This window comes from Corvus hawaiiensis, chromosome 6 (genome assembly GCF_020740725.1).
Source record: "Corvus hawaiiensis isolate bCorHaw1 chromosome 6, bCorHaw1.pri.cur, whole genome shotgun sequence".
In the NCBI taxonomy this organism is placed as follows: domain Eukaryota; kingdom Metazoa; phylum Chordata; class Aves; order Passeriformes; family Corvidae; genus Corvus; species Corvus hawaiiensis.
In genome coordinates this window covers 5,419,910-5,547,911 of record NC_063218.1, presented here as the reverse complement: position 1 = coordinate 5,547,911, position 128,002 = coordinate 5,419,910, and the positions used below count along the sequence as shown (strand labels likewise).

At 42.5% G+C, this 128,002-nt stretch overlaps 3 protein-coding genes across 8 annotated transcripts; 1 reads left to right on the top strand and 2 right to left on the bottom strand.

Moving 5' to 3' along the window:
• Positions 1-36,701: 36,701 nt before the first annotated feature.
• PPM1A (protein phosphatase, Mg2+/Mn2+ dependent 1A) lies at positions 36,702-72,167 on the bottom strand. Of its 5 annotated transcripts, none has more exons than XM_048308493.1 (7): positions 71,930-72,167; positions 70,755-70,797; positions 56,493-57,344; positions 54,646-54,763; positions 49,557-49,665; positions 46,940-46,997; positions 44,591-44,679 (listed from the first exon to the last, which is right to left on the bottom strand). In XM_048308493.1, exons 3-7 carry the CDS (start codon positions 57,324-57,326, stop codon positions 44,632-44,634), a joined length of 1,167 nt encoding a protein of 388 aa, XP_048164450.1. In that variant the 5' UTR covers positions 57,327-57,344; positions 70,755-70,797; positions 71,930-72,167; the 3' UTR covers positions 44,591-44,631. The 5 variants fall into 5 exon arrangements, with proteins under 5 accessions (XP_048164451.1, XP_048164450.1, XP_048164449.1 ...); XM_048308492.1 differs by having other exon boundaries at positions 70,755-70,794; XM_048308494.1 differs by lacking the exon at positions 70,755-70,797 and having other exon boundaries at positions 36,702-44,607; positions 71,930-72,166.
• An 18,732-nt stretch (positions 72,168-90,899) lies between these two features.
• DHRS7 (dehydrogenase/reductase 7) lies at positions 90,900-109,864 on the top strand. Its single transcript, XM_048305540.1, has 7 exons — positions 90,900-91,054; positions 95,739-95,891; positions 101,912-102,018; positions 102,356-102,595; positions 107,498-107,620; positions 109,055-109,270; positions 109,667-109,864. The coding sequence occupies exons 1-7, from the start codon at positions 90,919-90,921 to the stop codon at positions 109,700-109,702; spliced, it is 1,011 nt and encodes a 336-aa protein (XP_048161497.1). The 5' UTR covers positions 90,900-90,918; the 3' UTR covers positions 109,703-109,864.
• Positions 109,865-112,123: 2,259 nt separating this feature from the next.
• Positions 112,124-126,848, bottom strand: PCNX4 (pecanex 4). 2 transcript variants are annotated; one of them, XM_048305538.1, is made up of 12 exons: positions 126,298-126,848; positions 123,728-123,782; positions 122,359-123,085; positions 120,547-120,726; positions 119,944-120,458; positions 118,977-119,077; positions 118,706-118,828; positions 118,121-118,484; positions 115,469-115,572; positions 114,008-115,041; positions 113,329-113,515; positions 112,124-112,980 (listed from the first exon to the last, which is right to left on the bottom strand). In XM_048305538.1, exons 3-12 carry the CDS (start codon positions 123,045-123,047, stop codon positions 112,729-112,731), a joined length of 3,549 nt encoding a protein of 1,182 aa, XP_048161495.1. In that variant the 5' UTR covers positions 123,048-123,085; positions 123,728-123,782; positions 126,298-126,848; the 3' UTR covers positions 112,124-112,728. The 2 variants fall into 2 exon arrangements, with proteins under 2 accessions (XP_048161495.1, XP_048161496.1); XM_048305539.1 differs by lacking the exon at positions 123,728-123,782.
• Between the last annotated feature and the right edge of the window lie 1,154 nt (positions 126,849-128,002).

Sequence of the window (128,002 nt, the reverse complement as noted above, 5' to 3'; positions counted from 1 at the left end):
GCCTATCCAGACAAGTTGTTGCATACCAAGTCTTTTGCAGACTGAGAATGTGGCAAATTTTGCTTTCTCTCCTCCCCTCTCTCAATCTGGCTCTCTTTTAGAAGATCTGGTGTGAATTTGTATCATTACTGGTGCCTTTTTCAAAGCTCGTGTTCAGGGCTCAGCACAATAACTCAGCACATAAACTGAGTTGTTTATGTAAAAAAGACTCAGCAGTGAAGCTGATGTTTGGGCGTGTCTGACCCTTCGCTATCCTTTTTTTGAAGGAAAAACCCCACCTTTTCTTTGGGTTTGTTCTTGAGGAAACCACCCAATCTCTGGACCTCACTGGCTGTTTCCAGTCATGTTTGACAGCTGGTTTCTTTACAGTTCTCCTGAGAAGGAGCAGAAGAGAGAGGCAGTTTAGTCCCTGGCTGAAGGAAGGACAGGCAGGGTACAGCTGTTTCCCCATGTCCAGATGTGAGCATTTGGCCAAGCAGCATCTCAGCTGGGCTGAGGTGAGGCTTCCCTGCAGCTGGGGGCAGAAATCTGGGGGACAAAGAGCACACACCCACTGCAACTGAGGCATCACTACTTGATGTTACAGTATTGCTTCATTATCCTGTGCTGCATTTTTATCTGCACTTAATTGGCTTGTGCATTTGCATGAACAAACTGTTGCATAATTCTGTGAATCACAGGATAATTTAGCTTGGAAGAGCCCTATAATATCATCCAGTCCAGCTGTTAACCCAGCACTGCCAAGGCCACCACTAACCCGTGTCCCCAAGTGCCACATTCACACATCTTTTAAACACTTCCAGGGATGGTGCCTCTATTACTTCCCTGGGCAGCCTGTGCCAGTGCTTGACACCCCCTTCAGTGAAGAAATTTTCCCTAATATCCGAACTAAACCTCCCCTGGCACAACTTGAGGCCATTTCCTCTCCTCCTGTCACTTGTTACGTGGAAGAAGAGACATCCTTTCTGGGAGCTGCAAACAGCAATTGACTGGACATTTCTGTTACAGATCCTTGTACACAGGAGTGGATTGTTGTCCCTATCTCTGCTGTTCTATGTAAATATAGATACTCTCTGTTCAGGAAAACCCAGTGGAAGAAATGTGGCTAAAATGCTGCACTGTGAGCAGCCCTGTGTGCTGGCTGCTTTATTTACACTATTTGGAGTGAAAATTAAATAGAATGATGTGATAAACAACGCCTGGCATAAAAGATAAACAAGGATCACTAAACCTGTGTTGTTTAAAGATTAAATATCATTGTTGCTTTTAACATTACAAAACCAGTCCATTCTAAAGTATATTTTGGCCTGTATCTAAAACTCAGTAGTTTTAACATTTTCTTTTCGGTTTAATAAAGCCAAAAAAAAGGATATAGAAGTGTTGGCAGAAATTAGAAGGAATTCTGCTAAAATCTTTAGACAAAATTTTCAGCTTGAACATGTTAAAACAGATTTATATATATTTCTTTAGAAAATCTGACTTTTAGTGAGAATTGAACTATTATCTTTCCTGGTCTTGCAAATCCCCTTCAAGCATAGTTATGTTCTGACTTCAAAAGCATCCTGTCCTTTAAATGTTTCACCTGATGCCTTGGAATTGCAGTTCTGAGAGGAAAAAATCCAACCCTGTCTTTGAGAGTTATCAAAGTGTAGATTTAGGAGACTGATTTTAGGCACCCACCCTTGAAGTTTTGACCAATGGGGTTACATTGGTAGAAACAACAGCAAAGCCCCAAATCTGGGGGAAAAAAAAAAAGCAGAAAGATCTTCTCAAGGAAGGACAATCCACCTCCTACAAAAGCTGCCAAGGATTACTGTAAAGAAATAATTAATGACCATTGCTGCTGGGTCTCTAACTGATGCAGGGGGAATATTGATATAATCCTATTAGTGTGTTGCTCTCATTAATGTACTTATGTCAATTAGCTGAGCATTTTAGCAGAAAGGTGAATTTATGATTTTTTTTTTCCTCCATCCAACATAGATTTCCATTGCAAAAATCAATTTTGAACAACCACCAAAGATCAAGGTCCATTAATGAATCTTATCTGACACTAATGTTGTCTAATTACCTTAAAATGTCACAACTAATTTAGTGGCAGCAGAGCTCCCTTCTCTGTAAACAAACACAAGTTTGGTTACATTTCTAAAGAATTTAATATTTGAGCAGGAAAATGATGAATGGAAATTCTAGTTTTGATAATTTTTCTCCATTTCTGTCATTCTTGAGTGTTTTGAAATAAAGAGCAAGAAAAACCTGGGCTCAACAGAACATTCCAGGCTCTGAGGAGACCTTAGAGCCTAAAAGGGCTCCAGGAGAGCTGAAGAGGGACCTTGGACGAGGATGTGGAGTGATAGGACAAGGGAAAACAGCTTTAACCTGACAAATGGCAGGTTTAGATTAATATTAGGAAAATTATTTTCCCTGTGAGGGTGCTGAGGCCCTGGCACATGCTGCCCAGAGAAGCTGTGACTGCCCCATCCCTGGAAGTGTTCAAGGCCAGGTTGGATGGGTTTTTGACAAGCTGGTTGCTCAAAAAGAGGAACCAGAGACTTCAGGGAAGACACAGGGAGGGTTTTCATCACTCCCACACACTTGAGCCTTGAAAATGAGTTAAAATAAGACACTGAACCAACAACTCTTCACAGGACTGAGAACTGGGGCAAGGAGGGGAGATCTTAACCTAATTCCCACTGGGTTTTTTTCCTTCAACAAAACAAAACAGCAGACTCTTTCACAGTTGCCAGAGCTGGAGCCTCAGTGAGAGATTATGAGGGATGCAGCCAGTGACTAAGTTCGGATACAAAAGCATTTCTGATTGGTTTCCCACAAGATGAAATTCTGTTATAAAACCTGCTGCTCATTTTCCATTGAAAGAGTAATTTGGGAAACTGTCTCTCTTTGTGCTCTAACTAGGCAGCAGATGGCTCCAGATATGTTTTACTTGGTCCTATTGATTTCACTGCAGGATTTAATTTTGTTTCTCAGCAGAGCAGATTAAAATATGTGAGAGGCTTTATAGGCCCCTGAAATGACAGAAACCTGCCCCGAAGAAGCTCCAGCATCAGCCCATCACCAAGAGCACCTCTTTTCCTTGTGTCAGCTCCGAGACATCCCCTTCCTCCCCACAGTCTCCAGCAGCATTTTTTAGGTCCCGGGAATGGTGCTGGCAAACCTGGTGCAAAACACAGACAACAAACAGCCAAAGGAGAAACAATAGACCCTAGGGAAAAGAGGTGCAGTGTGGTGGAGTTTTTTTAAAAGCCCATCCCCAACGTGTGCTTAATAAATAATTAATTGCTGTTATTTCCAAGCTCAGATCCATTTTCACACAAATGCACTTTTAACTCCAGTGGTAAAAAAAAAGAGGGATGCCTTTTTGTTGGTTCTTCTTCAGTGCAGCCTTGAAGCAATAAACCAAATTGACTGCTAAATTTAGACAAGATTACAGTCTGGCCGAGTCATCTCAGAGTCCATAAATTTATTAATAAGTGAGATCAAGACGAGTCAGGAAACAATCCCTGAGATGCAGAGCTGCTTCTCCTTTTACTGGACCAAGGATAGTTTGGGGTATGAAACACCTATTGTACTCTCAAATTTACATGTCTAAGTCGGGATTTATTGTCTTAACTGTGAAAAAATCTGCATGGAGGAAGAACAGCTTCCCCTGCTGAGGGGCTGCTTGTTCCAGACCTGTGGCTCCACACTTCTCCTTCTACCCTTAGGATTCCTGCCTTTTCCAGCAGAGAGTGGGTATAAGTAGTGTTTCTATATTTTTATCTTTATATTTTATCTTTTATAAGTAGTATTTCCTCTGTGCTCCCCAGCAAAGGGGTCCCTGTGAGTGCATTTGAATCCCACACTGGCACCTACATTTTTGTGCAAAGCAGGTGTGGTGGCTGATGCGCAGTCACATCACTCACACAATTCCTAACTTTTTGCCTCAGGTATGGTATGGAGGTATCTCACACGTTTTTCCAGGTTAGAAAACAAAACCATGGCAAAAACGAGTGATCTGTCTCCAGTGGTGCACAAAGGAGGGTACAGCCAATTAGAAGATCCATTGTGTGCCAAGGTGGGAAAAGAAAGAGGTGGGATATGAATGGGGAGTCCACTCTCCTCGCTGGAGAAAGGAACTGAATCTCATCTTCCTGGGGAGGAGAACAGGCAAGCAGGTGTCACCTCAGAGTAGTTAATGCCATAATCTGTCCTCCTGCTCTTCATCATGCTTGTACTTCACAGGCAAGGCATGACAAGAACCTTCCTGAAGAAGCCTGGAATTTTCTCCAGGCACTGCAGGCAAGACCTGGCCTTGAGAGACCTGTCCCCATTTCTCTCATGATCTTCCTGCCCATACAATGAACTTCTGCAATGGCAACACAGGTGCAGCCACTAGGGTCATAGGTTTTTTCACAGTTTGGGAAAACAACTCCACATGGAGCAGACCTTGTGTCCAGAGACTGGTCAGGTTGGAAGAGGGACCAGGCATTTGCTTGGAGATAGCCCTGTCTGTCACCTCCTCCTCCTGTCCATGCTGTCTCCTTCTCCTCCACCATCTCCTTTCATCTTCCCTACTCTTCTCCCATTCATGCCTGAGGATTGGTGCCTGAAAAAGGCTCTGCTTTGCAGAGACAGACTGTGGCAACAGCTGCATCTGTAACAAGGAGTGCTTTAAAAACTGAAAAAGCTACGAGGGAGCTGGACCCGAGGATGTGAGGAGGAAAGACATCAGATGACAACGGATGTGGTTTGTACCTTGTCCTGCTTGAGAGCCTGTTTGCCAGCTCTTCAGGAGCTGGTGAAGGCAAACATGAATGGATGCTGCAGTGGCTTTCTCTGGGGTTAGATCTTGCACAGGAAAATTACAGCTTTTTAGTTACTTAGCAGGAACTTCCCTCTACTTTGCCAGAACACTTGTGTGTCCATCACCTTCAGAGTCAGGGAGAGAAAGGCAAGAACTTGTTCTGTGCTTAGAGCATGAGCCTGAGGCTGGGGTGGTGCCATGAGCTTGACCCTCTCATTAACAGAACGTAATTTAATCACCAGGTTTTCAATATTGATCTGTGATTGCAAATATTTCAACTCAGACACGGCCACGATTACGGCCGAAAGTCACTGCACTCACATCCCCAGGTTGCAAACTGAAAGTCAAAACTCATGGAATCATAGAATTGTAGAATTTTTTGGTTGGAAGGGGCCTGAGAGATGATCCAGTTCCAACAGGAGGGTTAGAAACAGATGATCTGCAGGGATCATCTGGGTGGAGGGTTGGATCTAGATGATCCCTGCCAGATGATCCCTGCAACCTTCCACCATCCCAGGTTGCTCCCAGCCCCATCCAACCTGGCCTGGGACACTTCCAGGGATGGGGCAGCCACAGCTTCTGTGGGCAACCTGTGCCAGGGCCTCAGCAGCCTCACAGGGAAGAATTTCTTCCTAATAGCCAATCTAACTCTGCCCTCTGCCTGTTTAAAGCCGTTTCCCCTTGTCCTATCACTCCATGCCCTTGTAAAAACATCTTCCTCATGGACATTAATCAGGTAGTGCTCATTAATCCACCCACTCCCAGTGACCAGGGCTGCCCTCAGAGGATCCTTTTCAGAGCAGCTGATAGCGACTGATAGAATTTACAGTTCCTGGTGTCAGTATAACCTTTGCACTGGTGAGGAAAGAGCTCCCGCTTAGAAGCAGCTACTTAACAGTCTTTGGGATTTTTTTTCCCTTTCCTTTAAATTGCTCAAGTCGAGCCCTCCACTGACAAAGAGGGGACAGTCTCCCAGAAGCAACAACTGCCACCTATTTTCACCAGCAGCACTTCTCCCATCTGCCTGGCTATTCTTCTTAAATTGCTGTCTAATTTTCAGTATAAAGAGTGTCTAAGGTACACACTTCCCATGATTGCAGCTTTATTGCAAACCTGCGAGAAGAAAAAAGAGCTTTTGTTGGTTTAATTCCTTGGAACTCCTGAATTTATCTTCCCCAAAACACATGCACAGAAAACGAAGAAAAAAGGTGCTGTTTGAAAGAGTGCAAGGAATAACAGTGGAACACATTTTCTTGTCATTGTTTTTTTAGTAAAAAACCCCAGCACATAATCACATATCTGCAATTAGAACATTCATCAAATACCCTGTATTCGAATTAGCTGTTGGAATAAAAACTAAAATTAAAATAAATGTATTTCTACAGTGACTGATGGGTGTAAACTGGGGGTGTAATTCTCAAACACAGATCCATCCTCGGAACAACACGGACCTTCACAAACACAACTGATGGCTGATCAGCAGGTGAAAAATAAGAGCAAAATTAAGAGTAAAAAAAAAGCAGGGTAAACACTTGCTGTTTGGTTGACTTCTGCCACTATAAATCTAGGCCAGATGCAGCCCTGGGTTTCCAGTCATTGCAGAAAGAGCCTCGTATAAAGAAAATCTATTTTGCAAAATACACAATTGAAAGAGCTTGGAAGGTCACCAAACCTAAACAGTTAAAAGCAATCACGTTTCAATTAAGATGAATTGAAACAAACAGGCTTTAGAGAGGATGGTAAACACAGCAATGTTTCACTGAGCATTAAGATGAACAAAGAGCATACATCTCCTGAAATGCCTTTTAAGAGCCATCTCATCCCAGCCCCGCCACGAGACGCTGCGCCGCTCAAACTGCCCAACTTCTCCCCGCCAAACGAAGCACAAAAATTAAATAGTTTTTATCCTTCCCGTTTGAGATTAAATAACGTTGAGAGAAGTATGTGAAGCAAAAGGGAGAGAAATGGCTGCACGGCATTAAGAGAGTTAATTATAGATGCAGATTAAAAGGCAAGACTGAGTGGTGGAAGAAAAGGGAAGAGTAACCTCCGGCACAGAGATAGTGACATGCAGCAGTTGTCAGTCACCTAGCAACAAGTTTCCTATCCCTGCTGTGCTCTTTAATTCAGCAAATCTGCTCAGGATGTTGGGCTGTTCTCCTGACAAAACGCATTATGTAGTAGACTAAAGGATACAAAAATCCACTGTACACAACACTCTGCTCCCTATTGACCACTGATCCTTTCTCTCAACCCACAAAAGAGCCTTGCATAATGCTCTGAAAAGAGAAAAGTCTCAACAGAGAAAACATTTGCTTGTAATTGAGATTGACTACATAACGAAAATGATGTTCTTTTTTAAATTCAGCTTGTTGAGGCCATGCTTTTTGTCTCCTGGCTCTCAAAACCCATCCCTGCTGGGAAAAGGGGCAAACATTGTACAAACTCAAACCTGTGGGTTTTTTCCCTTCTTTTCACTGGAAGCACACACGCGCACGCATGCATGCACATGCATTTTGTGGCCAAATGGGCAAGACGGGCTCCTGAAGACTTAAACAAGTTTGAAAAAAAGAGGAGACAAATAAGAAAATTGTGGAGTGTTTCTGTGTTGAAGCTGCCTTACTTCTGAATGGAAGCTGAGGTGCGGAGGGCAGATTGTATTTTATAATTGTTTTGGCTAACAAGGAGCTGCGCTGTCTGAGAAAATGAGTTGTTTTATTCCCAAATCCATACAGTAAGTTCTAAGCAAACTCAAGTATCACAGAATCACAGAATGGTCTGGGTTCGAAGGGATCTTAAGGATTGTTTCTTTCCAAGTCCCCTGCCAAGGGCAGGGATGTCACCCACTAGCTCAGGTTGCTCCAGGCCCTGTCCAAGCTGGCATGGAACTATCCCAAGGATGGGGCAGCCACAAGTTCTCTGGGCAACCTGTGCTAGTGCCTCACCACCCTCACAGTCAAGAATTTCTCCCTAATATCCAATCTAAACCTACTCTGACTCCCAGTGTGCATCCCCAGACACACACATTCCTACCTCCACATCCATGTTAGGACTGTGCTCTGAGATAATAATTATATAAATACAAAGAATAAAAAAGGGAGTGAGTTTAAAAGACTAGAATTTTCACACAAGGAACCCTACTGTGGCCCATGGCAGAAGTTTGGGTGAGTGCTCCTCACAGGGTGGCTGCTCCACCAGGAGAGCTGAGGGAGCTGGACCAGCAGTGCCTTCTTAAGACTAATTGTTAGGTCTCATCCTGAGTCGAGAAGGAAGCAGAAGGAGAGAAGGTAATGGCAGAGAATCTAAAGCCCCATCGAGCTCACACAGAAACCTACAACAAACTCAGCAGAAGAAAACAAGCCCCTGAAGGGGGGTCTGAGTCCCATTGGCACACGCAGCTCTTTGGGGTGGAAGTGGGTGCAGCTTGTCCAATCTGCAGAGTGTCTTAACACAGCCAAGGATCAGCATCCTGGGAGCTGCACAAGCGCAGAAAATGACAATAACTCACATCAAGCTTTTCTGCTGACATCAACCAGCTGAGTCTGCAACTGTGCAACTCCAGATGAATCAGTGGTAATGCCTAAAGTCATCTGGAGTTCTTCCACCTTCCACTAGACCAGGTTGCTCTGTGCCCCATCCAACCTGGCCTGGAACACTTCCAGGGATGGGGCAGCCACAGCTTCTCTGGGCAGCATGTGCCAGTGTTTTACCATCCTCACTGTAAAAACCTTTTCCTTATATTCAATCTCACTTGACCCTCTTTTAGTTTAAAACCACCACCGCTAAAAATTTGTCCCCATCTTATGGTCCACAGCATTAAAAAAAGAGAGGTGACTGTGCACCAGGAAATGCAGTAGTGCAATTTCTCCTCCAAAAAGCTACACAAAAGACTGAAAAAACACCTTGGTTCCCCAGCTAAGAGAAAATGGAAAGGTGATTGTATGATTTATAACATTAAGCACACGGAGCAGCATCACTTGGAGACTGTAGCAGGCCAGAGTAAGGCTGGCGGGTACAAAACTTCCTCCCAGCAAAACAAACCCACTTGGATTTTGCTCAAGCTCAGCTGTTTCCACCCTCTGCTCTTCTAGAGAGGGAAGGGGTGATGGGCAAGGGCCATCGTTTATCCAGTGGGTATTTCCAGGGATGTAAAACACATTCCTCATTCGTACCTACAACCCCCCTTCCTGCCCAAATACCTCTTCCCTTTGAGGGGCTGAGCACCCCCAGGCACTTGCTGGACGTGCCTGTTGCCTGTGAAAAGGGACAGATTTGGCCACAGCTCACGTGGTCTTCAACTTTTCTCTGCTGAAGCAACCAACCATTCCCCTGCTGTCTTCATCCATAGAGCCCAGCTTGCCATACCAGGCTGCTCTGAGCCACAGAAAGCTGGGGAAAAAATTGCCAATGGACATATCTCAGTTGATAACTTACACCCAGATTTTGGGGGCTTTTTGTGCTTGGCATGGCAGAGCCAGTGGAAACTGGTGTGGGCTTTCCTTTGGGATCATCTCACAGAGTAATGATAGCAGTGGAACAGAGCTTTGCTAGTATCAGCTGGATAATGCTGAGCTCATTCTCTGAAACCTGTCTAACAATTCCTCCTCCATATTAATGCTTTTGCCAGTCTTTTGCATTATTTTGTGTACCAAATAACAAGCCATGTTCTTTATTTCTTTTTTTTTGTGAATAGTAAGAGCTATGGCTCCGAAGATCTGAAGGATTAATATAAGCTCTAATATAACACAATATAACACAGCCTGTTCAAATTAAAGCATTGGGAAGGGCTGACATGAATGTGTTGTTCAGCCACAACCAAGAAAAAATAGACTTTTCTTTTTAAAGTTCTCTCTCTTAAAAGGGATTGTTCCTTTGAAAACAATCAAATTGTTTTCAATTTTTTTCCTCCCCTTTTTAAACAAAACAAAAAATTATTTTCAATCAGAAAATAATAATTATACAAGAATTGATTTCAACTGATAAATACGAACTTAAGGGAGAGTTTCAGAAGCTGGGAATGATTGGAAGGTAATGTGCAGCAGTAGGAAAGGAGGTTATGTGAACCCCCTCAAGAGATACCAAAAATAAAAACCCGAAACATTAGAAGGTTTAGAGGAATGAAAGGGGGGGGGGGGGGGAAAGAAAAAAGTGTGAATAATTGTGGTGCAGGGGAAATACATCTTGTTTTCTTCATAAACAATATAGTGTTGGTTACTATAGAATTTAAGACCCTCTGTCATTCAGAGAGTGCTTCCAACAGATTTTATAGAGGTGACAAAGAAAAATCCCTGTGAGGGAGCTGGATCAATCATAAAATACGTAAGAGTCCAAACTACTGAAAAAAAAGAAAAAAGAAGAAAGAAAGAAAAAAAAAACCCTTAGCAGTAACTCCTAGTAACAAAAAATTAAAAGAACACACACAAAAGTATTTCCACTCAGTTTCTGGCACTTTTAAAATATGGTCTGCAGGGGTATTTGTTAAAATCCACCTCCAATAACAACCAGTGGAAATCGTGCCCTGGCTTAGCCCTGGGCAGCCTGAGCACATGAGCTGCAAAGGGGATCTTGTCTCCTAAAAGCAGAATTTCTGCTAAGAAGGATATTAATTTTCAGGTATAGTTTTTAGAGAAGCTTTCTCTCAGAAAAGCTAAGATTAAAGTGGACACCAGGGTCAGCCCGGAATAGTTGGATCACGTCCTACCAAAAATAGGAATCGCGAGGGATTCTCCTGTTGATATTTTAAACTTTTGTTCATGCAAGTTTTAATCAATTAAAATGCATTATCTACCCTCTTAACTTTCTCAGAGAGGATTATCTGACATTTACTATTCACCAGTTTTGCTGAAAAGGTTAATAGTTCACGGGCTGAAGTTGGGAGTAAACAGAATTGATCATTCCTAATGCCTTGGCTGGAACGGAGGGGTTTTGTGTTGACAGGCTGGGAGATGTAATGAGCCTCTAGTACATTCTTAAGGCTTGTTTCATTTGCTCTGTGAATGGAGAAAGTAAAATTATAGTCTATAGGTGTTTTCCATGGTTCTTTCATAAGCAGGCCTCCTGACACCAATTAAAGAGATTATGTCATCAACTGAAAAGAAAGCTATAACCTTGTATGTTAATGCTGTGATTACTTAAGACAGGGTCACTGGACCCAATAGAACAGGGAATGACCTTGGTGAAATTAACTTCAGAGCTCAATTCCTAATTAACTGTTTTCAATGAAAGAATGTGTGATTTCAGGCTATTGGTTAAAATATTCACTTTTTTCTGTACAAGGACTTTGCCACCAGAAGTTAGTCTCCAGCAGCATTTAAAAAAACCACAAACCAGGAATAAGATTAGGAGATGGCAAACAGCATGTTCAGAGCTTTATGAAAGCAGATATTGTCCCCTGGATATTTTGCCTAAAAAACCTTATTCTTTTGAGGCTTCTTTGCCTGCAGTGCAAAAAATTACAATCCTTGGGAGGAAATGACACATTTGAACACACATCCAGAGCAGGAGAAATAGGAAAAAAAAAAAAAAGTATTGAAAACATAACACAATTAAAAAGTAGGTATGTATAAAATGTAAGCTTGTATTTGTAAGTATTTTAAATTTACCATTTTTAAAATGGAATTGCAGCATATATAAAATTTTGGCCAGGGAAGCTGTATTTTTTAGGATTGGAGGAATATGAAAAGAAGGCAAGGAAGGGTTTTTAAGAAGCTGTCTCTCAGATAAGGATAGTAGTGATGTTCCAGAAGGATGGGAGATTGCCAGGACACCCCTGGACTTTGAGCTCTATTGGAAATGCTCACTGAGAGATGCCCTCTCAGTCTTAGTGAAGGCATTGGCAGGGGCTGTGCAGTTCCCTTGAAACCTTTTTTTGGCACTGAACCTACCTTGGATCTCTGACTAGATATGCTAAAGTCACACTTGTACCTGCTTCACTTTCCCAGGAAGAAATACACACCTGGAAACATTTTTAACACTAAGATCCAGCTGATCTGGTGGTAAAAAAATATAAGTTTAACCTGTCAACCTTTTTCTACTTTCTTAAATAAATTTTGTAGGTGTGGTCCAAGTCATATTCACACTGGGAGCACAAATCCTGAGGGTGTTGCTAATCCAGCACTGCAGGGAACAGCAAATTCCCTTTCAAAATGGTTGCAAAGTTAATGGAAATTGCTTCAAGTGTAGAAAAACTTCAGACCTGAGCTACGCCTCTGAACAGGTTCCACTCTCATAAGGTTGGGTTTCACAGAATCATTAAATAATTTGGGTTGGAAGGGACCTTTAAAGGTCCAACCCCCACCCTCAGCCGTGGTTTACAGGGTTAAATGTTATGTCTGAGCAGGGCAGAGTTTTCTTCCTCTGCCGGCTGTGAGCAAGGCAAGCAGAGTGGATCTCCAGGGTGTCACACTGTCCAGGGTGTCACAGAGTCCCCAACCCAGGACAAGCCGTGGGGCTCTGGATCTGCTTCTGCTACAGAATTGGAAGATGGGGCTCACTCCCCTCTGGCTGCTCTGATGGGATGAACATTGAAGGAGGTCAAGAAGGGGAAGCATGAACCTCTCCCACCTGCCCACATCCTGTTCTAAAGAAGTGATCAGACAAAATGTCCCAGAGAAGCCTGGAGTACCTGATGCTCAGAGACAGCAGAGGTACCTCTGTGCAGTGGGCCAGACCAAAAAGGGAGCCTGCAGCAAAGCCAAGGATGAGCCAGCTTCCTGAAACTCCATCTCTGCTCACAATCCACATCTGTGCCAACCACAGAGCATTGCTGGTTGACCACTGGGCCAGCTGCTCCTCTCGTCACACAGAGCGAATATCTGCCTGGGCTTGGACAGACATTCACTGTTCATGGGAACACTCTGAAATAGCAGCGCACAAAAAAGCCTTTTCCCACGGTCCCCAGGTCATCCAGCAGTGTGCTCCATTGGGGAGCCAGCTCTAGGGGACAGCTGAAGGGGCTGGCACTGGGAATTACACTGGTGTGATCCCTGATACCTGTCTGGATGGCTGCAGATGGGAAGGCATCCATTTAACATAAAGGTCTGTGAACCTGTGACCTTGTATTGCAGGCACAAAACACTCAATTCTCTTCAAACCCAACCAAATGTGGGCAGCTGCTTTCTCTAAGAACCAAGAAAACAAAACCTCATATGACTTCCTGGCTTTATTTTCATTCCAGGGCTAAAACATCCCTCAGACCTGGCAGGGATGTAATCAAACAAACCCCAGGGCTGGATACCACCAGCCTCCCAGAGCACACTTTGGATAGCCACCTTTCACACCCCAGCCCCTGGCAAATAAATGGCAAAGGAGCTGTTGGTAAATTTGCTGAAAGGTGCAATTAAAAGCAAATAGGGACATTCTGCCTGCTGAAGGCAGCATATTCTTTACTACTTGTTGGTGGAGGAGGGAGAAGAAAAAGAAAGGAAGAGATTTCTCCCTTCCCTGTGGACCACCCACAGAACTTTTTTTGTCTCCTAATTCTGACACCAGAAAAAAAAGAGGTACTTGTTGCTCACAGCTCCTGTGCACACTCATCCCCATAGGAGTAAGGCTTTGGGAAGTTAATTGCATTAATGTGCTGCCTGAGTAAAAACAGGTGTTGTAACACCTGCATTTTCTAAAGCTGAATTTCACTAAGAATCTGCATTTTCAGAGGGTTGGAGCATGTGGTTTATACAGAGGTGCTATTTAATGGGCTGGGACTGCCCCTAAACTGAGAAGGTTCATAAGCTGTGCTATGAAACCCTGCAAATTATTGATGACCAGAGCTAAGCATGGACAATACTGAACTGTCTGCAGGAATTCCTCATGGGAGCGATTTTCAGGGAGAGGCACTGGAGTCCCTGTTTGTGATTCCCCTTTTGGCCCATGCTTTAGCCCCTGCCTGGACATGACAAGGATGTTCATTACTTTGCAGGATGCAGCTCCTTAGATAAAGCCCCTGAGCCCACAGGACTGAAGCCAACAGGCTCCGTGCCACCATCTCCATTGAAGAGCCCAGCCAGAGTGGATGGGATTGAGGCAGCTTTTAGGGAATAAATATTATAGTTGTAAAGAACATCACAGCAGCAACACTACAGCTGGAAAGCCTCCTGGCACTGAGGATTTTCTAGAAACAGGGAGCAGCTTACAGGCTACAAGGGCTGAAGTGGAAGACCTGCTTACTCACATGAGTAAGGGCTACTAGCTGTAGGAAGGATTGCAAGATTAAGCTCTTAAGGCATGAAGTGCTAATGGGTCTGACGGTGAAGTGGCTCTGCAGTTGCTTGCACAGCTGAGGAGATGGCCTGTGACATAACACGCTCAGCCATGCAAGCTTCATGTGTACATGTCCATGTCATAATACCAGCAACCTGCTAAGTGCACATCATCCCTCCCACCAGAGACATGGGGGTTACCTCCTTGTAAAAAGCATGTTAAAATCCCGAGAATATCCACTGCCTTGTGCCAACACTCATCTGTACATTGAATCATATCAGGGGGATGCATCTGGGGGGAAATGCCCTTCCCTCAGCCCTCCCCACCACTCCTCTGTGTTTTTCTGTGCACTAAAGGATCAGAGGCACAGTGAAGGGTTTGGAAAGCTCTGTTAAATGCAGGAAGATGATTCCTTAGCAGCTCATTCAAATACAAGTGGAACTGGGGCTTTCCTCATGGTTGAGAATATTCAAAAAGTATTTAAAATCTGTGTTGCCTCAAATACAACAGTGAGCACGAGTCCAGCTATGTGTCCTTAGATGTACCATGGCTATGTTTCATGAAGTGCTTCAAATATCTAATTCTATTAGGTATTTTATTATTATTATTATTATCATACCTGCTCACATCCAGCCTGATCATACTCTCGTGGCCTGTAAATAAAGTGCTGTATGATTTAATTCCAGCTCACTACAGTTTTTAGCCCAACCAAATCTTTTGCTGATAATTGTCAGCTGCCAGCAAACACAGAGGAAAATGCTTTTTTTTCCCACACTGGATGCATTGAGCTGCCTGTCTGGAATGCAGCGCTTCCATGGGATGTTTCTCGTCCTGGACACACAGGCTAGAAACCCACCAAAAAGGAAATAGTTTAAATGCTGGTATCAGTCAAAACATTTAGTTCAAATGCTTTACAGCACAGAAAAGTGGAAGGCTCTAAATATCTCCTCCAGAAAGCAGATTTACCTTGAAATGAATGTGGAATGAAATTTTCCACGGGGAAATGAGAGATGAGCAGCAGAAATGACTGACATCCGCTTCCTTCCTTCTGTTGTGGGCTATTTTCAGACATGGATGACAATGTCTTTCCTTGCTTCCTCTGAAGTCCACTCTAGTAAATACAGCATCACAGAACTGCAGAATTGTTTTGGTTGGGAAAGACCTCTAAGATCATTGAGCCCAGCATTAACCCAGCATTGCCACCACTAAACCATGTGGTCCCCAAGTGCCACATCCACGCAGTTTTTTAAATCCTTCCAGGGATGTTGACTCCACCACTGCCCTGGGCAGCCTGTGCCAGTGCTTGACAAACCCTTTTATGAAAAAATTAGTCCTAATATCCAAAGTAAAATTTCCCTGGCACAACTTGAGGCCATTTCCTCTTGTCCTGTCCCTTGTTCCCTGGGAGCAGAGCCCGATCACCCCCTGGCTGCCCCCTCCTGTCAGGGAGTTGTGCAGAGCCAGAAGGTCCCCCCGAGCCTCCTTTTCTCTGGGCTGAGCTCCCCCACATCCCTCCGTTTCTCCTGATGCTCCAGACCCTTCCCCAGCTCTGTTCCCTTCTCTGGACATGATCCAGCCCCTCAGTGTCACTCTTGTACTGAGGGGCCCAAAACTGAACAGAGGATTCCAGGTGTGGCCTCATCAGTGCCCAGCACAGAGGGACGGGCACTGCCCTGTCCCTGCTGCCACACTATTCCCGACACAGGCCAGGTGCCAGTGGCCTTCTTGCACCTGGGCACACCTGAGCTCACGTTCAGCCACTGCTGACCAGCACCCCCAGTTTGACAGAGGGCTTCTGTGTCTTCCTGAGCTGGGAGCCTGGTTCCAGAGAGCCTCAAAGCCATCCGCTGTCCTGCCCTGGGACAGCGCACCCATGGCTTGGGACTGGTGTGCGGGGAGGACACGGAGCTGAGCCAGGCTGCAGAGCTGGAGCAGCCGGGGCGAACTTCCCTTGACCTCTCCGGTGCTGGAGCACAAAACCTGAGGCTCTCAAACGCCGCACGCTTTCGCTCAGCCTCAGAGATGCTTTCACGCTGCGGTTGTTCCAGGTGTTCCTGCTCCCATCCCCGGGGGAGCGGGGAGCCAGGCACGGACCGAGCATCTCCTGCCGGCGGCTCCGTGCGGCTCCTCGCCACCGCGCTCCAGCACTGCCCCGGCAAGGACTGCTCCTCCCAGCCTCGCTGTGCTCCTCTCACCAGCTGCGTCTTTTTTTTCCCTGACAAAAGGAGCTGGAGCCCTCTTGTGTTGAGTTTTGCAGCTTGCAACGATTCCTTTGGAAATCCCTTCAGACGAAGCCACCCCAGCTTCCCCGGGATGCTGCAGGCGAGCTGCTATTAATAGGAGCCCATCTGCACTGCTCGTCTTTGCTTTTTGTAGCAACATTGCACATAATAATGGGAGGAAATGGATTTCAGCTTCAAAAGCCATATATTTGATTACAATAATAGAAATAAAAATCTTTTGATTTAAACCCATCCTGCTCTAATCTCAGCTTCTGAAAAATGTGGCTTCTTCATAGACTCAGAAAATGAGAGAATAGTTTGGGTTAGAAGAAGCATTAGAGATCATCTGGTTCCAACCCTCTGCCATGGGCAGGGACACCTTCCACTAGACCAGGTTGCTCTAAGCCCCATCCAACCTGGCCTTGGACACTTCCAGGGATGGGGCAGCCAAAGCTTCTCTGGGCAACTTATGTCAGGGACTCAGCAGCCTCACAGGGAAGAATTTCTTCCTAAAATATAATCTACCTCTGCCCTCTATCAGTTTGAAGCCATTCACCCCTTGTCCTGTCACTCCATCCCTTGTCCAAAGTCGCTCCAGCTCTCTTGGAGCCCCTTTAGGGACTGGAAGGGTCTTTAAGGTCTCTCCAGAGCCTTCTCTTCTCCAGGCTGAACATCCCCAGCTCTCTCAGCCTGTCTGCAGAGCAAAGGGGCTCCAGCCCTCTGTGCATCTTCATGGCCTCCTCTGGGTTTGCTCCAACAGGTCCACTTCTTTAATCCCCAGTGTTTAATTAACAGGATACAGTATGTGCCAACTGGATAGGAAGCATATGTTAGAAAGATGACTATAGGGTTTGCAATTTCACTTGAATTTCAAAGCTGCACAGGATAAATCAATCTGCCCACACCTGCTACAGAGCTGTGCAAAAGGACTGATTTCCACTCAGAGAGAGAAATCTGATCTTCCAGTTTGTGGCTATGGTATAATAGCACACATACTTTGGAAGAGGCAGCATCTTAATGGCTGAGAATTTCTGAGATTGTTGGAAACTGAAGCAAGTTTGGTGTTACTTTTCATTTTTATGCATAAATAATGCTTTTCTGCCTAATTTAGTAATATCAGCTTGACAATGAAAGCTGATATTGAAACCACTTTGAATATGAGCATCAGGATTTTATTGTCAGAAGCTATTACTTAAGCAACCACAATCATGTCATTTGTTCAAAGTTGGGGAAAATCTGGGACGATTTTTGCTTTAGGATTGTATGTTTGGACATACTTATATTTGTTGTAATACTCTTCTGATAAAAGGTTCTCTGCAGCAGCTGGAGCTTTCGGAGCTGATAAGACAACACAGGGATGTGGCTTTTTATGACCCCCCTCCCAAAATTCAGGCCTTTTAAGATGCTTCCCATTGCTTACTTGTGAAAAAAAAAAAAAGATAAAAATGCCCCCAAACATTAATCACTAAACCAAAATCTGTCTGCGTTTGGTTGGCAACATGGATAAATTCAGTGCAGGTGAAGGTCACGTCTGATCTTTCTCCGTTTTGCCTCCTGGTTCTCACCCCACGTCAAAGCTCTTGATTATAATCAGCCACAAAAGCGTCTTTGGCAAGTGATGCATTTCCTCTGCTTGCGGTTAAACACAACACCTACAGGCAAAATGATCTTTTATGGTTCAGGACTGCTGTGGCAACAGCTGGAAGAGGTGACTGGTAGGTGTTTCACCTTTTATGGTCTGGGTTTCAGAGCCATCAGGGCCTGAACGCTGTGAGCAGTGGCTGAGCCCCACCCCCGCACAGCTGAAATGGAAATAATTGATGCCGATGGTACCTTTCACTGAGAGAGAGCCCTTAATACCTCCTGCCAACAGCAGCTGAGTGTCTGAGCCAACACAAGGAGGGAAGGCTCTGACGGAAGACATTATGGTAATGCACTCTAATGGGACTTGCTGATTTGAATAAAGTAGCATGTTAAACACTCCACAGTCTCTTTGCTGTGTGCCATGACCCTATTTACAGCTCCATATTTAAGATATTTGCACTCAATACAATTTGAGACAAGGCAACACGCCCACATTACAGTATTTTTCCATTTATTTTATTCTTAAAAATTTAAAAAGGGTACATAGAAACTTTGTCGCTTGGTGGAAACCTGACAGCTCAGAACAAGCTTTGCAGCAGCATTCCCATCGTTTACCTCTTGGATACATCTTTTGCAGTGAAATGCTTGTCCCAAGCCCAAGGTCAACACAAAGTCACCTGTCACTTGCAGACAGCACTACTGATCTCAGGGAAGAGCTCACACTTGGGTTTGTAGTGGTTAGAGCAATGAACATGCTTTATTACCCATTCATAATGGAAAAAAAAAAGCAAATATTAATAACTGTACATACTAATAGCTGCAGAGCACCATAACCTGTGTTATACACAGGCCCTGGAGAGCACTCACGTTCCAGCTGAGTCAGAACAACAGCCTGAGATGGATGTGATGATAATGTACAATTAAATGATTACACTCTACTGCTCCCCTGACCTCTGTGGTGCTTTGTTCTTCAAACACCCCTCGCAATCCAGCCTCTCCTTTCACCTCCAGATTAGAGCATCCATTCTTCCTTCTGCTGCTGCACAACCCCAGCCCCCAAATATCTCCCTCCACCACCATCACCTTCTTAAATCATGCTTGACTTCATCACCCGTGGGCCAGGTACAGTAGATATCTGTCCTGTAGGAAGCTGATGGAGCTACTCCTGCTCAGCCCCTGCACTGCTGGTCTTGGACCAGAGGAGAATTAGGGCCTGATCCTCTTCCCATCCCCTCCATCCACTGAGATTACAGCTTGCATTTATAGAAAGTCAGGGTTTCTTTAAGCTGCAAATACAATTTGTAGTTTTAATTTACTCTTGTGCTTAACTTGAAACGGGAAACCTTTGTTTTCTTTGAAGTTCCTTGAGGCAATTTCCCTTAAAATTAAGGAAACATAAACTGAAAAATTCTCACAGAAATCAAAATGTTTAATATTATTAATGGCAAAATGGCTTTTATGAACAGCATAGTTGCATCAATGTGATTCACAGCTTTCCAAAATACTTGAACCAATGATTATTTGTTTACTCATTAGATACACATCTTGGCCAAGACATTTTGAAGCTGAATCTTTCTCCTTCTTTTACTGGGAGACCCTGCTGAGCTCTGGTGCTCAGAGTTATGTGTCACAATGATAGAAGGGTATGGGTTGGAAAGGACCTTAAAATATTATCTCATTCCATCCCCTGCCATGGGCAGGGACACCTTCCACTAGGCTGCCCACAGAAGCTGTGGCTGCCCAATTCCTGGCAGTGTTCCAGGCCAGGCTGGATGGGACTTGAAGCAACGTGGGATAGTGGAAGGTGTCCCTGCCCATGGCAGGGGGTTGGAACAAAAGGGTCTTTAAAGTCCCTTCCAACTCAAACCCTTTGAGTCTGTGATTCTAATTTAATGGCTGAGGGCTGTCTCTGGTGACTGCAAAAGGGTAACCCTTGTCTAGAGAAGATCAGTGTTGATGAACAGGTTGCTGAGACCTGCTGAGCATGGCAAACCAAGAGGAGCTCTGTGTGCAGAATTTCTGCCCCTTCTGAGAGGTGCAAATGATTATGAGCTGACACCATCCATCACAGGCTGCCATGCCGTGGGATGGGAAGCTGAAAAGGATGACCACCCCCAGAACCCGTGGTGTGGCAGTGTCCAGCTGCTCACAGCCTTCTGCTGCTCCAGGAGACTTCTGCAATGGGAATGGTGGCATAGGAAGGCAGGCAGGGTCTGGCGTGGGGGCGGGGGCTGCTGTGACACTGTGCTGCAATGTCACAGGCTGCTGCTGCTCGTGGGGCCCTGGAGAATTCATGAGAATTGACAGCAAGGTCAGGGAGATAATCTGAAGGAGCTAAAGCAGCTGGAAACCTGGAGAGAAAAATGACAAGTTCTCTTGCACTTTTTGAAGCTGAACCTTATTTACTTCTGGGGACAGATCATCTGAAGGACTGATGCACACCAGTGGCTAAGGTAAAAATTCCAGGGAAGTAAGAAAACATCCCTTTAGAAACCTGTGGGTAACGAGTAGCAGAGGAAAAAGAGGCAAGGATAATTTTGGATCTGAGATCAATGCTACTGGAATTTTTCTTTTGATTTAAGAAAATTTGCAGAAGATACCTCATCATTAAAAAAACCCAACAATACACCCAAATGCACTCAAGCATAACTAGATCTGAAGTGCAATTTTCTCAGTGACACAACCATCACCCTGGGTTTTTTTAACATACATGGGGCAGGGAGGAGACAGCAGTCAGGCAGCAGCTCCCCAGACAAGGCAAATTTTTCATCTTGCATAAACCTAAGGTAATTCCTTTCCTGCCACTGAATTCCTGGTTCAGAGCCCTCTGTGAGCAGGTGTTTCAGGGCACAGGTTAGTTCAGCACAGAGAGGACTTGCTGAGTGTCCCAAGTGTAAGTGCATCACGTTTTAGGTTCTGTAAACTGCAGGGATACAAACTGGCCAACAAAGTTTTGTGAATTGGACCATGAGTCATGATTAATTAATCAAGCTGTTCTAAATGCATCAACTAAAATAACGCAAATATAAACAAAAGTTATGTAATTCCTCCTTGCCTGTGCTTGGGCCTTGCTTGTGATGGTGGAAATATAAACTGAACTAGAGCGTATAAAAAGATTTCCAAGAAAAAGCCTTTGTTTAATGTTTCCTATGCATCAGATATTCCACTTGCCTCCCAGACGCATATATTCCAAATCATGCCTTTGCTGTCCACAGAAAATTCCTCCATCTATTTATACTTTCAAATCTATGATCTTACACATTAATAAATAGTAATGAAGTCCTGAAGTAAATACCAATGTGACGGTTTCACTGGAGATCCTGCTGACATTTATAAATATCTGCAGCTTTCATGGTTCAGGACACTGGCAGAGCTCACAGACTCTCTTAAACTTTATCATATAATTGTACATATGGTCCCTCTTTTGAAAGTATAATGCATGGGGCTGATGGAATATTTCTGTTAGGCAGCACTGCATGTGTTTGCCTGCTTTATGAAAAGCCATGTTTCTGTGCAGGTGTATTTTAGCTGAACCCACCATTTTTCATCTCAGCTGACACCAAACAGCACACACAGTCTGGACTTCCCCAAGCTATGGAAATATTGCTATCTTGTGCTTACTCACTGCTCTGAGTGAGTCATTCATTTCTGTGTCTGTGCATTTACACTCCAGGAGATAATCCAACGAGACTAAAAGCCACTGCACTCCTTGTGTGTGCCTTTGTCTGTCAAAGGGATTACAGGACTTGGGTCCCCATGGTGGAAAGTTTAGCTCAGTGACACAAGAAATACTTTCCAATTGAATGCTGTCATTGCCCTGCTCCAAAAGGTAAGACAGAGGAATTTCACAGGACGGCCCAGAACTGAACCTTGCATGGGACAGTCCTGGGCCAGGGATTTTTTGCTGGGATGAGGCCAAGTTGAAGAGCTGTAAAGCATCAGTAGCAATGGGTTTGAGTCTGGCTTCTCCAGGAGGTGTTTAAGTGACCAAGAGCAAAGGACTTGAGATGGAAATTCATTTCAGCCTCAGATTCAGGGATGGCACAGGGATTTCCAAGCCAGTTTCTTGCTGGAAACATTCGGTACTGCTTAACTGTGCAAAAAGACAAATTTCTCAATAGACAGAGCCCACACAGTATCTCCCAATTACACCATTATATGGGGAAGCGGAAGGGAATTCTTCACCCCAGAGAACTCTGTCAAAGTAAGACTTTGCTCCTCATACAACAGGGAAGATCCTCACCACCTTTAGTCTCCCAAAGGTCCTGTCATCTGAGCAGGAATCAAATAGTTGCCATACCTGATCTCTGCTAGAACTGGCAGGAAATGGATAACTTCCAGGTAAAATGATGGCTAAAACTCCCTTTTTACGTGGTTAAACTTTCACACTGCAAGGGAGTTCCATGCTCAGTCGCTCCCCATCTGACTTTCGATGGAGGCCTCGGGACAGCCCGAACGACGGGAACTGTTCAGACAAAACTCTCTCAGTTTGTGTGCAGCTGACACAGAGGTACAGCTGCTCCCAGTAACACTGCACTGGGATGGTGAAAGGAACTTCCATCACCTGCTAGATGGATTCTGCCAGCACGTCTGAAGCGCCAGCACTCACATTTAAAGTCAGTTAAAAGTATGGTGTGCTGTCTCTTTGGGAAACTTCTCACACATGAGCTTCTGACAACAGTCACTTTAATCCCCTGTCTGGTCACTGGAGACACAGGACAGTGATTGCCACTGCTGCTGCTGAGGATGAGACTGGAAGAGAGCAGCCAAGGCAAATGGAGTGGGCTGCTGTTGAGGTAGATACTGCATCCTAGGACAGGTGGGATTTCTGCTTGCAGGTTGCAGGATGGCAGCTCTGAGCACATGACACGAACCCAGGTTTTTCAGACAACGCACAAAGCACCTTTAGACTCTCTTCTCTCAGGATTTCCAGACATGTATTTATACTGGCCTAAAATAAATGTAACACAGAGGAAGGGAGAAGGGCTGGCTGCATATGCCACAACACAGATGAAGTCAAGCGAAAAAGCCAGTGTTGGCGGCACATGAAAAATCAGCTCCCTGGAGCAAAGTAGGCAACGACTTATTTCTGCTGGCTGGAAAAACTGCTTGTTCTACAGACTTGTTTCCCTCTTACCTACAGGTCTCCCCAGGTAAGGGTAACCAACCTGGTAATTTTGCATATCAGGTCTTTTTGCTGGTAATATTTGTAGGTGCTGGATGTGCGAGTTAACCAATGGTTCACTGCTAAGTGATTCAAGACGTGTAACCCATCCCCAACTGTCCTTCTGCTAAAGGGAGGAAAAGCAGCGATGAAACAAGCATGTGCCTAAAAAAAGGTTGTAAAGTCATGTTCTGATCCATATCTCATAGAGTCACAGAATTGGAGTACCCTGAATGGGAAGGGACCCACGAGGAACATCAAAGCCCAGCTCCTGGCCTTGCCCCTGCTCTACCTCCTCTGTGGCTGAAGATTTTGTCCAACTTGCAGACACCTGTGTGACCCCACCAAGTGCTTCATGTCACCACTTGAGACCCAGGGGCTGCGCAGGACAGGCACAACCCTTGCTGTGAAGACCAGCTTGTTGGTTTAAAACCTGCAGAACACAATTGTAGGGTAACCTGGGGCAGGAGGGAAGGGCGAGGGTGGCTGGATGTGCCACCTCTGTATCCTACTAAGGGAAAGGTAACCAGGGACAGGAGGAGAAGAAGAGGCCTCAACTGGCACCAGGAGAGGTTTAAAATACATATTAGTAACAATTTCATGACTGAAAAGGAAGTCAGGCAATGGAACAGGCTTTCCAGGACAGTGGTGGAGTCACCATCCCTGGGAGGGCTCAAGAAGCATGTGGATGTGGCATGTGGGGACATGGTTTTGTGGTGAAGGGGGTTGTGCTGTGTTAACAGCTGGATGGTTGGACTCAATAATTTTAAAGGTCTTTTCCAACCTTAATTACTCAACGATTCTATGAATGTTGCTAAAAATGACCACTGGAAAAACGAAGTTTAAACATCCTTAGGTGAACTCACCAAATTAGTGCCCTGGTTGCCTTACTGGATGGATCATGCAATTTCTCAAGCTGTTCTCTTGCTAACATGGATAATTACTCCCAGCTCAGATAAGCCCAAAGGTACCAAAATAACATCCTTCTCACAAATTGTTTTTTTTTTTTTAATTTTGATTCTCCGAAGACGAGGTCTTTTAAAGGTCATATCTTGACAGAATCCCCCTTCTTACCCCCCTGTTGCGCTAAAATAGATCAGTATTATTGACCTTGACAACAATGCCTGAAAGGTTTAGTGACAACCTATTCTGTATCAACGAGCACATAAAACTGCTGTTTATGGGCTGGGGCGTTCTCCGTGCAGGGAGATCGGCTACTCCTGACAAGGCACAGAGTGAAAGGATTTAATGTATCCATCTGAACGTGAACTGGATCGTGTCCTCCTGACATGAGATCCCCAGCCCCAGGGAGAGCCCTGCTCGGCGCTGTGGTGCCGCATTAGCCGCTCCTAATGGCCACGCGAAGAAACAGAGCATGACAAGAGCTAAATAACATCGGGAGTGGGGAAATGGCCAGGTTTCCCCCAGCCCCTCTGCTCTCCCAGACTTTTTAAAACATGCAAAGCAATGAAATGCTTTTAAAGGGGGCTTATTTTGTCTCTTTTTTTGGAATAAGCTTTGTGGAGGTGGACGTGTCACAATGAATAAAAGCATCCGCGGGTGGCTCGTGTTTAGCTGCTCTCGATGCTTAACTCCAGTCCTCAGCCTGTGTATGCTCTTACACCTGCTCTGGGGCAAGAGGTCCTTCTTAATTGAATTCTTTTTTTCCTCTTTTCTTCCCTGATGCCTGCTCCAAAATGATCAACAAAAATAAGAGCTGAAACTCTGGCCCCAGCAAGGGCAAATCGAATGTGCTTGTGGTGTCAGTGGGGGCAGGATTTCGCTTGTTCAGTCAGAAACAGGTTTTGCCAGAATCCTGACTTTTTCCCCTTGAGTTATGGTGATTATTGAGGGAGAGGGGAAGGGGGAAGGGAGAGGGAAGAACTATAATAGATAAAGAGATGAATTTAAAAAAACCCACATGCAGTGGTAAAATGTACACTGACTATTGTTATTCTGGTGTTTTATGATAAAATTTGGAAAGCAAGGCACATGAAGAAAAGAAGACAAGCTAAAAATTAAGGGGTTTGTTTCAGAGTTCACCTTTCTGTGCTTTAAGGGGTTATAAATAATCCCTCTTAAAGGGCTGAGTAACCTCCCATCATTAGCCTTATCTCCACAATGCCTGTTCTATCATGTTCATTTCAGGGTCAAAAAATTCACCTTGAAAAGCAGCAGCACACAGCAGATTTCCCCGAGATCCAAGCAGGGAGACTTGTTTACCAGCCCTTCCACTATTCCAGCCAACCGAGGCTTTGTGTGTTTGGCCTCAGGGTGTCTTTCCCTGGATCATTGTGTCTGGAAGTAGCATGGAAGTGAACTAACAACTCTTCATGGTCTCTTCTGGAAATGCAGGATTGTTGTCCAAGGATCAATAGCTTCTGTTTCAGTACATATATTATTGAGTTGGTATGATTGAAAACAACATTTGGGAAGAAGAGGGGTAACTCACTGCAGCACAACTCCCAGGACTGGAGAACAGGGAGTACAGGGACATCATGGTCCAGGGAGGCCACGGAGCTGATCCAAGGGCTGGAGCTCCTCCGCTGTGGAGACAGGCTGAGAGAGCTGGGACTGTTCAGCCCAGAGAACAAAGGGTTCCAGGGAGACCTTAAAGTCCCTTCCAGTGCCTAAATGGGCTCCAGGAGAGCGATTGTTTACAAAGGCATGGCAGGGTAGGACAAGGGAGAATGGTTTAAACTGCCAGAGGACAGGGTTAGATGGGATGTTAGGAAAAAATTCTTCCCTTTGAGGGTGATAAGGCCCCGGCACAGGCTGCCCAGAGAAGCTGTGGATGATTCCATCATCTCGTTCCAACTCCTGCCATGGACAGGGACACCTTCCACTAGACCAGGCCCCATCCAACCTGGCCTTGAACACTGCCAGGGATGGGGCAGCCACAGCTTCTCTGGGCAACCTGTGCCAGGGCCTTACCACCTTCAAAGGGAAGAATTTTTAAAGGGCCCTTTAAGGGCCCTTCCAACCCAAACCTTTCCCTGATTCCAAGATTCTTGTCACCTGTGTGGGGAGGAGAGATGGAACTGGGATGAACATTTGTCTGCACAGACATTCCCACACCCCAGTGCTTATGCAGAGACCCCTAGAAATCCTACCCTCCTTTCCTTCTCAAAAGGAAGGGCACCCTGTTACTCTCCCAGTAAAAGATGTTTCTCTATTTCATGTTTCACCCACATGAGCTTGTTTGATTCCTGCAGCGGCAGAAAGCACAAAGAATTGCCAAAAGAGACCAGTAAGCTCAGTTGCATTGCACATCTCTGGTAAGCAGAGACTCACCACCATCACTTACAGCATTAGTTCAGTGCCACAGAGCTGCTGCAGGTCCAAGAAATCCAGCTTGGGTGGCTGGTAAAGCAAATTCCTGCTTCAGTCATTTAAAAGACAGTTTGCAGATCAAAGGGGTCTTGGAAAAAACTAGGGCACAAGTTATTTAAAATAGACTCTCGGTTGGAATAAGCCGCTGCAGGGTTCCTTTCCTGAGGCAGCCCCTACCTCCAGTTATTGTTCTGGGAATGCAAGCAAAAGGGGGAGGCAGCAGAGGATGAACAAAACTCCCCAAAAGTCAAGGAAAGAACGAGGAGGGAAAGAGGAAAGATTAATTATTCCATCACCAGCAGACTCCTGAGCAGTGCATTTGTTCTTCCCGCAGGAAAAGTCCTTCCTTTGCCATCCACAACAATCACCCGGCCTCTCTCTTGCCTTCAGCCCTTTCCCCCCATTTCAAGCCCGTAATTACTGACACCAGGTGCATCGCTCCAGCCCATCCCTGGTGCCGTCCCCATTCACAAGTGAAGGATTGCAATTTGCCAGCCTCCCCCGAAGCGCTTTGTCCCAGCCTGCTGCCCTGGGTGTAGCGTTACACTGACCAGCGGCACGGCACAAAGGGGAGGGAAATGGAATTCACCGGGGGAACAAAGGGCATTAGCGCTCCCCGCCTCCAGCCCCAGGTGACCCGCAGAGCTGCCTGCAGGCTCTCTGGCGAGTGACAGCAGGCTCGGGGCGTGTAAAACCCCGAGCACGGCAGCGGGGCTGGCGGCAGCTACACCTGCAGCAGCCACAGCCGCCTGCGACCACTCGGACGCAGCCCTGTGTGCCACCACCGTGGGCAAGCACTGCCAGCCCTAGCTAAAGCTTTAATTACTGAAATATTTCAGCTGCTGGGACACTCGGTGCTGATGGAGGGCAGCGTTCACCCTCTCCCTCCCCAGCCCTTGACAGAAGGGTTTCCCGTCACTGGACACCTCATACTGTGTGGTGTGGCCCTTTGGGCACGGAGCGGCCCCAGGCTTTGCTGATGGCTGCATTTGGGATCAGGTGCAGGAACAGAAATGCTGTGAAAACACAGGGCTCGTGGCACCCGTGATGCTGCCTCTTTGTTTGGCCGAAGCTCCCGGAATTTGCCTGTTGCGCCCACACGGGGCAGGACCCATCCCTTTGTCTCCGGCATGAACTCTTCTAGCCAGGGCAGATCCATGACTGGTGCCTCTGGGCTCTGCTGTAAAACAAGTTAACAGTGACGATGATAATGACAGGAAAGTGAGAACTGAGATGATTTAGGTTTGCAGATCCATCCTTTGATTTGGTTTGATGTAGCAAGTCCAGGCATGGATGAATTGGGGATGAAGGGATGTAGTGCTCCCCTCTTAACCCTGGCTTTGTAGCACACATAGAATGGTTCATGTTGAAAAGAACCTTAAAGATCATCTCCAACCCCCTGCCATGGGCAGGGACACCTTCCACTAGACCAGGTTGCCCAGGGCCCCATCCAACGTGGCCATTCCGCTGCATGTGAGGTTTCTTGCAAGATTCTTAAAATCTCTTCGCACCTACCTGAATCAAAGGTGTGTCCTGTCTTTCCCTCCCAGAAAAATCCCAACAAAAATCCCAGTGGCCTTAAGCTGAAAGAGAAAAGGCTTAGATGGGATGTTAGGAAGAAGTTCTTGGGTGTGAGGGTGGGCAGGCCATGGCACAGGTCGCCCAGAGAAGCTGTGGCTGCCCCATCCCTGGCAGTGTTCCAGGCCAGACTAGATGGGGCTTGGAGGAACCTGGGATAGTGGAAGGTGTCCTGGCCCATGGCAGCAGGGTTGGAACGAGGTGATCTTTAAGGTCCCTTCCAACCCAAACCATTTGATAATTCCATGGTTCTGTGATCCAAGGGAGGGCAGCAGTACTGAAGTCACTTTGTCTGAACATCTCTAAGGCAGCAGCTCACAGCAGATGAGGAGAGCAGCATGGCCAGCAGCTCTGCTGAGCTCAGCACAACCTCCTCCTAAAGCCCCAGCTGCTGCCTGAGTTACCCCTGCCAGAGCTCTGCTCTCCCTGACAGGAGCATGCTCGCTGCTTGTTCTGGAAAACAGCTCAGGCACCTTCCTGCTCTTCCTGCAGATGCTTCTGACTCATGCTGATCTCCCAAAGATTAGAGAATGCAGCTTTTGAAGTGCTCTGAAACATATGCTATAAAAGAAAATGAATTAATTGAAGCAACATTGGTCTGAGCCCTGTCAAGGCAGAAATCAGACAGAGGCAGGAGGAATGTCCTTTTTTCCAAGGCTCCCTCTGACCCGTGGGCTGGAGGAGGAAGCGGACGGATATTTTTAATGGAGACGTTACATCACCATTTTTTTACATTCTCCATCTGTATGAACTGTAAGACAAAGTGGAGCCAAGTGTAATTATTCCTGAAGAAATTAAGACATGAGCACAGGCACAGCATCAAGGTGGAGATTCCAATATTGGAATCTTCCCAGTTTGAATTTCCTCTTGGCCAAATGAAGATCTGTCCCTCTGTCCTACCACCTTCACCTCCTCCCTAAAAACCTGCAGCTGCCTGTAAAGCTCCCAGGACACCTGGCCACGCCCAGGACCATCTCTGCACTCACTAAGACTGGTGTGACTTAAAATGGGGAGCACTGGGAAAGAAATCTGAGGGACACTCCTTTTCTTGGGCATTTGAAACAGCAGTCTCAGCCTTGCCATTTGATGCAGTAAATCTCCCACGGACAAGTTATTCTAAATTGGAAAGGAACAGCATAAAAAAGTTATAAAACCCACCTATCTCCAAAGTGGACTTGATCCCAAGCACTGTAGGAAATGGGCTCACCAGTGGGATGAGGATCCTATTCCATATGAAGCCCTCACCAGGTTTTTGCCTCTTTCTCCATGGTTTGCCCAGGTCACCCCACAATTACCCTTAGAGGTTTTCTTCAGCTGCTGAAAAGAGCAGCACAGAAATGGGTAAGAGGCTGCACTGCAGCATTCTTGGAGTTTTCAGGTTCACCTGGATCCCAGACATGACAACAGCCTGTCTGCTTGTCCCACCCCGCGTGCGCGCCACCCCACTGCCTCGCTCTGCTTGGCTCTCCCAGAAGAGGATTTTTGCAGCTCAGGAGCAGAATTGGAGAAATCGTTCCCATGGAAAGGCTTTGACATCTCTACGTGAAGGAATTTGCTCAGTAAGAAGCATTGCAGACCACAGGTGTGGGTTTACCATATTGCAACACCCTGATTTTTGGAGCACACTGAAAATGCAAGGGTTTTTTTTTTTATCAGAGATTACAGATTTCACCTATATATAAATAAGAGATCACCAGCTTTAGATTGCCTATAAATTTTCTATTTATTACATTTGATTTTCTATTAACTTTTTATTAACTCTATTTGTTTTTCTATAATCTTTCTATTAGTTTTTCTATTTTGATTTTCTGTTTCATTTCCTCTGCTATTTTTTCATCATTCTGCCTTACAATCAGCTGAGATGAACAGACAGTTCTGGCCTCTTCCCATTCATTACACAGGACTGTTTTGGTTTTCATTAACTTGTTTCTCTCTTTTTGTTCTGGAAACCATACCCTGTCAGCAAAAAGAAAGAGAAGGCAAATACAAAACAAGTATTTTGACCCTCAGATTTCTGTCCAATTTTCTACTGCTGAGATGCCCGGACCTTGTCTTCACACTGGCCACTTTTTCTACTGCTCAGCTCTGCAGCAGCCAAACTTTGTGGCAACATCCCAGATCCAGCATTCCCCACTAACCAGGAGAACGAGGCCATCCTATTCTAGGACGTCTCCCTGAGAACAGGCAGACAATTATTTGAAGCACAGGAGGGGAAGGGGTGAGAAAACTTCAGTAGTGAGAGCCTGTTCCACAAGCATTTACAAGTCTCATTTATGAACAGGAGACTACTGCAGGAAGGTTCAGCGTTCACAGCTGGCTGGAAAAATCCCTCAAATATAGTTTCCTTTGACTCTCCCTTCTGCAAAAGTTGGGACTCAGTCTGAAATTCAAATTAACTTTCGTACCCGCCCTACAATTCCATTTTGTGCCCCAAAGCAAAATTTCCTGCATAATTGTGTGTATTTAGGTCACTTCTCCATTGTTCTCTTCTGCAAAGAAAATCGCTGATTTGCCAGTGGAGAAAATTCCTAATACAGTTTTCAAAAGCACTTTTGCAATTAGAGATTGTGCTCCTAAATGAGACTGGAACGTAGGCACAGATTAGCTTGGGCAATGTCTTGAGACTTTCTATGTCTGTTTTTGACAGCAGTGACTCCATTTAAACACAGACTGTATTTGACATTTATACAGGGCTGAGCTTGTTTGCCAAACTTTATTAAAAGAAGTATTTATCCTACTTTCATACTTTAATCAAATATTAGCTGTAAGTATGCAATATGTGCAAATATTAATCTAACTAATTAACATTTATTCTAGAGAAATAACATCATCTTTTGCTGTTCTAAGGTTCTTTTCACTGCAAATTTTTCCCTACACTTAACATTGAGTGAAGTTCTTTTGTTTCCAAATTTCTGCTGTGAGAAGTACTGGGTTGGTATCTCCTGTTTATGTCTGTCTGTACAGCACCAGCCACATGTATGGGCAGATCCATATAAACATTTTAACTCATCCAGGTATCAAATTAAAATATTCTGAGCTGACTGCAGTGAAGAAGAAAGCTCTCCTGGAGGCTCAGTTAATTGGCTGAGACCAAGGATCTAGGCAAAGTGAAGCTGTATCTCTGTATCTTGCAATGAACTAAGGAGCATGACTCAAAATTTGTATTTTTTTTACATCTTAGAAACCCATGGCTTGTGGCTTCATAAATATTCTTTGTGAATGTGCTCCAGAACAGGTCCAAACATCAAGCAAAAGGCCCCACCAGGGCTGCACTTCAGGGCAATGACACCAAAGGTTGGGTGGTGGAAAGCCAAAAGCTGATGCTGCATGTACATTTCTAGGCATTAATTAAAAAATCAAATCAAATCACTGCCACCCCACCCCCTCCAGACGCGTGCTAGGGACAACAAAGCATGGCAGATCTACCTCAGGATGCTGGGAGAGAGGGGAAAAAGAATCAGGTCAAAGCACACAATATACAAATCCTTGGGATGCCGTAGGGCACAGTATGCAACGACCTCAGACTGTTTTGAAAATTGATTACAGAAGGCCTTCAGCTGAATGGAGTCAATGACCCTCTCCCTGCACAGCAACAGAAAACAGCCACATCTTCTCTGAGCTCATAGGGATGAGGGTTCCCAGCCTAAGATCCTCATGGTGGCAAGGAAAAGGGGACAAGGATGGGAACAACCCCTCGCAGCTACTCCTCCTCAGACCAGGAGAGGAAAACACGGCCTTTCTTTTCAAAAAGATTTGATTTCCACGAGATCAAAACAGAGGAATCCCAGTTTTTCTCCTTCCCTTTGGAAAAACATCACCAGCTGTGCTGGGGGTCAGGATGTAATAGACAAAGAACGTGTGTAATTCAGGAACTACAACTGCCTAATGAAATATATGTCAAAAGAGACAGCTGGCCTGGAGGCCTGGGCTGCCCTGTGCCTTTGTCTTAAGGTTTTCTCTGGTTAGAAGTACAGGGGAATTGGGAGTGGTGAAATGGGGTGAGTTTTAGCTGGTATGTCCAGTTGCCAGCATCTCCTTTTTTGCACTTACAGGATTTGTAACTCCTGCCCAGTTACAGCTGCTCTGCTCAGACAGTGAAAGCTGTGACCAACACACAGAGTGATGAGATTTGGTGCCAGAGAGCAGAACAGACACGGGAGAGAACAATTGAGTGGTTCTCTGGGGAGAATAGAATGAGAAGAAACTCTAAGACTCTTGATGCTCTCACCAGTCATAGAAAAATGAGTTTGATTTTGTTACTGGTGGGCAGATACTCTGCTTCTGATAATTGTTTCCATCACCCTCATTAGAGCAGGAGAACTGGTGAAGTTTTTGTTTCAGTGACATGCATTGAATCTGCTCTCTCCATCAGTGCTGCACCTCGAATCCTGGGGTCAGTTTTGGGCCCCTCATGAAAAGGAGGACATTGAGGGGCTGGAGTTTGTCCAGGGAAGGGCAACAGAGCTGGGAAAGGGTCCAGAACACAAATCTGATGAGGAGCAGCTGAGGGAGCTGGGGGGGCTCAGCCTGGAGAAAAGGAGGCTCAGGTGGGACCTTCTCACTCTCTACAATTCCCTGACAGGAGCATGCAGCCAGGTGGGGGTCAGGCTCTGCTCCCAGGGAACAAGGGACAGGACAAGAGGAAATAGCCTCAAGTTGTGCCAGGTGAGATTTAGATTGGGTTTTAGGGAAAAATTTCATTGAAAGGGTTGTCAAGCACTGGAACAGGCTGCCCAGGGAAGGGGTGGAGTCACCAACACCAGAGGTGTTTAAAAGATGTGTGAATGTGGCACCTGGGGACATTGGGTTAGTGGTGGGCTTGGCAGTGTTGGGTTAACAGCTGGACTGGATGATCTTAGAGATCTTTTCCAATGTAAATGATTCTATGATCCAATGAACTGGAAATCATGTTGGACACCATTACTTCCACAGGATTTGTAAATTGGAGCACAGGGATTACATCACCTAAAAACACACACTCTTCAAACACGGAGAACACGATACAGCAGCACCAGTTCACCAGACTAAGCACATTTTCCAGGAAATGGTTTAAAAAACTTTTGAAGTCAAGCAATACTGAAATAAAAAAAACCCAAAAAGGGTCAGAAGTAGCTCCATTAATTTTTTTTGTGTCAGCTAACACAGACTGTACAACTGTGTCTTCTGTTGTTTCTCTTTCTTCTCTCAGAAAAAACCCCATAGCAGCAGCAGCAGCAGAGGAAATGAATTGTGAGCTCTGTGCCACACAAACATCTGAAGGGGCTTACTCCTGAGCACGCAAGGAGCTGCCTGGCTTCAGCTGGGACTGGATGTTCAGCACATGGTGCCGCGCTCTGCCAGCACGGGATCCACCCAGTGGAAATGGACACTGGAAGTGGCATCTACACACAGCCAGATGGGCTGAGACAAGGTGCTCACACCACGGCGTGGGTTACCTGCCTGGAGGAAGAGTTTGGCTTTTTAGCAGTGCCCCAAGCCCTGGGAGAGGGTTCAGCCTGGAGAAAAGTAGGCTCAGGGGGGAACCTTATCACTCTCCACAGCTACCTGAGGGAGGGTGCAGCCATGTAGAATGATACTATTCCTAGTATGAGGAAACTTAGAAAATGCAGAGAAGAGGGAACACAATTCCCAACACTGAGGGGATTTTCAGACTTTTACTGAATAGTCTGGCAGCTTCAGGCCAAAAAGAGATGGACAAGGGAGAAAAGTCAAAGGGATCAGGTGCACGGGAGAGGTGGCAGAAGGAATGTGCTTCACTGCACGCACAGCAAGAGGCACCCGCAGGACAAGACCCAACTGATCCCTCGGTAAAGGGAATATAAAAATCAGGCTAAAGGCTACAGTCTATCAAAAAACCAGGTGATAAGGTGAGTACAGCCCCTTATCAAGTGTTCATATGAAAGCTCTGTATTAGCTATTAGACAACAAAAGTTGGGCTGTGGCCTGGGGCAGGGTTATTCTGGAACTGAACTCATGCCCATGCTGAGGTTTTTGGGTGCAGGCAAACTGAGACCCTCAGCTTAACATCTGAAACAGCGCAAGGTTCAGCCCATCAGGCTGGCACCTATCAATGTTTCCTTACGGAACAATAAAGTTTTCATACTGAAATTCCTGTGACTGTAGAAGCATTAAGTTAATACATTTCTGCAATTAAATATTTACATTATTTTAATTCATGCTGCACATTTAATTGATATTATAATCACTAAAAGCCTTCCAAATCAGCCTTCTGCTTTGGTATTTTTTTCTCCCTGAAACTGATTCTTGACATCTGACAAGTCTCCAGTTCTTTACTGGGAGTTAACAACAACCAGCTGGGGGTGACTGCACTTGCCTTCCTATTCCAGTTGTATTCATTCTGCTAAGACAGCTGTAGGTGAGCATTAAAATCCCCCAAATAAAACAAACTTAGTAACAACAGCAAATACAAAGATCCAAAACCACTCTGAAGTGCACACTTCCAGATACTTACAACATGGAGTAAAACATTCTCAGGATTAAGACTGATTTAAGTTGATGGTCTCACTTCACATTCTTCAGGTAACAGACTCCTACTGTACCCCTGACAGGGGTGATCATCAGAAGAATAAATTACTCTTCTAAAAGAATACTTCAAAAGGCTTCTGGCATTTTGGAAAAGGTAATTTGGATAAGCAGGAAATGCAGGGGGGAAAAAAAAAAACCAGCTTAAAAGACTTGGAGGACAGGCTTGTCCAAATATCCTATTCCTCTTGGCCCAGAGACTTCACAGGTTATTTTAAAACCAGATCAGAAAATTTTGTTTCCTTGAAAGCCTTTTTAAAAAATGTTTTATTACTTGTAATACACCCTGAACTATTTTTTTACCTTCTTACAGTGTATGGGAGAGGATTCAAATTTCAGAGAAAGGTGAGTGTTCTCACCAAGTTACACTTGGTGCTCATGAGCCAGCACAAACTCTGATGTTCTGTTCAGAGTAAGAGGGAAGAGCCATGATGCAGCTTCAGCAAGATGACAATTCCTAAAGAGAATCAGCAGGACACTGGGCAGTGTCACAAACACTTCTACTGCTAAGGAGCAGAGGTAAAGACAAGAAAACACAGAACTAAATGTATTAACTTCATATCTGCTCTACTGTACAAATAAACTCCCTGTTCCAAATGTCTGTTCAGCAAACCCTTAATTCTAGGCAAGTCTAAGTTGTAGGTCACAAAGTTTTCAGTCCTGTTTAATAGGATTAAAAACTTCTAGCAAGCATTTTCTTCAAGTAGAGCATGTACCCCAGAAAAGGCTGCTAATTGGGAAAAGAGAATAAATCGCTCCCACGGCTGTGGCTAAGTAGGACCTTTGAAAGCTGCAGATAGTTTTAAGCTCTCCCACTTTCAGTAAAAACACTGGGAAGTTTGCGCTAAAATTGGTATGTACAAATTAACTTAATCAATATAGGAATTCTCATTATATTGGTGAACTTCCAGCCCTGCAAGCTCACAAATGAGAGCCAAGCACCACGTTCACCCAAGTCCCAGAGCCTCTCCTGTGTATGTGTACTTGCAGGGATAATTGTCTTAGTTATTTCTATCACAGAATCATGAAGGTTGGAAAAGACCTCTGAGATCGAGTCAAACTTTCAGTAAAAGTAAAATCTTCTATTTTTTGCCAAATTTACCTCTGCTCCTTCAGAACTTACTAGAATAATCTCCTATATTCTTAAAAACTGCCAAAAACTAAAACTGAAATGAGTTAATTGATTTAACCAGGCTTCAGGGTTCTGCCTCTCTTAAATTAGCTCACATAAATGCAGCCTCATGAAATTCAGCCACAACCAACATCTGCAGCTGGCTTAATATTTCTATCTATACAGCTCTGATGGCATTCAAATTCATTATTACATGTCAGGATTAAAAAAAACCCATTTAAATAAACCAACAGTGCTATTCAGAGGTATATTATTCTTTTGCTTTGAGGAAAAATACACTGAAATGCATATTTCCAGTAGGATGGGATAAAACAGTCTGAGCTGGAGGACAAAGGGATACACTTTGTCTCCCATGTCTGCTCCATTAATGTGAACCAAGGCTAATAGTCAATCTTATAATAGCAATTCCATTTTTCAAATCCACAGATAATATTCTTTTATTTTGCTAGACAATTCAGTGGTTCTGAGTTCTAATCCTTAAAGGGATGGAGCTGAATCTTTTAAGTTCTTTTAAAAGACAAGTTTGCTCCAGGTCTCAGGTGACAGCAGAATCCCCTCCTGCCCCCTCCCCAGGTTTAATTTATTTAGTCCATGTCAGAATCCTTCCAGCTCTGTCTAGAAAGATTTCCACGGATGACAAATGCGAGCTGGTTACATACAGGCTTGTTTTTGCTTCAAATCATAAAGGCTAAAACCATATTTATTTTAGCCATTAGCATCCCTTAATTCTTAGATATTACATTACAAAGGCCTAGCTTTTATTTTACAGTACTGCATCTGAATCAGGGCAAAAGATACAAATGTATTTTGCTCCTGTGTGATGTGGTATTCCAGAAGTTGGGCATCCTAATCCATCCCTAGTTCTCTTGAAAGCCCCAGACCAGGCAGCCTCTGGGGAATGCTGGGGCTGGAGCCAAGCACATGCAGCTTTATCTTGGAATTTCAACATGAAAGGGAAAAACAGCAAAAAGGGGGGAGTTTTATAATTGTAACTAAAAGTAATCACGATAAGCCATCAGTATTTCATTTTAATCTAACTCCTTTGAGCCAGAAAATGGAAGGGGGCCTGGAAAGTTTGTAAAATCAGGGACAATAAAAGAGATGTGTGGATGGTTTGTGTAGAATCGCACTCAAATACACACACACGATGTAATTGCCTGTTTTATTTAGTGGAATCACTTTTGTAGATTAGAAATATTTCCAATTCCCATTTACTCCAATGCAAGCCTCCACCATCGACAGGCGTAACGCAGTTTGTTCAACTGATTCCAAACAAAAAAAAAAAACAAAAAGAAGAAAAAAAAAGAAAAAGGAAAAAAAAAAAGTACAATCTCAAAAGTTAAGTTAGAAAGTTAATTTCACACATTTTCTTTGGGACCAGGAATCTGTACATAGTACAAAATATACATTTATTGAACTTTCTGTAAACACACAGTTTGAATTGTGTAAAACTGTAAATAGTGGGTGAACTACGTGGAGAATAATTTATTATATATTGTTATACATTCTACTTAAGGAAAATAGTTATGCTCTTGTATATTACTCTGTTAAATTTATAAATTCCATAATGAAGCTGTGTAATCTGCAAACATGCTTTTCAAGCTTAAATCTCTCCATTCATAACACACATTTTATACAGGTCATCAATGAAAAAAGTTACACTTTCCACAAAATAGATATAAAGAGGTCATGAATTTTCTAAAAAGACAGGCACAGCATGTCACTACAAACGAGACTCTTATGGTACGGTGTGGAGTCAATTCTGTGAGAAGACAGGTGTAAACTCTCTAATTCAGCATGTTTGTACGTGGTCTTAGTAACAAGACAGATGCTAGAACCCAAAATCTCTGCTTATAAAGATTTATAAAATAGCCAGTCCTGGAAGTCAAACCTCCCACTTTTCAGATATCCAGCATTCCCTGGCTGGGAGAACCTCGGCTTTTGTCTCCTATCAACTCTTGGTCACGAGTAATTGAGTTTTCCAAGCAGTGAAATACCCAGCACCATTTGCCAAGAACATTTGCATAATTCAGCACTTACACCAAAGACTGGATTCCTGGCACCAAAGAGTTAGATCCCGTTAATAAATACAATTTAACTCTTGGTGCCCAAGGTCATCAGCAAGAACAGGCTGGGAAAACCCCAACCTCAATGCCCACGGGCTGCAGGGTGTTAACCTGTGGAATGTGGGGTAACAGCACCCCAGCACTGGGGACTCTGGTGTGCAATGCCCAGTTTCCAATTTAAGAGGCAGATTTCCAAATTGCAGCAGACTTCTCAGTCTGGCATCACTCAGCAAGAATAAAAAGTTCCCCTATAAATACTGTCAAAGATCCTTTCATAGGATGGTCCATAGAATGATCTGGGTTGGAAGAGCCTTTAAGACCACCCAGTTATAACCTTTCAGGAGTCCATTGCTGGACATGGATATAATTCTGTGTAAATTCAGGACATTTATTCCTACATTTTCAGGGTCTCATTGTTTTTCCATCCTGAGTATGTCATCTTGGATTTAAGTAATTTACAGCTAAAAGCACTGCATCAAAGATCAAACCTCTTAAACTGCTCTTCTGAGGTTTTAAAAGCAAAAAAATTCTTAGCCACTTTAAGAATTAAAAAATTATCTCAGATTAATCAAACATTTTGCTTTAACATTACAACCATCTTCCCTTTGGCTTTGAAAAGCTTTTTCAAAACCTAAACTGACTAAAGATTACATTTGTTTTTCATTCCAAGAGAAGTGGGACAGTTAAGGCTCCAGCAACACGTGCAAAATTTGTATGTTGTGAGCAAAAGCTCCATCACTGTCAGCAGGATGTAAAGTTAAGTTTGTGCCTGATTTTCTCAAGCCTATCTGACTCTAATTTTCCCCTGTAGTGTGAACAAAAATACTGTGATCCAACCTGAAATCCCAACAGTGAAAATATAATTGGCTACCCAGTATTGGCACTGCTCAGACTGGCTGGAATTCAGTAACACAGCAGAAATGAAACTCTGGACCTTAGTCTACAGGCATCAGTAGAATAAAAGTATTGAATGTTTTAGGACCTGCCAGTGTGTTTTCTCATTTTTCTTAAAGATATTTCTCAAAATAAATAACAATGGCAGCTCCTTCAACTCCAGAGGCCTCCTCACAATACACATGGGGAGTCCTGTCCACCTGTAAAAACCCCACACTCCCACCAAGCTCTTCAGAGCCAACACTTCAAGGAAGCAAAAAGGAATTTCAGCTTTGCCTCAATGTTATTGAGCAAGCTGAGCAGTGCAGATGTCGTGCTCCTAAAAGAAAATGGTACTGCCTGACACAGCACCCACCCTTCAGATAAACAGCTGCTAACACAGTAGTAAGGACCATTGGTTTTATTCTTCCCATTTTGGGAATAAAAAGAAAAAAGAAGAAGGCAGGTGCCTAGTGATATTTTAAAAACCATCTGGGCAGGAATCAGTTGAAGTTATGTTTAATAATCTGTCTATGCATAAACTACTGTAGAAATCTGACCTGTCATCCCACTTCTACTCAAGTTTTGACACTTTAAGATTTTCTTAATTCTATAAAAGGCATTTTTAAAGTTAAGCCCACTTTCCCAACTTTTGGGGAGCAAAAGTTAGGGGGTTTTGTGGCCATTGCATTTAAAACAAGCCTCTCCCAAAACACTTTCCTAAGACATTGTTATCATTCCTGTTCCCTTAGCCTGGAAGCAAAGACTTTAGAAGAATGTGTACAAGAGATGGGCAAAAAAAGGATCTGTTTTACTGCTACTCAAAAGGAACATCAAACAAAAACACAGAGAAAATGAGGAATATGCACAAAGCCTAAGTAACTACAGGTCAGCAACTCTGACACAATCAGGAGATTAAAGCTCCAGATATTATTTTCACATATTAAGTAAATGGTAGAAATACTTGTCATTTTTCTGGAAACAAATTGTCAGTGGGAGACAATGTAAACTCAACTTTCAACATGTCTATTTTTTTTCTACTTGAATGCATTTAGTGGTCCATGATACTAAAGAGAAGCTTCAAGTTTTCCTACAGCTTCCTGACCTCCTGTGAACATGTGCCACGGCCCAGGTGGCTGCTACCTCATTTACAAAGCAATGTTATCAGGCAAAATAAGGCCACAGAGTGCTTCAGATGTGCACACCTGAGTCTGCAGAGAACTGCAGACTGTGCAAGCACTCCACAGAAAAAGCTCACAGAAGACTGGATTCTCTGATCAGTATTTCAGACAGGTTAGTCAAAATTATTTAGTCACAGAGTGGTACTTCTAAATTCTGCTCCTTTTTTACAGCTTATAGCAGGAATCACATTCATTTTATGTGCTACAGCATGCTGGAAATTCTTATCTGGAGCCTCTTTTCACCACTTAAAGGGTTAAAAAACCTCTCCAGTTTGCACCCTGAACTGGTCTTTAAAGGCTCAGGTATGATCACCTCGGACACAGGTAGTAACAAGGAGCCACACTCATTACCTAGGAGACACTATTTTCACATCTGGTGAAGCCTGGCACCAAGTAACAATTCATGTTCTACACAAGAACATCAGGTACAGCTGTGTAGTTCTACAGTTTTCCTGTTTCTGAACCTGTGCAAGGTACATCAGGTTTGTATCAAACACTGTATTTGCCAAAGGATGAGGAAAAGAGCACTGCTTTCCTAAAGATTACCCCCTTTCAGACACAGCCAAGTTTAAATATAAAGGAATTGAAACACACCAAGTCATTTGTGCACAAAAGCAGTTCAAGAAGGTGCAGGTAGAGGTGAAGGTGAACATCTTGGCATGATGAAATCCTGATGTACATTGAACTAAGGTAAACTGTAACAACCGTATCATTAACCTAATTGTGGCAGCTGTGCTGCCTCTCCCACAGGACAGAGCTACAAACCTCTAGAGAATGCAAACATAGAGGAAGGTTGTCAGCATGGAACTCACACACAAGATATTGAGACCAAAGTTTGATGATTCCAGTTTAAAGAAAAAGAATGTTTATCAAAGCAAAATATTTGTCTTAAGTACAGAGTGGGGAAAGATCTGCAGAGGCTTCGAAGCTCCCTTCACAGGCCATCATTTATCTGGGTGTGGTTTCCCAAACTGCAGCAGGAGGGGTGGGGCAACCATTCCTTTGCTCTCAGTCCTGTCTCCCCACTCTCCATCTTTCCCTAGCACCAGCACCCCACAGCTGGATTATCAATTTACCCACTTGAAGAGGACAGGTTTTTTCTTTCTCCTAACTGCACACTCACATAAGGACAAGCACTGGCACAAAAAAAGGCAGTAGGGGCAAACTTGGAGCAATGGTTTTGTCTTGGCATAAGTTGATCATGAAACCATATACGTTGTTCATAAACTACTAAAAATGGAATGCAATAGGAAGTCTATCCTATCCCAGTGTATAAAATTAAAGTGGGATTCTTACCAGGGAACCAACTGAAGTGAAAACTGATCCCTAATTTTGTTAAATCACCTTAAGCTTCCAACTCTTGAACTGAGCAAAATGGCTCAGACATTAACCTACATAGTGACAGCACCAGCTTTGCAATAAATAATGTAATGGACATTGAAGTCAGTTTGTTACAAGTAAATGTTGAAAAGATTAGCTTTGGCACCTGCAGGAACTCTCAAGGTAAGCACTACCATGACTCATCTGCTGCTCAGTATTCACCAAGGCACCTTGCTGACACAACCTACGGCTGCCGCAGTTCAGAGCAGTTTAATGACAAGCAGATGAAATTCCTCTCTCCAATTCTGACTCCAGCTCAAAGTTTCACTGAATGATGGCCGTGCCTCAACGTTGTGGTAGTGCTGCTCCTGGGCCAGCTGAGGGCAAGCCCAGCTGAAAGGCTCTGGCTCTGTTTCTGCCCCAGCGCGAGTACCGGGGACTCTATAGATACAATGGATTTACGAAGCCTTGCAAACCTAGGATCCTACTTGATGTCACTGCATTGAGTTCATCCAACACTGGTTTAAAGCACATTTTAGAAGCCTCTGTCTTGAACATATTTCAATGCTGAATTAGCGAGGATTATTTGGAACAGCTGTCTATAAAGCAGTTACAGGTATTCTCCCAGAACGATCAGCGAAACATTTAATCTGACTATAACAAAACTCACAGAAACTGTAGCCAGTGAAGCTGTTAAATGTAGAAGGAAAACAAAGTTGCATGGCATACAAAGCAAAGTAGCTTTACAAATGTCATTTCCTTTTAAAAACAAGCAAATCAGGACCATCCTATTTGAACATGTATTTAAAAATACATCTGTTAACATCACACAATTTTCATTTTTGTCACACAGGAATCTTTTTCCAAGTGGGAAATAAATAGCACACAATACTTCAAAATAAAAATTGCTGCCTTGCCCCTGAGGTGCTAATGTTTTTAGCATTTAAAAAAAAAAGTTTCTGGTGCAAGAAGGAGATGCACAAAGGTGCAAAAGTGCCTTTTTCTTTTCAGAGCAGTGAAAAAAGTACAGCTTGCCTCTTTTCTAGGATGCTTTATATACTTAACTCATTTATTCTGTAATCAAAATCTGTATCTAAAATGGCAGTGTTTATGCATACATCATAATTCAGTGCTCTGAGCTCATCAAAACGCTGAACGTAGGCGGGAGAGAGAAAGGCCTGAAACGGGCTTTCTGCGACTACCCTCAAACCTACTCACATCGCCTGTAGCAACAGCAGAATTATTTTCTTTCTAACCTTCAGGAGACCTCGTCAGAAGAGGCTTCAAAAATCTCCTTTGTCACTGAGACAGTTTAAGTGATTATGGTTTGAAGTATGGCTTTTCACACCACAGTTTTGCTTCCGATTTTTAAAGTTTAAAACTCAAAGGTTCCACAGTCCAGTTCAAAGTTTTGCAGTTTCCAAAACTAAACTTTAGTATCTATGAAAAAAAGGACAGAACTTTATCTGCCTAGTCCTAAATTAAGTTTAGCTTTTCGCACTAATATGCCATGTATTATTAAATATGCTCGTTAATTAGGTGCCTGTGAAGCTATAACTTAACAGCATTATAGTTTTGCACTCTACAACAAAATTAGACATTTTAAGCATTTATTCATAGGTAGGTAAGGAACTGGTTCTTTAAGCAAAAATTGCTATAAATTTATAAATACAAATAGTGCTTATGTTTTCTTCATTCATGCTTGAACAGATTACAAACTGAATACAATGAAGTTACGTTTAAGCACCCCACATAGACAAGAGGGATAAAAGAAAAGTTTGCTGGTATATACTATACTTAGTTCCAAGACACTATAAGTTACTTTTTCACTGTTCAGTGTTCCCTAACTCTGCATTAGTTTTAAGGCTATATATACAAATATGTATATGTCAAAGTTAGGGAAAGACAAATATAGCAAAATGCATTGTACTACATTTTCCTATCAAAAAGTAATTATACACCAAGTTCTGATTCTGTTTAACTGCAGTAAATGTTACAATCTACTTGTTTTACTGATTTTCCTTTTGGGGAATCTGCCTACTAAATGAGTAAACTACATATTAAATACAATATTCTCAACCAAAAAGACAATACAAGGTGCACAAAACAGCAGTTTTGCAAACACGACTGACTTGAAAACTTAATTTTCGTATGCTCAATGGGAGAAAGCTAAGCTTAAATCAAATTAGTTTATTACCTTATAAAATTTTAAATTAGAATTTTAAACAACGAACAGTTAAATATTGTCAACATGCTATACCTCAAATCACAAGTACTGTTTAACCACTAGTCTCTCGTTCTAAGTAAGTGGGTCAATTAAAAACACACACCATAAAATGTTAAAGATTGTCAGGCTTTGACAAATGTATTTTTATCAAACAGTAGGCAAATTCAAACCAATGCACATCTTCAGTAGGGAAGGGGAAAAAAAAAACCAAACAACACCAAAAAGCCTGAAAAAACCCACACTTGTAAAAAATAGGGTAACGGATTAATCCCACATCATCCTCTAGCATATGGCTATATCTTGGGCAATAATCAAAATCCTTCCCATTTTAAAAATGGGCTACCAATTAATAAAAATATTCTTCCACAAGTAAAATATCATTTACAATGGCACTGACATTTTAAAAGGCAGGAAAAAAGGAATTACACATGTATGGGTAAATGTCTTGTTTGTTAAATCAAGCTTTATTGATAAAATGGAATTCAGAGTATTTTTCTTGGAACAGCAGCAGACCCAGCCAATCAGGATTGTAAAAATGCTGCAGACTCCTACTTTATGTAGAAAGTTGCCTTCGTGCTCAGTGATTAGTAGTTTCAGGTAAGGGTTAATGAAAAAAGAGGTGCAAAGAACCAAGGCATTCTTATCCCAAGATTGGTACATGTATGAACAGGATACTATTAATAGGGCATGATTTAACTCCCACTGAACTCAAAATCACAAATCCCTTCAACTCAATGTGAGAGTAGGAGTGCATCCAAGAAAATGATATACGTTTGTTGAAGAATGTGCACTACTCCTAAGTTATTTTTCCATTGCCAAGCAAAATTCACACACTGTAATTTCTGGTAGGTTGCCCACGAGTTCAGCTTTCATATAAACCAAAAAGTTGTCTTTAACAGTTTTGTGCACCTCTTGAGGACCTAGCTGGCTAGGCTGCTGCTCCTTGCAATCCAAAACCACAACATGATTTTAAAAGGGATATATATTGTTGCATCACACAAGCCAAAACATTTCTTCTAACCTTTATAGTGATTTAAAGCAGTTTCATAATTAAATATGAGCATTTTGTACAAAGACAATTGCACTTTACAAAAACAAAATCATACAACATAAATTGCTGGAGTCTGATTTACAACATGAATTTATGGTTTGAAATCACGTTTACAGAAGTCTGTTTTACAAAAAAGATCAGTTCCTGGGCTAGATGTCGTACTGCTGTAGTCATTCTCACCAACACATCATATTCCCTTCTTTAATTAAGGTTGAGGATGGATGTTAAGAAGGGTCACTGAGGTTGGGCTGCACTTTCATTTGCAGGATGAAACGTGAACTCCACAGCTAGATGAGCAGTTTTACCACATATCATCAGTTGAGGCAGAATCCTTAAAGAAAAAAGAAGGAACCCTTTAAAGTCTGGAGTGCCCATCCTTGCAGCAGTTTCTGGATAATCCAGACTGAAAAGGGTAAAGACTTAAATCATTTCAGGAGTCTGTTTTCTCTCCCCTTTCAGACACAGCTTTTAAGAAGTATCTAAACCCCACATACTCTTAATTAATGAAACATTAGAACCAAGAAATTTCAAAATACGACCAAGAGTTTTATCAATCCTGAAAAATAATATCCTAGAAATGTTACTGAAAAGCATTTCCAGAGCCTTTCTAGCTATTTCCTTGAGTAGTTAGAAGCAATACAAAATGGATATACTCAGCTCACAGGTGCGAGAAAAGAGCAGGATGTGCTCATGCCATGTGTTATCACCATTATAATTTTTTGTGTTCTCAGCCCTCCCTCGCTGCATGGGAAGATACAGACATCAACTGACACCCTGTTATAACTCAGAGCTATTTTAACACTTTAAATTTAAGGTTACAGAAGCGTAGTTTAGGGAACTGAAGGAAGTCGTAATTTTGGATGGTGATAAAACCACAAGGGGGAAAAAAAATGTATATTACAAATATTGAAAGTAGAGACATGCTGTGCTCCAAATCCTAATTGTATGGCCACACTACTCTGCATTACAACCTATCCAATATCTGAGTGTCCCTAAAATTCATCCCATTTAGGCCCACAGGCAACAGCAGATTTTGTATAACTACCACAAGCCTGAAAAATATTCAACCAATTCCTGGTTTAACCTGTATTTAATTTTACCAAGTGGTTTTTTAATCCATTTGCCTTCATGTCAGGCCTGTTTCCTTTTCCTTTGCTTAGGCTGCTCTATATTCAGCTTTCTCTACTAGCCTCATCAGGCAGGCTCACAGGTTAACCACAAGCAAGTGAGGCCATGGCTCTGCAGCTGAAGCAACAGCTAAATCAGCAGCACAGGAATCAGAGCAAACTGCTCTGTGCACCACCTTTAGTGGTTTCAGCATTACCTGCTCCCTTTCTCTAAGCAATTAAGGTCCAGGATGGGCTTTTACAACAGCACATCCTGGTGCTTCCACAGCTGCATCTCCCCATCATTACTGAGACTGCAGGAGGTAGAAATATTATTTCTCTTCAAAAGCACTGCCTTAGTGACTCTCTTGAGAGGAAAGAGGCTAATTAAGTCTCTAGCAATGCCATACATGATAATTTCTTAGCACTGAAGTTCTGCACCCTTCATTCAAACTTGCCCACAGAATCCGTAACAAACCAGAGAGGAACAGTTGGCACGGAGGTGTAGTAAAAAACCACAAACTGAAACTGCCCTTTGCAAAAGTACCACCTCCAGCTTTTCCTTCAAGACCAGAAGTAGCAAAGGAGAGCAATTATATGAAAGAGCAAAATGGTTGTTTCAAGAATGAAGAGTAAAAGCAGCATGAGTAAAAATGCGGGAGCTGCTTGCCAACTATTCCATATGCAAATTTCTGTATTCCAGTCACCAACATGACTGCAAAGTTTGTGTACTGTACATTTGTAGAACAGCAACATACTACAGAATGTATTTTGGAGGTAAAGCATCCTCTTCCAGCCCCTATTTAGGAATTGTTATGCTAAAAATAGAATGAGGGCTGCCAAATAAACTAGTGCACAGTTGTAAAGCCAATGCACAATCTTTATGTATGTCTGGCTGCATTTCAGCCATGTCACATCCAGGCAGGTAAGTAATTTCTGCTGATAGTTAAAGGATCAGTTTAACTGCTCTATGACATGCTGCACTTTCAGTGACAGAATGCTGTTTCTGGTGATCAAACTGCCACTGGAATCATGTTCACTGTTTGGTTGTTCTTCCCCCCATACTGACAGTGGATTTATTTGTCCTCTCTCATCACTGACATATCAGAACCCAAACTGTTCACTTGCTGTAAGATGCTTTATGTTTAAGAATAAAAGTATTTACACTGTCCATTTGGTAAACTAATATATTCTTAACCCACCTCTTTAACCTTTAGATATCACATTTTTCTTCTTGATGTTTAGGAAAAAATGTCTCCTATAAAGGAGAAAACAACCCCATGACTCTTTCCACCATTTGGCAGCACTTGAAAACCCAAGCAGGATTGAAATAATGAAATTCCAGAGGACAAATTAATCAACCCTACTGGAGTTTCGAGATTATGATCAGCAGAAGGCAGCAGAAAACAATTACAAAACACAATCCAAAGAGCACAACAGTGTTATTCCTTTCTTGGGGGAAGGGGTTTTTAACAAGAACTAGCAGTACCTTTCTTTAAAAACCAGATAAAATAATTGGGGTGGGAGGAAAGATAATGTAAGAGAAAGGATACTTACAGCATCATCATTCCTGTAGGGGTTCAGTCTGTTATACACGGCTTCAATCACACTCCGTCTAGAGCAAAAAAAAGAAAAAAAAAACCACAAGACTTTAAGGCTGTGTTCTTCTTTTTTTTCCAAGTCAAATTCCTAATTTTAATTTAAAATGCAAACCTTAGAAGATTCCAAATTTACAGAACCATATTTACCGGAAGTTAGCACAAAGTGTTCTTAAACATTCCATATCCTTTAAAACCTTTAGGCTCAAGACAAACAAGGCTCAGTATCCCTCAGAGTTCAGCAAGAGAAGGGCACAACCTGACAGTCAGGTCTTCACTTGGAAAAAGGGCAGCAGAAAGCTCAGTGAACACTGAATGTCCTGGTCATTTGTGTGCCCAAAAAACACTGCAGTAGTGCCTTATGTATTATGGCACTTCCATAGGGGAACAGTGCTGTGTTATTCTCTGGACACACAAAAATTACATTCTGAAGTACATTTTTGTTAGTGTTACATCTTAAAATGGACTTTTCATGCACAAACATGAAAAAATTAGTTCTAGAACAGTACTCTTCTACAATGACATGTCCAATACTATCCTGCAATTTTTCTCAAAATAAAAAGATTAAAATGCAAATTGCAGTTTTGTGTACTGTATCTTCAGACTGAGATAAATTTTGTCTGGTAAAAAAAAATCAAAATATTAATTCAAGCATTTTGACAGTTACCTCCTTTTAAAAAACCCCATGCTTAGCATATTTAAGACAGCTTGAAATTAACTTTCATCTCTGGGACTCTTGACTTTTCTAATACTGATAGAAAATTTATAAGAAATAGATTGATAAAATATTAATACAAAATTTGCAATCAACATGCAAATGACCAACATGATTTTTATTTAATTATTCTAACACAGAGTGAAAAAACTGAGAGTCAAAAAAACTTGAAAACTGATAATAAAAAAACCAAAAACCACAGCCCAATGTGAGGCTGAAGGAAGAAGCTGCCATTGCCTTTCCCAGTATACAAGGAAAAAACTTTGGAGGGAGAACAGGAAGGAAAGAGGGGAGTAAAAAAAACAGGAATTACAGACTGGACTTTAAATGCAACTTTCTTTCAGATCCCCTTCTGCAGAATCAAGTATGACAAAGTAGCAGACTGTGATACAAAACAAACTTCAAAGAACAACCTTTAAACCGCTGATGAATGCATGCAGAGCAATCACAAAGGAGTGCAAGAGAAGAAAAAAAGCAGATGACAAGCTTTGTAATCATCCTGCAACACTGAAAAGTCAGGAACTACCACGTATAAACATCATAGTGACTCTAGTGAATGATTATAGGGCATGAAAGAAGAGGATGGATTTAAAGCAATAAAATCAAGCAATTACACATAAAGTACATTGCATACGTGGATTGGAAAGTTTCCCATATCTTTCAAGAAATAGGTTTCTTTGATTCTAAATACAGGCAAGTTTCTTGGAAAGCATTATTTTCCTTCCAAATTGGCAATAGTACTTTAAGTTATACTAACATCCAATTAAATCAGTATTACTCTAAGTCCCTATTCAAACTAGCATCACTAAGACACAAAATCCCACTGAAATCAGTCACTTCCGCATTTCTTCACAACCGTGATGATACTGCTAGCCAAAGGTGATTAAGAAAAATCAGTTTGTATGCTGCATTTCATGAGTAACTGACTCACTCGTACTTCAACACTACAGCAACCCATCCTAAATAGATGCTATTGTACATTAAATTGCCATCTCTTCTTTTCCTAGTCAAACAGTTCCTATAGGAACAATACTGTCTTGTAGAAGCCATCTTTACAGTTATCACTTTATAATTTATTCAATTACATGCTTAAAGTCCAGATGTTTTGGTGTAAAATATAAAAATCATACTCTGAAAGGTTAAAAATACTCTGTATCATATGTGGCCAATCCATTTTAACATGGCATAGGCTCATGAAGAATCTTTTGAACCACAAAGGACTCAGTTTGGGGTGCAAAAAAGCTAAGCATGTTGCTTCCTCAAAGACTGAACATTTGAGAAACCACAGAGCATCACCACTGAACTCTTCAAGAACAAAGCCAGCTATATAAAGCTACAAATTTAACTTCCCACTTTTCTTTTTTGATAGACTTCTATCTTGCTTTCAGATTTGTCACAAGCAGAGAGAAACAAAAGCAAATTTTTAAGCAATTACAACATGGCTACAGACAAGAAAAGAAAGCTGCCAAGCAAAACATTTTCTGCATATCACTTCTTGTGGAAGTGTATAACATATCCAAGTAATAAAGTCAGGGCATTATTTTCACATATTCAAATGTGAACATCCTCCCCGAAACCCCCAGTTAATTACAAAAAACAGACACTCAGGCCACCCTTAAAAACCCCTCATTCCTTCCCAAAACTACAGTTTGACATTTAATTTTCGCAGTGATTCATTGTCAACTCCATTCTTAGGCTTGTCCTTTTCATCCAAAACAACTGAGTAATAAAAATTGGAGAACAGATCATCACCTTTTGTCTTGTGCCCTTCCTCCCTCCCTGCCCCCCCACTTTTAAGAGTGGCCTTGCAGTTAAGATGCAGTTTAAATCAAACCCCACATGTACACTGATGTGAACTCACTTGCTTGCCAACTCCCCCCCCGGCGGGAGGTTTGGGATGCTCTCAGTTGCTAACGTACGCATCACGTGGACTAAGTCTGGCACTCCTTCACCCTGCTTCTTTATGATCTCTGGGAATCAGAAGTACTTTTTTTGTAAGTGCAGTCCAAATTTAAATCAAAAAGATTGAAACACTCAGTTTTATAAAAAAGGCAGCTTAACATTAAAAAAAAATTAAAATTAAAAGCAACAGACCGTACTCAACATGGTAATTGATAACTTTGGTTCCATAAGGAAAAACCTGTAACAGATTTGACACAGATTTACTGCTGTTAACACGCTGACTTGGTTTTAGAAATACACAGCTACCTAATAACAGTGGGAAAAGAAATCTTTAATAGCTTTCCTGCTATACATTAGATTGAAGATGTAATATCTTCCCAGTATATGCCCAAGGCACGGGACAGATACTAACATCAGCTTTATTGCTGCAACACATGATTAAATATTATTGTCATCACAGAAAACAAAATATTTTCAAGAAATAAAAGGTTCGACATGTCAAAAGTAATTCCCATGGCTGCATGTGTATTAACCAATACTTGTACCTCACTGCATTATAGCAACATGCAAATTTTAAGAACTATTACACATAAATTAAAAGCCAGGGACATCATCTAATTGACAGTTTCACCCTCAACTCAGGAGATATTTAAATACAGGGCAGAAACTTAAAGCTGATCCACTCCAGCTGCTGGGTGAAGAGAATCTGTGCTGTAGCCATAGCCACGTTTGTCAAGACATTAATTCTTTAACTTTATTCTTAGGCCGGGTTGGTTTGGGGCTTTTTTGTGTTTGCTTTTTTCACTTTTCTCCTCAAGTCAAAAGCACACAATTTTATTGGAATTCAAGACATTTCAGACCATACCGCCCCTGAAGAGTCACTCTTTAAATAGGGATTTTACGAAGTCTAAAGAACAAGAACATTTAAAAAACTGCATCTCATTGATTTCTCTGTAAACATGAGCTCTCAGAAATTACAAAACACATGAATTATTAAGACCTGGTGCTGTTCATCTTCAAATGAATACTGCAACATGCATACAATAATGTGTACATATGTGCACATCTATACAAGCATGTATGTACATGCACACTATTCTTCATGTAATAAAGCCTTTACACAGTTTGAAAGTAGTTGGAATTCATCAGTACCACTTTTGAAAAACACTCAAGTATTCAGATTTTGTCCTAAATTCCAGAAGAACATACCAAGTGTCCATTTTATAATTTGTGAGATAAGGCACATTGAAAGCTTTTTAAACCAACATGTATCCAGTCCTTTTTAGTTAAAAAAAAGAGACCCTAAAAACCCCTAAAAACCAACAATTGTGAATTATTTTTGTGTATGTAATGGTTTTTCAGGGCTGCGTGTGTTTACAAAAACCATCAGCTCTGTTTTGTAGTCAGGCTGTGTAAATTATTTGCAAGGTATAGTGGAAACACTGCCTAGTCCTCAACCAGCATCAAATTCTGCAGCACAAAGCTTTAAGCTGTTTACTTCAAAACCTAAATTTTAAATACATGACACCGCACACCAGAGACACCTCAAAAACTTGCCATTTCCTCAAAATCTACAGCCAAAGTTCATTTTACCATCTAACATTTAGCAAAGAAATAATCTATGAATCTTAAATCTGAATAAGAAGCCAAGATCTCAGATTTGGTTTGCCAAGTTCCTTTATTGTGCAATTTTGAACATCTAGAATATGCTACATTATGCTAGTGCTAAAGTTCTGCTGTACAAAAATAAGGAATTTATAGTTGACCTATACTACACAGTTTCACAACCTGTAACTGCAGTACATTTAACATACAGTCTCCACTAAATGAATACATTTATATTTTGATAAAACTATAGATACAGACTGAATGAACACTGAAGACACAACAAATGGAGTCGGTCTGCTAGCTGTGTTTAATTTATTGCAATTATCTTGTTTCAATACACCTTCAACCCTCCCCCCAATCTTTAATTTACTTTTAAACCTTCTACACATTTTCATGGCATTAAGTATTGGAAAAATGTACTTACAACCCTAAAATAAAGGATTCAAAAATGGGAATTCCATACAAAGTTTAAGAAAAAGCCAGAACTTTGTTTTTGTGAAAATTAGGGAAGGAACATAAAACAGCTAACTCAAAGTTATTTATCTCTACATCAGTATAAATATTGCAGGGATTAACTATTACGGAATGGTTCTATGTAAAAAAAAATGAGAACAGAAAAAAAAAGCTTAGACAAGTTTCTTTTTAGAGTCAACACATCAATAACACATATTAGTGCAAATAATAGCAACACATTTTGGAATGACTGATTACTTCTACCATGAAGTTCACATGATACTTTAGGAGTAACACTGATTTATTGCAAGTAATGGCACAAGGATGGTTCTCCACACTTGCTGCTTCTTCCATTATTTGTTGCAGCTATGAATCTGGACCACAAACACATCAGGGGAGTCTTAAGTGACATGATAAGTAGAAAAGTTTCTACATTTTTAAAATCCGAATCATCTCTCCTTTTTCAAGATGACCATCGTTATTAAATCCTATTCAGTCTTATAATTTGCACTACCTTTTAACAGTATAAAGGTATATTCTGGGCCGAGGGGATAAAAATACAACCAGAAAAAAAAATGCACATTAGAAAGTATCGACTCTCATTACTTGTTGGACTTCACCAAGTACTGAAGTGCATAAAAATACATATGCATTTTGCCCAAGTTTCCATTTTAATGAGTTTTAAATTTAAATTGATATTACAGATTAGTAAGATCATTCTAAAAGTACTCTTTATATTTTTTTAGTTCCTTCAGCCAAAAATCAGGCTTTTAAAGTTAAGCACTGCCACTCTTATAGTATCCTAAGATAAGAGCAAGATTATTCACTGTAGTGTATGCTGATGCTGCAGCAGTCCTACCCTACTAGTCAATAAGGCATTAACCATTTACTTCAGAAACAATGCACTGGCACAGGAATTAAGTTAAATGTAACAAAGTTATCAATTCCTGTTCTTGAAATTCTGCTTTAGTTCAGGCCTTTCAACTTCCCTCATGTGTAAGTCCTAAAAGGCCAAATGCTGCAAACAGCTGATACAAATCACTGCTGGGTTGAGTAGTGTTTACTACATATTCATTAATTTAAATAATATTTTTGTGCAACAATAGACAAAAGATTGAGGATAACTCTAAAAATTAAGCAAAGACCCTTGAGGGAAAGTACAATATATTTCCTCAAGTTGTTCAGACATCATCCCATTAAATTAGTATTAAAGTGCTTTATAACTACATATGGAATCCTTCTGCCTCTATGCAATTATCACACTTTGCATTTATACAAATAGGAAATTGCAGGAATGAGCAAAGTACCAGCAGCCAAATTCCTTGTATGTACCATAATCACAAGCAGGTCCAGTGTTTAGGCTCTTCCTTTATAAAATTAAGCAGCTGTACAAAAATGCCAGCTTTCCTCCCTGTAATATTCCTGGGGTACAATGAGGCCAGCTGAACACACAGCCTTGGCTTCATCGTATTTTCATATTCTAGGTCACAGGTTTGTCTGAACTCAGACAAAATATCTAAGATAAGAAGGCAGTACTTGCCCAGATAAGGAGAGTTACCACGCTGTGAATCAATGTGTGAATGTACAGCACACTTGTTCTTCACCAAATCTGTGGGTGGGCACTCACACGCCTGGTGCAAACCTGCTCCCCGCTCTGCACGGAGGGAGCCATCTGACACTTCCCTCCTGCAGTGTGACTGCACTAGGATATTCCTGCCACGCTGTCAGGGAGATTCACACCAGCACTGACTGTGCACCAACCTCTCCTCTCAGGCAAGTGTTGAGATTAAAACACAGAAATGTCTGCCTGGGCATTTGTTCAGGGGCAGAACAGATGCAGTTTGTCAAGACCTGGTGAACGAGGCCCTGGAAAAACGTGGTACTTTCTGAAAGAGCACCTATACAGGTTGTAAGTGCTTTAAAAAGTGCACATGAATTTGTCTGAGCCCACAATTCCCCTGTAGGCAAGTTCTCTGTGAAATTTCTGGAGCTGCACTGTGTTACCTTCATGCAAGTTAAGGAAGAAAAAAGTGCATAATGTACTCCTCTGACTTACTAATCACTGCTACCATATTTGTGGAGAACTCTGCCTATCGTGCCCTGTGTGCTATTAAGGATTCTTGGAAGTATACACACACATAACTAGACTTGTAACATATAGGAGTCCACTTCAAAAATAGACTTAACCTATGCAAATAATGCATACAGCAGGTCTTAGATTTCAGAAACAAACTCCAAGCTGTAGTTGGTTTTAAATATCAAAAGGCACTATAAATTCAGTTTTAATCAGAAATTATTTGAATCAAATTGATTTGAAATATCCTTTTTATGTGATCCAAAAAGCCCCAGACTTGCAGTTTCAATTTAAAGTTTAAGAACTCCTGAAATACAAATTTAAAGAAAAAATTTTAAGTTACTATCAGAGTAAGAGATGAGTTCCCAGCTTTCGTTTGTCATGAATGCTTAAAGATTAGCTTTGACAAATTTCTGACATACTTTCAAATAAGTAAATATGTAAGCAGGTGCTTAAAGATTACAGTAATCAAGTTGTAATCCTACTATTACTGGATAATAAAATATTACAGCTAACTGATTTGTACTTAACTATAAGGAAAAATGGCACTCAAATTACCATCTTCACAGACACTTTGCAAGATATTCTGATTATTTCATTTAACTCCATGTGACAGGAACCAGGATTCACTGGTCTGAAGTTAGTGCTGTCAACAGACTCAGGAAGAACACTGAGCACAAATGAATCCTCTGCCATCCTGAATAATTTTCAAGGCTACAGGCTGCTGCACTTTCATAGCAGAACTTTTTCAGGACATATATGAGTGCCTTTTTCAGAGGTACACAGGATAGCCAATGGCACTTGAAGATCTATTAAAAAGCCTGTATGTGTTAAGGGTTTAGTTGTTGGAAGGGGAAAGGGGCCAGGGGTCTGTTTAGAAACAAAGTTACTTATTTTTTTTTAAATGATCCACCTTCTACTCTGCTTTCCAGGTACTTGTCCAACTCTGCCTCTCTTTTCACCGCCTCTGGTGATACCTTTGGTGCATTCGGAAAACAGATCAATATCACACTCATGTTGTCTCGACTTCCCTGGTGGAAAAGAAAAAATTATTTGAGAAATGTATATATACCAGGCTAAACACACATCAAAGCATTTTAAACACAGAAATTCACAAATCATATGGCATCAGAATCCAACTTTCACTATTATGGATTAATATTATCATTAGAACTAATCTCCCTGTACCCCTTACAGAATTCCAGGCCCATTCATTCAGTACAATTCTTAAGTCTCTGTTTTTTCCTCTTTTATGGTGTGAAGACTACATAGAGCCAGTCACAGACAGTCCATTGTCTTCTAAAAACTGACATTAGTAAAGAGTGATGTATAATTACAAAGTTATGTTCCATCTTGTTTTAAGCACCATCCAATCATTTTGGGAAAACAGCTGAATGGGTGAACAAAACCATCACTGCTTAAAAGCACTAAGCAGGAAGGTGCTGAATTCAGACAGTGCTTCCACCTAAAATCACAGCTATTAGTTTTTTTCTTCCCCTTTTCATTTAAAACAAGAAAAGTTACAAGTGAGAGAATTTGTTAGAAGACCAGTTGTAAAGTACCCAAGTCTATGCAAAAAATGTTAACATTTAAAACTCCAACTAAAGAGAACCCCAATACCTGGATATGTTAAAATACAAACACATTCTGCTTATGCAGAGTAACTGTTTGGTCTACTTTCAATACTCCTGTGCTTTGGCCTACAAACATGCATCCATAGGCTTAAATTTTAACACTAATTAAATCCACTGATGTCAGCGAGATCAAGAACAAACCAGTGGGCAAAACAAGAGTATATGTGTGTATGGGGAGGTGCTGACAGTTGGCTCCTGCAAAGCTTAAAGCATCCACAAGCCACTGTTCCTTTCCACGTATTTGTTTTTAGGATTATCCAACAAAGATAGTAAACAAAAATATAACCATTATCAATCTGCCAAGGTGATGGAAAGCAATTACAATTTTGCAGATGGGAAACAATGATCCTGTTAGCCATGTGGGAAGAGCAAGGATGTTGTCTTGTTTCTTTAGAAAAAAGTTGGCTTTTTTACACTATGACTTCCACTTTGCCTTTTCAAAATAAGTATCAAGCTATGAAACTCAGTAACTGCATCACATTGCAACTTATTATTACAAAGTAGAAGTTAATGCAGACAAAGTTACATAGTTTCGTTAAACCAAATAGCCCATCTTCTTCTACTTAAGCTGGTTTCAGAGCTGTATCACACAATAGTGAATAAGAAATACAGTAATTAAACCAAAATAAAAACGTAGGAAGCCAGGTCTTCAAAATATGAAGTCAAGGTTCATTGATTCTACATTTATCTTGGTGTAAATGTGACAGCAATGTTACCACTATGTGCCCAAGAAAGCAGGGGAAGATTAGGAAGGGGAAATACTCTCTAGCCTGATTAAGTCTTAGGAGTTAAGGTTTTCTAAAGTATGTTATGAAACAGAAAAGGGTAGTTATTGTCTTTAGCTCGCCCAAAAATTCCCATCAGCTTCTAGTTTTCCACTGATCACAATGTATCTGTACACGATTATAAACTCTTAATTAACCAAACCACACAGATAAACATTGTTTCTGTTGTGTGTTTGTTCCCCCTCTATCACCACTTTTGTGGGAAACACGGTCATCACTGTCAAAGTCAAGTTACCATAAACCATGGGATACTTAGAGACTGGAATCAAACTTATTATTAACGTGTTCATAAACTTCAAATAGTGAAAACACAGTAAACTCCTTCTCTCAAGTCTGGCTACCTTGTACAAGCAGGTGTCAACTATCTCATTGCAAACTTTCTCAAGGTCATCAGTGACTTCAAGTCTGGATCTTACAAAGTCACACAGCTCTTCATTTCCCATAACATCCCAGATACCATCGCAAGCCAGGATGATGAACTGATCATCTTCTTCTGATCTCTCAATTTCATAAACTTCAGGCTCAGGTGAGACCAGCTGTTCTGTGGGACCTTTCCCATGGACACATTTGTAATCAAAGTCCCCAAGTGCCCTTGAAACAGCAAGGGAGCCATTCACACGCTGAATCATTACGGAGCCACCTGCATTCTGTATACGCTCCTTCTCCAGTGGATTACTTGGTTTGTGATCCTGTGTGAAGAAGTGAACCTTCCTGTTTCGACAGAGCAAACCTCTCGAGTCTCCACAGTTGATGAAGTACGTGTGTTGGGGAGAAATCATGACACCCACAGCTGTTGACCCACTTCTATCTGCGCCATGCTTCTTCTCGGAGATGACTCTCATGTGTTCATCAATTTGCAGAAAACCTGTTCTGATGCCGCTCTTTACACTTTCCACAGATGGTGGCCCATCTGGCCCTTTAAAATCCTGGTTGCTTGTGATGTGATCTAATAAATGCTCACAGCAGTACTTGGCAACCTGTGATCCAGCGTGCCCATCATAGACAGCAAAAAACGACCACCCATCAAGTCCATTTGGCAAACCAATCACAGCCGTGTGTGCATCCTCCATTTCCACGCGCCAGCCTTGCATACTGCTCAGACCGTAACGCAGCCCATTCCCCTGCCCCTGGGCATTATGCTTCTCCATCTTTGGCTTGTCTAAAAATGCTCCCATGATGATTTTCCTTCAGTTCTACAAAGGAAAAAAACAAAAGGGTTATTACGATATTTCTTAAACATCTCATTTAAAAATCCTGTATAATGGCACAAGTAATGTTAAGATGACCAAAATACACAGCTATAAAGCTGGTTTTTCTGTGTCTCCAGTCAAATTTGCATTGCTTTCATCTAATTTAAACAAGGACACTACTACTAGCTGAACTGCACTTTTCATATTTTTGTATTTTCAGCTGTTTTACTTGAAAAATTTATATTCATTGTCATTCATGGTTCTGACAAAAGCCTCTAATGGAACTATGTAGAAACCACTTTCAAAGAGGACTTGTTAACTGGCACACATCTGAATGGATGTTCCCTGCAACTACTGAGCCATGAAAGAGTTCAATGTTTCCAGGACAGTGGCATTCCCTAGATCCCTACCTGCTGGACACAATTTCTTGCTAACACTGCTTTTCTGGTAGTCAAGGGGAAATGAAAGCAAACTGATTAGGTTTTCTTTCAGGAAGGGAGTTTCAGGGTTTTTTGGGTTTGGTTGTTATTTGTTGTTTTTTTAAACAGATAAATTATCTGAATGACCAAGAGGATGCCAGAGTCTGCATAAAGGAAAAAACAACACTGGATTAACTAGGAGCAGGACTGGAAAGGAACAGAGCAGCTGTCCCTTTAGGCAGCAGTAAGCCATTAGTTTGGCTCAGCCATCTTGTAAAAGCTCATCCTTAAATTTTCGGTTAAATTACACAGCAGCTTCTCAGATGTCTGTGCTGCAGATTTACTTAAAACCCTCATGTATTCATGCCTCACTAAAAGATAACTGCCCCTGACAAGTCTGAGGAAATCTGTTTGGAAATAAAATCACAGCACTGTAAATTCCTGTGTGAATTGAGATTAAAGCCAGACCCATACACTGCACACCCTCTCCTCCTTCATCTCCTCCTTGGGATGTGATGCAGCAAATATTCATGCTTAAGAGAATAAGAGTTATATTTGCAGGCAGTGTAAACTGACTGGTTTATCTTCATGGTTTTCACACCCTAACCATCCAACCCACCCTTCTAATCCACATCAGTTTATTTGTGCATTCATTATTAAAAAATCATACAAAATAGGTCACACATTTTACATACTTGCAAATTATGCCTTGAGAAGCATCAAAGAGTCTGCAAATCACTGTTATACAATACAAGGTAATGGAACAAAACTATGAGCTTTTCTATTTGAAGACTGTGGACAAAAACTAGCTGTGAAAAGCACCTCAGAAACAGACTTTACCTGAGGCCCCAACTAACAGCTGCACTAGCAGAAAAACAGTACATCAGGGGTTCTAGAAATGTTTAACGTGACCATAGAATGTATTTAACCAGTTTTCTAAGTGACAACATCACATTTTTACAACATGCTTTTATTGCAATACAGCATCAGCCGTTAGTGACACCATATATCCAACAAAGCTCTTCACACTGTCTCTTCCAGCCACTATCAACCTTTCTAAAACATCTGTGTTAGAATAAACAGTCAAGAAATGTTTATATTTGATCTCATCACAACAGTGATTCAAATGTGAGGCACGGGGACTGGTTATGCACTCCTTGGCTCACATGCTTTGTTAACAAAAACAAAACACATACTTCAGCTGTATGGGGACGGCAGCAGCAATTCACCTCTGCTTCCTCTCACCCCAAACCCAGCTCTGGAGCTCTGTCTCTTCTCAAGTGAACACAAAATATTGATGCCCAAGCAAGCTGTAACTAACCAACGAAACAGAGTGTGCACAGTGTGTGTCTTGTGTCCCAAACACATGTAGGAGGTTCACATTACTGAAGTTGCTAGGAAAAAAATATGACTTAAGACTTTTTTATTTTCACATGCCACTCTGATGAAGTCAGAGTGATCAAAATAATTACAGAATGCTGCTATAAATCATATGGGGAATTATTTTCCTGAATAATACTTTTTATTCATTCTATGATAGCAGCAGAGTTGAACACTGAATGTTCTTTTTGTTGAGGAGATTATTAAACAGAAGGCAGATATTCAACTTTTTCACCTTAATTTAGAGCTCAAAAAGCAGAAACTTCCCCAGCAAATATATTTTTGTGAGGTATTTGACATTATTGCTGTGTTTAAAACAAAACAGAAAAATATTAAGAACAGGATACAGTTACAGTGACCACAAACACTGTTGAAACATGAACTAAAAAGGGCCATTTTTCTTCTAATCTCTCACCTTACTATGTACACAACATTCAGAGTTGTGCTTTGTAAACTGTTCGTCCTGCTCAGTAGTTTATCATGTAAATTAGAAATACATACAGTTTGTGTGAAGTTCTAACAACAACTACAGAACTGCTAGCACACCTCCGAAGTTAATAAATCACTCTCCATTTAAATACCAAACTGCCTTATCCCTCTCCAGAAGGCAACCTGAAAGCTGGTGGTCTTTTAAGCTAAGATTTGTATGTGACATGTTGACTCAGGATTCTTCAGGGGTAAGAGTTGCCCACCGTGGATGTGAATACAGCTGGGCAGAAGGAAAACCACAATGTGGTCATGGAACAACTCCCTCAGAAATTGCCCACAGCCCACAGCATGAAGTGATCACCCTCTGAAAACTGCAATAACAGACTGCAGTTGTCCTCCTGCCACACTCCAGCTAACCAGACTTCCACCAAAACAGCAGTATAAACCTGTAGGAGAATAGGCCCGGTTTACAAAATCCTCACTTTATCTGCAAAAAAAGCATCGTTTACTTGTAGATAGGATGAATGTGCCAGACATTTAGGTTTTTCCAGAATTTCAATTCTCATTCAGAAAAACTTCAGTTAAAACTGACCAATCTCTGAATTCTGATGAATTGGAGACTACCTGCTACTTCTCCCCCCATACCCTTTGTCTTATATTACAATGTAAGATGTAACCGTAAGTATGTGTTCTATCACCAGCTGCTAAAACCAGGTGGGGCAGTGTTCTTTATCTCTTCCCTGACACATCCCTGATAACTCCCTCCGGAAGGGTATCTTCTGTTAATGGACCATCAAGCCTTACTGCATGACTCATAAAATTACATCATCCCATTGGGAGATGCTCTGCCCAGGGGGAGGAAACAAGCATTCCTACCTGGATATAATCTGAGGTTTGGAACACCACAGTAAGCCCTTACCTACTGGATTCCCAGAGGACAAGAGCTACATAACCACCACTGGACCTTCAGAGGAACACCAGACCCTTCTACAGGGTCACTGCTTTGACAGAACCATTTCTATCACTTCAAAGAGGGTGCAGCCACCCCTTAATGGGACTGTGACTGCCACCACCCTGCCCGGCAGGGTGTCAGGTCCTATCCTGACTCTGTCAGGTTAAGCCAGTGTTTCTGTATTATTGCCTTGTTATATATACTAGTAAAGAACTGCTATTCCTATTTCTTATATCTTTGTCTGAAAGCCCCTTAATTTCAAAATTATAATAATTTGGAGAGAAGGGGGTTACATTTTCCATTCCAAGGGAGGCTCCTGCCTTCCTTAGCGGACACTTGTCTTTCAAACCAAGACACCCTTATGTGTAGTTAAAACCTGAAGAATTTAAAGTCTTAGCTATTAATAAAAATATCTTGGTTTTACAAGAAGGGATGGACACAAACAGAGAAATGCTGACATAAGAAAGCCAAGCCTCCTTCCTACTAAAAATACCTTTTAGACCTGTTTTTGAGTCCGTATCTACGGAATCATCTTCCACAGACCAGTGTCTACCTAAATTATGAGCACATTTGTCATTCTTTGATGAGGTGCTTTGTGCACTACAGTGATTGAGTTGGAATGACACCTTCGGTTAGCATATAACTCTGTATGCAAATCTGATTAACCTATAGCAGTGCAACTGCCCAAATTACAGCATGACTTCGTTATGTAAAAACACAGACCCAGAACAGACTGCATGCAATGTGTGCAATACATAAAACAGATCCTGAACATGGCTTAACTCAGCCTCTCTTTATGTCTTTAGTAATCTTTCTTAACAGGAGACCTCATTTTATGACCTTTATTCTCCACATAATTTTACTATCTTAACCCAGTCACACATTTCTACAATCATCTCAGAAAACTGCAGTCTCAAGGCAGGAGACAGAACCAGTCCTCTGCTTTGAAAGCCTCAACTTTTGGGATGCTTCAGTGATGCACATATGTACTGAAGGAGACAGACATTCTCTCTCTTCCTATTAAAGGCAAAGTAAGAGAAAAGGCACTTCAATCATTAAATTTAGTGGCAAACATACACCATCCACTGCTTTTTTTTCTTAGAGAAGTACCATTCTGAACAGTACTGTAAGGGTGGTGCCTTGTAAAAAGATCAGAGGTACAACATTTTCTTCAGAAATGGTGACTCTCACACATCATCTGATGCTACAACTGCACAGCAATCAGCCAAGGAAACTTCAATTTTAATCTAAGATGATTCTTGGATCACCACTTCCGTATCAGTGACTTCCATCAGTTTTAGGTCCTAAAAGAGAAGAGCTTTCTGCAGCCAAAGTTTCTGGATTTTGGCTCTTAAAAACAGAGAGGCATCTGAAGAAAACTAGATGTGAAAATGGACCCCTGTGAACAGAAATGAACATGCAGGGGATGCATCTCTGCATCTACAAGTGCATTTTAACCATGATTTCTGAAGCACTGATTTTGTGGAGGTCAAACTGAAGGACAGCCTCTCCAGCAAGTGCACAGAAAACTCAAGTTGTGGTTTGCAGATGGAAAAGTAAGAATACTGTACAGGGCCTAGAAAAATCAACACAAATAACAAAGAGTGCCAAAATTCAAAGGACTGCAGCATTAGAAACAAAACTGAAATAATGAATGGAGCATGCCAAAGAGTCAGTAGCTAAAGTCCTTGAAAGTAGATGCAACTGCAGAACAGAGTGGCAAAGAAAAGGAGGGTAATTAGTATACCAGGCCATGGACAACCATGGACAACCACAGATACATCACTGGAATGCATGAAATCTCTTTGCCCCTTCATTTGTTCCTCAAATTGTGCTATCCAGGCAGCACAACTGTAATGCTTTCTGCTATACAGGAAAATAAATTTTACTGTTTTGCTATTTGCTTGTTCATTTGCCACAAGGTTCAAGTGAAGATAAGCCCTAAATTGTTCACAAAGGACAGTTAATGCAATTCCACATAACCCTACAGAAATACAAATTCATTTTTCCAAGGAATTTGGACAAAGATCTGATCGTTTTGTCCAAGAAAACTAACCACCCCCATCTGAAACTTTCAGTTGAACAATATGTAAATTAATAATCCTTTTTAAACAATGTTCAAGTTGTATTCCTTCCACTAGGATAAGCTGCTTATATGAACAACACTGAAGTCACAGGCACTTGTTCTAACTAAGCTGAGAAATATTGCCACACTCCAATTTCCTAGAACAATTCTCTCAGTGACATTACACCCTGTGTGCTGTAATGAGGACCATACAGAAAGATTACAACCTTTACTTGAACTACAGGACACAAAGCAAGTCACCAAATTATACAGACTGCTACTGACTAGAAAAAGGGCATTTATTCACTTCAACTCCAGCCCGATCCGCAGTACTTTTCCCTCTGCCTTAAGCAGGCTGGATGAAGTAGCCAGACAGCATGTAATTGTGCAAACGTGGAAACATTTTCAGAAGTTACAGCCTGCTGAATGAAAAACTGACAGTACATACTGGATGCCCCAAATCAATTAATTTCAACAAACAACATGTCAGAGAACATCCCAGGGATCGGAAGAATGACTAAAATAAAACAGAACACGCAGATGAGGAGACACAATTACACCACAGTCATGGGCTGAATGAAGTCATGAAAAAGCCTCCTGCCAGTGAAACGATTTAAAAACTATTGGAGGCTATATGATTGAGTTCTGGCACTCACGGTTTGAAACATCAATAAAACACTAAAAAATTACAGTTGATGTTTCTGGATATGTACTTTCAGACACAGGAATACATGGCCTGTATTTATGAAAAAGAACTATTTATGAAAAAGAAGTAAAAGAAATAAAATACAGAAGTGGGACTATTTCAATAAACAGACTAACACACCATTTCCCCACCAGAACATTTGCTTCTTGAGGATGCAGCTGTAGTCTGTGTTACATTTCAGTAGACAACTGCAAAAGGAAGATCATAAGAAACTACCCATAGGGGTAAGAAAATTTCTAATAACATTAAGAACTTTTGGTTTAGGAGAGATGTAGCAGGTATGGCTTGTGGCAGACAAAAAAACCTCAGAAAACAAAAAACCCAGAGGAAGCAAGTTAATAACTCTGTGTGTATGAGGGAAAGTATGAACTGTTCCAAACTTCCTCAACTTACCCTCCCTCTCTCCCACTAATTAATATGCAACAGTGATGGCTATTACAACTTCACAGCACAGGAGAAAATACTAAATCACTGCACCTCTGATACAAACACCTATGAGCTCTGACCTCTTAGTAGCTGGTCCACAGGCACTGCCATTTCACTGATCTAAGTTGTTTGGAGAGCTGTTTTTTTTTTTTAAACATAACTTCTACTTAAAATCCCTTCTCCCTGCTAGGAGCTGACAGCCTTTCCAAATGCCTCCCTGTACTAAGCAGCAAAATATTTTATCCCACGTGGTGTGTATAGCAGGGCAGGTAGGATTTAGGAGAGGATTATTAAAGCCTTCTGGAACACAGAAGGTAACCATTTCTAAGTTAACACCCTCCCTCCAACAACATGTTTCAGCTTCTTCTTAAAACATTATTTTCTGCTCCTACCTACCTTTCCTGCAGACAACTAAACCTGTTCCAAGGTTAAATGAGAAGCTTCTCGGTATGAGTGTATTTTGGCTGAGGTTCAAGCTCTCTCCAGCAGAGACATGTGTAATCTGATTTTTGCAAAAGGAAGCCCTGGACACTGAAAAAGATAATTCACCTGGAACAAACTGTTCCTTCAGAAGTTTGAAAGATGGTGATGTAGCTTCAAGAATTCTTTATGGGGTTAATTTTGCAATATGGTCTGTTATGGAAGAAACTAAGTTCTTTCCAGAATCACCAAGACTGCTGCTGGGAATGAAAAATCACTACACTGATTCTGAGAGGAGATACAACTTGCATCCACAAGTGACAGTCACTCATCAGGATCCTAACATGACTGGCACCCTCAGAACATGATTAAGCGAGTTTTTATTGGCCAAGACAGAATTCTTGCTTCTTTCTAAATATCTGTACTACAAATTAGAAGTGGGAAAGCGTAAGAGAAAAAAACACAGCAGCATCAAAATATGAGCAGCCCAATCGCTATGAAAAACTATGTAGACAACCAAAATGGCACTAACAAGAACTATGAAAATCAATGAGATAGCTCTGCATAAATTCATGTGCTGCTGTCTGAACAGTGTGAGAATGAAAACACCAAGGTCCTTGCTTGAAAGCATTAATAAGCAGAAAACATGCCCATGCTGGTGCTAAGTTCAGAATAACTTTCTGATTATACTTCATTTTCCAAAACTTTCTTACTTAGAAGTGTTGGAATATAAACAAAAGACACCCATTTTAGACACAAAGCTTAGACAACTGCTTTGTTAACAGCGCAGAAATTCCTGCAGGCTCCAGCCAAAATTCAGAGCCCCCTTGAAGCAACTGTAAAAAAGAACCGGAAGATCCAAGGAAGCTGCAGTCTGTGTAGACAGAATTTTGGAGAAAGAAAGGCCTTGCTTCAGTTTATATATCAATGACATGCAGTAAGATTCAATTTTTTTAAAAGAGCAAGGCAAGCAAGTGAATTTAAGGATTCCAAGCAAGCTGCTCATGACAGGAGTACACCCTGCTACACAGCCATTCCAACAGAACTACATACAGCAATACGTTCACCACAAAGAAAACAAGGGTGGAAAGGAAACAGAAAGAGACAACCCAGAAGAATGGAATTATAGTAAGTCATAAAAGTTGAATTACAGTTTTTTCCAGTATTTGTAATACCATGAGTGCTCTGCCACTGCCATTTCTCATCATAATAGATCATTACCCCACTTCTAAACATTGTGGACCTAACTGAAAACTCCTACTTGAGTACGAGCCACTTACAGAGCAAGAATTGAACAAATCTGAACAGATCAAATATTTCAAATAATTGCTAAAACCTCCCTTTTCTCTAAATTTCTTCTTTTTTTCTCTCTCATCTACAGCTTGAAGCCTCAATATCTTCGTACACTGTCAGTTTTACCAGCCAAACAATACCTAGCACAAAAAAAGATTCACAGAAGAATGTTTTCTTTAAAGGAAGGCTCACATCATTCCACTGCCATTTCTGCGTCAAAGGAAAAAACCAAACAAAAAGCATTTACTTTATCTATCAAGTTCAACTAAACATATTCAGAAAAATCAAGACAGAATTGGAGTCCTAGGCCATCCTGCCCCCATCCAAAAGAGTGAAGATATGGGGTAAAGAGCCTCTAGACTAGAATGGCTTTTGTCCAGGATTGTTCTGCTTGTTCAAATGCAACTGGAGCAAAGTCAAGCTACTGCTGCAATTTGTCAGTGTTTTATCTAAGTGTTAAAATAAACCAAGAGAAAGATGCTCCATGGAAAAAGGTCCTGATGGGATTATTCACTGAGATTTCAAAAACAAAGGGAGGCTCGAATAAGAATAATTTAAAAAACAACAAAGCAGCAAATGCATTAACTGAACTATTCCTGAAATATGGGGAAAAAATTACATTCACACAGTTCAGGAAACTGCCACTTTTTTTACAGTTGATATTGTTTGTTGCCTGTGGTAATGTGTACAAATTCTTACAGAACCCCACCATCCCTCTGTTGTATTGTTTCACTGATAACTTCACCGCAAACATCTTAAAAATTTAGTTAATATGGTCCTATACAATCCAAGAAAACTGAACACATGGAATCATCCCTCTATCTGATCTTCTATTTTTCCTCTTTGTACTTCTAGTTGCTCACCAACCTATTATTTAAAGCTTTCAAACTTCAGATCTTCCTAACTTCTACAAGAAGCATCAGCCAACTGTTTATGGTTTGTCTTATGAGCAATTTATTTTATCAATATGGCAGAATGACACCCAAGTGAAAATAAAGTTTATACAGATAGAGCTTGGGAGTAAAACAAAAATAAACTATTTAGAGAAAACACAACCGGTATGTGTGTGCCCAGTAATTAGAAGATGATGTTTCCATGAAGGCCCCAAAACTTCCTGTTTAGTCAAGCACTCAATATTATGAAATAATACACAAGTAATTTCCCAGACCCTTCACTTTACATGAAAACATTTGTGGGGTTCTAATCTCAGCAACATTAACGCTATTCTGGTGAGGATATAGGAAAAGTAGCATACAGGATAGACTTGAAACCTGATGACTACACCTGGGAATAAAATGGCAATAAAATAGGAAATGTTCTGAAGTTACAGCTATAACCTGGCTTTGCTTGCAAGGAAATGACATCAAAACTATGTCAGAAGCACATTAAGACCTGGAAGTCAAATCCTCAATGCTTAGGAAAAGCTGGAGTTTGTTCATTTGTATACACACAGAGATTTTATTTACAAAACTATTTTGCCCTCACGTCCCCAGCATTCCTATCTCATTAGAAGATCAAGGACAGAGGATGACTGCTGCAATAAAGCAGATTTTTTGCCCAAGACTACATAAAAATACAAAAAAGAAACCAATGGAAAAAACAACCCTATTGTTTTTAGCCTTTTATGCAGACAGAAACTTTCAGGACAGAAGGCTTTCCTCTGAGGGGCACACTGATTGCCAAGTTCGCTTCTATCACTACCAGCAGAGAGGTGATTTGCCCATGATAAACAAGGCAGTAAAGGTGCTCCCCTCAGTCCAAACCAGAGTTCATGACAGCTCTAAACATTCTGGTCACTCAATGAGGACATTGTTGAATTCACCTGTTCTTCAAAAATCAAAGCAGTGCTAATGCCAGCATTTCCTAAGCTTATGGGGCCTTGATCTGCAGCCTCAGAATGGCTCATTACAGAGTGGCAGCAGTTGATTTTTAACAAGGGTCTGTCCAAATACTTACTGTAATTGACTGAGGGAACCAGAAAATTATTTACTGACAGCAACTGATTTTTCTTCATTAAATTTTCCTACAATTTAATGCTAGCTGCTTAACCGCCCACATTTTTCCACATTCTGTAGTCCTTTCCAAAGACTGGGTTTTACTTAACAGCTGGAGAATTCCTTAAACTCATCTCCAAACACAAAGAGCTCAGGCACAGTTTACACAGTTCTCGTGGCTACTGCATTTTAGTTATTTCTATGTAAAAATACCACAGAACTTAATGGACGAATAGCTATGATATACCATCAAGAAGCATACAGGCTACCATTTGAATTTCAGATCACAAGGACAGTTGGCAGTAAAAATGAACTGCACACACAGATACATAAAATCCTTCAAGTTACAGCTGAGACCCAAACATGAGAGCACATTTCATCCTCTAGGTCACAATCCAGCAAGGCACTTAAGCATGAGAGCAACATCACACATCTGAGTAGTCCCACATAATTCAGCACACGGTGTATCACCATAAGCACGGTGAAGTGCTTTGCTTTACTTAAACTGCAGCTATCAAAATACAAGCCATGTTACACTTGTGTTTGTTTGGTTTGTAAATTATTATCTTGGAAGACTTTAGAGACCTTTTTATCTACTAAAATATTCTTACTTTAAATGAGAACTAATCTGTTAGCAACGAGGAGGCAAATGTACTTTTCCCTCTCTGTGTAAACTGCTTTTCTCTACATTTCAATATTGAAACATGGTTAGCCAGTTTTGTTTTTTCCTTTGTAGCACTCTTAGATGCTCTTTTGGTATACATAGATATATACTGCTATAAAGTTTACACTCTAAACAGTAGAAGTGTACTTCATTGGAACTGTCAGTGAAAGAAGTTTTTGTTCTGTTGTTTTAGTCACATATAAACACCTTTTGAGAAGAGCTGTTAAAAAAATCTGAGCGACTGTTTCATATAGTTATAAACACACTTTGTTCTGTAGAGTCCAATAGGCAGCTGAAATAGCCATTAGTGAATTGTACTGGTATTTGTGTTTAAACACAAACCAAATAAATAAGAAAACAGATAACAACTTGACAGAAATCTGTAACTTAGTTTGTGGTTTAACACAGAGCAGAGTTAGCAGACAACTACAGAAAAGCAGACCTTGCAGCAGTGGTTTAACACCAGTAACACACAGTGGGTTACCGCCTCTACCCAGGAACAAAAATCAGCCTATTCGCTCCCATGGAATCACACTTGCTTACTCCTCCTGCCCTGATTACAATTCCCTTGGTCTAAACATTCCTCCCAGTCTTAAGAGTCAAGTGATTTACTCTAGAAATATTAAATCTTAATAAATGCTAAATTGTTCCTTCACAGACAGAGAGCAACATAAAGAAGCTACGAGTAGAAAGCATTATCTTCACCACGATCTGCACCACATCATGGCTCAAATACATGAATCCTCCTTAAAAAACATTTTTTAGCTCTGGTGAATGGAATGTACATAAAATGCCATAAAATGTACATCTATGCACATTCCCTGGATCTTCTAAATATCCTAACAACATTGTCATTTTTTCAGGATTTACATATTGTATACACAGACATGATACTTTGCATTTGCCATTCATTCAACGAAGAGGATTGTAGTTAAGCATGTGTAAATGTTACAGAAGTTTATTCCTTATCCTAGTATTCTAAACTGAAATTTGGATCATGTGATTAAAACTACAGAGACCAGTAAGAGTTTGGCAACCAAGTATTATCCAAAAAGAGATAAATTTCTAAAAGAACAAATGAGATTACAAGTTGTGTCATTTGGAAAGAAACAGATGATACAATTTTTTCTAAAAAAAGTAAAAAGTATGATTTATGAGAAAAGAGGAGCAAAAATTACAAAGGTCCACATGAAATAGTAAGAACAAATGCATTTTGGCTCAGGTTTAGCTATGATAAACCACTAATGTCTTAACTTCAAACATTACTACTACTCCAGTCTTTAAAATGTCTCCGGTTAGCACAGGCAAAATGAAAACAGTTATTTTACAGTACTTTCCATTCTAAAAGTTGTTTATTTATTAGCATAGCCTGCATCATTCCATCACTTAATTGCAATGCTGTTCTGCCTAGCCAATTACATAAGTATTTTGTACATCAGAATAGACCTGGAACATGTGAAAATTAAGCCTATAGAAATGCCAATATTTTAGCAAGAAATATGCTATTCTTAAATTACTTATATTTAGGTCATTTTGTGAAAGCAGCTGCTTTATATTCCCTAGTTCCACTAAAAAGGAAAAGTGCAATAAGATCTCTTATTGACAGCTGCATTCAAAAACATACCAGTTACATAAGTTTGCAAATTATACTGTGCCAGAGTTAAATATCTAAGCATTTTAACGACAGTTCTCAAAATGCAATCTCAGCAAGAATGACTCAACTCCACCGCATAAGTTGCACTCCAGATAAGAAGCAACCAGCTCGATTTTATAGGAAAAAAAAAAAACTTTTTAGTATTCTGTTTTAATTCAAATTGCTCTGAGTTCTGCTTGTTTGGACCTGCAAGCTTCACCAGTCATTTGGCACTTCCATCTCCCTTCGCTTTCAACAAAAGTATCCCAAGCATACCTATAGACAGTTAAGGAAATACTTGGAAAACAAGTATAGTTTTGTACTGTACTTCGACAGGAGAGATTGACCTGACAATCATCAAGCAGAGGACTAAACTGTAAACCAGAGCTAGGCCTTGCCTGTATATGACAAAAACACGGCTATGCTGGAAGAGAGTGAGAGGACAGACAAACTCTCCCCACGGTTATCTGAGGAGTTTATCAGAGAGCTCTGTGAGGAAAACATTAATAACTGGCATGATGCATCAGCAACTCTTCTAGCCCAGTCTCATATACAAAAGGGAGACCCAGCAAGGCCTGGGAGTGAGAACTTTAGGAGCAGCTAATGCTGGTGCACTGATCCAAGCTGCAGTCCTTTAACACCTTCCCTTTGAATGCTACTGTGATTGGATAGGTAAACTGTAAAACTTACCTGGCTCACGTTTTCTCTGATGTTATTCATAGAAGAAACCATGAATAGCACCAGAAGGGAAGCTATCAGAGAAGAAATGTGGCTAGAAATTGCAAAATTCTTGGTCATTTGGCAACTCATTCAGGGTGCTGAGTAACAGTAGCCATCCAGCCTTAATTCCACCAGTACTTCACAAAACCTGCTTCAGCCACCTAATCACTGAAACAGCTCAGGAAAGTGCTACAAGGGCTCATATTTGGAAATTAATTTCCTAGAATCACAAGAGTTAGAACTTCTACTTTATAAATTGATTCAGCTCACTTGATGCTAAATATCACAATCTAAAGAAAACATATCACCTACCTTCTTTCCAGCTACTGCTCTCGTGATCTAAAACTGTCTCCTGCTTAAAAAAAATAAAAATAAAAAATTCCTTTGGATGACATACCTTAAGGACCTTAAATCTTAAAGTTACCACAGAGACCACCCCAATGAACAGCACTTTCCCGTTTGACAGAAGATACAGCTCAAAAAAATTTAGTTCTTTCCAAGTGCTGCTGTAAACTTAAACATTAGTTCTGTAACCACAAAATTTTGCCATCCACATGGCAACATTAAGGAATATTTTAATCGTACCAAATAAATACAAATACGTATCGAACAGATGTCTGCAAAATCAATTCTCCTGAAACGGTCAACCTCCAGCCTGTCTTAACGTTGTATCACAACTACTAGAATACAATCTAATGTAACAAAAAGGTTAGACGTCCGCTCAGAACCTCCGGCATTTCACACGCAAGCCCAATTACCCAGCACATCACCGCACAACTTTCTCACCGAAACCAGCATTTTCTTCCACGGACTTTTACCACGCACTCTGTGACAGATCACAGATCGTCAGCGCAACCTTTGCTCAAGACATTGTTTTCAAAGGCACGGAAATCTCTCTCAAACTTTAAACGCCCGAAAGGCGTTGGTGAGGGAAAGCCGCCCGCTGCATCACAATGTCACTATTTGGGGAGCGCTTGATGCTCCGACCCTCGCCAGGGTGGGGTGCTTTATAAATAGATGCGTGTTGTTGTTTTTTTTTTTTTCCCAGTCAGTGCCGTGCCCCGAGCGTTTGGGTGGCGATGGGAGAGCAGGCTGTTTATAGCCTTTATTAAATGAACTCTGGGCGAGGAAAGGAGGGGGCAGGGAGAAAGGGAAAGCTGCTGCTCCTACCTGAGCCAGGCCCAGACCCCGCCGCTCACCCTCCTCCCGCCGTGCCCGGGGGGCTGCGGGGACACCTCCACCCTCAGCAGGCGCCTGCAATGCAGGGGCTGCGCAGGGGGCTCCCGGCAGCGGCATCCCAGCGGGATCGCACCCCCCTTCCCCATCCATCTCCCTCCCTCCGGCCGCCCGACCCGCTCCCAGCCGTGCCGCCGAGCTCCCGCGCTCTCCGCCGCCCCCGGTTGTTTACAGGCCCCGGGGCCCCGCAGCGCCCCGGCCCCGCCGCCCCCTCACCCCGCCCCGGCCCCGCACTGCGCAGCGCCACTTACCCCCCCGGCCGCGGCGTCGGTGCCGGCTGTGCGGGCAGGGCCGCGCTCCCGGCGGTGCGCGGGGGAGAAGGGAAAGGAGGGGGGGACGAGGAGGAGGAGGAGAAGGAGGGGGGCACCCGGCTGGCGGCCTCGCCTCAGCTCATTCACAGGGCGGCTCTGTGCCCAGGGGGAGCCCAGCGCTCATCTCGCCCCCGCCGCCGCCGGCGGCCCCCCCCGTCCCCGTCCCCCGCCCGAGCTGCTCCGCGCCCACCCGCGCAGCGCCGCGCGGAGCGCCGGCCGCGGACGGACGGACGGGCGGACACACGGACACACTCGCACTGCGCTGCCGCCGCCGCCCCTCTGCGCAGGCGCGCACGCCGCAGGGGAGGGGAGGTGGGAGCGCGCGCGCGTCCCCGTGCCCTTTCCCTCCTCACCGTCTCCCTCTCCCGTTAAAAAAAAAAAAAAAAAAAAAAAATTAAAACACCAGAAAAAGCGACAAATGGAGCTTTTCAGGGGAAAAAAGAAAGAGTTAAAAAAAAAAAAAAAGCGGAAAACAAAAAAAACAACAGCACCCCAGCAGGATACCCGGATGTCGGACGGAGCGGGGCCGTTACGGGTATTACATCACCCTCCGCCCCGGGTCCCGCGCCGCGCCGCGCGTGCGCCGGGCCCGCGGGAGCGGCGCGCGGGGCGGTGACGTCACTGGCTCCGCCCCTGTCCCTGAGGGGGAGAGGCTGGCGCGAGAGCTGGGGGCGCGTGTTCCCCATCCCGATCCAAATCCTGAGCCCACTCTCGATCCTGATCCCGATCCCGGTCCTGTTCCGATTCCAGTCCGGATCCCGGGCCCGGTCTCGGTCCCGGTGCGGTGGCGTCAGCAGCTCAACCCACCTGAGGATGATGGAGCGCACAGTGGGTCCCGAGGTGCTGGCTCGTCTCCCTGAATCACAGAATCATTTAGGTTGGAAAAGATGTCTGGGATCATCGGGTCCAACCTATGACCCAACACCACCGTGTCAACCAGACCATGGCGCTGAGTGCCATGTCCAGTCATTCCCTAAACACCTCCAGGGACGGTGACTCCCATCACCTCCCTGGGCAGCCCGTTCCAATGTCTGATCACCCTTTCTGTGAAGAAATTCCTCCTGATGTCCAACCTGAACATCCCCTGAACGTCACAGTTTATGACTATGTCCTCTAGCCCTGAGGGACTCTTACTCGCCTGAATCAGAGCCCCGCAGGATTTCCCGTTGGAAGCACAACCGCTGGCAAAATCAGCAGCGGATTACCAGTAATGAACGCGTAATGGGTTTAATAATCCCACGGGTTTCAGCCCCCTTTGATGAAGGCTGGCCTGTGAACAAAAGACATGGGAGTGTGTTCATGGAGCAACTCCCCCACCAGTCTGCAGGGAACAAACTGAGACGAGAAGCTTTTAGACAAACCTCTCTTTTGTCTCAAGGAGGGGAGGAGAGTGCTCAAGGAGGCTGCGATGGGAGAGGGGTGGTTCTGGGAGGAATGGCTAATTCCAGCAAGCCAGGGTTAAACCTCGTGGCTGGGGATTTCTCAGGCAGAGTGGGTGCTGGGAGGAGTGCTTCAAGGGGAGGATTAGGAATGCATGGTAGCTCTGAGGATGCGAAGAAGGAATTGAATACAGAGGAAGAGATGCTGAGGAGGACTGGGAAAGGTGAAGTGGCTGTGTAGCAAGGTTGTCTAGATGGTTTCCATCTTTAGCAACAATCACAGCAAACAGCCATATGTTAATGGCTTTAAACGGAGAGAATTTTACTTCAGAAATTATGAAGAAATTCTTTACTGTGAGGGTGGTGAGGCCCTGGCACAGGTTTCCCAGAGCAGCTGTGGATGCCCCATCCCTGAAAGTGCCCCAGACCAGACTGGATGAAGCTTTGAGTAACCCGGTCTAGTGGAAGGTGTCCCTGCCCATGGCAGGAGGTTGGAACTGGGTGGTCTTTAAGGTCCTTTCCAAACCAAAGCATTCCCTAAACGGAATGTTTGGAGAGCCCTCCAATGGCTGGTTATGGTTGACAACTATCAGTGCAGTTTGTCAGCAAAGGAGGGCAGAAAATCCTATCTGGAGAGAGCTATAAGAACTCTGAAAAATACAATGAAACCTCATCGCTGTATGGCTTTCCTGTGACAGATAAACTGACCGTGTTTTGGTACGATGGCAGAATCTCCACTTCCCATTGCTGTCTTCGGCTGGATGGAATGTTTGGACCCGATCTCCCTGTATTCCCCTTAATTGTGATCGTTACCACGATACTGAGCACTACTCAGTTGTGCTCAATGTTCTGTTAACTCAACAAATCAATGTTAGAAATTTCGGGCCTTTGTAGTCAAATGCAGTAAAATTTGTTGGTGGAAACAGACCTTTAGAGAGATTTAAATGCAAACCCTAACCCTTCCCTTCCCAAGATTACACAGAATTGTTCCTGCAGGCATGTGCCATGTTTCTTTAACCTCTCCTCTTTAATTTTTTACTCCCCTTTTCCACTTTAATAAAGCTCTCCTAGCACTTAGAATTATGTACAATAATGGATTTCATTTAGATTCCATGTTACCTATATCTGTGTTTTGAGTGAGGCTTTTTTAAATAAAAGTGAATGAAAACATGGCCCTGTATCTTTTTGGTGACGCCCTCATTTTAAGCTACAAGAATGTCATGTCAGCAGAGAGTTTGCTGCTCTCATTTGCTATTTATACATTTTTCAGGGGAAATTGGACTAAGTCAAATTACTACAATATTTTCTTAAAGCATTAACTTTTATTTAGTTCCCTAGATTTGCTTGGCCTATTGCACTGACAATGGTAATCAATATTTACAAGAAATTCAAGCATCACTTTTGATTCTGATAAAACAGCTAAGTATATCATATCCCTCTACTAAATGTATTTGTAGTTGATGAAACTACATCTCCCAGTGTACAACTCTTTATTTTCTCTTCAGCTGTACATCAAATTGTGATACAGATGGCTGGGACCTGTAGTCACCACACTCATTAGCACCACAGTAACAAGAACCGTTGTGAAACTCAACTCTGTATCATAAATCATTAATGAGTTATTGAGAAGGATCATATTTCACTGTTTGGAACAAGAAAATTCTTTTGGCATTATAGTCATATTTAAAATGATGTGCTGCTTCTCAACCTGTTCTTAGAAAATATTATTTCTGGACAATTTTAATTCTGTTTCCTGTTACAGCTTTTTAGAAGTCTTTAGATGGATGGTAATTGCCAAGAGCTTTCTGCCACCGATGCACACTCAGTTATTGCAGGCAGGAGGATGACTTTGTCCAGTCTATTCATTAAAACTCAATTTAGAAAATTCCACGCTTAGCCCGATGAAGCTGTTCCCAATGACATCATTTCCCATAAAAAGAGAAAATGGGACCACAGTTGCAACGGGGATCACATGGCAATTTAACTGCACTTTGGAATCAGCTTCCATCGTAATGGCCACATTCTGTACGAGCCTGCTGTAATCTCTGCACAGTGTATTGCCCAACACGCCTTTTAACTCTTTCTGGTTTAATAGCAGTGCTTAAACTTCTTTTACTCTAAGGTATACCATGAAGTATCAGAGTTTTGTCTGTGTATTCCTCAAACAGGGAAATTTTAGTACCAATATCACAGGATCACAGAACAGTCAGGTTGGAAGAACCTCTGGAGATCACCCGGTCCAATCCCCTGCCAAGGCAGGAGGGCCACCTGGAGCAGTGACACAGGAATGGGCCCAGGTGGGTCTGGAGTGTCTCCAGAGAGGGAGAATTCACAACTTTCCTGGGCAGCTTGTTCCAGTCTTCTGCCACTGTCAATGTAAGGAGTTCTTCCTCATGTTGAAGCGAGTCTTCTTGTGTTTTAGTTCATAGTCACTGCTCCTCGTCCTGTCTCTGGGCACCACCAAAAAGAATCTGGTAATGTCCTCTTCACATCCACCTTTGAAACATTTATACGCATTGATGAGATCCCCTCTCAGTCTTCTCCAGCCTAAACAGGCCCAGCTCCCTCATCATGCCTCATAAGAGGGATGCTCCAGACTCCTGATCATCCAGCCTCCGCTGGACCCTCTCCAGTAGCTCTTTGTCTTTCTTGAACTGTGGAGACCAGAACTGAACACAGCACCCCAGAGGTGGCCTCATTAGGGAAGAGTAGAGGTGGAGGATCACTGTTGTAACTGTGAACTCTTGTATTGCACCATTTAGATTTTTTTGACTTCTGAGAGAAAAAACCTGAACTTCTGTCGTCTGAAAGCTTGGTTTCAGCTTCCCTTATTTACTGTCCCTGTTTCTTCTCTCTTATATGGTCTGCCATGAATATCTGATGTAGGTGGGAAATAATACATTCGAAGTTACTCTGCAGCCTAAAAAGTTAGTAAACGGCAGGGTTTTGTTTTGTTTGGAAAAGGATTTGTATCACCTGGTAATACACATCTAAATACTGGATGTATAGATTGTTGTCTGGGCTGCCTTGGTTTGGTGGAAGGAGACAGGTGGTCATTACTGTCATGCTTTCACTGGTGTCTGGAGCAGGTTGGGTGAGTTCTTTGAAGGTGACTTTTTTTCTCTTCTGTAGTGTCTGTGAATTCAGAAGAAGCTTAGATGACAACTTAGACAATATTCCTAATTTTTATATAGCTAAAATTAATTAATTACCTTACACATTAGAGAGGCTTAGAGGCTATCTATAGAAATCTTTGTATTAATGATATGTATGACCCGTAATAGCGTGATCTTGCCATAACTTCATGTTTGGCTTGGGAAGTACTGATGCCCTGCCCCATCCCTTCTCCAGGGGGCTGCACCTATTTTTGGAATCTCAAAGCCAGATGGATAATTACGCTGCAGGCTTTCTGCCTTCCTGGTGCTATTCCTGCAACACCCTGGTGTGATGACACCTGTAGGGATCTGCTCGGGCAGCTGTGCTGTTGGGAGCTCCATAAAATGCCAGAACTGTAGTGATGATTAATAATCACATGATGTTTAAATCATCAAAAGTACACACCTAGGGTGTATCCTGCATCCAAACTGAATTTATCTGAAGGATGTCACAAAGATTTTGGTCATCACATGCAAACATCCTGCATTCTTGAAATGCAGCAGTTTTGACATAATTACCTTTCTGCTGGACTTTTGAAATGTGCTTCCCAAACTGCCATACTTTGTTGCCTCTGAGACCAGATCCATGCTCTCCTGATCACTTTAAAAAACAACAGTGATGATCTCATTTAAAAACCAAATGCTGGTAATTTTCAAACTACAAAATTAGGTACAAAATCATTAGGGCATCACAATGTGGTTTTCTTATTTTAGCTGTAAGAGAAAGCAAGTGATGCTCAGTCATGAGTTTTATTTTTCCAGGGAGAATTTGCTGATGGAAGTAACCTATAATTCAAGAAAACCAGCAGAAGCAAAGTACAGCAAAGACCAAAATATCAACAGAAGCAGAATAGTTTTATGTTGAAAATTAATATAAAACATATTAAAAATAGAAACATAATAAAAATACAAAGCTTGTAAAATAAGCTCAATAAAAATATGAAACATAATAAATATAAACATAATACAAAATAAAGCATATAAAATGCAAGCATATAAAATAAATATTATAAATTAATATCAGATTAAAAGGAGAATAAAGGTAATATATTTACCATTAATGGAGGTTAGTATATAAAATAGTATTAATATTCTAGAATACTGGGGAGGGGTCATGCCTCCATTTTTCTCTTCCTTGTATATGAAATATGGGAAAAGCATGGCATCTCCCAATTTCTTCAAAAGCCCAAAGATGACAAAAATCCAGGCAACTCAGGAAGAGAAATGCAGTTTATTGAGGTTTTCAGAGCTCATCTGCAAAGCACCTGCATTTCACATGGTTCCTTCTATCTGTAGCAAAATGTCACCGAAGACCCGGTGGCCAGGAAAATTTGCTTTTCATGTGAAATGGGGAAATTAAAAAAGAATGTCAGTATAGTCTACAGGCATTTTAAAGAAAATGAAAAATGAGGGAAAAAAGGACAAACAGTGATTTTTTTTTCCCCCCTCTCCCTTTAGAATCTCTGCTGCCTTGGTAGCTGAAATGGAAAAGTCTTGCTAGAGTCTGGGTGTCCTGAACTTGTTATGGAAATAGGGACAAAACAACCATGTTTGATGTCTGAAGAAGTGCTGGCACGGCTTGCCTGGCTATGCCAATTCATTTTGGCCCCTGTCCCTGAGCTCTCCACCAGTTTCACGGCAGTACAATGCATATGGTCTCTTTGGGACCATCTGTGCTTCTCTGCACCACAGAAACCATCAATCAGCTTAAAGGCACATTGGGAGACAACATAAGTTGATTTGAAGTATTTTAAAGGCTGGGGCAGATTAATACTCAACAGGACTCCAACAGGGATACCTCCTCAGTTCTTTCCAGCGTGGAGGGATACACTTCATTTAATCATCATCACTGAACACCAAGAAATGCCTGTGTCTTGGTATTCAATTTCTCAAAGTCTGATTCTCTTGACAAGATCTTTTCCTAAAAGACAAGCTGCAAAGTAGAGAACACCCAGAACATTTTACCAGGCAGGCTTTTGCCCATTCCGTTCATTTCATCTTCTCTTTTCAAAATGTGAAGGCACGTGGAAGTCGCTGTTTTTGTTTGCTCTTGGTCCGTGCAGGGAGGCCTCGATGTGTCCTCACCGCAGTCGGTGACAAAGCTGCCACTGACCTCAGCGTCTCAGGATCAATCCCTCAGTCATTAGCACGTTTTAAAAACTGCTCTTACCCAGCCGATTGTAATGGGCCTGCCCACAGCCGTCGGTTGTTTAACCTAAAAATTAGTTTAGCAATCACAGCTGAAATTACATGTCAGACTGTCAATGCATAAGAATACTTCATCCTGAGTCATCAAGAATCTTATGATGATCTTAAGGGGTTTATAATTATGAACATCCAGGCAACAGACTCTGAAATTTGATAAAGACTGGAATTTCCAGATGTGAGGGAGATTAGTTCGGATGAGAGGATAAGATTTATATTCTGTAAACTCCCTTTTTTTTTTTCTTTTGTCTTACCAGTCCTTTTCTTCTTTCAATAGTTGCACGTAGTCATCTTCTTTGTACAACCTAACACAACTTACGCTTTGCTACATTCATTCATAGAAATGTGTTTAAACAGTTGTCTCTTTTAACAAGCTGTTAGCTGGGACACAGCTGAGCAGATGGATTTTTTTGTGTCAATTAAACAGTTAAATTAAGCTAAAAGCAACATATCAGAATCAAATAGCCAAGGCATGGAGATATTTGAAACCTAAACATTACTCAGTATTTTGCAAAATAGGTTTTCCACAGCACCAAGGATTCTGGAGAATCCTGGATTTAAAAGATAATCCTGGTGTGGAGTTGGATTTTTGCCACCTGTGTCTTTTTTTATTTGACAATATAACCAAAGTTTAATTTTAGTTTCATTACATAGGTGCTGATGGGGTATGACTAAGAAGTAAAGACATTGTTTCATGTTTGTTAGCATAAGGGACATGGTAAAAATGGATATGAGATCATGAGTTCCATGTGTTGTCTTTCTTAGGAAAGTGAAACAAGCAGTAATTTGGATTTTTAGCACTTTTATGATATCTCTCATCCTGCAATGACGGTGTTCTGTTTCTTTGGGGATGGTGCAAAACCAAAGATTAGCAAAGCAACAAGGGCCATTATGAAAAGAAACTGCTTGCTGTGCAGTTCAAGCCCAGAGTCTGAGGAGAGGAAGCCTATCAGGAAAGGAAAATCTCATACTGCAGGTCACATTAGCATATGTTCTTTTGGAGAACATTTAAGGGAGAGTAACGCGGTGCAGCTTCATATCAGAGGATGACTCAAAACATGGATGCTGCTTGGAGATAATCCAAGTCTCCACCCTAACCAGAAAGGTATCCTTCCTTCTCAGGATATTTCAGTTAATCCAAGAGATTAGGAGGACAGCTACTTCTTGAGGGATTGTGAATGTGATTTCTTTTAAGGATTTTAAATATGTTTGTTTCCTTGTTTGTTTTCTTTCTTTGTAGTATATAACTCCTATACCTATTAAGATAAATCTGTGTTTCCCTTCTCTTTGCGTGTATGAAAGAATTCACTATATTTTTACAAATTCATGGAATTTTTTGCATTTTTTAACCTTCATAGGAAACATCAAAATAATTGGCTAGTACTTGACATTTATTGTCAAGTAATTACTCCCTTGTGTTGTTTTACTCTGTTTCATGTTGAAGATAAATAATAGGATCCCTTGTAAGAGACAAGATAAGAGAGAGAAAGCTTGTTTTACAAAGAAAAATGATGAGGTGAAAAAGAGAAGGCAGTGGCCATGTTAATTCACAGCAGCCTGCTGAAAACAAGATTGGAACCATTAGCTCACTCTACAGAGGTCACAGGATTGCCATTCTATGACATAAATTTCAATTATTATAGACAGTGTCTCAACGCGAAAGCAGCAGTTGCCCTGAGCTGAACCCACGTTAGACAAGAGGCTCATCACCAATAACGCTTGGCAAACGGGAATTTTCCTGCAAGTGCAAACTGAAAAGTGGAGTTACACACCCCCAGAGCACTGGGCAAAACCCTGCTCTGCTGGGTGAATCTCTGAGCAGGATTTGTGACTACTCCAAAGAGAGCAGTTCTCATCTAACTGCAGAGACAACCTATTGAGAAACTCACAGTTAAGAAAAAGCAACTCCTAGTGTCGCCTACAAAAATAAAGTTTAGTATGTTTTCTGAACACGAATCCTAAAAGCATTGAAGTTGATCCAGTGCCTTTCAAGTTAAGCTCAAGATTCCCACTGACTTCAGTGAGTCTGGATTGGGTTTAAATTTCTTATTTGCTCGGGGAAGCATTAGAACTGTCAAAGTAACTTTCATCAGGTTAAGCTGGATTAATGATACAGTAGTCATTTACCATAAAATCATGGTATAATTTTGGTTGGAAGGGACTTCTGGAGGTCAACCAGTTCAATTCCTGGCTCAAAGCAGGTCCAATGAGGAGTTGCTTAGGTTTTTGTCCAGGTGAGCCATAGAATCATGGAGTATCCTGAATTGGAAGGATCATGGGGTCCAGCTCCTGGCCCTGCACAGAACACCCCCAGGAACCCCACCCTGTGCCTGAGAGCATTGCTCAAACACTCCTTGAGCTCTGTCAGGCTTGGTGCTGTGATCACTGCCCTGGGGAGCCTGTTCCAGTGCCAACCACCCGCTGGGTGAAGAAACCTTTTCCTAACATCCAACCTAAATATCTTTGAGAATGGAGATCCCACCTGTCTGGGCACTTGTTCTTGTGTTTCCCATCAGAATTTCCTGTGTTATAATTTGTGTTGTCTCTTACGACTATGTCTCTCTGAAAAGAGTCTGTGATTGAAGGCAGAAATAAAACCTTCCCTTATCCTTCTCCCCTTACAGCTGAGCAAAGACGGTTCTCTAAGTCTCTCTCCACCTTGGTTGGCCTCCACTGCACTTTCTCCAGTGTGTTCAGGAATTTATTTACCCAGGGCAGGTAACAGGAGGCTGCTTTCAGAGCTTTGATTTAAATACCTGTGGCCAGTAACTTGCCTGTTGCTGTGACATGTGAAATGCTTTTTAACATCATTAAAAATCCCACCCATGCAAAATAAACCATTATTGTCCTTTGTGACTCTCCTGAACCTCTCTGGGTTGACAACTGTGCTACCACACATTTCTGTCTGGTCCTGGGCAGGAAACATTTTTAGGTGTTGGTATTAGTTAGAACAGTCTCAGACCTTCTTTTGCTTTGTTTTGGATACCAGAAAGGAACTGGTGGAATACCAGGTACTTCCCTTCTCCCAATGCCAGCATGTCCTGTCCTTCACCTGATTAAGAAAGCACTGTGCTTTAATTCACTTCTCTGACACCCAGGGATTTTCCCAGATTATTAGATCTCTGTTTTACAATATTGCTGGAATGGGTGCTAATATTTAGCCACTGTACCTCCTTACCTGTTTATCTCCTTCAAATATGTGCTGTCTGAGCAGGACTACTGCCTCTGGCTTTTGTTAGCTGAGATACACAGAAAAACCCCATCCCCAGCAGCCTATGCTTCTCGAGCTCCTTACATAATATCTTCATTAAAATGCCAATCACAGGATGCTGCTAAGAGCCAGATCAGGCTGGGATCAGCTTTTTAGGCTATGTTCACTTTTGGACTTTTTGCCTGAGAAATTCCACAGGTTCACATGCTTGGTTATGCAATTATTTTCTTGAATTCAGTTTTTAAAAAACTTCCCCCATGCTGAGTTCACAGCCCCAAAGCTGATCTTCCTTGTGATTTATATTCTGATAGTAAAAAGTTAAGAAAGAGAAGTCTGGATTTTTCTCTTAAGAAGGTTTGTTGCTAATGAAAAATCCCTGGTATTTTGTGTTTTGCTTTGGGAAGACCAGCAGAGGGGGCCTAAACCAGAGAGCAAACCCCGTCCCAGATTTGGAATTGGGAACATTATCAGTCTAAAAAACCCAAAACAGGCCCACTTTATTTTAGTTCTCTATTAAAACCAAAGAGGAATACACTGATGAAAAGGAAGGGAAAGTAGCTGTCCTAGGAAAACTGCACTATTAAGAGGCTGTCCAAAAAGTAGTACTAATTATTAAGGGGGGAAAAAAATGGCAATTAGTATATGACTCTGTCATTGGCTAACAGCCTCTAAAAGATGGTTCCCTGAAGTAACTTTTCATGACTTTTGGAAGACATTCCCTCCACAAGCTACTCCTTAAGTTACCTCTGTGTCAGGAGATGGAGGAAGAAAAATTCAGTGCAGGATTTAGAGCAGGCTCCCAACTGAGGTTCCCTGGCCACCCCCACGGTGGAATTTTTTTCTGCTGACTACAGCAGGTGCTCAGGGAGGCAAAACTCTGCAGAATCAGCCTTCTGGAAATACTCCTTTTCCTCCTCCTGCTCCTCACAGTGTTCAGTGTTACAGGAGAGAAAGTTTTCCCTGTTTCTGTGAGTAGTCCTTTCAGTTCTAGTGCACTGAGACAGCTCACATGGAAAGAAACCCTTCCAGATTCATCACAGCAGATTTAAATGGAATAAATATTGCATGTATATACATTTATAGAGAGGGATATATACAGATACAAAATTCCAGATGTGGAAAGGGAATGCAAATCTTTCCATTGAATTTGGTGACCTTGGAAAAACCGCCCCAAAATGATAGACACAGAACAGGGATCTAAGAATCAGAAATGTAAATAACAATGATATTGTCTGCCTCTTCACCATGAGAAGATGGTTTGTTCTGAAGCAAGAAAGCAGAAATCTGTTTCTTTAAAGCAAAACAGAATCAAGAATTTCTGTCTTGACTTCTAATGTTTCATTTGAATAATCATAAAGAATAACATAGAAGTAATGTTACACAAACAAAATGCCATTTTCATCAAATGGGATTTTCTTCAATTCACCTGAACATGTTCTGTATTTCTGTTACTTAAATAAACACAGGTGATTTAGTCACACCCCAAGGTAAACTAAAAAAAGTATGTTATGAAAAGGAAATGGATAATATGGAACAAGGACTCTGGGTTCCATCACTGTCCCATCATAATAAACAAATCTTATCTTCATATAGATGGCCCATCTCCTGCAGAAAAGGCTGGAGTTTTTCTGGATTTCTCTTTTTATTATTTCTCTGAGTAAAAGTGCTTTTAATGTCAATAAACAGGGAAAGAAGTCAAAATAGAGTGGTCTGGAGGAATGTGCAGGTCTCAGGCAGACCTGACTTTAGTTCACCCTTATGTGAAGGATACATCTGGATTACTTAAGTCACAATAAAATACCCAGTTAGGTTGGGGAGGGAAACTTGATGTGCAGGAGTTCTTTGTCTGGAGGCAAATGTTGTCCTTTAAAAGTAATGTGCCTCTTTTAAACAAATACTGTTAATGCAGGTGTCAGTGAATGCTCACAGAGCACTTTTCAAACAAAACCCAAAGCCAAGCAGTTTATAATCAAATTGAAAAGTCATGGACATGAAATTGGGAAGAAGGGCAGGGTCAAGTGCAGCTGCAGGTGGCTGGGATCACTGCAGAGTTTTAGTGCTTCAAACACAAGTGTCACACCAGGTACAAGGTAGAAAATGGCTCTTGCTTCTTATATTGAGGAAATCCTGCCCAGGGTAGGCCACAAAATTCACTGACTGACAACCAGGAATCATCTACTTCTGTGTCTGAAGATGCTCCTATTTTTGTCCTGGCTGTCTAAATAGGTATTGTCTTACCCTTGTGTATTTTACATTGCTATTCTGTATTTTTCTGTGATGCTCTGTTGCTAAAAGATGTTTTTCTACATATTTTTCTATTTCTTTTTTCTGAGGGAGCAAATAGCGGCATTGTAAGGAGGGGAGAGGAGGAGAGAATGATTTACTCACAGTTACACTTAGCTTAACTAAACAGTTGCAAAGACTTGTGTAATCACCTTTGCTCCATTTTTGCTACTAAGTAAAGCAATCTTTGAGCTTTCTAGTACTGAGACAAACTGGACTGACTTGGCTTCTGTGTGTAGCTGATGTCCCTCAGACATACTCCATATTCCTTGGGACAGTGTTTGTGTGCAAAGCCATACCAGGAACCTCAGTAACAGATTGAAAGTATGGATGATCCGAGGCCAGTGTACAGCTCCACACACTGGCCCTGTTTGACTGACTGGTACAGATGCAGCTTACTCTGGCAAAAAAGTGCAATTTCTCTGGTTTACCATCTATTGCTTGGGTTGTATTAATCTATAAAACAGTGGCAGACAGCTGTATTTACTGTTTTGCAAATGCATAGAAGACACAGTATTTCAACTTGTCCTAATTGTTCAGCCTGGAGAAGGGAAGGCTTCGGAGAGTCCTTAGAGCACCTTCCAGTGCCTAAAAGGGCTCCAGAAGAACTGCAGAGGGACTTTGGACAAGAGCCCAGAGCGACAGTTTATGGAGGAATGGCTTTAAACTGACAGAGGTTAGGTTAGACTTTGGGAAGAAATTCTTCCTTAAGAGGGTGGTGAGACACTGGCACAGGCTGCCCACAGAAGCTGCGGCTGTCCCATGACTGGAAGTGCTCCCGGTCAGGCTGGATGGGGCTTGGAGCAACCTGGGATAGTGGAAGGTGGCCCTGTCCTTGGCAGCAGGGTTGGAACAAGGTGATCTTTAAGGTCCCTTTCAACCTAAACCATTCTATGATTCTATGATAATTAGAACTAGACTTTGAGTTTTAAATTGATGGGAGTTCACACACAAAAGTTTAACTAAACAAAGTGAAATGCAATGGATGCAAGTCATTAGCAAAATTAAGGAATGATTTGAAGGAAGAAAAGATGGGAGTTATTTTCTTCAAGTCTCTAAATTGCCTGAGAAAAGCAGCAGGCAGAAGGGGCTATGTGTGAAAAAACATGAAGGTGGAACAACATGCTAAAAGCTGAAATGAGAGGCAATTAGGGAAGATAGGAATGCAGAGGCTTAAATGCTGAAAACCTCAGAGACTTGAACTCAAGAAGGTAACTTGGATGCTGAAAACAGAGGAGCTTCTGCTGTTTACAAGCAACAGGAAAAATTTCATTGACATAGTGTCAGCAGAATTGTACCTCGAATCAGCATCAGATCACAATGATTGCCACACTTAAAGGGCTCAAATGTATGTTTCTTACCTAGGATACAGTTTTAGGTTTTCAGTAAATGCTATTACAAAAGAGATGACACTTTCTGAAATAGTAATTTACGGTTAAATGAGGTATAAAATAAAACCAATAGGAGGAAGGTATATATCCATTGTTTGATCAGACAGATGTATGTAAGAAGCATTTTTGGCACTCTGTTATATTTACATGGGACTGTCTTTTCCTGGATGTGTGTTTGTTTGTCTCCTCTTCAGGCAACACTAAACCACACAGCACAGGGAACATTCTGAAGCAGATAGGCGGAACGCATGGCCTTACATTCATTTTATGACAGATTCTCCCTGAAGTTTTGCCTTCCTAAACAAAGCAAAGAGCTTTTCTCCTTACAAAGTATTCTGTTTTGCTCATGGTGAAAGAGAAAATAGAGGAAAAGGATGCTGTACTTACTGCTGTTCATTTTAGTGTTATTGTACCCTCATAAATAATTGAGTGAAGTAATAGTGGTTTTCAAATCTATGTTTTACGCAGACACTGAAATAATCTCAGATAATTGCACTGGAGCTTTATTCACTCTAATGTGGATCAAAGAAATTGCATCACAGCACTGTGGAAAATACTCACACCCATCTTGTCAGAGTATTATTAGCAGGGCTGGCAGCAAGTCATGTGAGGCCCACCTTGTGAACATTCCAAGAGGAAGCACTTCACCCATAAATCTGTGAAAATGTACTGTGAAAATTTTTTAGAATCACAGAATCATTTGGGTTGAAAGGGACATGAAAGACCATCCAGTTCCAACCCCCTGCCATGGGCAGGGATGCCTTCCACCGGACCAGGTTTCTCCAAGCCCCATCCAACCTGGCCTGGAACACTTCCAGGGATGGGGCATCCACAGTTTCTCTGGGCAACATCACCATCCTCAGAAGGAAGAATTTCTTCTTAATATCTAATCTAACCCTGCCCTCTTTCAGTTTAAAACTGTTGTGCCTTGTCCTGTCACTGCATGTTTGCTAACCTGAATTCATGTTTCTTATAAGCCCCTTTATATATTAAAAGGACACAACAAGGTCTCCATGGAGCCTTCTCTTCTCCTGGCTGAACAATTGCAACTCTCTCAGCCTTTTGTCACAGGAGAGGAGCCCCAACCCTCTGACCATTTTCATGGTCCTCCTCTGAACTGCTCCAACAGGTCCACACTGTTTTTGTCACAGGAATCCAAAACTGGACACAGACCTTCAGTTGAGGTCTCACCAGTGCAGAGTAGAGGGGGAAAATGTGGGCTGCAAGATCAAATTGCTGGCTCATGTCCAATTTTTCACCCTTCAGTATCCTCAAGTCTTTCTCCACAAGACAGCTCTCAGTCCTTCCATCCCGCAGTTCCTCTTCTGCACAAGGTCTCCTCAATACTGCACAGCTGAAGAAAACCAAAAATATATAGAAGAAGCAATCCAACCAAATTTCTGCCATGTTGCTTTAGAGATGGAAGGCATCTTATCTTGTTTTTATTTACACTGTGTCAATATAATTTGTGCAACTCTTGAGAATAAGGCTCATTATCATATTATGTGCTGAGTTTAATCGACCTGTTATCTGCTGCCACTGAGACAGCATGGGAACCTCAGGAAGGCTCACAGAGGGTGTGGAGCAAGACTCTGACCTCCCACATTAGTAACTGCTTGTCATTTTTTTTTCAGAGCCTTGTACTCCAGATTTACCTTGGCTCTTGCACTTCCCAGCGGCAGTTAAGTGCTCTGTGCAGGTATCAGAATGTGTTTGCTGAACTCCAAAGTGCCATCTGCACAGGGCAAAGTGCAGCAGAGCTGTCATTCATGCTGCTGATGTTCAGGCTGACTTTGGTTGACTTTTAAAAGCTGTTAGCAGTGGCCTCTTCAGAAAGTGAAAATTATCTTTTCATGTGGAAACTAAGTTCAGACATTATAAAGAGAAATTTTTTTTTTGGTCTTCCTTGGAAACTAAGATATTGGTCAAATCCAAGGGCTCCATTATGATGTGATTCTTTCAGAAATCTTAGAATCATTAAGGTTGGAAAAGACCTCCAAAATCATTGAGTCCAACTTTTGACCAAACACCACCTTGCCAACTAAACCATGGCACTGAGTGACACATCCCATTGTTTCTAGAACACTTCTAGGGATGGTGACTCCACCACCGCCCTGGGCAGTCTGTTCCAATCCTTACCCATGGTTTCAGTGAAGAAACTTTTCCTGATGTGTGACCTCATTCCAAGGCACAACTTGAGGCTGTTTCCTCTTGTCCCATCCCTTGTTCCCTCGGAGAAGAGCCCAAACCCCACCTGGCTCCATCCTCCTGTCTGGAAGTTGTAGAGAACAAGAAGGTCTCCCCTGAGCCTCCTTTTCTCCAGGCTGAACAACCTCAGCTCCTCCAGCTGCTCCTCATATGACCCTCCAAACCCTTCCCCAGCTCCGTTGCCCTTCTCTGGGGGCTCCAGCACCTCAATATCTTTCTTGTACTGAGGGCCCAAAACTGGACACAGGATTCCAAAGTGTGGCCTCACCAGTGCTGAGTAGAGAGGGACAATCACTTCCCTAATCCTGCTGGCCACACTATTTTTGATGGATGCCATTGGCCTTCTTGGCCAGATGTTTCACTTCACTTTGGTGCTCTGTCAAACATCTCTTTCCTAAGTACTTGCAGGCTCTGAGGCAGCTCTGTTACTCTCAGCTTTCAAAGTTGCACTTCCAGCAAGGAATGTCAGAGCACTCCTGGCCATAAAGGTTAGACTGGAAGTGGCAGCTTTGGACTCCCATCAATGTCTTGCCAGTTTCTTTGGGGTTAAGAAGAAATTTCAGTCTGGCATGGTTTAGATCGGCCATGTGTAAAAGCTGTGGCCTGTGGTAGCTTCACTGCTGGTGGAGATCTCAAAATAAATATTTTGAATTGACTTGAACAGGTAATTCCTTAAGTATACTTACCTATCATAAAGAGAATACTAATGAGGTGAGCATATTTACTTTCTATAAGTTGTAAAACAGCAAGAATGGGCATTACCTTGTAAAGGACACTGTAAGTTTCCCAAGCTCAGGTTGAGACTGAGCAGGAACGTCATGCCTGTCTCAGGGACAGGACATAAAATCCCTCCGATAGAGACTGTGCAAGTGTACAAATTCACAAAACCTCTATAACTTTACCTTTTTTTTTAACAGGAGAAATATATGTTACTCAGTTTTGTTGTAAAAGAAGAGTTGAAGCACAGAGTTAACAGGATAAATTCTCGCCACTAACCAATCACAAGGTGCTGGAACCTTGTGAGCTTCTCCTACTCATCTTTTCTATGCTCAGCCCCAGCTGCTGCATCCCTGTGTCTTTGGGGATAGCTGGGAAAACCCAGACTGGGAATATATTGTGCAGCTGCAGTGTACATCCTTTTCCAACTTTATGCTGCCTATTTGGGTGTGTTGCGGCGCAAAGCTCCAGGATTGTGTATGCACCCCCTGCATTTAGCAGAAGGAGGAAACGAGACCCAGAAAACACTTTAAGTTACTTGCTATTTGTTTATATTATTTCTATTTTCTATGACATTAAGGTTCCATTACACTGTCCATTGCACTAACACAAGATAAATAGTTCTCAACTCAGTAAAACAGGAGAAAACAGAGGAATATAAAAATAGCTGTTACCTATAGCTGTGTAACTGTGAACAATCATAGTTCTGTGATTTCCTTCATAACCTTCAGAGGCCTGTTTCTATTATGAACCACCACAACCATTTAATTTACAATTATTAGTTTGGACATGGTTGATGACTGGGGCTATTTACAGAAGCAAAGTATGTTTTATATGGTATATTTTTATTTTCTGTCACCTTTCTCTTGTCGTGTGGATTAGGTTTGGACTGATTTGCTGAAAAATCAATAAGAACCTAAGGGTTCAAAGGTAGACCATGGCTGTGTTTTGCCTCAAAAAGCTGTAATGCAAATTTTATGGTAATTCAGGAGGTGATTCATGAATTCTTTGCACACTGGTGGAGCTGGAACAGACCGAGCAGCTGCGTGTGGTAAAGAGCCATCCTGCGCTACACCTTCTGGCAGATCAGGGGCTTGAGCCTGTGAGATTTTGGGAACAGGATGTATGTCCTGTCCCACATAAGCCCTGCATGCATTTGTGTCATATCTGATTAGGAGCTAGGAATTATTGTGGGTTTCCCTTTTCATAGAATCATAGAACAGTGTGGGTTGGAAGGGACCTCAAAGACCATCTTGTTCCATCCCTGCTGCCAAGGACAGGGACACTTTCTGCTATCCCAGGTTGCTCCAAGCCCCATCCAAGCTGGCCTGGAACACTGCCAGGGATGGGGCAGCCACAGCTTCTGTGGGCAGCGTGGGCCAGGGCCTCACCACCCTAACAGGAAAGAATTTCATCCTAACATCTGATCTAAACCTACCCTCCTTTAGCTTAAGGCCATTTCCTCGTCCTATCATTGCATGTCCTTGAAAAAAGTCCCTCTCTAGCCTCCTATTTTATGGGAGTACCTCCTCTCGTGAAATACTTTGGTACATCAAAGCAGTAAGAACAGTTTTTCACCTCTGCACATAAGCACTAATAAATCCATGGTGAAGAGCTGTAGATGAGTGATGTGATGACCAGAAATGCTGCAGTCCCCAGTATTTTTAGCACTTGTCGGTATCCACCAACACAAATTTTGGAGCCCAAGGTCTGAAACGTTGGCCAGACTGAGTGCATGTGAGAAATGGGTTTGCATTCACAGGTGGGAAAGCAGGAGGTATGTCCATTCCCGCACGAACCTGGCCGGGAAAGGATGCGACCTGTCACGGGAGCCAGGGGCGGCTGCAGCTGGGCTGAAGCCCTCGGAGAGCTTCAGAAGGCAAAGGAATCGCCGGTGTCTCGAAGAGACAGCCACGAGGCTCTCCAGGAAACCAGGCACTGGCTTTTGTTCTCTGAGCAGCGTTCGATCTCTGCACACCGAAGCCGAGCCCTGGACACCGCCCCGCTGCCCGGGACGTGCGGTGGGCAGCGCTCTTTGCAGCGAGGAAAGGCCGCGCAGCCCTGGCTGCCCTGGGGGCACGGCGAGGAGAGGAAACAAAGGGCTCCTCTCCCAGAAACCGACCTTCACCCCCCGGCCGCACGCCCGGCCTCTGCCCCACAGACCCCGCACTTATCGCCGCAGCCTTGGCCGCCGCGGGGCCGGGCGGGGAGCGCCTCCCGCTGCGGGGGGAGCGCGGCCGAGCGGAGCGGACGGGGAAGGGAGGGGACGGGAGTGGAAGGCAGGCGGGAGGCGGGGAGGAGGCCGGCGCTGGCTGCGGGCAGCGGGGGCGGCTCCCGATAAAGGGGTGCCGTGCGGGTGGGTGGCGGCGGCGCGGCGGCGATGGCGTGGGGGTGCGCGCTGTGCCTGGTGCTGGCGGGAGGGGCCCTCCTGGCGCTGCTGGTGCAGCTGCTGCGCTGGCTCAGGGCCGACGGGGACCTCACGCTGCTCTGGGCCGAGAGGTGGGGGAAGAAGCCAGGTAATGCCGCCCGCCAGCAGCCCCGGCAAGGGACCGCGGTGGCGCCGGGGGCGGGCGCGGGGCGCTCCGCAAGCGGGGTGGCGAGGAGCATAGAGGTGCTGGTGGCACCAGCTGTGCCGTGGGGTTATCCATAAAAATACCCCAAAAGTGTAATTTACCTGCCTTTTACCTGGATAAGGCGCGTGGTGCCCCTCGTGCCGGCAAAGCAGCTCCCAAAAAGCCCCACCCGTGAATTCCCGCGGGTCTGTGCCGAGGGCTGGCTTGTTTGGCCCAAAACTGTTTGTTTTGCAGAGTTTCTGGGCAGGTTCCCGGTCCTGGCAGGGCCCCGCGGAACAGCTGAGGCTGCGGCGAGCACTGGGCACAGGGACAGTGTGGAAAGACATCTCGGAAAGGGACGAGGGTGCGTGGCCCGTGTGGCTGGGACGAGTGGCTTTGTAGCCTAAATGTTTAGCTTCTGGTCCAGCCTGTTCTGACATCTTCAAGCGGATCTTGTGTTCACAGGGGTGTCGAAAGTGTTTACGGTGAAGTAAACATGATTGTTAATGCTGGGGCTAACTGGGTTTCCTCTTCCGTGAATTGTACCCTGAACGGCGCCAGCGACCAGCCCGGGCACGCGATGCTGTCCCGTGTACACTGCATCTCTGTAAGGTGCTGCCTTTGTCACCTGGGGGGACAAAAGCTCAATAAAATGCTGTTAGACAGGCACTTTCCGTTCTTGTTCGTGTTGAACTTTCTATTCTGACTGCAATTCTCCCTATTTCTGGACAAAGAGCTTTAGAAATCTAGGTTTTGTTTGCTTAATAGAGGTTTTTGGGCAGAAAAGGCACAAATTTGTGAATATCCACCTGCTGTGGGGATTCGTGGCTGCTGTGAGCTGCTGGTGCTTGAGGTGGAAGTGGAGAGTGGGATCAGAAGCTGATTGGAAAAAAGGTGGGATGAGAGACAGTGTAAGATGTCCCATGTGGGAATTGAAACGGGCTGTTGGGTTGAGATAGGGATAAGGGACTGCATCGCATGAAGGTGGATCGGGAATGGTGCAGTGACGGTTTGAGCCTGGGACCATGATTCCTTAGGGGATAGTGGCACAGGTGAAGTTTGGCATTAGGAGCTGCTTGAGAGAAGAGTAGGACAAACCTGAGACATCCTTTTCTCTTGCTCTCAGTAGAAGCTTCCTGCAAATGTGCATGCTTTTCTGTTCTCTATAGATGGATTAGCACAAGTAATAAAGCTCTAAAAATTACTAAATTTAGATCAGCGCAAACAATCTCCTGTAACTCTTTGAGTACTCAGCCCAAAGTTTTGTATGAACTTGGTTGGAGTTCCCTTGCTGTAAGAAAAACTGCAAAGTCTCCATGTGTGGACTTTGTAAAGAACATTGAAAGAATCAGGGCAGAGAAATGAGATAAATCTTGACTAGTCCAAATAGAAATGGAGTTTTATCCTGAGGCATCTGTGTGCAATACACATCAAGATGTAGGAGGTCTCTTGGGTAGACAAAGTGTTATTCGAATGTAGCCTTCAGAATTATTGAAGGCCTGGAAACCCTTTAAGTAGTCTCTAAAAATTCCCATGTAAAGACCAATGTAGTAGTTTTGTGAAGGAATTGCTTTAACGTGTAGTACAAGAAGAATGAGGCAGAAATTTGTCAGCATAAGAGGTAGGCTTTGTTTTGGCCACGTCCCCTTGCCCCCTAGCCTCTGTGCTTGTAATTAAGTAAAACACATAGCTGAAATGGTACCATGCAGTAAATCAGGTTGAAAAAGAGAAGGGACAAACACTAGAAATGATGTTTCATTTAATATTTTTTCCCTTTTCCTTCTCTCCATATTGTGCATGTAATGTAGGGTGCCTAAGAAAATAAAGTGTGGATTCCTTGATTTTTAACTAAAGCTGTTATTAGAGCTATCACTCTTGCAGTCATTATATTGTGTTATCACTTCTACAACATTATTATGGGTGTTGAAGTTTTTGGAGATTAAGGTATTTAGCAGAAAGTGGACTGATCTCCAGTGTTTCTTGTGCTATAAACTATAATTCCAAAGAAAGGCCTTAATGTAGGTAAGAGTGGTTCTAATTCAGTGATTCAATTCTATAGGGAAAATTGACTTTTGGATTTATTCATTGGCAGGTGCTGGATTGCTTCCCATCCTCTGAATATGTGTGTCGTCAGGAGAGAAGGGTTTTTGGGTGCTGGATGCCTTTCCTTCCGTGTTGTGTTTCATTGGGTGGATAGAAGTCACCCTAAACACTGGTTGCTTTTCACAGGCAGCTAAGAGGGAACCTTCCATGTATGAAAACCCTGCTCATAAATTTAGGAATAATGGTATGATTCTTTAGGGCTCTGGAGTGGATGTTCTGTTTTAAACTTCCGCACTTGAAATATTTTTCCTGAAAGAAATGGCAACCTTGTGCTGTAAGAGCTATAAAATGTTGGGAAAAGCCTCCAAATAGAGCTACAAACCAACTTTTTGGATTACTTGCAGTGCTACTCAGTTCAGCCTCTCATTTGTTATGCCTTGTAGCACAGTAGTTAATGGTTAGTAATAGAATAATCTGCTTTTATTTTTTAATTTGGCACGGTTAATTTTTAAACTTATTTCCAGCAACAACAGGACATTTATTCTGGAGCAAAGCTGATGGTTTGGTACTTGTTCTACCACCAGCATTTGAGGTTTCCCATTATGTTAACTCAGTAGCTCAGTGCTTGGTAATGATCAGCTCTGGGGAATCGGTGGGAAAACTTTCCTTATCTCAGTTAATTATTCTGTTCACAGAACAAGATCCTGAATAACTGCTGTGAAGCTGCCCAAGACAGGTTGGGAACAGGGAAACTAAGTGGTAGGAGGAAGCGGATTTGTTTTCAGTAGCAAGAGGAATGAGTGTGGTAAGCAGGGTTGAAATTACGTCCATGTGTTGTTTTGTTCACGTAGTGTTTGTCTGCTTGGGTTTTCTGCAGGAAAAAAATGTGATAGGAGAGGCAAACTCCCATGTTTCTTGTGATTAATTCAATAAATTTGGAATATACTGGAATAAAACTGTAGGAAAAGAGTGTGAATAAGCTTTATAGACAGCAGCCATTTGTTCTAATGATGAACACAGTGGATATTCCTACACCATCAGGAACATCTCTTTCCACTTCCCTAGTTCATAACCTTAGAATACATCTCTCCTTTGGGAAGTGACTCCTGCTGCTGTAAGTGTTTTTAGAAACAAAACATTCCAAACAATCCCAAACCACAAAAGCTTGACTTTAGGAGGGATTTTTCTTTGGCTGAAATGCAGTCAGCTTAAGAAAAGACAAATAATAATCACTGCCAGCCCCACAAAGTCAAGCTGAGCTCTGATAGTCAGTCTTGAGTGCTCGCTGCTTTTGTCTGAAGGTAAAGGGTTTTGGTGCTGGTCTCTTTGTGGGATTTGTGTCATTAAGACTCCAAAAGCAGAAATTTGAAACACAGTGTAGAGAGAACCAAGAACTGATCACCGAAGAGAGCAGGAAGTAAAAGCAGCGCCAGCCACAGTGGAAAAGGAGCACTTTCACTAAATGAAAGGAGCGGTTAAGTTTCAGTGAGCTGAAAAATGCTGTTCTGACCCTTTCCAGAAGGGAACTGGCTTTAAGTCTCAGGAACTGCATTTGGCTCTGCTATTTGAGTTATGCCATGAAATCTTTCTTGGTTGGCTAGATGTTGGAATGCACAAACTTGGGAAACAGAGGGAAGAGCTCCTGTCAGCAGTTCTCTGAGTCAGATTTTCCCCAAGACTGATACTCACTATGGCTGATCTTGAGGAACAGTGACACGTGTCAGGCAATGATTCCTTCTGGGAAGTGCTCTGATATTTGTGATCCTTCCTCCCTTAATCATGTTCTTGAATTAATTGAGTGATATTCCAGCCATCTGTGGGATTTGGTGATTTTGGACATATGTCTGGAAAACTAAGGCCTTTCCCGGTGCCCAGGTGTACCACGGAGTGGGAATGATTGTAGACAAGTGGGAACAGGCATATCAGCAGAGGAGTAAAAGGAGCAAGATGCTCTTATTTTTACTACAGGTTAAAAAAGCATGTCAGGGCAGGAGCTGTGAGAACACGGGGAGTGCCCACATGAACTTGCACCCTGGGAACTCTGTGTACTGTGCCCTGGCCAGTGCAGGAGCTAACCTGCATCAGATACAAAACAAAGTGCCTGAACACCCATTGGGGTTTTTGTGATTAGCTGTCTTTGTTCAGAGAATTTTACTCTGGCAGCGACTACTCTGGAACATTTTTTGGGATGAAAACATTATTTGGAAAGATTTGCTTAGGCTTTTGTTTGTATTTGCAATATAGTAACGGTTTCCTGTCAATTCCAAGAATTCTCTTCTCTCTTTTCCTCTGAAGCTGTTTTTGATGAGGTTAGTGGAATTGTTATGAGTGGATGGCCTGCAGAAATGCAATCAGATTTCTTCCATCAGGTAAATAACCTGTGTTTATTCAGATTAGCCTTGGAACAAAGTTCAAATGGCAACAGGACAACTATGAACAATTTCACAACTGCATGTGACTAAAAAATAAAGAAGTCAGGATTTTGTAATACCCCCCAAAATGAGCATATTTCTTAAAAACAGCACCAGATTACACCCCTGCAGTGAGTTAGATGCTTATCCTAGCATTGGCAATGTGTGAACTGCTGTCTTGATTCTTTTGATAGAACATGAACTGCGTGGCAAGGTTGTCTGGGTGACAGGAGCCTCAAGTGGCATCGGAGAAGAATTGACTTACCAGCTGGCAAAGCTGGGAGCCTTGCTTGCCATCTCTGCCAGAAGGGAGGATGAACTGCAGAGAGTGAAAAAGAAATGCCTTCGTAAGTACAACTTAGCACTTCATGCAAGCAATCCCACCCTTGCTGGGTTGGAATTGCCACAGGAGCACTAACCCACATATCACAACAATAAATTTAATGATGAAAGTCAGCTTTATACAGAGCTGGTATCTTCTTTTTGTGAGTGAGGAGCCTTTGTATAGATGTGCATTTCAACTACCTACATGTCACTGTTACCTAAAAATCTCATTATCACTTGCAAGTGCTCTTGTAAGGTACTAGATTAAGAAATGGAGAAAATGCTGTGGGGAATGGAGGAAACAATCTCAGGGGTATCATCCTGTAAAGAACCAAACCAGGTAGCTGCTTTCTACTAAGAAATATTCTTTCTTCAGGTTTGTGCACATTACAGGCAGAGAGACAACCGACTTTGCCCTTTGGAAAATGAAATATTACTGCAGGCCTGGGCCCTAGGGTATATCACTGTGTCCCGCAGCCATAGGGAGGAGGAGGAGAGAAGATCCAGCAGGCAGGAATTGTGCAGCAAGATTGATTTATTTAGTTATTTTACCAACTCTTTTATAGACTTTTTTCTTCATAGTCTAATAGGACAAAGGACCAGCCACCCCTTGGGGGGAATTGGCTAAAATCCTAAAACATCCATTGTCAAAATATTTTTCTACTATACCATAAACAAGACTTTCCAAGGTTGCAGGTGGTGGCTTGGTTGTTTACATACTCTGCTACCTCTTCTGTGAGAGAGAAAAATCTCTCATGTACTTAGAAAATAGCAAGAAAATCCTTGCTAGCAGCATTTTTGGATCTACAATGAACTAATAAAAATGTTCAGAAAAAGTTGTTCTAAGAATGCGTAAGGAAGAGGATCTCCTGTAATCAAGAGGAAAAAATATGAAGCAAAATATTTAACTATTTCAGTTATCTTCCAGTTAGCTTTCATATGACCGATGAGCCAGTAGTCTGGCTTCATTCCTCCTGTTTCTCTTTTTCTCTCATGTTTTCTGGCTTGGCAGCAAGAAGAACAGGCAGTTAATTCACACTGGTAAGTAGAGGGCTTGAACATTATTAACATTATGCATTTTTTTCAGACTATTTATCCTCTATAGCTCAGGATGGAGTATTTTATGTGGAATGTATTATCACACTGACAGGTCAGTCTTAGAAATGTTGACAGAATGTCCACAGTGTATTTGGAAGGTGTGCTAGGGAATAATCAGATGTTTTTCTTGGATTAGCACCTAAACATGCCTAGAAAGCTGAAAGTTGCAGCAGCCTACTCAGAAAATCTTTCAAGGAACTTTCAAAAATGCACCACTCCTTAGTTTTATTGTCTGAGGGCTCAAAAAAGCTGTCACTTAAACAGTGTAATATTTGAAAAGAAGCGAGGGGCATGTGATGACAGTGTGGTTAAAGTGGCAATTGTGACAAAACCCCAGTGCTGTGTGACGCAATGGTCAGCACAAGTCTGCGACACCGTTTTGCGTCTGTGGCTGTTTGTTGTGATTGCAAAACTCCTAACACGAGACAGGCTGGCAGCAGCTGCAGTCCTGGATAGGCACTTTCAGGAAATACTTGTGTGATGTGCTAAGGAATATGCAGAAATACTATTTCAAGTGATGGGACCGAGAGCACGGATTTATCTGAGATGATTTCTGCCTCTGCCAATTTTCAGTGACCCTGTGAATGTCTGAGCTGTGCCATACACAAGCTTGAAAGTCTTAGGTAGCCCTGTGCTTTGCAAAATTTACTGCTGAACTTTAACCAATGGTCTGATTAGTAGGAATACTGGAAACTCTTCAGTAACACAGAAACAAAACTAGGGCATGAAGTGACAGGACAAGGGGAAATGGCTTTAACTTGACAGAAACCAGGTTTGGATTAGATATTTGGAAGAAATTCTTGCTTTTGAGGCTGGTGATGCCCTGTGACAGGTTGCCCAGAGAAGCTGTGGCTTCCCCATCCCTGGAAGTGTCCAGCGCCAGGCTGGATGAGGCTTTGAGCAACCTGGGATAGTGGAAGGTGTCCCTGCTCATGGCAGAGGGCTTTAGAACAAGGTGATATTTAGGGTTCCTTCCAACCTAAACCATTCTGTGATTCTATGATAGTTCATGTTTTCCACAGCCAGCTTTTGAGCAGTGGAAGGTAGTAATTGGACCCACTTCCACCCTTATCCTTTGCGTCTCAAGGCTGTGTAAATCTGTCTTCCACTCTTTTCCTTGACTGTTATGTGTGCCAGCCACCCTAACCAACTTAGTGGCCCTTTGCTACACTATCTCCAGTTCATCAGTATTTTTTTTGAGCTACAGGGTCCAAAATTAGACACAGTGCTCTAGGTGCAGTCTTAGAATGCTGTGCAGAAGCTCTTAAAAATCACTTTCCCTCAGTCTGCTTTTACTAGTGGAGCCCATTAGCATTTGTCATTGCCAGAGCCAGTTGCTGGCTTGCACTCAGCTTGCTGCTGTCCTTCCATCAGGACCCCAGGTCTTGTTTGGAGAGCTGATCCCTGACCCTTTGAGTGTTGGCCTGCAGTACTGCAGAGCATCGTCCTGTCCCAGGTGTGAAAATCTGCGTTTTAATTTATTGAGCTTAATGAGCTTTGTCAGAATATTCTTAAAGCTTGTTAAGGGGCCTCTGCATGGCAGGCCTTCCCTCCAGCAGCTGCTCCTCTGAACTTGATGTTAAACCAAAATTTTGTGAAAACCTGTGGGTTTTTTCCCCATCATCTGGTTCACTAATGAATATATTCAAACATATTGATCATGGAGGGATACCACAGCTGATCACAAAAAGCAATTGAGTTGGTCAGGCAGTATATGGCCATGCTAAATCCATGATGGCTTTTCCCACACTCCTTGTCCTTCACCTACTTGGAAATTGCTTTCAGGAGGAATTGCCACATAATTTTCCCAAGGACTGAAGTTAGGCTGTATGACACTTTTTTCCTGTCCCTAGGGAGCTACTCCACTTAGAAGAACATTCCAAAAAGGAGTGACATTGGTCAGCTCTTGTAAATCATGGATGCATATATTGTCCTGCTTGTCTGTGCATTTTGTCCCTGATTTGTCTGACTCTAGGCAGTGTTTCCTTCCCCAGAGTGTAGCCTCAGGAGTGTGGGAGACTTGAGAGGAGATCTTGCCAGAGAAGACTGAAGCAAAGAAGTCAATAAGTACCTCACGTTTTCCTGTGCATTTCATCAGTTCCTCCTCACCATCCCCATCCAGCAGTGAGCTCACCCTGTCTTTGGTCTCCCTTTTGCTGCTGCTGTACCTGTGGAGCCTTTGCTGCCTTTCACATTCCTCAAGTCCAATGGAAATTTCAGTTTCAACTCCACCTGGGTGTTGATCTTCCTGATTCCATCCCTACATGCTTGTCCAGTGGGTCCACGTGCTTCCTGGATGGCCTGTCCCTGTTTCCACCTGCATGCTTTGTCTTTGCAGCTGAGTTCAAGACTGTCCTGTAAGGTTTGAGTAATGTGGGGTAGATGAAGTGTGAGCTGCAATGAGCAACATCAGTATGAATTTGGCTATTTATGGGGCATAACTGGAGCTCATAGACTGCACCATGCCTGCTGTAGAGGTTGAACACAGCAGCAACTGAGCTGTGTGTCAGAAACAAGCACATATATCTTGTCCAAAGTTTAGTGACACCACCCTGTGGTACAGGTTTGTGCATTCTACACTGCTTAAAAGCTGAGGGGGAGAAAGAGAGAGAGGGAAAGGACTGTAAGAGCCATGGTAATACCTGTTGAGTCATGCATATGCCAACTCAACACTTCATTGCACTTGGGCAGGAGGGAGAGAAAACAACTTATATAACTCACACAGCTCCTGCAAGAGGCTTCTCTATTTTCCCCAACCACTCTTTCCCTTTCTTTTGTCAGAATGCTGGAGGCTGTTTTCTCTCAAAAGCCCTAAAAAGGAAAAAAAAGGAGTGGGAGGGGATGTTTCTCGGTTTGGCAAAGGTCAAATATGATTTAATTATGGATAGGCCAAATGAGTGACAGGCAATCTATAAGTTCAAGAATTAGACAGTAATTGAGGTTGAAATGGACCCCAAGAGGTCATGTTGATCAGCCTCTGCTGAAAGCTCAACCTCTGTTGAAGGGCATTTATACAAGGGAGAAATAAAAGGCAGAAGAGGAAATGCTGAAGAGCTGGAAAATACTTCTGAGATATAGTGTTTATGATGTTATGAGAAACTGCTACCTTGGATCAACATGTATTGGAAAGAGTTACTGATCTGAAACCTGAGCAATGAACTTTAAACTAAGGTCTCCCACTTGGGACTAAGTTTTTTTTCTGGATATCCAGAAATTGTTCCCTTTAAAACATCACTTTGGTAGCAGGCAAAAGGGGCAGTGGAATATTAGGGTTTATTAGTAAAAGCAATGAGGAACACCATTCTGGCAGTGTATAAATTGGGACATATACGTGCCTTCTACAGTGGGCACAGTGCTGGTCATCAGCCAGGAAAACAATGGGCTAGTGAATGGGAGAAGGAGTTTAGAAAAGGGTAACAGGAATGCTTGATTTTTGTAAAAGCTGTCTGTGAGGAGTGCCTGAAGTAAGGATCCCTTAGCCTAGAAAAGAACTAAGGAAGCTGCTAGAGATGTGTGGTTTGAATGCTTTGGGGGGTGGAAATCAAACTGGGCAACAGACTGCTCCAAAACAAGGTTTCTGGTTTGAAATTTCCTGATGTCAGAAGTTTCTTACATCTTATAAAAGAGCACTTCCTTCCTTACCCGCAGTCTGTGTCTCTTTCTCTGCTCTTTGCTTTCTCCTCTGTGTATCTTTCATGGCTGGGCTGACCATGTGGTCTTGTTAATCCATGGCAGAAACATCCACACCCCAACAGGTTTCAGCTGTGCAAATCTGCTTCAAGCAGCAGAGGTAGAGGTGTGGCCCTGAGAGGGCAGCTTAAACTACATTTTACTGCTGCATTTCTGGAAGAAATGGAGGAGAAAATGCACATGGAGGGGTTGGAGGGAGCAATAAATGGAAATACTACTAACTTAAAACCAGACAGATGGGTTTATTTTAACCAGTATCTTAAATACTAATGACCTTTGAACAGAGGCAACGCATGGGTTTAAGTAACTTCTATATTTCTACATCACTGTTAAGACAAAGTTCAACTTCCCCTGTATTTGCAAGAAGTAGTAATTAAAAAAATCAAAGCCTAAGGCTCTCTGAAGAGGGCAGCTGCTTAAAGGGGAGCAACTGCACTTAGATATGGATAGGAATTGATTTAGGAAAAAAAAATAGCACCAACACACTAATATAAATAATGTAAAAATTCTTGTTAGATGTAGTTAAAAAAAAAGCTTGAAATGATGAAGATTTTGTTTTTGTGAGTCATCTGCCCCAAAACGCCAGGGTAACAAATCACTGCTCAAGAAATGCCTTCTATGGAAAAGGTCAGTTGTTCTGAAGAGACAGTGGGGGAAAAACACAACAAAAAGGCTGGAACTTGATGGCAGCTGACTTTTATTTCAGGGGATGGATACATTAAAAGCTGTCAGTTAAACAAAAGCCTTCTACCTCCTCCAAAAAAGCCCCCAATAATTCAGCTTCTATAGACTTTGCCTCATAGCTATTCAGGTATGTATGTTGTGTTTTGGGCTTGAATGTGTGAGTCCTGTTGTCAGGAATAAACAGGCTTGACCTGTTGACATCCAAGCAAAGTGTCAGGGCTCCTGATGTGCTTCTGAATCCCTCTGTGAAAAGTTTGTTGGATTTTACTCCCAACTATTACAATTTATTTGGAGAAGTGAAACTTCTGTATTGTGCTACCAAGCCTGTTTAATAAAGTCAAGCTTTTCACATACAAAAACCAATGATGAGAAAAACACTTGGTAGGAACAGATTAAAAATAGATTCTACGTGGGGATCAAAATGGAAACAAAGCAAGCATTTTATTTCCAATTTGATGTTATGGTTTCTTGGTGTCTGTGAAAATGTGGTGTTTAAAAGCATGTTATGTTGCCCACGGTTGTTATGTTGGGAATCTTACTGGCTCCCATTCCCTTCATGGTTGTCTTTCAGAGATTAGCAGCCTGACTGAAAATGATATCCTTGTTCTGCGTCTCGACTTGACTGACAGATCCTCTCACGAAGCTGCAACCAACAGTGTGCTCAAGCATTTTGGCAAGGTAAGATGTGCTTCTGGGTTAAACTACTTTGTCTCCTAGACCTCCATTTATGCTCATATTTCACTTTTATTTTACTGTGTGATAAATTCAGCAGTGTCTATATTTTTATTCAGTTTCAGTCTTAAACTTGCCAAAAAGTACCTGAATTTTTGTCCCTTCTGCTGCTTGCTTCTGGATTTCAGCAAAACCCAAATAATCGCTGCCAAATGATTATAAAAGTGCCAAATAATCATTGCCAAGGGCTAAACACTCACTTGATGTCACTGGATTGCCTGAGGAACCACAAATACTAAAGGAAATTGTGTTTATATTAATTTATCTCTGTATCTTTCCTGAGATTGATGTTTTGGTCAACAATGGTGGGCGCTCCCAACGCTCCTTGTTCGTGGATACAAACCTGGATGTCTACAATGCCATCATTGAACTCAACTACCTGGGCACCATCTCTCTGACAAAGTATGTCCTGAATCACATGATCCAGAGGAAGAAAGGGAAGATTGTCACTGTGAGCAGTGTGATGGGCATCATGGGAGCTCCTCTTGCCACCGGCTACTGTGCCAGCAAGCACGCTCTGCAGGTGAGTTACAGTCTGGAAGTTAATTAAGTTAATTAAGTGGACCAGTACCAGGGCTGTAGCAGAGGGCCTTGTTCTGTGCAGAAAACACAAGTCTCACCTGAAATTTCACACAGTGCATGCGACATCCTCAGGTATTGGAAGTCCTTTAAGATTAATTTGCTCTGAAATGTGAAATAACTCAGCTCCCACAGTAGATGTATCTGCCTGACTGGAATTCAAGTGCCAGCTTAGCTGGTTCTAACCACTACATGGTTAAATTCCAGTGTGAAACACAAAACCTCAGCCTCTGGCCTTCAGATGAGGGAACACCTCTATGAGAGGATTATTCTGTTGCATACAGAGCCCTAATGGTCTTAATTCGTTTAGGGAGAAAGAGTCACTGGTGAGAGTTTTAAGACTTGAGGAAATCTTTAGGACAGTGAAGTGAGAACAGTGAGTGGAAAAGCAGAGTACTCAGAGAAATGAGAATTCCTGATCCATCTGGGAACAGCTGAACGACTCTTCCCAACAGTTCTGTGTCTTTCTGTGGTGTGAAGAACTGGCAGCTCCCAGTGCTGTAGGAAGTTATCTTCTGCCTGACACTTAGCATTTAATATTGCCTGGAAAAACTTTTTGAAAGTGGTGTCACTTGAGTAGAAAAACATAAAAGAGGAGCTCAGAAAAGTTTCTGCCTGTATCATTGAGGAATCACTTGTTTGACTAGTGAATTTGTTTAGACATATTTGTCTTTCACCACTGCTTGGCCTCCTGCTAATGTACATTTTGATCTCAGTAAAACAAACTTCAGCTGTGCTCAGTGATGGTTTAAAAACTGGCAACTTCTTACTCCCTGCTGCATTTCAGCACATGAACAGAGCAAACAGCTGCTTAAGCTGAGGGATCAGTATCTTTTCGACAATTTGACCGCTGACAACAAAAATGTAACCAGTGGCTGACATTGCAAAGCCTCTTGAAAAGATGAAGATGTAGAAGATGGTGACAGGTCTCTGCTAACAACATTTTTCAGTTACTGATGGGGAGAGATCTGCTGCTCTTCATTGCAGTGAATGCTGGAATTGCCCATTACAGGCCAGCTTTTGGGTTAAGCCTGGTAGATTTAAATTAGAAGAATGCAATGAGCAGAAGCCTGACTTCCCTTCATGCTCATTTATTTATTAAATGTTCTTTCGGTTGAATTATCTTTGGGTGTGGTGCAGTTGGGCCAAGCATGGCTAATTAATTGCAGAGCACAAGGAATTCACATGTTGCTTTAAAAATAACTCAGAATTCTGAACGTCATGTTAAGACTGAGAGGACAGACAAAGTTTTGAAGACATGGTTTACTAAAATTAATTAAAATAAGCTGACTGAACTGCTTCTATCTTTATTAGCTTTTACCTCTGCTCAATAACCAGGCCAGACTCCAAACCTGCTTCCTTGTTTCTTTCACAGTAATTCTACAAACACTAATTGCAGGTGTTGAAACACAACTTGCAATACAGATTTTGGAAATACTCTGCCTGGAGTCTTTTATTGGTCAGGACTTACAGCTAGATAAGGGCACGAAGCCCCCAAAAACTAGGAAAAACTTTTTTGAAATAACAAACTTCCAGTGCATTTCAGATAAAGGAATTCTGTAGGAATGGCAGCCCTCCTCAGACAGCCCTGTAACCCATTTCTGATGCTGACCAAGAAGAAATGGAGACTGGAAGAAGGGAGGGGAAAAATAAGCCAAAGCATAAAGTGATGCTTTCCCAGAATATATCCACCTGTATTCTAAGATCTTCCTGAAGGTTGTGTTTAAGCCACCAGTTATTAAACATGGGAGCCCATCTGACACAGATTCATCTGTCATGTTTTTTGGCTTGTTCTGTTGCTTTTTTTAATTCATGCCTTGGAAGTCTATATCACAACTGACACCCTTAATGCTGCAATCTTAATTACACCTTTTTTTGAAAAAAGTCCTTCCTTTTGCTTGTGGTTTTTTTTTCATTTTTTTAATGTTATTTTTTAATTCCTTTAAATGGCAGTTGTAGGAGGAAGGAAGGAATTCTGCCTAGAATTAGAATCTGTTCTTGAAACAATCATGCTTTGATTCATGCCAACTGGAATTCTTCATAACAATGTTCTACTGATGAAATTACCCTTTATTTCAGTGCTGGGAGTGCTGTAAGAGCATGAGTCAAGTCCATGGGAGCTTGCATCTGCCTGGTGCATTTTCTCTCCTGGAGGGATGATGCTCGTGGAGATCATGTGCCATTCACCCAGTTGGAATTCATCTAATTGGTGCCATGGGGAGTGGATCAGAAATGGTGGCCTTCAAAATGTTCCTTCATCAGGAACTTGTCTGAGAAGTGCAGGGACTGCACTGAGCAGCAACAGCTCCTCTCTTTGTTCGCTGTCTGGTCATGAGTGGAATTCCTAAGTACTTCTGTCAGGGTAGCAGTTATTTCAGCCTTGCCTTCTTCAGGATCTTCTAGGATTTGTCACTAAGCTGGAAAGACCCAGAGATGGCTGAAAGAAGTTCCTGTGCCACACATTCTGTGTCTGAATGCCAGAGCTGCCTTCAGTCTGGGCTTGGTGGAAGCACTTGGGTTCTCCCTCTTGCACTGGAGTTCCTTTACTGCTCCCAAATCTGGGCTTGTCCCTGTCTGAATTTCAAGAAGAGAGAGCACTTATTTTTCTTTCTGAGGAATTTAAAGCTTCTCTTCTGGGAGGAAGTAGACGAATTTCATGCCAACTGTCTTTGAATATCAAGGATAAGTGCTGGAATTAGAAAACATGTACATACTGTACACAGAGCCTCCGGAGGGGACTGAGTCTTTGTAAGATTCTGGTTTTCAAGAGGCTCTTGTCCGTGTGCATCAGCCAGGATTTCAGCTGACTGAGTGTCCTGGCCCTCCTGTGTTGCTGGTGAAGTCTGTGCCTCTTCTCTCGTGGAAAACCTTGGAGCTGCAGCATGAGGCAAGGATGTGGGGCAGCAGAATGGCTGCAGAGCAGGAACAGGAGCTCGCTGGCATCTCTGGCTGCTTGCATTTCATGCTTACAGGCTGTGCAGCCTTTAATGAAATCACCCTGACTTCGACAGTGCCCACAGAGCTGGCTGCTGCTGTGTGCCTCCGTGTGGCTGCTCAGGTGCCCAGTTTTTGGTACAGCCTGGATCCCAGGAGCATCTCACCATCTGAGCAGTGTAGGAGCTTTGTCACAAGTGACCAAGCCATGGTCTGGCTTCCCTTCTACCACAGCATTCCCAGACACACTCCCTTCCACCTCCTTGACTCCTGGAAGTGCATCTTGAGTGTGTTCCCTTCAGGCAAAATGGGAGCCAGTTCTGTTCCTCACCTCAAATGGACAGGGAGTGGTGGGGGAGTGTGGTCTAAGTGTCTTGTATGTGTGACTTTATCCTCAGCTGGACTGACAGCACGGCCTTTGTGACAGGACTGCACAACTTGGGGGTTTTGGGGCTTTTCTGCAAGAAGTGGGCTCAGGGAAGGAAGGGATGAGGAAAGTGCAGGTTGGGATATAGCATTAGCCTGGAGTGGTGGATAGAATACAGCCCTTTTGGTGCCCACAGGGGTGGAGGAGCCAGGGGAGGGCCTGCTTTTTAATCCAAAACAACTGGAAGGCCAGCAGATTCCCATCTGTCCAGGAGCAGATTTCTGGGCACATAAGTGTGTCTAATGTTAGAATTTAGTCCTCTCCAGATTTGCTCACATGCTGTGAAGATCCAGCCCCAGATCTGGAGCCAGCAGGTACTCATGCCTTTAAATTCCTGCTCAGTGTTTTTAGGGAACTGATCTGCAAAGCCTGTAGGCAATCCATGAACTGAAATTAGCCACCAGCAACTGGGCAGTTGGAGCCCATGTTCTTGGTCAGAGTGTGCTGCTCCTTGCTGAGCTTTGGTGGCTTGTCCCAGGTGATGGTTCTGTGTCACCACAGGCCCATATCTGACTGGTTTTAGCCTGTATTGCAGCTCAGGGAAGAGCTCTGGGTCAGCCAGCCCTCCTCCCAAGCTGGATGGGAGTAAACTGATAAAATTTTACGACAGTGGGAGAAGTTTATCAGCCTGTGCTCACTCTGTGTCTCCGTTGTGACACAAAATTACATGTTGGAATAGATACAGGGAACTGTTGGTAGCCAGGTCTGAGATAAGACATGATGGGATGTTGGCTAAATCATCTTGCACAATGCTTGAGCAGCAGCTTTGGTGGAATGCAGCCTCCTGAACTGGCCATGTTTCCCATAATAGTTGCTGTCTAAACGTGAATTGCTACAGAGATTCGGAAAACCTTGTATCCTCTTAGCTTAAAGAAAAGAAGTACTTGCAATTTTTGTAATTTTAGTTTAACTTGGATACACTGGTAGCATATTCCTGAGCTGAAATTAGATTTTTATCAATGTGGATGCCAGTTTCAAACTCTGCAGTAGATTCAGTGCTGCAGATTAAGCCCCTGAAGTGTCAGGGTGCATTTTTGACTTTGCTATGCTGAAAATTTTCCTCCTTTTCTTCCTCACTTACTTCATAGACACTGTGTAAACTCTTTAATCTCACCCCAAATGTCAATTCACCTGCAAAAGGGTGATTTCCATGATATTGCAATTCTTAGGATTGGTGGCATTTCTACTGCCAAACAGCAAGGCCTGGCCTCAGTACAGGGACAGCAGAATGTGGCTGTAGTTTAGAGAAATTGTGTGTTTGGTAAGATGAGGATAGATTCCTCACTGCTTTATATATCAATGTCTGTAACTGCAGGTAAAATGCTAAATTAGCCATTGATTGTGAAAAGTCACAGAAAGTAGTAGGAACTGCTTTTAGTGAAATGCTGTTTTCTTTGTAGCATAAATTTTTATGAAAAGGTGTCATCAGTTAAACCTTGCAGAAAACATGGCAGAGGAAGATTTCACTATATTCTTGTCTTCTAGGGATTCTTTAATTCTCTGCGGACCGAGCTGACTGACTACCCTGAGATAAGCATTATCCAAATCTGCCCAGGGCCGGTACAGTCCCAGATTATCCAAAATGTCTTTACTGAGAATCTTGCAAAGGTAAGGACTCAGTTCTGTTGTGACAAACCCAACTTTTGCTGCGGGTCAGTGATCCTTTTGTGGGGTACTTTTGTCTGGTTTTGTCCTCCTAGCAAACACTAACCTCACCTTCTTACCAAGAAGTCCTTTGAGTGATGCAGAACTGTCTATAGTCTTGTCATTCTTTGTGGTATCAAGTCTCTGTCAAATGAAAATTGAGTTTGATAATGGTTATGCCTTCTCTCTTCTAACACACACAACCCAAATCTAGTAAAATATATTGTACAGCCACTGTGCTGCAGTTTTGGGGGGAAAGCCAGGATTTTCTGGATACAGTTCAGCCTAGGAGTGCTGTCCTTGCTGCACAGGTAGGGTTTTGTTTGCCCTGGTCACGCTGTGCCCTGGTGGGTGACGCTGCTGCTGGCACAGCCCCGGCTCAGCTGACACGAGCTGTGCATTCCTTTCCTGTTAGGGATTGTTCCAGGAGGAAAAGCAAAACCTTCCAACAGCACAATGGCTTTTAGTAAAGGCTGTCTGACAAAGCAGCTGGCAAAAATTGCTACTGTGATACATCAGACTGTAATCTGCCCTAAATTTAATCGATTTGAAGCTTGGGATAACCCACCAGTGACAGGGAGGGGATCTCTCGTTGCCGAATCGTGTTCTGGAATGATTTTTGTGTTGCAAAACTTCTGACTGGCATGTAAGAAAAGATGTTCTTTTTGAACAATGGTGAAAGCTTGCAAAACATATTCCTCAGATTTTGGTGTGGCAGAAGACCAGGGAGGAGGAGCAAATCTAGACCAGAACTGCTTTTCCCTGTGAAACAGAAGGACAGATTGCTAGAGCAGCCTGTTGTTACTGGAGTGAAATGTGCACTAGTCCACAGGGCTGTGGTTTATGTTAACTAAATGATACACGGGGACAAGACCTCGGGTTGATGTCCCTACTCCAAAGCAGCTAGGTGCTTTTCTCTTGGTTGAGATGAAGAGAACTGGCAGGAATGTTTAAGTTAATGGGGAATGTGACCTCATCTACTAACTTGGTTACTTGAGTAACTTTTAGGGTAGAATGGGGCAGGCACAGCTGGGAACTGGGGAGTTCCCATTCCTCAGAGCTGTGAATGGGGGAACTTGTTCAACAAACACCATCAAGTGGAAGCCCTGCTAAAGCAGGACAGAGCCTGGAGATCCATTTTCTTTTAAACCTTTGACCCATCAATAGAGGCATTAATTAAAAGTGTGCTTTATTTGAGCCAAAGGAAGATGGGAAGTGTTCCCACACTGAAAACCAGAGGAGAGTGAGGGATGGGTTCCTCTGCCCCAGTCTCTGGGTGAGTTCTGCTTGTGGGAAAACAGGGAGGAGTGTGTCTGTCACATAGAGCTTGGCCCTTTTCCTCCCTCTGTCACTCCCAGGATCCAGTTCTAACCCCTCCCTGCTCTGTTCCCCCCTCAGTCCCTCGAGAACAGCGGGGACCAGTCCCACAAGATGCCCACGGATCGCTGTGCCCGGCTCACCCTGGTGAGCGTGGCCAACGACGTGAAGGAGGCCTGGATCAGCGACCACCCCTACCTGGCTGTGTGCTACCTGTGGCAGTACGCGCCCACCTGGGCCTGGTGGCTCATGAACAGGATGGGCAAGAGGAGGATACAGAACTTCAAGAGTGGAATTGTGAGTGTACAGTGTGTCCCTGTCTCCTCTGCTTGCTTGTTTCGCTCTGCTGACTCTCCTGCTGTGGGAATGTTGGGACTGCATTGCTCCTCACTCACACTTAAGAGCCCTGATATGCAGGGCAGCTTTCTGTTCCTGAAGTGCTCCCTGGTAGATGCTATTTATTCTCACTGTGTTTTTGCTGAATTTGGTACAAAACCTCACCCTGTTAAAGTACTGCAAGAGCAGGAAATGCAAAAATAAGTGCAGCACATGCAGCTTAAAACTTTGTGCTTTCACACTGTAACTGCCCACTGTCACAAGCTGTTTCAAAATAAAAACAACACTGTGAGTGAAAGACTTAACACAGCAGGAAGCTGGGTGGGGAAATTCTGATTTAATGTCTTCTCCCTCCAGGATGCTGATGCCTCTTATTCAAGAAAGAAGAAGTAAGGACGAGCGTGTACAAAAATCCTGCTGTTCTTGTGCTAAGGCTGAGAAACTTTTCATATTGCATGACTGCAAACAACAGCTTTTTTTTGGTTTTCTTATGTCTTTGTCATCCTGTAACTTGACAGATCGATGAAGCTGATGATACACTTGATTGACATGAAACAGGTGTGTTTAGAAAGAGATTTTTATTTAAACTCCCATAGGCTGAAGTTTTAAGCTTACAAGGACTAAGACCCATGAGAGGCTGGGCTGCTCTGATGCTTGTTTGTCTGCTGCTCTGACACAGGCAAATACCTGGTAAGCAGCCTAAAATTAGAGACCCCAGGATCCTGTTTCCCTCACTTTCATTCCTAATTCATGTTGATTAAAAAAATCCCCACAAGTAGAAGGGTGTGGTATAGAGGGTAAGGGTGTCTGGTCTGTGCTTGGGATTTGTCCCTTTAGCAAAATGTGTGTTTAGGGCTAAATCCCTTCATTTTTGATACAACATCAGGACTCACGCTCAGGACCCTTCCCCAGCTCCACTGCACTTACACTTCCCTGTGTGTGATGAACATCACAATCTAAAGCAAGGAGGTGTTGGGAAGAACTAAATTAAGCTCTGCAGACACCTGGCTGGAAAACAGAGCAGTTCAGGAGGCCCATGGGATAACAATGGGGTGGCCTGTCCTAAGCTTAGTCCCTTTGCCGAGTGCAGTACCAGGATGCCATCAGTAATCCAAACAGCAGCCTCTGAACACAGACAAGGCCAGGGTTGAAGGTGCTCTGATTCCTGAATTCCAGATAAATCAAAGAAATGCTCCAAACCAAACAGGCCATAGTTCAAGAGCACATAAACCAACAGCTGAACAGGGGCACGTGGCTGTACTTGTGGGACAGAACAAGAAGCTTTGGCCCCCGTTTCTGCCAAAACCAGACTGCAGACAGGTTTAAGGTGACTGTACCATGAATCAGGGTCTCAGGGCTGCAAACATCCTGGGATGTGCCAAGGGGCTCCGTGAGCCCGGAGTGGGGGTGTGGGACATGCTGCCTGTGACAGCAGGGGACAGGATGTGGCAGGGCAGCACAGCCCAGCTCCACATTCCCGTTCTCCAGCAGGAACTCTGCCCGTTGCTAATTGTGCTCCTCCATCTGGTGCCAATCAGGAACTCTGCTGGAACACTGGGCCCGGTTATCAGCAGTTCTCCTCAAGGCCAGGGACCAGATGGAGAGAACCTGGAGAAAGGAAAGGAAAAGGATCACAGCTCTCTGCAGTTTTTTCTCAACTGGTTTATTCAGTTTACAAAAGACAAAGGATGAGGGCAGAAATTACAGCCATCTTTGAATAAGGAGTGCTGCAAAAAAAGATAATTAAATTTTCTGTGACCATACGGAAGACAAGTAGTAAGAGGTTTACAATGAGGAAGGGAGGGTTAATTAGATTTATGAAATAACTCCAACTTTCCAGCTGCTGCAAGAGCAGCACAGAACTGGAGTGAACTGCTTGAGGAGTTCATGACACTCTTGGCATTGGAAGTTTTAGATCAGAGTAAACACTTGCCAGTGTAGCTCCTTCTGAGAGGGAGCTGAAATAGATGCTCTCCATAAGCCCCTTCTGCATCACTTCCATGGCTCTGTATCTCCAGCTGCAGCTCAGGCCCCAGCATGGCACCAGCCTGCTTTGAATTTCCACTACACCACTTGCATAGTTTTTAAAAATCATTTCTGGCCACTATCAAAAGGAACAGCCAGCAGCCAAGTCCATGATTCTGTGACAAATTTTATCTAAGACAAAAGGTCTTAAAGGTGAGAAGTCATAAACATGCTCCTGATCAGACAAGGCATGGTGTTCTAAGCCAATACTACTTCAGTTATGGGGCAGGTCTGATTTAAATTGATTCTATAGGATTAGGAAATAGAATTACCTACTCCCTGCACAGCATTTGCCTACAGTGTAACCCCTGACCTGCTGAGAACACACATTTATGTGCTAGGACTGGTGGTAGTGAACAGGATAAATGAGCCACAGGAAACTGGGCCTGGACCTGTTTTCAAGGTGACCTGTAACACTACAAACCAGCTGCCCAAGTCTGTTCAGCCCGTAGTGAGGTTAAAAAAAATTAATTATTTCTGGCACAGACAGCTGGATTTCCACCCAACCCCCCATCAAGCCCTCACTGCATTTGTGGAAGACTGGTTAGTGAGGCAGACAGAGGTTGCAAGTAACAACATATATAAATATATTATATATATCATATATATGGATACTGGAAGGAGATGAAATCATAGCATTTGCTCTTAAAATTTCCTCTGTCCCCTAATTATACACGTTTACTTCTTTCATCAGTAAAGTCACGCAGGTTATCAGTGTGTCAGAGCACACACTGGTTTCCATAAATTCTTTTTACCAGAACAAGTACTTTGGTAAAAATTGTCCCTTAGAATTTACTTTAGTTAAAGCATGGCTGATAACTTACTATACTAAAGGAAGATCAGTGAAAGTCATATAACAAATGCTAGAACTGAACTCAGTCCAATACAAAATGGCCAGAATAAAAATATCCATATAAATAGTCCAATGTACACTTTGGTTGTTGCCAACTCTGGGGTTGACAATACTACAAGGAGCTGTAACCTGACTGGCAGTGCAAGTCACCTGTCCAAGAAAAAAAAAAAAAAGTAAAAATAAATCAGAATGCACGAAAAATAGTTAATGATCAGAATTATGTTAGCGATCAGAATTATGGTAATGATCAGAATTATGGTGCTCTTCTCTAAACTGGAGAAGAGGATTTCAGCATCTGGCTCATCAGCCACACAGGCAATGGTGTCTCATGTTCCAGAAGCAAGAAACCAGTTCCCAGCTTCCTGCCTGCTGAAGGTTCTGGCCAGAACCATCTCTGTGCCAAGGACGTGCGCTGGCCTGGCACCACCACCCTGAGAGTAACACCTGATCTGTAGCGCATGAGGGGAGCACGGACATTTGATTCCCAACATGCAGACGAAAAAGACAAAACAGTAACAGTCATAATGACAAAAAGGACAGTCTAGAAGAGAGGCAGCTGCAGGAGCTGCGAGGAGTACACGGGGTAGCCCAGGGGCGGGTCGGCCGCCTGCACGGTCAGGTTGCGCAGCAGGGCCGGGTGTGCCTGGATGCTGTAGCGCTCCTCGTCATCGTTGGTGGCATAGAGCAGCTCCCAGGACAGGTTGGCCCACTGGCCTCGGACGGCTTCGGCATTGAGCTTTCCCACTTGGACTAACAGCTCCTGCAGAGTGAGGACTCGCCCTGTGTAAATTCCCTATGAGAACAAACAAGATGTCCGGTACATTCTCCAAGAAGACACACGAGCATTTTGGTTACAAAGCACTGAGTGAAGCTTTGGGGGTACACTCTACGAACACTTTAAACACAGCAAAGTGTATAAACCAGTCCCCTCAGTTCAATCCTTCCACTGGAATGTAATCAGGAAATATTGCTGCATCTGAAGAACAGTGCAGTGGGGTTTTCAACAACAGTGGTGCCAGTTCCTCTTTAGTACAAACCAACCTTGCAGAGCCTTCATGTTTTAGAATACGATTACAAGGGGGGAAAAAAAAGAACAGTGAAAAAGAAACCCAAACTTTGACCTAGTAATTTTTCTCCTTACCATGCTTGGGTCATGTCCCAGTGAGAACAGGTATGGCTTTTCCTGCAGAACTGCTTGCTGCCACTCCAGGTCTGACACCAGCCCAATGTACCAATCGCTTTCGTATTCTTCCAGGTAATTCACCAGCTCTTTAAAGTTCTCTACTGGGCCCAGGCTGGCTTTGTCCAGCATAAGTTTGAAGGTGTATCTGAAAGGTGCAGAACGTCACACAGTCAGTTGTGCAGCAAAGACAGGAGGGAGAAAGGCTCTTCAGGCCACAGAGAGTCTCCACCAAACACTTGTCAGCCACTGCTTGTCAGCTGAGTCACTGCCAGTTGGTCTGGGTGTGCTTTTAGCTCACCCACATGTAGAACACATCAGCTTAAACATCTCTCATTCACCTCCCACAGTTCCCCACTGCCTGATAATGGATAGTGCCAAATACCTAAATTCAGCACAACTGTCTAGATCTGGGGACAATGAAAGAAGGTTGTTTTTCCCCACTGAACAGAGCAGATTGGAGGCAGCTGCTGTGGGAAGAAAGAAGAAAACACACAGGCTTCACTGCCTGGAGGCAAGGGCAATATTTATGTAGGAAAAACCCACAAATATATTTAAACTGTATAGATTTAACAAAACATTACTGAAGTGACACTTCTCTATATAATTTTTCTAATCTCAGGAAATGGTTTTCTTTTACCTGAACGCTTTTAATGCCAGCTGGAAGAGCTCTGGTTTGCCTGTTAGCCAGTCCAAGCCAGCAGACCAGGGAATGCCACCAGTGTATGCCCTGAACACGTGGCTTGGGGCAGGCACGGCGTTATCCAGGCCAAACAGACCAAAGCAACATGACAGCACCCCGTGGATGTACAGGTCCTTCAAAGCTTTATCTTGCATAAGGTCTGTGAGTAAACTGGAAGGCTTCTCCTTCAGATGAAAAAAGTCCAGTTGGCTCAAAACAAAGTGGTACCATTCCTCTGGAAACCTCTGCCTCATTTCACTGACTTTGGAAGAAGGCACTGGCGCTGTTCTCCATTCCTCAGGGATGCTCAGCAGCTCTGAGTAAGAGCAACTAAATTCTATGTGAGGTAAAACTTCTGGCTGTTTCCCTTTGTCCACAGCAGGCAGCCCAAGCACCACAGCCCTGTTTAATTTATCTTCTGGTGACATTTCTTGTAGGAAATCTTGGCTTTGTGTTTCTACAGACCCTGGAATAGACAGGTGCACTTTTGATGTCAGTCCCAACTGCCCGGGTTCTTTTCTGTCTCTAGTTCTGCTACTGGGTTCAAAATCAAAAATGTCACTATCATCAGTCCAGTCCTCCACTGTATCAACACTAAAGCTGTCTTCTTCCCTCAGAGCCCTGGATCCTTTTACTGCACCAGTATGATGTTCCAGAAATGATCCTTGTTTGTTCTTGTTGGCACTGCCTGGGCTTTCCCACGTCTTTGATTTTTTATAACAATACTGGACAAGCATCCATACAAGCACTTTAACGAAATCATCTTTCAGGTGCTTTAAATTCTCATGGGAATCAATTATTCCAGATAACACATTCCTGGCATCGGAATACAGCCGCACAGGAACAACAGTACAGGGAGTCAGGATGTGTCCAAAATGGGGATTGGGAGACAGAATCCTTGTGTGCTCCTGATGTTCAAAGGCCATTTCAAAAATTTCATCCACTCTGTGAGCTTCAGCAGCATGGCAGGATGTTTCCTGCAGCTCTAGCCCCTAAAGCACACATGAAAACAGCTTCCTGTTAGTCATCACCAGGACATGCTAGCTGTTTGCTTGCAGCAGAATTTTTCTGAACAAAATGATTGTCAGTATTTCCACACCTGACCCTACAAATCTAACTAGAGATAACAGCAATAACAAAGTATTCACTGCAATATTAGACACAAATCAATGTCTTAAATAAATCTTTGCCTGATGCAGATCTTATTAGCCAGCTTATTAAAGATACTGTGTCACAAGCTAAATGACAAAAAATTTCACATCTGCTGCATGTGTCAATTGCAAGACTAATTAGTATAACACTCATCTTAGAAAATTTACTGTAACATCAGGTAAATCAGTTACACTGCTGAAATGTTACACAGCAAAACCTTTGCACAATTTCCAAACATCAGCATCTCAGTGCTCAGCATGCAGTTACCTTAATGTTAACACCACAGTATGTGAAGCCTTTTTCCAGCACCAATATCCACATCAGCCTGTCCTGAAAGCGACACAAGTAATGTGATCCAGGCAGAGAGAGACCTAGACAAGAAAAAAAACCAAACAAAAACTACATATTACCTTTTCTACATGCCAACATAAGAATTCAACTGCAAACTCAAAATATTTCTGCATCAACATCACAATCATTTAGCTAAGTAGCACCTTAGAATCTTGAAGAAACTGGCTGCGAAGCTGGATCTTGAAATTGCAGTGTTAGCTTTGAAAAAGCTGTGGAAAATTGGGAAACCTCACACAACTGCAGGACTACTTTATTCAGTCCGGACCAGAGTTAAACAACTCCACCCTCAATTCCCTTTGCAGAGATGACTTTCATGATTAAAGATAATTTTTGGCTGCATTTCCAACCACACAGTTCCCACTGATGTTCTCTGGAGACCTCAAATCCTTCTGACTGAGAATGCCTTAAAGAATGATGATATAGCACAAGAGTTTCTTAATGGGCCAATTTGCTGTGGAATAGGAAGTTTATTTGTTATCAGAGAAATAAAAATATAACTGAACTGGAATTTGAAAATCAGGTCCTGGACAACATCAAATTAGTACTCAAAAAAACCCCAAACAGGTACTTTTCCTCTTTTTTACCTATTTCACAAAAAGAGCAATGCCAAATTTCCTAAGAACTAGTGGTCATAGTGTATTTGAACTACAGCCTAATGTCAATCCTCCTACCATAATGGTTCTATTCTTAAGCATATTTGCTGCCAGTTTATGACCAGCTTCTACTGTCACTCACGTCTGGTGACCACTCACTTACACTCACTTACTTAATTTTAGTTTTAAAATGTTGTAAGATGAAATCAGTGAAACCAACCATTAAGCTGTAGTTAAAATTTAAGTAACCTTTTCTATCCCACTGAGCTAATTAAGTGCATTTTCTTGTTAACATTTTGCAAAGTTTTTAATTCCTTTCTTGCTAGCTGTTAAAGCTACTAAAACTCCTTTACACAGAAAAAATGATGGGTTTAAATTAGTGACACACAAAGTGGTACCGCTTCCTTTTGAACTCAACTGAGAACACCACAGTTTTTCTTGCTTGAAGACATTCATTCACAGATTTTCACATTAAAGAAGAGACTTTTTACCCCTCAAGACTAGTGTTTTAAATTATTTATTCTGAGGCATATATGCCACCACAGTCATGATGGGAATGGGGAAAAAAATCCTATTAAAATATGTATAGGTATAAAATAGATAGACATGAGAAATATATAACATATATATATGATAGCTATATATTATAATAATGTAATAAATACATCTACTGCACATATAAAACATAGATGGACTAATGCAGCAGACAAACTGAAGTATCCTTCTTTAGAGAAAAAAGACTTCCCAGTTTTATTTAGTACCTCCCTCTAACCAGTGATGAAAGTGCAGCAAATGTTTCCTAGTAAACCACCTGGATATATTCTTCAGAAAAGCATGATTAAGGTTAACTTCCACTGCCTTCTAATATTAGGCCATTTTTTCTAGCCATAAGCCATTTTCTAAGAGGCTTATGTAAATATTTGCCTCTTGTCTAAGGGCTACAATCTTTTGATTATTTAGGTTACACAAAGGCTGTTTCTCAAGAAAATGACCTTGCAATTTTAAAACAGTTACTCTCTCTCCAGCTGGGAAAAAGACTGGGCATTTCTTCACCTCTGTCTCTGTAATTCTATGAAAACCCCATCACAATGCCTTTCACAGGCTGTAAACCCACAAGTGCTGCTACAGTCCTACCCCAACTGCCTGCATAAGATACGATATTAAGTCTTATCAATGGGTTCTGCTCCCAGCTGTTTACTGGTAGCTATGCTACATCATGTATTTCACAAACATCCAGTCAATATTCACCACAGCCAATTAACACAGCCAAATTAGCATAAGTCACCTTCTGGATGCTGAGTAATGGGTTTGATGCAGAGACAGACAGACCTAGACAGCCAGTCTGACACACACCCTTCTCTATGCCGTCTGGCTAAAGAACTCGATTTACTGCCTCCAGTTAGGTGGGATGAATGTATTCCATCCTTTTTGTTCAGTGCAGAAAGATTAGGATTGATACTGTTTCATCACCATTTAGTCTCTCCTTAAAGGTAACAAACCAGAGTTATTTTTTTACAGGATTGTAACAAGTAGAGATCAGAGAACCCTTATGGCTGGAAAAGACCTCCCAGATTATCAAGCCCAGCCTTTGACTGAATACCACCATGTCCATGAAACCGTATCACAAACTGCTACATCTACTTGTTTCTTGAATGCTCCCAGGGATAGTGACTCCACCACTTCCCAGGGGAGCCTGCTCCAATGCTTTACCAACCCTCTGTTCCATGAAGAAATATTTCCCAATATCCAACCTGAACCTCCCCTGCTGCAACTTGTGGCCGTTCCCTCTTGCCCTATAGTTGGTTGTACAAGAAGTATAAAAGTAACCACTTTTTCCTCAACTGAGCAATCCCTGAATATCAGATTTAACCCACACTGTGAAACACGGTTTCCAACTACAGATTCTCCTGCTCTCCAGCAAAACCATGTTTCCTGAAATACTCAGCTACCTAATTCCAGCGCTGCCTGTACCTACCCAGGCCGCCCGCCGCCAGCGCGGACTGCAGCGCTCCGGCCAGGCTGGGCACGAGCTGCCGGTAGTAGACGGTGTCGGAGCACACGCAGGCGGTGCCGCCCACGGGGCCGGGCCAGCTCCGCAGCGGCCTGGGGAAGCCCACCAGGAACACGGGCAGCGTGAAGAGCGGCAGCAGGGGCGAGGAAAGCAGCGCGGAGACGGCGACCAGGCCCAGCAGGACGGGGAAGAAGGCGACGTTGAGCGCGATCAGGGTGGCGCTTGATTTGCGGCGCTGCTTCTTCTCTGTCCACGACGTCAGGAGGATGGCGATGGCAAAGTGCAGCTTGGAGATGAACTGGAACAGCCGATCCCGCAGGAGGCCAACCTGCAGGAGACAGGCAGGAAGCGCGCTGTATGCAGCATATTCAGCACAGCTACAGTAACTTTAACAAAATTACATTGCTTGGTGGTAGAAAATATCTTAGTACCCAGTTTTTAGCTTCTATCTGCTGAGTCCTGGGCTCTGTAATTCTCCAATAGGAGAGGGCAAGGAAACACAGACTTCAGGTAACAACTATCTGCTTAATTTTACATTATGACCATTACCAGCAAGAGTTTGATTCCTGTATCAAGGCTCCTGTTCCACCAGAGGTCTGGATTAAACACCAACATTTGTGCTGCTGACACAACCACCATGTCTAGTAAGGCATTTTCTGTATTCTGCCAGACCTAAAATAGAGATATGTTAGAAATACCTTAAAAAATATATCTATTTATCTCTGCTTTCATGACCTAGAATATTTCTTCTAGGTTGCCTTGGTACTCAAGTCATGTAGAAGAGCACTTCTAAGGCTAACATATTTAAAATTCAAATTACCATCCTAAATATCCTTGTGAATCCAATGGAAACAGACACGGAATGCAGACTTTGTAGTGAATGGTCAAGTGACAGGAACGCTATCATAGCGAACGGAGATACTGCAATTGAAATAAAAGAATCATTGACCTCCTTCCAAAAACATAACAAAAGTCTACAGAGGTAAGCAGTCTTATTGCAGGATGGAAATCCTAGCATAAAAAGAGAAACCTTCAACATCACAAACTCCTCTTTGTATTACACTCCCAGGATATTGAACAATTTATTTGCACTAATGGCCCAGGACAACAAATATTTACATCAATGCTTAGTTCTTACTTGCTATTAGTTCTTTTGTCCTTTATTTGTTTCTCCAAGAGAATACTCAAAAAAAATAAACATGGACTAGCAGTCATCAATCTACTTTCCCAAACTGATGCTTCTTTACAAAATTAAATAATTTAAATCAATTTTTTATTCCCTTGAAGTAGATGCATTTGTCTCTAACCTACCAGAAAGGAGGCTGTTCCCTGTTGGGGTTTTAGGAGCTCTCCTGGTTTTTTTTTTTCAAACCAAGACACTCCCTTTTCTAGCAAGCTGTAAGAACCAAATATTTAGTCAGCTTGAACACTTTCAACTCATTTTGTTTCCAAGTACCTTCAAAAAGATCTATAAGAGACACCTTTTCAAAAGTGGGTACTGCAGTTGTAACTAAAACCCTTTAAAACGCCCTGCTTTCTCAGCTGGGCTTTTAAAAGGCTCAATTTTTTAGGTTCACCCCTAAAAAAGAAATAAATAAAATCACTTTCAAATATTCTGGACCAGTAACTTTGACCTCAACGCACAATTTAACAAGACATCAACAAATATTTCCAGCCATTTGGTTTCCCTTGGTTCATTCACAGAATCTTGCACACACAGTAATTCTAGAGTTTCAATCTCCCTACAAGCATCATCTAACAAACAACAGACAGTGGTGTATTCCTACCTAGTGTTAGTAAAATCCTCCTGACAACACCAACTTTCATTAGCCTTCTTTGCTTCTCCATGAACACAGCCACAGTCCTGACATCCTTTGGGTAAAAGGGGTTTCGGAAGATTCCAAACAAGTACACTCTCTGAATCTCTCTAAGAATCCACATAATTACAAGCAATAGGATCAGAATGTAACTTGCTATGGCCTGGGGACTGGCTTGGGAAAATGATGAGGAGCCTGCAAATTGATGCAGCAGGCTGGCTTCTGTGAGAGCAAATGTCAACACAGTCACATAGAAAATAAATTCCCTCCACCCAAATTGTATTCTAAGACCTCTGTGCATATTTTTAGATTTGCTGGAGGCTAAATGGCTGATCATGGTGTGTTTGAAGGCAAACCCAATCTCGCTTAGGTTAAGACTCAGTATGAACCCAAATCCAGTCATGAAGAGGATCACACCGAGGGGGCTGGGAATGAAATACGATGCTATTGCTGTTCCAGCAGAAATGAGAAACATTACTAACAACCTGTGAAGGAGAAAATAAAGAAGATTTGCTTGAAAAGAAAAAGGTTATAAACAGTACTGATATATTTTACAATTGTATAAACATTTACTTTGTGTTACTTGACATAGGTGAACCTCCTAGTCCAAACTCCAACAGTTGTTCCATTCCCCAGAGAAAAAGTGCATCAAGCGGGGGCAGAATTCCCATTGCCCACAGGAATGGCAGAAAAAGAAACAGGATGTGCAAGATCTGGTTTGTCTGTTCTAGAATGGGTGCGTTGAGAGCAAACCTGGATAAAAGAAGAAATGGATTTGACTTCTGTGAAGGGAAAAATAACTTCCATTTGGGAAGACTTTCTGTTTAATTACTACAGCAAATCCCAAAGTAAAACCATTACACATTCAACCTACAAAACCTAATGAGTATCTTTTAAAAGGAAAAATAAGGACATACATTTATGCTTAGGGCAGTAACACATTAATTAGAACACCACAACACAGACTAACTTTTCATGTAAAAGGTTTGAAGCCTTCAGATGAATACAGTGATGCAATTATCCCAATTATTTTTGTTACTGTTGTGATAATACACTGAAGAAATACTTGTGCAAAAAAGAAAGGTCCAAAGGCTCCAAGGCCTCAACTGTTAAACAAAAATTGCAAAGTATTTTTTTTTCAGAAACACAAAAGCAAAATTTTCTGCAATTTCAAGGCCCAAGATTTAAGCTTTAACACTGGAAGAACTGGCATGTTGCCTGTACACCTACAAATACTACTGTATATTCCTAAAGAGGGTTTATTTTTTATGTAAAAGTGTCAAAATCTTCCTGCAAAACCACAAAGATCAGTATTAGAAATGTGCATAAATTCTAACCCATATGTAGTTCACCAGTTAGACTGACAAGATATTTGGTTTCTCTCTACTTTTTAATAAGTAAGCAAGCCTCAGAGGAATTTTATCAGGAATTTAGACAATGTCTTAATTTTCTCCTCAGGAAATTAAATAGAAGAATTTGGAGTCCAAGATCCACATGTATAATACTCATACCTTACCTGACGCAGCTATTAGGGTAAATCACTAACAAAGACACCTCCCAGTGCAAAACTAGCAAAATCAAACATGCTTTTTTAAAATGTATCTGAAGTACCCCAACCATAAAACATGTACATGTGACCAAGTGATATAAGTATCACCTGACAGGGAGAAAGAGTGCAGAGAGTAAATCTAAAAGCATCTTGTTTTAAGAGCGTGGTATTACAAATACTTTAGCTAAGACACTTATCTAAAAAACAGAAATGTGACTCTCCTAATTTGTAGACTGACACAGCTCTTTTGTATTGCAAAAGCATTTAAAAATCAAAGTTCAAAATCCATATAACAAAGCCACAGCAATATTCACATTTGCTTACCCATTCATTAAAACCAAATTCAGAGGTGGTGTTTTTTTGTTTTGTCTGTTGTATAAAAGCCTCTGCTATCACTTTACAGAGCTTACATTAGAAAGTATTCCAGGATGAAATCTCGACATAAATCCAGTAATCCTGAAGCTTGCAGTGTTTAGATCTATGATTCCACGTCAGGAACATGTGTTTTCAAAACACATCCTTTAAAAGGACATAAATGCAAATGCTCCAATACAAAACTATGAAAAATGACATGGTAGAAGACAGGTAAAACTATCTCTTACTTACAAACTGCTCTTCCTACTTTACGTGGAAGGCTATAAAAATTTAAGAACCTTTTATGCACAACATAGAACCTCAGTTTTTACCATATATGCATCAATCTTCTTTCTTTGAAGTTACTACAGTTGATTAAAATCTCAAAATAAATTTTCCTGGGAAGAGCAATTTAACCTTTCCCATCAAAAATACACAGAATAACCATCACTTTAAGTAGCAAAACGCATTATTATGTTTACCTGTGTGCAAGATCCACTGCAATAAAGACAAAAATGTAGAAAGGTCTCATCAGAGCAGTGATTTCATAAGTATCCAGTGCCTGGAAAGTGGCTGTTTCGGTAGCTGTGTTTATGATTAACGAATACTCTCCTATACATATGGTCACCCATCCAAACACAAAGATCACAACAGTTCCTCCAATGTTGCTATATAACAAGGTTATTCTGTTTGGCAGCAAATACCAGGTTCCCAGCCCACACAACACCCCTGCCAGAAGGGAATGGAATACAGTGTTGATTATATACTTCTTGCCAGGAATAATAAATTTTACTGTCTCTGAACCTACACAGCTGGAAAATTCAAACTCATCTTCATCTGTCAGGGTATTCTGAATTTGCATTCTTTCTACAGTCACTGTTTTCTGCTTTGCATAGAGGTTTGTCATCTGAAGAGCAAGTGCAGTAACAAACATGAGTCCTCCCGACAGCGCTGCGGTGCAGTAGTCCTTCATCACTCCCAGCTGGTACAAGAGTGTTCCCACTCCTCCCCAAACCCATGGTGTCAGGAAAAGGATGATCTGGTTCACATAGATGTAAGGAGGGGCACAGTAGCCTAATTTGAACCGGGGACCTCCCAGCACAGTCTGAGGGAAGCGCTTCAAGAAGAACTCCTGTTTGTAGTCATTGAGCAGGGGTACATCTGGCCCCATCCTCGTGGCTCAGGAATGCTGCCTGGGGATCATCTTTCCTGTGAGAGAACAGAAAGGAATATACAGACACATTACTGATTCTGGAACTCAGAACCAAGGGAATTCTTGTCTCTTCTTTTTATGTACCAAGTTACAGTGGAATTCTGACATGTTGCTGTTAGAATTTCCTAGAATACAACTACTTAGCAAACATCTATTTTAAAACGTGAACACATTCTTTCATCTGAAGGTTGCAAATAAAAATATATAACCTGTTCTTGGGAGATGATAAAACCAACTCATCTCCAGAGCAGAACACCTTCCTAAAACTGACATTTTCCCCACCTGATCTGATTCCAATCACACCTTGCCACAGACCTCCCATTCCAAATAATCCTGTTAAGGATCTCTGTATACAAACAGAAGGGTCAGTGATTTCAGTGAACAGCCACCCAAGTGCAAGGACACAGGCACACAGGGGTCCCTGTAAAAAATCAAAGCTTTATGGAATAAAGCTTTTTCTACATAAATATGTTAAAGAATATAAGTAGAAGTACTACAAATTGTTTCCCACATTGGTACTGCCCTTCCTACACAGCCCAGTTGCAGGACAGGATCTCACTGTAATGAGCACTACAATAAAATAAACAGTTCACTTTTTGCTTCTTAAAACTTATAAAATAAAAAAATAAACACAATACTTGTGAGTTGTCACAGAAGCAGCACATATATTCTTCTTTATGCCAATAGAGAAAGCTGAAAAAAAAGGAAAAAAGATACCTGTAGACATTTACAATAACCCATCAAATAGAAATAGGTGCAAATACTCATTTAGAGAGGATCAGGCAATGTAGAAACAATGAATGTAAGGTGGCAACTATGATATTCAAATATAATTCTATGCTACTAATCATGAAAGCAAGAATCTATGAGTGACAGGTAGAAATACTCAAGCTAAGAAACAGGGTGAAAAAACCAGCACAAAAAAAGTAGTGCCAAACCATGTCATTAATAATAATTCTAAAAAAGAGATGGTGTGCCTTAGGAGATGTGCAAGGACTGAAATTCTGACTTTCTTCCACTGAACCTGCATGATCTGATGAACACCTATTGCCATCGCTGCTGAGACATTAAAAATTAAACACTTGGCTGCCACAGTCCTCAAACTACTGTGGATCCCTTTCTCCTACAATACCAAACATTTCTGAGCCCTTCTGAGAACCATTCACCCCTTTTATTTAAACAGGTATCAGTCACTTGACTGTAGGTAGATGTTGGTCATTAGAGAATGAAGTTGGAAACAGTGCAAATGAGATTTTTTGCATTATCACCACTGAAAAATTGCATTCTGCATCCGCTAAGTCAACACATTCCACCATGGAAAGCAGGCCCCCACAGGCTCTGTAACGACTCTTTATGTAGGCTGTGGATTTTAATTTTTTTTGATAAAATATTGAAAACACAGGTTTTTTGGTCATACTATTTCAAGCTGCTGAAAGTTTCTTAAAAGTAAGGAGAAGGCAGTAGTCAGTCCTACTGGAACTAATGGAAAAGACACATGTTGACAATGGAGAGGGGAATTCATCCCAGTCAGCTCAGGAATTTAAAAATCTAACAATGACACACCCAAGTAAAACCAAATTTCAAATTTAATTAAAAAGTATCACAATTCAGTCAATCTTCTTTAGAAAAATAAGCACTGTTTAGAGGGTACATGGGTGTGGAGCTTAAGTTGCTGGGATAGTTACATGCAGTAGAAGATTCACAGGCATTGAAATCATAGAAGCTGAATTTAAAAAAAAACCACATAGAATCAATAGGTGCACAGTTTTCCTTGAAAAACAGTTTTTGGGCAGCTGTGTTTTTCTCCTCTGAGAAGGGCTATTTTTGTTTCAAGTTCCAGTCTGCATTTGTGTTTGTCAGTTTATATTGCTAACCAAATGTTAACAAAACATTCCTCTTACAGTTTCTGTGTAAACAATAGGCATCTTTGTGTGACACAAGAATCTACGCACATAAACAATATAGTTCCACTTGGCTCCGCTCCAAAACGAGCCATAAAAAGAGGTGAATTTATTCATAAACGAAAATCCCAAGGCTGAAGCTCACTAACTATGGAAACTTTTCCCTCTGCTATGCTCCTGGCTTCCAAATAGACAGGTAGCACATCAGGACTTCAAAGAGGGACTCGTACATGTTGTATTCCTGTGCAAAGCCCTAGCAACAAGGCTCCACACATTTGTGAGTGTTTATAGGACCTGGCTTCAATACACATTCCTGACATACAGGCCTGGCCCCACTTTGACAACTTGCCTGGATACCCAAACAACCCCGAGCACAACAGTCTGTCATCACCAGAGGGGATCCGTGCCACTTGGACACTATCACAGCAAGGATGGAAAAAGGGCTTAAACACCATAAAGTCACTTCACAAGTTTTCGCTGCAATAACCTCTTTATGCGCTTATTATGAAGGGAAACAAAGCAAACCTTGCCACAAATTCAGGCAGGAATTCACAGGAGAGCACGAATTTTTGTCTAAATGAACACCATCCTTCATGTGGGCTGATGTTAGATTAGCTTCAGTTTGGTTTGCTTTTCTATTTAGCAGATCACAGAGTATGTGTACAGCTTTCTGCCACCGAAGCAGCTGAAACACATAGGGCTCAAAAATTCTTACCTCGGTGGTCTTACAGGTGTTTTCACGTGAGGATAAGTAAGGGTTACACAGCTTGTAACCTTGCTAGCACAGGCTGGAGGAACAGGTGGGAGGTGAAGGGGAGGCTGTGGCATCCCCTGTCCCACCAAATCCAGATGCACCCCGTGCCCACCTGTGTGCCCGGACACCTGATTAAAGATTCCCTGGATGAACATCCATGGCTAAAGACCCCACAGTGCTGCAGGCCAGATTCCAGCCAGGAGCCAGGCAAAGCAGGCTGGGGGCCACTGCTCAGCAGCGCTGATGCCATTCCCCAGGGAGACCAGGGACACAGCATTTTGGCACAACACACCCCATCCAGTTAGGGGATGAGCACCCCGGGATCACCTTCGGGAAGGGTCGCAGGCCGCCTCCTCCCGAGGCAGCTCTGCCCCTGACCCGCCTGAGCCACCACGCTTCCCACCCACCCACCTACCTCCCCTCACCTCTTCTGCAGGCACTGAATAAAAACACCCAACACCAAGCGACTACAAAAAACACCTCTGCAGTCTCCGCAGGGGAAGGGCCAGGGGGCAACCCCCCGGCAAGGAGCCTCGTTGGGGAGGGCACCTACCTGTGGCCCGGGCTCGGAGCGGGGAAGGGGCCGGCAGAGCACACGGCCGAGCCGCCGGTGGGAGAAAGCGGAGGAGGAGGATGGCGCACCGCTCCCGTTCTCCGCCCGCCCCTTTTTCCCGCCCCTCAGCCACGGCCGCCATTTTGCCCGCCTGCGGCAGGCGGCGGGACGCGCTGCCTGCGGGAAATGGCTCCGGCGGGCTCCGCGCTCGGGCTGCTCCCGGCGCCTCCTCGGCGGGTCGGTACCGGAGCGCTGAGGGGCCGTGGCGCTCCCGCTCCCTCACGGCGGGCAGGGCCCCGCCGCCCCGCAGCATCCCAGAGTCCATCCGGGTGGAAAAGACCTCTGGCATCGCCGAGCCCAACCCATGACCGAACACCGCCGTGCCAGCAGGACCATGGCACTGAGCGCCACAGCCGGTCTTTGCTTCAGCACCTCCAGGGACCGTGACTCCACCGCTTCCGTGGGCAGCCAATTCCAGTGTCTAATCACCCTTCCCTAATGTCCAGCTGCCTCCCCTGGTACATCTTAAGACTGTCCTCTTATCCTGTCCCTTGCTCCCTGGAAGCAGAGCCCGGCCCCCATCTGGCTTCAACCTCCTGTCAGGGAGTTGTAGAGAGCAAGAAGGTCCACAGCATTCTGACATAATACCAAAATACTCCCTAAGAGTTCCCTGAATCTTGAATATTAATGGCTTTTATGTGCTGTCTAATTCGAGACACGAACACTGGTTTTAGCCTCAGGTAAAACCAAATACATTCTGTTTTCTTTGAATAAAGTTGAACATTCAGTGGGAAATTGAAATATAAATCCGAAGAGTGCAATACTACTTACCACTTCAAATTACACCCATTAAACATTGAGAATGTTTAACAGATTCAGCACACATAGTATAATTTATATCTAATAATACTAAAATGTATAATTCAGTGTCTTAACACCAGGGCACGCATGTCTACCTTAATACCTGTTAGAACAATCACCATGTAAATAATTAGAAACAGTTATATCCATTTTAATCTGAATAACTAATTTAACACACAAGCATGTGCTTGGAGTTTTAGATAGACAAAGGTTTCACTGTAAGCAGTTCTCACCAGAAGCATCATAACCTTTTCATAGGTCTGTTAATCTTTATTCTTCAGAGATAATAAAAAGGCAGTTAGATTGGGGAATCCAGTGTAAAACCTTGGAAGCACCACCAAAGGAAAATGCTCATATATCTTTACTAAATTTCTTTTAAATGTAGTTCAGTGGCACAGATGATTCCAGCCTCTTGGAAGATAAATGCTGGTATTTAAGGAAAAAAAAAAAGTTTTTTTCAGTATCCTTGATCTAATATTTTTTCGCCTGTCTTTCAAATGTATCTGTTGCAATCCTATTAAAATTATTTATGTCTTGTAGGTATTCCAAGGTAAATAGCATCTCTGTGCAATTCCCTAAAGGTTGGTAGCAGGTATTTACTTTTTGGTTGTCAAGTTTCATCCTGTCCCAGTCTCCCAATTCAGTTACAACTTTGTAAAGATGATGATTCTCTTCCGGAATATTTAAATCATAAATAACAACAGCGAGGTGAGGGAAGCAGACACTGGATTTATTTCTTTGCAAGCTCTGCCACTTGTGTTCCAAAACTCAGAGGAAATGTCTTCAAAACTCAGAGAAATCATTTCCTGTATTTTCACTCTTGCTCAAAAGAATAAATCAGAAT

What these genes read in the sequence shown, in the direction of transcription:
- PPM1A (XM_048308493.1), bottom strand. Translation starts at nt 57,326, where the DNA reads ATGGGAGCATTTTTAGACAAGCCAAAGATGGAGAAGCATAATGCCCAG. An exon ending in TTGACACCTGCTTGTACAAG is followed by an intron (nt 54,764 to 56,492) that starts GTAGCCAGACTT and finishes CTTTTCCACCAG; the next exon opens with GGAAGTCGAGACAACATGAG. An exon ending in GGGGGGGAGTTGGCAAGCAA is followed by an intron (nt 46,998 to 49,556) that starts GTGAGTTCACAT and finishes TTTTTGCTCTAG; the next exon opens with ACGGAGTGTGATTGAAGCCG.
- PCNX4 (XM_048305538.1), bottom strand. Translation starts at nt 123,047, where the DNA reads ATGGGGCCAGATGTACCCCTGCTCAATGACTACAAACAGGAGTTCTTC. An exon ending in CCTATGTCAAGTAACACAAA is followed by an intron (nt 120,459 to 120,546) that starts GTAAATGTTTAT and finishes TCTCCTTCACAG; the next exon opens with GTTGTTAGTAATGTTTCTCA. An exon ending in TCACAAGGATATTTAGGATG is followed by an intron (nt 118,829 to 118,976) that starts GTAATTTGAATT and finishes TCTCTATTTTAG; the next exon opens with GTCTGGCAGAATACAGAAAA.
- DHRS7 (XM_048305540.1), top strand. Translation starts at nt 90,919, where the DNA reads ATGGCGTGGGGGTGCGCGCTGTGCCTGGTGCTGGCGGGAGGGGCCCTC. An exon ending in AGTGAAAAAGAAATGCCTTC is followed by an intron (nt 95,892 to 101,911) that starts GTAAGTACAACT and finishes GTTGTCTTTCAG; the next exon opens with AGATTAGCAGCCTGACTGAA. An exon ending in AGAACTTCAAGAGTGGAATT is followed by an intron (nt 109,271 to 109,666) that starts GTGAGTGTACAG and finishes TTCTCCCTCCAG; the next exon opens with GATGCTGATGCCTCTTATTC.